The sequence below is a fragment of the Toxotes jaculatrix genome, chromosome 6, assembly GCF_017976425.1.
Source record: "Toxotes jaculatrix isolate fToxJac2 chromosome 6, fToxJac2.pri, whole genome shotgun sequence".
Taxonomy (NCBI): domain Eukaryota; kingdom Metazoa; phylum Chordata; class Actinopteri; family Toxotidae; genus Toxotes; species Toxotes jaculatrix.
Window position 1 is genome coordinate 20,799,223 of NC_054399.1, and position 123,842 is coordinate 20,923,064.

General features: G+C 40.0%; 7 protein-coding genes across 17 annotated transcripts; 3 read left to right on the forward strand and 4 right to left on the reverse strand.

The window, feature by feature from the left end:
- The first annotated feature begins 28,856 nt into the window (after nucleotides 1–28,856).
- Nucleotides 28,857–31,555, forward strand: dnajc19 (DnaJ (Hsp40) homolog, subfamily C, member 19). Its single transcript, XM_041039983.1, has 6 exons — nucleotides 28,857–28,973; nucleotides 29,406–29,457; nucleotides 29,815–29,888; nucleotides 30,004–30,083; nucleotides 30,242–30,312; nucleotides 30,512–31,555. Exons 1-6 carry the CDS (start codon nucleotides 28,971–28,973, stop codon nucleotides 30,580–30,582), a joined length of 351 nt encoding a protein of 116 aa, XP_040895917.1. The 5' UTR covers nucleotides 28,857–28,970; the 3' UTR covers nucleotides 30,583–31,555.
- On the reverse strand, nucleotides 31,461–43,229 carry fxr1 (fragile X mental retardation, autosomal homolog 1). Of its 4 annotated transcripts, none has more exons than XM_041039981.1 (18): nucleotides 43,155–43,210; nucleotides 40,426–40,478; nucleotides 40,226–40,319; nucleotides 40,057–40,128; nucleotides 39,719–39,867; nucleotides 39,372–39,465; nucleotides 39,101–39,217; nucleotides 38,195–38,365; nucleotides 37,776–37,854; nucleotides 37,348–37,457; nucleotides 37,099–37,185; nucleotides 35,572–35,797; nucleotides 35,245–35,338; nucleotides 34,909–35,027; nucleotides 34,590–34,799; nucleotides 34,297–34,374; nucleotides 33,453–33,535; nucleotides 31,461–33,250 (listed from the first exon to the last, which is right to left on the reverse strand). In XM_041039981.1, exons 1-18 carry the CDS (start codon nucleotides 43,203–43,205, stop codon nucleotides 33,059–33,061), a joined length of 2,079 nt encoding a protein of 692 aa, XP_040895915.1. In that variant the 5' UTR covers nucleotides 43,206–43,210; the 3' UTR covers nucleotides 31,461–33,058. The 4 variants fall into 4 exon arrangements, with proteins under 4 accessions (XP_040895915.1, XP_040895914.1, XP_040895913.1 ...); XM_041039980.1 differs by having other exon boundaries at nucleotides 37,099–37,191; XM_041039979.1 differs by having other exon boundaries at nucleotides 37,099–37,194.
- A 20,183-nt stretch (nucleotides 43,230–63,412) lies between these two features.
- On the reverse strand, nucleotides 63,413–73,876 carry ttc14 (tetratricopeptide repeat domain 14). 2 transcript variants are annotated; one of them, XM_041040290.1, is made up of 12 exons: nucleotides 73,264–73,876; nucleotides 72,360–72,490; nucleotides 71,643–71,842; nucleotides 71,480–71,564; nucleotides 70,590–70,719; nucleotides 70,006–70,161; nucleotides 69,456–69,527; nucleotides 69,196–69,315; nucleotides 68,806–68,928; nucleotides 67,565–67,682; nucleotides 65,379–65,485; nucleotides 63,413–65,250 (listed from the first exon to the last, which is right to left on the reverse strand). In XM_041040290.1, exons 1-12 carry the CDS (start codon nucleotides 73,395–73,397, stop codon nucleotides 64,215–64,217), a joined length of 2,412 nt encoding a protein of 803 aa, XP_040896224.1. In that variant the 5' UTR covers nucleotides 73,398–73,876; the 3' UTR covers nucleotides 63,413–64,214. The 2 variants fall into 2 exon arrangements, with proteins under 2 accessions (XP_040896224.1, XP_040896222.1); XM_041040288.1 differs by having other exon boundaries at nucleotides 72,360–72,493.
- Nucleotides 73,877–76,200: 2,324 nt separating this feature from the next.
- Nucleotides 76,201–80,068, forward strand: LOC121183912 (threonine-rich protein-like). The gene is made up of 4 exons (XM_041041222.1): nucleotides 76,201–76,348; nucleotides 77,269–78,198; nucleotides 78,546–78,631; nucleotides 78,778–80,068. Exons 1-4 carry the CDS (start codon nucleotides 76,285–76,287, stop codon nucleotides 78,856–78,858), a joined length of 1,161 nt encoding a protein of 386 aa, XP_040897156.1. The 5' UTR covers nucleotides 76,201–76,284; the 3' UTR covers nucleotides 78,859–80,068.
- A 4,560-nt stretch (nucleotides 80,069–84,628) lies between these two features.
- On the forward strand, nucleotides 84,629–97,294 carry LOC121183182 (mucin-2-like). 6 transcript variants are annotated; one of them, XM_041040096.1, is made up of 5 exons: nucleotides 84,629–84,723; nucleotides 85,765–90,978; nucleotides 91,114–95,166; nucleotides 95,723–95,808; nucleotides 95,954–97,294. In XM_041040096.1, the coding sequence occupies exons 1-5, from the start codon at nucleotides 84,660–84,662 to the stop codon at nucleotides 96,032–96,034; spliced, it is 9,498 nt and encodes a 3,165-aa protein (XP_040896030.1). In that variant the 5' UTR covers nucleotides 84,629–84,659; the 3' UTR covers nucleotides 96,035–97,294. The 6 variants fall into 6 exon arrangements, with proteins under 6 accessions (XP_040896030.1, XP_040896034.1, XP_040896033.1 ...); XM_041040100.1 differs by having other exon boundaries at nucleotides 91,933–95,166; XM_041040099.1 differs by having other exon boundaries at nucleotides 85,765–88,687; nucleotides 89,267–95,166.
- Nucleotides 97,295–97,297: 3 nt separating this feature from the next.
- Nucleotides 97,298–104,769, reverse strand: LOC121183388 (G2/M phase-specific E3 ubiquitin-protein ligase-like). The gene is made up of 15 exons (XM_041040435.1): nucleotides 104,224–104,769; nucleotides 103,601–103,765; nucleotides 103,404–103,478; nucleotides 102,509–102,627; nucleotides 102,176–102,353; nucleotides 101,666–101,791; nucleotides 101,356–101,399; nucleotides 101,159–101,258; nucleotides 100,811–101,025; nucleotides 100,010–100,190; nucleotides 99,647–99,730; nucleotides 99,210–99,355; nucleotides 98,571–98,809; nucleotides 98,281–98,390; nucleotides 97,298–97,791 (listed from the first exon to the last, which is right to left on the reverse strand). Exons 1-15 carry the CDS (start codon nucleotides 104,338–104,340, stop codon nucleotides 97,609–97,611), a joined length of 2,082 nt encoding a protein of 693 aa, XP_040896369.1. The 5' UTR covers nucleotides 104,341–104,769; the 3' UTR covers nucleotides 97,298–97,608.
- A 919-nt stretch (nucleotides 104,770–105,688) lies between these two features.
- hps3 (HPS3 biogenesis of lysosomal organelles complex 2 subunit 1) lies at nucleotides 105,689–119,245 on the reverse strand. Of its 2 annotated transcripts, none has more exons than XM_041041182.1 (24): nucleotides 119,165–119,245; nucleotides 118,115–118,346; nucleotides 117,928–117,999; nucleotides 117,531–117,624; nucleotides 117,288–117,361; nucleotides 116,585–116,797; nucleotides 116,182–116,248; nucleotides 115,896–115,984; nucleotides 115,211–115,328; nucleotides 114,554–114,707; nucleotides 114,364–114,446; nucleotides 114,069–114,243; nucleotides 113,804–113,885; nucleotides 113,180–113,337; nucleotides 110,754–110,862; nucleotides 110,148–110,407; nucleotides 109,555–109,732; nucleotides 109,074–109,307; nucleotides 108,567–108,764; nucleotides 108,189–108,392; nucleotides 107,892–107,996; nucleotides 107,577–107,783; nucleotides 107,347–107,434; nucleotides 105,689–106,883 (listed from the first exon to the last, which is right to left on the reverse strand). In XM_041041182.1, the coding sequence occupies exons 2-24, from the start codon at nucleotides 118,163–118,165 to the stop codon at nucleotides 106,756–106,758; spliced, it is 3,141 nt and encodes a 1,046-aa protein (XP_040897116.1). In that variant the 5' UTR covers nucleotides 118,166–118,346; nucleotides 119,165–119,245; the 3' UTR covers nucleotides 105,689–106,755. The 2 variants fall into 2 exon arrangements, with proteins under 2 accessions (XP_040897116.1, XP_040897115.1); XM_041041181.1 differs by having other exon boundaries at nucleotides 116,182–116,251.
- Between the last annotated feature and the right edge of the window lie 4,597 nt (nucleotides 119,246–123,842).

Here is a 123,842-nt window from a genome sequence, read left to right on the forward strand (position 1 = left end):
TACTGTATAAAATGAGTGGACCCGGTTTGTGAATTTTTTGTGTGACTTGTGTAAATTTCCAGTCTGGTTTGTAGATACCTCTGCGCACAGGATCCAGTCTTTGGCTATAAGACCTCTGTGTTGTATGAGTGTGATTAAGTTCCTCTGTGTGCTGGAGATAATGAAAACGATCCTCTTGTTCCCCCTCGCTCACTATCTTCCCTCTGCGGTGTCTTTCTCACTCCCTCATCTCTCTATTCCCTTTGGTTTTACTGCAGGGGGCACTGATAGCACACTGCTGATACACACACAACACACAAAACATACACATGTGCACACAAACAAACAAATACTCACACAAAATCAGGCCAAAACAAGCGAGTTACAAATGCTAGATGTAGCAGAAGAGTGAGCCTAAAAAAATAGGGAAATATCATGCAAATGTGGGAAAACTGAAATGGTAATAAAAGCTTGATCCATCTGGTTCCCATCTACATGTTTCCTCCACACTTTTTCAAACCTGCTTCATCTAAATTTCCTATTCCTATAATAACTGGTAATCTAAATTGTTTTGTTTCGGCACGAGCATCATTCATAATTCCTGAAGACAACACTGAAAATAATGGCTCCAATTCAAATCAGTACAAAAAGCATAATGAATATGAAAGCCAACATATTTCTAACAAGGACAACAAAGGAAGAAAGTGAAAAGAAGATTCATCAAGATCAATTAAGACCTGCTAAATGTCTGATGTAAAGGAGCGGCTGATTTGCCTTTACATAAACAAGCATTAGCCCTGCAAAGCTGGAAGGCATAACAGGTTGTATCATTGCTCTTCTGATCTCATTTGCTCATGTTTCTAAATGATGTAGACTTAATCTACATCTCAAAATGAGCTGCTTATACATGTTTTCACCTTGATGATGTTGAGTGTGACATATGACCTGCTCCCTGTGTTTTGCTCATGTCCTTTGCGTGATAAAATGCACAATTAGGTCAAAACATCTCCGCATGGAACTTGTGTAGCTATGAAATACAGTGTGTAAAGCAGCCAACACCATTTTATCTGGAATTAAGAAGATTCACTGAGGAACTAAATGTTTGGATGTCCATAAGGAGCATAGAATGCAGTGAAAGCCAAGACTCTGCTATTATTCAGCATGGTAAAGTTATTTTGAGGAGAATATCAAATATTGAGGCATTGTCAAATAACAGTTTCTGTATTTCTATGGCATGTTAACAGTTATAATAAGTAAAAAGGACCATTCAAATATTTTAACATTTGTGGTAAGTAAGTAAGTAAGTAAGTAAATAAGTAAGTAAATAAATAAATAAATAAAAAGAGCACAGTGCTCTTATAGCAACATCTATGTGAAAAATGATAAAGTCGTTAGCCTTTGATTACATAAAAATAGAAACCAATCCAATGAGGCTACTGTCATGCCAATAAAAACTAAGTTTTTATTGTAAGAAAATAAAAAACTAAGTCAGGTATTCCTGTATTATTGTTCATAATCCAAGATTAATTTTTGCCAGATGACTGAAAACATTATGCATTTTGGCTACTGACCGCTTCCTCCATGAGGAAGCTTTCTCCAGTCAGTTTCTCCCTCTGCTCGCTCGTGGCTTTACAGATGACAAAACTCCTTCAGTGTGTATAAAAGTATTTTGTTTGTGCAGTTATTCATGTTATTTATGAAGGTTATTTTACTCAAATATGTTACCCAAAATTTGCCTGAATAGCAGCCTTGTGTTCAGGACCATGGACAGCACATAATGTGCCTGTGCATGGTCCCACTTTTACATGTCATCTACACCAATCAGGCGTAACATTATGCCTAATATTGTGTTGGTCCCCCTTTTGCTGTCAAAACAGCCCTGACCCATCAAGGCATGGGTGTGCTGTGGTATCTGGCAGCAAGATGTTTGCAGCAGATCCTTTAAGTCCTGTAAGTTGCAAGGTGGGGCCTCCATGGATCGGACTTGTTTGTCCAGCACATCCCACAGATACTAGATCGGATTGAGATTTGGGGAATCTGTAGGCCAAGTCAACACCTCAAACTCATCGTTGTGCTCCTCAAACCATCCTGTTTCCATGAAAGAGTGTACATGGTCTGCAACAATGCTTTGGTAGGTGGTACGTGTCAAAGTAACATCCACATGGATGACAGGACTCAAGGTTTCCCAGCAGAACATTGCCCAAAGCATCACACTGCTCACATGCCTACTGTTGGCACTATTGGTGGTAAACAGAGGTCAGCATGGGCACCCTGACTGGTCTGCTGCTACGCAGCCCCATATGCAACAACCTGTGATGCACTGTGTATTCTGACACCTTTCTATCGGAACCAGCATTAACTTCTTCAGCAATTTCAGCAACAATAGCTCGTCTGTTGGCCGTCTGTGACCCTGTAGCCGGTTCCCCACTGTTCCTTCCTTGGACCACTTTTGGTAGATACTGACCACTGCAGACCAGGAACACCCCACAAGAGCTGCAGTTTTGGAGATGCCCTGACCCAGTTGTCTAGCCATCACAATTTGGCCCTTGTCAAACTCACTGAAATCCTTACACTTGCCAATTTTTCCAGCTTCTAGCACATCAACTTTGAAGACAAAATGTTCACCTGCTGCCTAATATATCCCAGCCACTAACAGGTGCCATGATGAAGAGATAATCAGTTATTCACTTCACCTGTCGGTGGTCATGTTATGCCTGATCAGTGTATCTGTTCCTGTGTGCACTCGCAACACTTGCCTGTGGCATTCCAGCTCAAGGCTAAACACCGAATAGCACACATGAGGCTTCATTATCAAGCTCCACTGCTAGCCAATAGAAACACAACTCCACTGACCTTGCTGCAAGGCCGCTGTGCTCTCTGAGGCCCCTTCAAAAACTTCCCCATCTCCATCAAGCATGCTTTATAATCTGCTTCACTAAAAGAACCTGCTACACTGTCAACATCATTTTTGGAGATAATAAAAGGGGAAATATTGCCTTTGGTGTTAGTCCCCTCCAGACACTTTGAAAAGTATGTAAAAAAAATACATAGCTTTGATATTTTGTTAAGAAAAAAAAAAAAAAAAAAACTGATGGCGCTCACCACCGTTGCTTGCTTTAGGTTGAACCATGAAAGAGCAGTGTGCATCAAGATGGCCGTTGTTAGAGGAAACATCAGACAGATTTATCCAAACGCATTTGGGCGTCAATCTGACCCAGACTCAGATAAGGATTTTGTTGTGCACCACAACTGACAACTAGCGGACATATCAGAATGGTAAGTGTAGTTAGCATCTTTTATTTGCTTCTGTTGTTTGTTAGATTGTAACTGGCAGTGGCTGACAATGCAAACTCCCACTCTTTGCACTGACAAGTCAGCTCTGCCCCGGAGGTTTCAGGCATCTTTTGCCCCACGCTGCAAGTTGATGGGATCAGTATATGACATATGAAACCAAAGCTGACTGAATCTCTGTTTTTGAGACTTGATCTATTGCAGTTCCAAGGTGGAAATACTCAGCAATTGTGTTATACGTCTTATTTCACTCACAATCTGTCTTATATCATATGAAAAATACCATGTGGACATGTTAAAAAGGTCCATATGGGGGTGAGAAGTCTTTAAGACTTCCTCCAGTGGTAAATAACTACTCATTTTTGTAATCATGCTTGGCATGCCTACCAAACAGAAATCACTAATGTGATAAAAACAACTATTTTGCATGAGCAGTTACACTTTGGGATAAAGTCATGCCATACTGCATATACATGATTATACACTGATTTTGTTTAGCATCATATTGCTGATATCTGCAAAATGTTTTTTTTTAATTCAAACTCCAAAGGCAATAGACTAAACAGAAGAACTGTAATGGCAATAAAGGTAACTCAGCTAATCTTCTTCTGGAAGTGCACCCTCCTGTTAGGTCTCTTGCCAACATAACAAAGTTGATCTAGTAAAAACCACTTATGTGCCAATTTAGTTGGACATCTCCATTTTTATACAGTCCTACTATTAGCCTGTCTATCTTTTGACAAAGGGACATTAAGAGGCAACAACACAATGCAGAGCGTACTGAAACTTAGTTGACTAAAGCTCCTTCAACAATTGAAACCACCCTTTTTCTCTTGGGGCCTCATTTAATCTTCCAGTTGTCCACCTGTGTGTCCCGAGCCAGTGTTTGAAACTCACTTGTGTACTGTACGAGGGTGACGGCCGTAGACTGCGAGGCCACTGGGTCTATCTGATAATTGACTGCCAAATAAAGGGCTGTTCCTCTCTGGAGTCCTCTCTGACACCCACATCAATCTGTCTTCACTTAGAGAAGGCTTAGCCCAGCCCTTCAGCCCCCCCGCCTTTCTACCCTCCCTCCACCCTGCCATTCATCTATACACCACTTCATCCCTCGCACCCCTCCCTCTTTCCAATTATCCATCCATCTATCTATCTATTGGCCCTGGCCATTTATCCCTCAGCCTCTCTCTCCTTCGCTCTATCCCATCAACACCACTTCTCTTGACGTGCTAACAGCTGTTTGACAGTAATGGCTCTGAAAGCAGAGCAGGGTGCCAGTCGATGTGTGCGCCTTTGCATGTGTGTGTGTGTGTATAAGACAGACAAGAAGCCTTGAGGCCTCAAGAGGCTTGCACACACTGCTATCAAAGACAACTGTACACTGACACACACACCCACACACGCACACTTTCCAATCAATATTAGGTGTAAATCTATTCAACCTCACAGCTTGCATGTCGTTGCAAGCTCTATGTCTTACTAGAAATGATGAAAAATGCACTCTGTTATAAAAAGGCAAAACAAAACAATTATTGCACTATCAACATGTTTTGCAGGACTATCAGTGCAACTGCACTCAGATGAAGGACCAGAGCTGAAAAACTGAAATGCATGATGCTTGTGTGTGTGTGTGTGTGTGTGTGTGTGTGTGTGTGTGTGTGTGTGTGTGTGTGTGTGTGTGTGTGTGTGTGTGTGTGCACACGCAGTTGGCCAGTAGAGGACTGGTTTATGGATAGCCATAACCCTCAGCAGCTATGAATCAACAATGTTACATACCAAGCTAACACTTCACTCAGAAACCCTGCATTAGTTGGAAAAATTTCACTAAATCTTTATGACGCTGAATTGTGTTTACATCGCTTGTGACATTGCAGTTGTGCGTTTTGCATGTGTGTCTGCATTCTTCTGTGTGTGTGTGTGTGTTCAACCCCAGTCATTTGTCCCTCCCCTCCCTACACTAACACTGTCAGCTTGCTATTTGATGAATGGCAGACGATTACACGAGACCTCATCCTCTGGCTCATCATCATCACTAGTTATAGATCCCCACACCCATGCACACGCACGCGCACACACACACACACACACACACACACACACACACACACACACACACACACACACACACACACACACACACACACACACACACACACACACACAAAAACAATTTTTTTCTTTTTTACTTCCATCTTTCATTCACTTTCTTTGTGTCTCTTGGTTAGTGATACTCTTTAAAATCAAAACCCTATTTAATTTCTACATTTCCAAAAATAAAAACAGTTGAGAGCCATAAAGGTAAAAAAAAAAAAGCAATGACAGAAAACAAGATAATCAACTTTGTAAAGGGACAGTAATTACAAAATGTTAATATAAAAAGGTATGCAATAGAACATGTAGGGTGAAAATTAAAATGTAAAACATAAAAATACTGTACAAGGGTTGGATCCTGCCCTACTTTTTCCTTGAGTTTCCATTTACTTCACCATTCTCTCAGATTAAATGTGTGCCCATTATGGGTCATCCACTAACCACATTGTTGTCTGAGTACTGAGGGCTGCAGCACCATTTGCCAGAACACAACTGCAATAATATGCAACAGAATACAATGACACCTTCTTGATCAAACTTTCACTGCCTTTTGTATTTTTGATAACAGTGCTCTAAGATGGTGGAGGAAGGCAAGGTATGTTAGCAAATAACACCACTGTGCATCCCCTAAAATAGCTGCTCAGTTGGACACTGAAAGGACACAAGGACGCAATCAAACTGATAAAGATTACCTCAGAGAGAGAGAGAGAGAGAGAGAGAGACAAAAGACTGGTAGCAAGAGAATGTCAGCCAAAGACCATAGACAAAACAAAAATATATTTACATTTTTAACACAGCAATGTGAAAAGGGATCACTTCCCTGTGCGTAAGGAACCAACTATTTAAGCAAACTGTCAAAAGCATTCGATTTTTTCAATTGATAAATCATATAATTTACAAAATACTATTTATATCATGTTGTTAAGCTATTTTTCATATCAAACAGCTAAAAAAAGGAAATCAAAAAACCTCCTGTTAATTGTTAAATATGTAAAATCTTAAATATGCAGACAGCAACAAATAAAAATGCTCACACAAAAATATCATGTTCAATACTGAAATAATATGATGTTCACAAAGTGCCCACAAAGTTGGTAAAAGTAGATATTTTTCTTGCCCCAAAAAATATTGAATAACCTCCCTGAGGTGTTCCCGATTCTTGTTTTGTTCAGTTTAGAAAACTGGTGTGGATACAGAGGCAAAATATGATCTATCAATGACTGATGAAGCAAAATTCACCATTTTGACCTGTGGCACTTCCCTTTAAAGCTGCTTTTATAATAATAATATAACAAACGCCCTGTGTACATTTAAATGAGTGAGATGGTACTGAGTTTTAGGGGCATGGGACAAAAGTTAAGGGTAATTAATGTTAATACAAATGGCCGCCGTTTGCCGTGTAAGAATGAACCCATGTGACCACAGGAAATCAAGGTAACTGCATAAAGCTTCTGGCCGCATTTACTTGCTTTGTTATTTGAAACATCATCTGTTCAAAGTTCTTTAGGTCAAATTCACAATGTAGGTATCACGATTTTTGTTTAACTTTTTTCTCTCTCTGTCTCGTACCTATCCAGACACTGACAAAACACCTTCTTCTGAAGATGCTGCTGGTGCCCTTAGCGGGTCATGTAAAGAGATATGGCTAAACAGAATGTTGCTACAGTGCCAGAGTAATGTTCATAGCTTTAAAATGAGCTAAAATAAAGCTAAAATCTTCAATAGAGGGTGCCTCTGGCTGCATAATGTATTTGTTTTACAATGAGGAAGACAAATTCAACTAATTTGAAACAGCAAATAGGTTCTGATAGAAAAATTTGCAACAGCATTAGGCAATGGCAGAAGTTAAGACCAGGGAAAGATAAAAGCTTGGTTTAAAACAGAAAATGTTGACAGTGACCGTGACTTCAGACATAATGTGTTTTTTTCACATTTAACCAAAACTACTCTTCCCTTAACCTCAACCTCAACCAATGTGCTAATCACAGATGGGACTTGGTCTCAGGTGTCACAGTCATGCATTTTATATGTCTGCTATTTACCCCAACCACTAACAATTATGTTGACATCACAGTGGGAAAACAATTTAGTAATATATAAACATAATTTCTGAGAAACAGGCTTGTCTTTTCAGTTGATATGGCAAACTATGTAAGTAAGCAACTAGTAAACAATTGCTTACTTACATATCCAGCAGTTACAGAGCATCAACATTCATTTGGCGTTGTGCTTCTAGCCACCTGGCTCCATAGCTTCTAAATGCTCCACTGTGCTCACCAGCTAATTGCTGAATGTCTGCTGTTTAGTACTGAACAGGCAGTGTACAGTGAATTTTTTAAAAACAGCCGCCTGCTGCAGCTGAGAACAAGACTGAGAGTGGTGACGGTGAGCCAAAACAGTAAAGCTGCAGGTCAGAAAGCTAAACAATGAGCTGAAACTTGCTATAAAGGTCTGTAGAGTGACCCCTTTCATGTTTTCATATTGTTGTCAATAGGAGTATCATTGTCATACTACGCAGATGAAAAAAAAAAAGAAGTAGAAATACACTTTAAATTTCTGGAACAATGCTCTGATATTGCTATTTCTGATTCAGTGTCAAAAGTCTTGTTCATGTGTACCAAAAGGACTCCCATCTCAGAAGGCTTCAGGATCTCCTGTATTGATTAGATATATGTTGGAAGCACTGCTGCACATAATAAAGAGAAAGAAGAACAGGACAGCAAAGAATGTGAATGAATACATGCCTCAAGGTCTGTGCAGTTATTAAGAAAACTCCATTTAAAAAGTAAACTTGTTAAACTATGTATGTAGAAAGGAGGAGATAAATTGAACATTTAAAGAAGAGAAGGTTATGTCATGAATGAAATAATTAAAAGTTGAGTTCAGTTATTGGTAAAATCAAAGGACTTCTGTCAAGACAAACAAATGATAGATGCTATTTAAGACCTGCCAGTTTCACAGGTGAACAAAACATTCTTTGGCACTTATTATAAATCTCTGATTTTCCTGTGAGCATAAATCTTTCCATTTTGTACCTTTAGCTTAGACCGTGCCCTCTCCTCTCACCTCTCTCCTTTATCAGCATGAGACAACTCCTGATTTCAGATCAACACCTGGAGCTGGGAGCTGCCCGACAGAATCTAACCAGGAGGTTTTAACAGCTTGACTGTCCCGTCATTCGTTCCTCTCTGTCCACTAATGCAGGTCTTAACGCTCTCATCACCCCTCGCTATAACCCTCATTAGCTTATCAGGACAAGACAAAAGGGAATATTAACACTGCCAAGACTGCTCAGGGGCCAAGCTCAGGTGTCGCATCTAGATAGCAGATATTGCTGTGTGAGTCTCCCCATCCTCATCCACTGATACAACTCTGTAAGCCTCTCATGGTCTTATCATCCTAAGACAATACCACTCTGATTCCTACCCTTCTACCAAGAGAGTCGGTGTATTTACTGAGGTATCCACTGGTCATCCATTACATTTGGCACCTGAGACTCAAATACACGACCACCGAACTTCACCTTAACCCCTCTGTATCCTCATTACCTTATCTAGAGAAGACAAGAAAGAGCAGAGGTAGCTTTAGTTAGCTTAAGGTGTGACTGATTGACTTTGCTAGCTTTTGGATTAGTTGAACGGCTAACGGGGTTCCTACAGGCCAAGGTGAGGGCTGCCTTAATGCAGCAGCTTTGGGGCAGAAAGCTGCCTAATTTCAGCTTCTATCGCCGTTAGCAGGGCTTCAGGAGGCTTCGTGAGAGCCACAGTGAGTGGCTGCTAAGACAAAGTAGAGCGAGGTTAATCCCAGCAGTGGGGAACTCAGAAGGTATTACTGAATATTTAAATGAAGGGACCAATTCACACCTGTTTCTTCAGCGTGGTTGAGAATTATTTCTACAGTAGGATTTCATCAAAGAGTAATATGCAAGCGCACAAAACTGAGTAACAAAGTAACTGTGCAGCACAGTATATGTTTGAATTACGTTGGGATTTATTTGTGGGGACATGACAGTGGTGAAATGTGGCTTTGTAGGAAAAGAACCAACTTCAAAAGAAACTAGCCTGGTTTAAGTCACAAGGAAATTACATTTTGATGATGCTTTGCGTCTACATTTCAGTGGAGGTTTATGTTGTAAAACGATGATGGGCCAACATTTCCACTGGAATTCTATCACTCTGCATTTTGAGGCCATCTGCCAGCGTGCTCCTTCTTTAAAAGAAAAATAAATTTGAAAGATGGGAAAGTTTGCAGATTAGATTGTTTACCTTTACTCACACTGCACACTGTGATATGCTGAACAAAAAGCTGCACACAAGCAAAAAACGCATCATATGACAGAGATATGGAAAAAAAAGAATCGTGATATGAAGATTGAATAAAATAGACAGAACGAAGGCAATAAAATTAAGAAAATATTCACAGGTAATCTGACTAAGCAGTCCACAAAACCTCGTCATGGCAACCCATTTAGGACACATACTTCCACATAGAACCAACTTAATCAGTTTCTGATCTCTATCTCATCTATAATGATAATGTACCAAAATGTTCAGATCACAGGGTTATTCTCAAAAAGTTTGTTCCCCAAATCAAAATACCAGAACAATAAAAACCTTCAACTTCTTGCAGTCTACTCTGTCAGCTGGTCAACAACAAAATTCAACCGTACATAAAACCGTCCTCATGTAAGGAGTGCATGAATCTGAAGAGACATAAACAGCTTTAACAGATATGAAAGGATACTTGGTCTCAGCAAATGAAATTCTAGCTCAACCTCTGTACATAATCACTCATTCTGTATGTTATTATACTGCAACTTATAGTACACAGGTGTTCTCATCCACATATTGTTTTATTTATGCTGTCAGACACATTTTATTACAGGTCTCACTGGAACTACCCTGGAATTACTGTCTGTATTGACGGAAAAGATAGCATTAATGGCCTGTGATCATCTCAGTATTTACGGAGTCACCTAATATGCAGGTGCAACAGAAAAACATAAAGATATATATAATACAAAAACACTATAATGTGCAGAACCCCATTAGACATATGACGATTTCTCTCACCGAAAACACACATCACTCACATAAGAACCCCTTGAGCACACACATGCATATGCCAACATTAGATACAGCTCCTTTCCTTCATATTTTAGTCTGCATATTGTAAAACCCCTCTATATACACAGCTGTCCAGTGCTTCCACAAACACATTCATGCACAAAGTCTTCTTGTGGAGTAAGTGGGGAAATCAGAGTTCGTAGGTTAAGTGCAGAAGCTGTCCAAATCAGTAGGTCAGCCAGTTGACAGAGGAAATGACGGGCTTAATGACTGGCTGCTGCTGCTAATGACTGCCTGTACACAGCTAGCTGGGTGGAAGAGGAGCCTGACTGACAGATGCACACATAGACACAGACACATGCAGGTGCACTCTCACACACACTCGCAGATTACAGATGAAATCAGCCCTCTGCCTCTCCTGTTCGATGAGCTGTAATTGGTGGTGAGACCCGACCATCCAGTCCTGAGCGGCGCAGTCCCCACCCACTACTTTAGCAGCCCATTAGCTGTTATTAGAGGGTCCTCAGGGAGCTGTATGGGTCACAACACACTGCTAACCTTGCAGAGATTAATAACCCGTGAGATTTAATAGAGACAATGCTGCTATGATTAAATCCAAAACAATGTATGACACTGAAGGGAGAGAAACACGGCGAGAAGGAGCTGGAAATAAAGATGCAATTAATTTTGTTTATTTCCATTCTTCCACTCTCTCTTGGCATTTATGGCCCCATTATTACATGGACCATCTTCATGAAGGCATTCTTGCAGCTATACAGGTTTATAATTGATTTTAAAGTGTTGCTGCTGGTTTATAAATCACTTAACAACCTCAAGCCAACACACATTTTGAAACGTAATATATATATAAGCCCAGCAGAACTCTGAGATCTGGTTGTGCCTCAAGTCAGAACAAATCGGGGTGAGGCTGCTTTCAGCTACTGTGCCGCACACAGGTGTAACCAAACTCCTGATGATCAAATGCTCCCCAACTTCAGCCACTTTCACAAACAAATGAAAACCTCTGCTCTTCTCCTTTGCCTTTGATTAATTTCTCTCCTGTATTTTTATTTCCCTTACTGAATTTGTCTATTACTACACAGTGGCTGCCCTACAACTGTATTTCTGTTTTATTTGTATATTTTATTTGATCTTATTCTGTTTCTCATTTTTATCTAATGTTACTCCATTTTAATTCATTATCCCTTTAACTGTGTTTTAATGTTGTTGTAGTTTTTTTTTATTTTAATGCATCTCTTTGTCTTATGTAAAGCCCTTTGAATTGCCACTGTGTTTGAATGGTGCTGTAAAATTAGACTTGCCCTGCCTTTAGGGAAGACCTAGACATCCATTATCACTCTGACACAGGTCAGAGAGGAGGTCAATTCCCCATAAATAAAACAAGATTCCCCACACACTACTCATGCAAGACATTTAATGAATAAGTCCATTGAGCTGATGTTTCTTTCAAAGAACTCTTACTCAGAAAAAGGTTTGCAGGGACCTAAATGCAGTCTGATGTACTGAATCTATGAATGTCTTGTACTAGCCTTAGTTAAAAGAGACTATAACTTGAAGAACTTGAGATTCCCATTTTTAAAGTTTAAAGTTGAATGCAATGTACATTGCTAAACTAAACAACAAAAAATTAACCTGAACTTTTCAGGTTTTTAGTTCTTAAATAAAGACACGAAACTTGTTGTTAGATTGCACTCAGTAAAAATGAAGCTGAAATACTGCAGGGGTTGAAACACTACGGTATGTGACCGTGTGGATTTTAAGGAAACCAATGTGTGAAAATCCAGTGTAGTGTTATCTTTTTCCCTTTCTTACACACATTCTCTCTCTCTCTCTCTCTCTCTCTCTCTCTCTCTCTCTCTCTCTCTCTCTCTCTCTCTCTCTCTCTCTCTCTCTCTCTTCTCTCTCTCTCTCTCTCTTCTCTCTCTCTCTCTCTCTCTCTCTCTCTCCTCTCTCTCTCTCTCTCACACACACATACACACACACACACACCTGGACTGGGAAGCGAGGGGTTGAACGGTTTGTTGGTAACAATCAAAGCAGTGATGCATGCTGTGTGACTAAGTGACTGTAACCCTGACAGACAGACTGGGACTCTGCCTGTTAGTATGTGGCAACACCCAGATAGCTCATTACCCATTCTGTTCCAATTGAATTTTAACCAGCGTATTTGTTCCAGTGCAAATTCTGACATTTCAATATGCCAACAGAGAATTCAGCTCATTAGAATATGGCTCGCTTGTTTACTGTTCCCTGAATAAAAATAAATAAATGAAAGGAAAAAACTGGAGGAAAAAAGTGTGAAACATTACTGACAGGGTGATGGGCAAACTAAGGTAAAGCAAGATCATCTTAGGTAAAGCAGCATCAGCACTCCCCAGCTGTATATAACAATAATTCAGAGTAAATGCAATTAATCAGTTCATGTGACCCGAGAACCAAAGAAAAGCTAAGCAGGCTGTGTTGAAGTCATAATCCATCTATAAAGTTTGTCTGTAGTCATTTTTTCTTAAAGTTATTATGCAGTTGCATCAAGGAGAAGACCTGTTGCTATGGTTACACACTAATAGAGCTTGCACACGGATGTAGAAAGGTGGCTGAAATGCTGATCAGCATTGTGACAAAAATCACTCCCTTGCTCACTCATGTGCTCTTCTTCATAACAGACCCTCAGCGGTTCTGATTGATCAGCATGGAGGGAGTGTTTGCAAAGAGTAGTGCACATGCCATGGAAATTGTGTGTATTTTTGCACTATATACTGCATACATTCTCACAAAGACCTAAAAAGTAATCTGCAGCTATTCTCATAATTGATTATCTGTTTCAGTAATTTATCAAGCAAAAACTAGTGGAAATAAAATAACAAAGCTGTTCCAGCCTCTCAAATGTGAAGAGATATATGAAAACACTATGGATTCAGACAAATAAAATGGCAGAGTTGAGCAAACTGAGAGCACTAGGCAGCAAATAGAGAGTGATAATGATGATGTTACAAAATTTTGCTATGGCATAAGTAGCACAGCTAAGATTTAGTGGCTATGGTGTGAGTAATTATCAATCCCAAGTTGTCCTGTCCATCCATTATTTTATTACATCAGGTCACCTCATTGTGGATTATCACTTGCATGCGGTGCGGATCATTAAATTTGTGAATTTGAAATGGTCTGTCCTTAAGTGATGACATCATCTAGAGATAGACCCTGTCCTAAAAAGTGAACTATAACAGTGGCCATGATGTAGATTAGAATATGATGTAGTAACATTTCGTGAGTTACACCTTTAAAAAAAAAAAAAAAAAAAACATTATGCTGACAGCTTACAGGTACTGAAGGAATATTAATATACCGAAGATCACAGTGTTGTATCACCGTTAACATGTGGCATAATGGCATCATTTAAGTTTGACGGAGAGTTGCTGTTTAACTGTGGTGAAAATCATTTCCACTGCTGTAAGTCTAACCAGTAGTTTCCCTGGCTCCGTAAAAAGGAAAACAAAACTGAAAAAAAAAAAGAGATTTTCTTGCAGTTCAGGTATAGGTTTGAAGTTAAAGACAACCAAGCAAACGAAGCATCATAAGAAGCAGAAGAGAGAAACAGTACATATCTGTGATAGAAACTGTCATAACTCACCAGTGTCTGCACGGCAGGAGGAGACTTCAGGTAACGGTCCATTCACTGTAAACCAGGGGCCAGTCTGTAGGCCAGGCACAGACACACTTGGTATTAAATACACTTCAATGACATGTTGTCAGAGCTAATTTAATAACTATAACTTCAAGAAGGACTGCCACTAAATTACAACATCAGAACTGGACCTATCGTAACTGGACTCTGTGTTAAGCCTGTCAGTCTCTCAAACATGCAACAAACTGTCACTGCTCTGACGACATCTCAGGTGAGTTGGGTAAACGACCTGCTTGCAGGTCTCATGCAGCATCTGTGAATCATATTGACTTACTCTGATTCAGCAAGTCAGTTATCAGCAAGTTTATTTGCACAAATAGAACTGTACTGTTATTCTAAACTGTCTGACCTGTAATAATCCAAGACAGCAGCCTACCCAGGTGTCACTCAGGTAATAATCCCTGCAGGTAAACGCTGAGTGTCCTTCAGTAGTCAGGTGCTCTGCTCCCAGACATTCACGCAGGGGAAGAGTAAGATGAAAACAGTCAGCTGAAATCCTCTTCCTGCCCCTCGTAATCCTTCAGCACAATGATCCCTGCAGAATGTTTCTTCTCCTCCTCTGCATCTTCATCTCTCCTCCAGACTCCTCTACAGAGGTGTCACACCTCTAACTGTAGGGCCGGCCAAACGCACCTGCAACAGGACAACAGGTAAGAAGAGATCAGCAGCCTTCAGTGCCGGTGAAACCATTCTTCCATCCGTCTTCTCTCCTCAGCATCGACAACTCGGTCTGTTCCTTGGAGTGTCTCTGCCAAGAGTAGCCGGGCACAGCCGTCCTGTTTTGCCGCTCTTTGCCAAACACACACATACACGCACACACACACAGAGAAGAGTGTTGTGTTTTTTTCAGCAGCCGAGCTAACCCTGAGCCGGGGCCCGGTCTGCCTTTGAGATGCTCTCTAGCCCACAAACACAAGACGGCTTTCATTATCTTGCCCGTCGCAGCGCAAGGCCTAGCTTCTAAAAGCTACTGATTTCTTTCTTCCCTTAGCCCCCTGCACAAAGGGAGGGCATTTTGTAAATTACTTGCTCGTTTCAGACCAACAAAAGGTACTTTCATTGAACCCCCCCTCCCGCTCTGCCTCTATCCTCCCGCCATTTGATTTTGCTCAAATTTGATTACAAGGCTTGAAAAAGGAGGGGAAGAAAAGAGAAGAGGAAATAAGAAAGCCCCACAGATGGCGTGTTCATTCAGTGTTGTGAATGGCTTTATATGGGCTGCCTTTATACATGTGGCAATCCAAAGACGCTTCAGCCGCTCCGCTAAAAAAAGAACTTGACAAAATTATTGGTTTGGCGGCTTTCTTACACAACTGACACGGGCAACTCTGAGAAAGAAAAGCCTGCCTTCTCTTTCTTTCTTTCGCTCTCCTTGTCTCTGCACCTCACACTCTCTGGGTCGTACACCTTGATCAAAACAAACTAAATGAGATGTTTGATTGCAAGAGAAAGAGTTTGATTACTTGTGTGTGTGTGTTGTCATATTAATAATAACTGCCTGCCCTGAGCCTACACTGGACCAAATTCCAAGACAACAAAGTAGCATATTCAGCAGAACGTACCGGAAGGGAATTAATAAAATGAGACACACTCTGACCACTAGATCTGACACACACATACACACACCCAGCTCAAATCAAACAGCTCACATTGAACTTGAAAACATAAGCCAACACAAAGCGCAGAGCGTTCTGTTCTCTCACAGGCTATAATCCTGTTTCCACAATGGACCACTCACTCTGCACTTGTTTTTCTCAGGAAGATAATTATAGGTCTGTAGACACACACGCACGCACGCACGCACGCACGCACGCACGCACGCACGCACGCACGCACACACACACAAACACACGGAGAGAGAGAGCTTGCTTTCTAACAGACACACACACACACCCACACCAACACACATATGAAGCAGAGTAGCCAGAGCAGAGTGAACTATGACTTGTTATCCCATTACCAGATCACACACTACAGAACGTAGGATGAAGTGATGGTCTGGGACGTGGCATGGCCACTCTGGTCAGAGAGACTAATGGACAGAGGTCAGTTAATTCCTGGATCCACTGACCAGACATCAGACTCCGGGTTGAAGGCTGTGTCATTTCATCAGCGTGATAAAACGGTAGCCATCACCGAGGTCAGTCACACATAACAAGTCCTTATATTGTACTGCAGCCTTCTCTTTGTTTTCTTTCTTTCTGATATAAGTAAGATCTGACTCTCACACTGAGCAGCTACTGAACAGTCCCATTACTCAGAGATGAACAACTGGGATGGTGCTAACAAGCAGAATAACAGTGTCTTCACATAGTTACACCCGGCAAACTTAAGGAATCAGTTCAAGTCATCCAAACTCTTATACTTCCACAAAACAAAAGACTATGGTCTCCAGCGATGCTCACAGATCTGTGAGGCTGTATTTCAGCACAGCAGTTCTTTGAGCTACAAGCTAGGGTCAACATGCTAACATACTCACAGCGACAAGGTTAACATGCTGATATAAAGCAGGTATAATGTCTACCATATTCACCATCTTAATTTACTAATTAGCCTTGAACACAAAGTACAGTAAGGGCTAACGGGACTGCCTTTAGTTTGGTAGTTTTTAAGACAGCGCTGGACAAAACTTTTCCCCTGATGGTGGTAGATGAAAGAGTTAAGCATTCAGCAAAGTCATTTCAAATTCATTCTCAGGGAGACATGAATGTCTGTACTAAACTTCATAGCAATCCATCAAATACTGTAGGTGCTGAGACATTGCTCTTAAAACCACAAATGCCAACCTCATGGTGGTGCTAGAGGAAAAGTCAGGAGGTCACCAAGCCCATTAGGATACATCATCCAGGCACTGCAGATGTCTGTATATGACTTTTGAGGCAAGCAATCCAACGGTTGTTGAGATATTTCAGTCAGAGCAGGGTGGTGGACCGACAAATAACAAACTACTACTGCCACCCCTTGAACCACATTGCAAGCATGACTTTAAAAAAGTGATGAGGAAAATTAAAGTTGTCCCAAAGTGCAAGTTGACACTGTCACTGTCAGTTTGAAGTGGAACTTCAGGTAGTGAGCTACACGGGATCATTGTAAAATAATTAAACTCATCACCTGAAAGCATCAGCAGCCACATGCAGATGGGAAACTACAAGAAGCTGAAGATGGACATCACTATTCTTGAGTTGCTTAAAAAATAACATTAGCATTATTTGATCTGTTAAAGGTGTACCTCCTGTACACCCTACCTGTAAGGTAAGAGGCCACACCTTTCATTCGCCACCCCATCCCCCCATTTTGTCAGGGTTACCTTTTTAGACTCTGAAGCACAGACAGGCAAACAAGCTATTGTTCAACTGTTTTCACAGGCTGAACAGTATTCCTCACAAACAGTAAGCTGAACTTCAACTGTAAAAGCAGTGCAGTGTCTCTTTAATTAGCACATTTCTTTAAAAGAGACAAATCCCCCCCCCCAAAAAAAATGGTCCTACTAACAAGTATTATCTGTGTAAGCCACAGTCTGACAAAGGTGATGCCTCTGTGCCACAGCCCTCCATAGCTTCCCAAAAGCTTCTAAAACATATAAAGGAGTCATACTGTCACATATTGGTGACATATTCCATCACAATGCTGAACTATATATACAGAGAAGAATGCATTGCTTACCAAAAAGTGTAAAGTCTCCAGCCAAATGCTATTTTTTTAACCCCTTTGGCTGCAGCATGTTTAACAAACAGTGAAACATTTTGACATTTACTTTCAAAACATCCTTATTTTACATTTCCTGAGAAGAAACAACACAACTAATTCTGACACTTTTACAAAACAACATTAAGACATGAAATTAAAGTTTCTGCATCTAAATAGTATGTTTCACTTAGTAAATGTTCAACAACTGCATGTGAATTATGCACATGCAGTTGTTGAACATTTACTATGTGCCTACATAATGTGAATTTCTGATTACATCGTTTCTCCTTAGAAACCAAGTTTTTAAGGAAAAAGTTTTTCTCCTTATAACCTGTATATGTTTTCATGTACACTGAAAACATTACAGCTAAAGTTATCACAGTTGTTGAAATTGAGACATTAAAACCAGTGTGAAATAATGAATATATCTGAACTCATCTGAGGGGAAAAATACATGCTGTATTGATCTTAGTGTATTCATTTCCATTTGTTCATACAGTTGATTCTGTATCTATATCTTGGTGTATTCATATATATACCCCTTACAGTTATTTGCGTATATTTATACACGTGAACATTAATACATTATACACTTTACTGGTTTTAGGGTTTCATTGTCTCAGTACTCAGAACAGTAATCTGTGCAATGATGAAGTTGAATCGAATCTAATGTAATCTAATAAATTTCTTCCTGTACAGAATATTGTTTCAGTAGAACAAAAATCATAGGCTGCATGCTCCAACCAAAACCCTCTCACACTCTCACTCACTCACACTCACTCACACACACTCACACAAAGAGCTTCGTAGAGCAGAGATATAAAGCTGTAAAACGCTGACAGGACAGAACAGCAGCACTCACAGCTTCCGTATCTACCACTTAAGAGATATTAGTACCACCAGCCATCATCACCAGCCGACCCACATTACATTTTCCCCCCAACCTGCCTGACCGAAGCTCACCACAGTGAAGTATGAACACACTTTCCCAGAGATGCTGTTTTTTTTTTTTTTTTTTTAAATGAGGACAATTTCATTCTGTTATTACTGATGAGGCCAGAGATTCCCTCAGTGGTCAGAGAACATTCGTAATCAGCAGTTAGGTCTCCATCCGCAAAGCTGAAGTAATTATTGTCTCAAGATAAAAACGGAAAGCAGGAGTGATTTTTTTTTTTAAAGGAGGAAATAAACTAGAGATAGAAATGACCTTAATATTATTTCTCTCTCTGGGTATTTCCAATAAGAGTATTCCATCGGAGGGTTTGATAAAAGGATTATGCAGCCAGCTTTATGCAGCTGGAGTCAAATCTGGATATGGAAGGAGAGCTGTTTGATTGAATAATTCTTGTTTCCTTTCTGCCAAGCTAGCAGTCCTCTTTGGGAAAAGTAAAAAATCAGCATTATGCCAGATTTATACATGTGCTTTGACTGTCTGTAGAAGTCTGTCATACTGTATGTCCGACCACCAGCCCGTCTGCCTGTCTGTCTGCATGTTTGACTGTTTGCATGTCCGTCTGTAGAGATGATAAAACATACTCCGGGACCTAACAGAATAAACATATTCATTTTGTATTTCTGGTTGCTCACTACCTTTCAAGCAGGCTTTGTTACATAATGTCACACTGGACACAAATGTAGAAAAGGCACGTTTCTTTGGAAAGAACTATTTCTACAACCACGAACTTCCTGCTTGCCAGCATAGGTAATATTTTGTGCACACAAGATTGCTAGCTCTTGAGTGTGTGTGTGTGTATTCATATAAATGAGGTGGACAAATTAATAGAAACACCTTTCTGTATAACACAGTACAATGCAACAGAAGAACAAACTGCATAAAGTGGAATCAACTCTGTCTCAAAACTGTCTCAACACAAACTGAGCATCATAACAATAGGGTAGGATTGCTGTTTGTTTGAGCTGTGTATTTAATTGCTTTATTTAATATTTAATATCTTTATTTTATGATTAACTCTTTAACATGCATCTACCACTATAAAATTGGCCAGGATTTCACTCTGCAGTCAGTCCAACGTTACGGGAAAAATATGTAAACTGTAACTTACATTTTAGGGTTGATTATCTATTTTTGCCAAGTATCTTTGTAACAATTAACCCTGTTAATCCAAAACCATGCTCTCAACAGGTACTGCCTGCTGTAAGGTTATTACCTTTAACTGACAGAATGATGAAGGTGGTGAAAATGAAAGAAAAAAATGCAAGATGCCCAAAAAAAGAAACATTTACTGTTTATACTTCACAATGCCTGCACAAATTTACTGTTCCAAAATTGCACTTTTAATACCAGTTTAACAAAAAAAAATCAAAATTAAAGCATTTTATAATTCCTGGGAACATATAAGTGAAAACAATCCCAAAATAATACATATTTTTAGTGACTAGACATTGTTCCCACATTGGGATTGGTCAGTGGGTATTTCGCATGGATAATGGGCAGAAAGCAAATTCCAGTTATGAATGGATTTTGATTTAAACTGCAAAAATAAAGCATTATTCACCTGCTGTTATCAGGCATCATCAGCAGTCGGAGCACACTGCCGTTTAGGCGTTTGACCTCACAGTTTAGTTATCATAACAGGGTTGTGACCCATGACCTGCAGTCATTACTGCTGTCTACCCCAATCAGCCCTCCAAAGAGCTGATAAAGCCCTCTGGGACGAAACAGGCTGCTGGAATAGAGGTGACATTAGATTTATGTATGTGTGTGAGTGGGAATGTGTGGGTAATGCTAGTCTGCATGCACGCCTCTTTGTCGCTGTTCTATACTTATGAGGACCAAGACATTTTCACAGTGATAGATGTGGAAAACCCACCAAAGTGAGAATATTTTGATGCTATTCACCTCTTCAGGGGCTTAGTTTAGGATTAGCACTTTGGTTTAGGGTTAAGATAAGAATTAAGATGGAGTATAGGTTAGGAACAGGGTTAAAAATGAGGACAGCTTGGGGTTAGAAGTTGGGCTTAGGTTAAACAGGTTAATACAGCAGCTGACAGACTGACAGAGTAGTAGGAGGGTTTGGGATAGACAAAGTTGTAGCAACATACATCCTTATGTACCAGTGGATCAAATGACAAATGAACTATTTATTCCCTATTTGTTTCTAACAGGTTCAAAATGTCACTGAAATCAATCTGAACAAACATGAATCTCAAATGGAAACATGGCTGAGACCTGTACATACCAGGACACTACTTTAGGGAAAGTTTTGACCCTATAGCCAAACTGCTCTTTAAGAGAGGATCAGATCGAAGTGGGACCTCTCACATCAGACTATGCATTTTGCCCTCCCCCCACCGCCCCCACTCCCCCACCCTGGATAGAGATCGGTGACTGACCAGACTTCCTCTTCTCTATCAGCACCGAATGGTGAAAGATCAATCCACAGCATGAACTACACTTTGCTTGAGACCCAATTTAATAATTTCCTTTATTATTAACTGGTTAGCTGCAGTTTGTTTATCCTGAATATAGTATTTTATTGAAAGAAGGAAATCCTGTCAAGTTGTTTTCTCAAAAATAAAACCAAAGTGACAATGAGTCTTGATAGTGTGGGCTTCCTGCTAAGACTGCAGCCTACACTGTAACAATCCAAGCTCATCATCAGGGTCAAGTTGCTTATAAAAACAGAAACAACACAACTGTCTTGAAATTAAAATCTCATTCTGACTTGAATTCCTTCTGAAATTCTACATCTGTTTAACATGACAAACATGACACAAAACATGACAAAGATAAGCAGCAAATTCTGCCATTTGACAAGCTATAGCCAGAAAATGTGTACATGTTTCAACTTTCTTCGCCCACAACAAATTTCTAAGAAGTTCAAATCATTTGATGCCCAAGAAAGACATTAAATTGTCTATTGTTACACTGCAAAGACAGCCATCTTACCATTGTTCAACACTTACATTTATCATGAAAATAGTCTGTTTCCAGTGCATTTTCTCTTCTGCAATCAGAGAAGGGCCCGATATCCAGCAACCATCAAATAAGGATATTAAAGCCATCATTGCTCACAAAGTGTCACATTTCAAATTGACAGAACGGACCTAATATATGAAACTAGAACTTTCAATTTTGCACAATATAACAACGTGTAGAGCATGGACGGCAACAAAAAGGTCACACAGGTGTTTTCACTTATTCTGGCCAATCACATCTCTGCTTAGGTCAATGGTGGGTAGAGTGGTGCAAGGATTTTTTTTTTTTTTTTTTTAACTATATCAAAAATTCAGTCATGCAAAATTATAACTGTGCAGAGGCACTCTGAGTGTGTACTTGTTTTAAATTGTTGCACTGAAAACACTTTGTGGAACTCAAAAACAGAAGAGATTAAGGCAGAGTTTCAAAGCAGAAAAGCTGAAGGGGAAGGGTGCCATGCAGCCACTTGACTGACTGAAAACAGGATATAACGTCTGTTAACCGTCTGTTAATTTAAATACAAATTAAATGTACATTTCCCTCCTTGAGACACTTCCCTTGAAGCTCATCACTTATCTAGAAATCAAGACAGTTAGGGGACTGAGCAGTGGCAAGTGAAGTAATTGAACTTGTTTGGAAGGCCTGTTGCATCAGCCTGCTGGTTTGTTATCTAAAAAACTGCATTCATGTATGCTCTTGTAGGTCACACCTAAGTACTTGTAAAATACATATAGACTTTTCAACAAAAACTTTGAGCTATGTAAAGATTTGACAAATTTTGACATGGTGGTTGGTGAGACTTGAAAATTATTAAAAAAAAAAAAAATGAATGTTCAGCATCCTGTGTTTGGAGTAAGCAAGCAATATAACCAATGCTTACCCTTTGTTTTACAGTGTTAAATGTTTGATGACTTTAACAGAAATGAAATATTCTAATGTTGTCAAATATGAGGTCTATGCTCACTCATGTAACTTTCACATGATTTGGAGGAGGGAGGTGGGATTTGACACAGGTGACCGATGTCAGCAATGCTGAGGCTGCTGAAGGCTCTGACAAAACAAACTCGAGAGCCCTTGAGTAATTCCAGAAAGAATTTTTTAAAATAGAGTTTGTCCTTTCTCATTGTGTATAATACACAAAGAAACAGAGAAGTATCTTCAAAGAAAGAAAAAGACAAGCCCTTTCTCGCCAACAACAAAATATCAAAACACTGCTTTTCATCTTTCACCTTCAGGCTCACATCTTGTTACAAAATCAGAATTTTTGGCCAAACAATTTAAAATATCACACATAACCCACCAGTCCTGCAAGACTGTTCCTATACTCAAGCCTCTAATAAATGTTAATTTAAAGGTACCAACATCTTTATTTTAACACTCTTACTGATGTTGAAATGCATTTTCCAGTGGATCAAAAATCAAAACAGCTCTTGATGACACCACATCTTTAATAATACTTGAAAGCAATTTTCTTGTATAGCGAGATCTAACTGCTAAACCTATGTAACCAAACCAATAAGAGTCTTAACAATTTAAATTATTTACAACCTATTTTAAGCAGCATTTAAAATCATTCTCCAGTGCAAGGTACAGGAGATAAATAAAGTATTATGATATGTAAAAAAAACCTTGTATGTATAAATGTATCATGTCAAAAAGCCAACAGGAGCACCGCACCTATTGGCAGAAATGAATCCTTCTCAAGTCTCTCCAGAAAATGATTGGTCAGGAAATTAATCCACCAGCAAGAGGTCACAGCACCAACCATGAAAACCTGACTCCAGCAAGCAAGTTCTCAGTTAGGACAAATTAAACCAGCAGGATGGCAGTCAAGGCTTTTCTTATTTCCTTAACTATTTTCCCTTAAATTCAGGGAAATTAAAGGGAAAGCGTTTTATAATTTGTGCAAAACCAGAGGATGACAACTTCACCAAACTCCACACAATGACCACAACAAGGGAGTCTCAAAAACTTCTGATCAACTAATGCCAAAACTTTTCTCCTCACTTTTATCATCAGGTGCATGTTTCCATAAGATACAAAAAACAACAGTGCAAAGCTCGCCTTTCTATCAAAGCATGCAGGTCACCTTGGTCCACATACATTTCAGCCTCCTCAGTGCACAATGTAAATGCAAAGTCCAACTGCAACTCACAAAACACAGTCAAATGCAGCCCTGCATGGATCAAAACTTAGTATCATCCCTCCTCATCTCCTCAGGCTGCCTCACACTCTACCTCCTGAGTGGGTTAAAAAAAAAATCTCTCTGTCCCTAAAGTATCTTATTGTGATTCCTAATCACTCCTCAGAATCATAAACAATTTCACAACTTTCTTTTTTTCCTTTCTTTCTTTTTTTTTTTTTTTTTTTTTTATTCAGCTCTCTCTGTTTATGCAGTTCCCAGAAGGAATTGCCTTTTACACTCTCCCTCTCCGGCGGCAAAGATGTCGGGAAAACAAATAATGGCGGAAAACAAAACAAAACAAAGTCTCCTGAAATACCTTGTGGATGCCCAGAGGAAGGCGCTGGACAGACAGATGAGCAGATAGGTTTCCTCTGTCCTCCTCTCTCAGGCTGCCTCCTCTCTCGGCGTGCTGTGGAGAGTGACTGCTCACAGCCCGCCTGGCATATCTAATTAGAGCCAGGCTGTTGCCACTATCGGGCAGAGGATCTACCTCTCCAATCTCTCCTGACTCAATCTTCCCCATCTCTGATTTTCTTTTATATTTATGCTGGAATATTTAATTGTAGACAAAAGGTTACTCTGGGCTCTATTCATCACACACAGGCAGAATAATCTCCTTTAAAAGGCTTGACATTTCAGGCTTTTCAAAAGGGGCTGAAAAAATTATATCCCCCGCTTTTGTTAATCAATGAAGTAGAACTCCCCCGAACAAAAGAATTAAATTGCTTGGTTGGGTTAATAAAACACACAGAAATAGCTGCTTCCTGTGGGCTTTTGTGCCTGCCACTGGCTCCCCCCATATGCAACCAGCACTGTAATTCCATATGATTTGGGGGGCAAAACTCTCATTTCTCCACACAGTTGGCTTTTTAAATCCTATTGAATGAGCAGTCTGTGAGGCTGGCTGATTGGGACCTCTTGCCTGAGCCTAGCTGCCTGGCTGCCTGGCTAGCAGAACAGGCTCTCTCCATTTAAAAATGACTTCCACTAAGGAGAGACAGCGGGTCCACTACAATTTACAATTTCTATACTGCCCCTGCTTCACAAAAACATTATAATTATGCAAATGATAGGGGCAATAATTAGGCCCTTCACTGTCCCATTGTGTTAGCTGCTGTCGTGTTTCGATCCAATGGTAGGAAAGACGCAGCAGGGCATGTTCGGGTTTAAATTGCTCCTTGCAGACAGCACGCAGATGTTCACTGCATCTTCGGTCCTATAACTAGCCATCACCCGAGCCTGGGCGCCCCTGTATATGACACTGCAGCAGCAGACTGGTTTGTTTTGCTGTCTGAGAGCTAGCAGCCACTACAGCATATTGCTGTTTTATCTAGAGGCCTGCTGGTATGTGACACACTCCATAGTGTCCTTCATGTAATGTTATACATGGTTAACACTACCTGCATGTTGTGCTTACTGTATGAGCAGGCAGGCAGACAGCCAGACAGCCTGCCTGCTCTGTATGTGTTGTGCTTTAATCTGAAAATGAAGAAGCACAATCCACTTTTCAAGCCATTCAATAACAAAAATGCTAAACATTCACAGCTTCAAGTGTCTCAAATGGCATGGTTTGCTTTTTCTCCGTTTTATATCACTATGAAATGAATATTTCTGTGTTTCTTTTTTGTTTTTACTTTGAATAAGACAAAAATCAAGATTAATAAGAATAATCATTAGTCAATGCCTATATACTGTAACTGTACATATGTAAAAAGCAAAAAAAGACTAAGCTATGACTAGCTTTACTGCATCTCTCATGTCTAAGCAGAACAAAATGTCTAGCTGCAAACACTCACAAAAATTAACATTACGTTATAGTTAAAACACTTTCAGAGTTTGTTCTCCCAAACTCTGTACACTGTACCACAGTTACAAAGTCATTTTCAGTGTCATCCTGTAGACCTGAGTCACCACTCAAAGTTTCAAGTATGAATGATGACCAGTCCACTGGCTAGAACCTTAAACAGCAAACAGTGAGGACTGCTTTGATGACTTGCAAAAGACGTCTCGATGTTTAGATTAAGACTGGTCTTAATCAGGATGAAGAGTGATATTTTTTTTTTTTTTTTTTTTTTTTGGTCAAGAAATCTTGGTTACATATTAATGTTGTTTCAGTAGAATGTCAATGACTGTGTTTGCTGTTGAAACAACAGTTAATACTCTATGAACATTTCAAGTCGTTAATTTTTGAACTAAATTTAAATTGTCTAATAAGTGGTGTATGAAATATCAGTTCACTGAATCTCAGGTAATGTCTTCAGATGCCTTGTTTTCTGTGACCAAAAGTTCCAAGATGTATTTAGTTTCCTATAAAACATGACAAAGATAAGCAGCAAATTCAGCCATTTGACAAGCTATAGCCAGAAAATGTGTAGATGTTTCAACTTTCTTCACCCACAACAAATTTCTAAGAAGTTCAAATCATTTGATGCCCAAGGAAGACATTAAATTGTCTATTGTTACACTGCAAAGACAGCCATCTTACCATTGTTCAACACTTACATTTATCATGAAAATACTCTGTTTCCAGTGCATTTTCTCTTCTGCAATCAGAGAAGGGCCCGATATCCAGCAACCATCAAATAAGGATATTAAAGCCATCATTGCTCACAAAGTGTCACATATCAAATTGACAGAACTGACCTAATATATGAAACTAGAACTTTCAATTTTGAACAATATAACAACGTGTAGAGCATGGACGGCAACAAAAAGGTCACACAGGTGTTTTCACTTATTCTGGCCAATCACATCTCTGCTTAGGTCAAAGGTGGGTAGAGTTGTGCAAGGATTTATGTAAGGTCACTGAACTCCATTTAGTAATGCCGTGTTTACATCGAGCAGTCCTGCGGGGAACAACCATTCACATCAGTATCTCCCACTTGCTAAAAAGAACTACAGACATTTTTCCAAACTGCTGGCAGAACAGCTTCAAATGAACCATCACTGGAAGACACATCAAAATAAAATCATAAAATCAAGTATTAATACAAACTATCTATTTAGCTCATTTTATAGAAGCTATACACTGTGTGTCTGTCTGCAAGCACAGTCTTAACAAAAAAAAAAAAAGTACCTGTGTAGATTTACCATATATGAAGCGTCATACTTTGAGTAGCCCACTGACTAAAATGATAGTGAGCTGTCAGAATAACCATATTTAAATTTATGCATTAGAATACAGGTGAGAAAATAAAAGCCCACTGATACTTTTAATGAATTACTGAAAACAAAGAGAGCAGACAGATAACAGATAAATCCCTAAATCTGCAAACCACTCACCTGCACAGCGCTTTCAACCACAAATCTTGTGATGTGAATTTTCAGTCTATTCCCTGCTGCTCCTCTCTTCTTCCTGTGGGGTGACAAAGCAAACGCATTGCACAACACCAATGTCAATTGAGCTATTTTTCATAGTGTTTCCTTAAAATGTGATTGTAACATTTTAAAGAATAAATAAGACTATTTGTATTTCAAAATTCAGAATCAGTAAATTAGCACACTTTGAATGCAGAACTTTCCTGGTAAAAAGAGCATTTTTACTGAAGTGGAGGATCTTATGCTACCACCGTAAATTAGACAGACACGTGGTTTTGGGTGTAACTGCGCAAACATTTATTAAAACACCGTCAGATATAAACCAATACAAAGCAGAGCGGTCAGGTAAAGACGAATGTCAACACTTGAACAAAGAACAGGTGCTCAGATTAAAACAGCAGTAATGTAGTCCTACAAAGCTTATATCTAGCTAGATGTAAACGAATTAAAAAATTATACCACTATAAACACTAGAATTTTAGCAATGGAAATGAAGCATTTCAATTAGCATTTACTGCTAAATTGAACACAAGCATTTAGAAGAAATCTGGAAATGTTTGTTTGCTGCCTTACACTGGCTAACATTCGGTAGTTGGCTAACAACAGCACCATGCTTGACCACACAGAGATCCACAACTAGTTTTACTAACTACCGTTGAAGTTAAAGCTTTTAGGGGAATGCACATAATTTTAAGGCAATTAAAATTATGTTCTTAAGCTACAACAGCCAGACTGAATTGAACCTACCGCGTGAGAATAGCACGCATAAGGAAGCCTTGCAAACACATTTGCAACTACAGGCGGCAGGTGCCAGGTGGGGGGGATTTAAATAGTCCTATAGGCGGCGATGGCTGTTCAAAGCCACCGCCCTAAAGACCAGTTTTCGACCCAACCTGGCGACACTGCTGCAAAATCCTATATTCCACTGTAGAGGAGGCAGTCAGGGAGGGGCATGCAGCAAAGATCCTGTGTGAGGTGAAAGGGACAGGTGCATACAGGTGCTGTAGACAACAAGCCGACAACAAGACAACAAGCTGTTAGTCAGTTATTGTCGTTTGGTCCACTTATCAAGCTCAGGAGTTACAGCAGCGGTGGAAGTGATGCACAGCTCACGAAGGCAGTTCAGGCAGAAAAAACTCTTTGCATCCCATTTGCATCAATCTGTGTCAGATACATACATAAGTCATAAATCAGTTTATTCAGAACAAACATGTATGATACACATATGTTTAGGTTCAGTTTGACGTACACTTTGCGAAAACATTTTTATAAATCATTGGGAAAAGGCTAACTCTGAGAATCATTGCGTTTTGGAGTTATCTTCCGTATAAAAGTGCTTTATTGATACTTGTTACTAAATGTCATGATACATAGAAAACAGGATCTGCTAATGACTAATTCGGAAATTTGGAAATTTAATTTTCCAAAGGGTATACAAACATAGGCTTAAAAAACGTAACATTGTCCAAAAGACTTTGTAGAAAAAAAGAACGATTTAACTATACTATACTATACTATACTATACTATACTGAGCAGGTCCCCTGCTGCTCTTACAGAACAACTTTTCATCAGACATCTCTGGCAACACTGTTGTACGACAGTTCCCTGCCATTTCCGGCATAAACACATGAACGCTGGAGTGAAGAGAACATGAGAGGTCAAAAGTTATGATCCTAATCTTCACCAGACACAGAACATAACACAGAGACATGGTAGGTCGGTCTTGTTATTTACTAACTGTAAGGACAATCTGAAATCGGTTGTATGATCAGGAGTCTGCCAGGACGTTGGCTACCGTTCATTCTAAATGGCTAAGCTAATGTTAGCTTCACTCTGATGTACATGATCTAGCACGACGTGACCAAAACCGAGTTGACGTCTGATGTACCGCTTTTATTAGCCCGTTAACCAACGTTAGCGTGGTCAACGACCATAAACAGTGGTTTGAAATAAATGTAGCTAACGTCAGTGTGTAATTGCATAACTTAGGCTGTGTAATATGCCACAGCTTGATAATGTGCCATTTGTTTACATTGCAACAGTGATACCGTTTGCTAGTCAGTGCTGGTGATTTCCTGTTTATCCTTTCAGTGTTTTTGTTTTCGTTATTCTCATCTCTTCCCTTCCTCTCTCTGACTCAACAGGCCAGTTCCATGGTGGCAGTGGGACTGGCTCTGGCAGCAGCAGGATTTGCAGGTGAGTTACTCTAAGCTAACTTAGAGTTATCTGGCACACCTGTACTTATGTGGACAGGTGTTTCTGTTATTTTTGTTGACCCTATTTCTATCAGTGATGGTTGGCTAAATAACAGAAACACCTGTCTGTATAATGCAGTACAGTTCAGCAGCAGCACATAACACACCCTCCAAAATGATCCTTTAGTCCTTTAGTTCAACTCACCTTCCTGAGCAATGCTTTTCTTACACTAGATGAATTTTGATTCTGATAAACATGTGGTCAGTATCAGTCTTAAAATATAAATGTTGGTCCATCAGCATGCCAGAGTTTGGCTGGATTTACCCTTCACAACCACTGTTCCTCTTTGTCTCCCAGGTCGCTATGCCTTGCAGGCAATGAAGCAGATGGAACCTCAGGTCAAACAGGCCCTCCAGAGCTTCCCCAAGACGGTAAGGAAAACAAGCACGCAGTAACAACATCTCTAAATGCTAGTATGAAATGTGCTTGATAGGATCCACCTGCATACCCATCATGGTGAGCTGTTAACTGTATTTGTTGTGGCAGGCTTTTGGAGGAGGGTACTATAGAGGTGGATTTGAACCAAAGATGACGAAGAGAGAAGCTGCCCTTGTTTTAGGTGTCAGGTATGAGGACACTCTTCCCCACACCAGTAACTCTTTCAACTACCAGGCACATTATCCTGTCTGTACTCTCCACAACAGCAGAAAATTCAATTTGATAACCACTACTATTCCTGCTCATTATTACAATAATAATTCATTAATGTGCCGCTGTTTTTCAGCCCCACAGCCAACAAAAATAAGATCCGTGAAGCCCATAGAAAACTGATGATCCTGAACCATCCAGATAGAGGTTAGTGGAAGTTTTTAAAGTCTCCCATTGGTTGTTAGAGATCTGCAGTGCACTGCTCTAGTCTGCTTTGCTACAAATTTCACTTTCCTGGTTTGAGATGCCTTGTTCACTGATTTGTTTTATCTTTACACAGGTTCAGTAAAACTTCATGGCATGTAACCATGGATATTGTGTGTCTGTGTGTGTGTGTGTCTCTCAGGAGGATCTCCCTACCTAGCAGCAAAGATAAATGAAGCAAAGGATCTGATGGAAGACCAGGCAAAGAAATAGTACGAAGATGCTGGTGACATAAATGTGATTTCACACTGCTCTCACTCACGCTGTTGCACTGACTGACTTGAGCAGTTACAACTTTTCTAACTCATTGTTCTCAAATAAAATCACACTGTATAAATTGTTAATGGAGCTCTCCCTTCTTATTATCTTATGTTTTAATTTTACTTTGTTTACATTTCAGCAAATGTTAAGTCGAAGGTGGTTTTCTACTTGACATGAACTAAAACAATACTCAGATTTCCATATGTACATTATAATACTTTTTGTTTGCTTTGAATTTTTGTTTGAAACTCTACATCTTTGGAAGATACTGAATTGATTTGACTCACTCAAACTGCATCGTATCAGCTTTTGGTGAACTTGTTTTTTTTACATAGAATGAGGACTGCAGATTTTGTTCAGCATCACTTACATTGAAACTGCTTTGAGGGGAGATTTCTTTGTGACCAGTGTGGATGGAAGGAACAGTTACAGTGAACTAAACTCCTCTAGCATATATACAGGTATATCAGTACTGGTTTTAAGACACACTTGAAAATGCATCCCATAATTTCAAAAACAAAAGTACATGAATGTTTTTGAAATTATGGGACCTTGATGGATATAATGATAAATATAGTGGCGTGACAGCAACAATGTGACCATCTTTGCATTGTATTTGTTCAACTTATACTTTTTTTTTTTTAAGAGAGCCAGACCCATATGGATTTTAGATCTACACAGAAGATCAAGTTTATTTAAGAACTACCTGCATACAAAACATATTGCACATCAACCAACCAGAATGATCCTTAAAAAAACAAACAAAAAAAAAAAAACACATACTGGATGTCACAACTCTCAGTAGTCCAAATTGTCATCTGTCTCCAAAATAACCCCTAGGTAATGTGTAGTTTAGTGTCAAGAAAAAGCTTTTCTTGTTTTTTTTTTGTTGTTTTTTTTTTTAAATACTGTACATTTTCTTAAATAAATAAACCAAATAAATCTCCTTCCCTAATGGAACAGTCATGACCAGTTTCCAGCCAGCCAGTCTGTGGAAGAACCATGAAAATGACATTGTTGTCACCTGGGCTTGGTTTTCCAGAAACATCTCAACACCAGGGTAGTCTGGTTCTTACGGCTTCGACAGGATTTCTGCAATAGTGAGCAATTAAAAGGGGATATTAACCTCAGAGATACAGCAAATGTGCATTGAATCTGTTGATTATATTGGATTTCTGGGAGGAAGCAGTATCAGTATCTTTCCTCTCATATTTGATAAAACTGCCCAATGTTTAGCAATGAGATGTTTCCAGGAAACCCAGCACTGATGGCTACATCTCCGTACAGCACTAAACAGCAACAGGCCAGTTTCCCGACTCGACTACAATTAACTTTTTAAACAAACAAAAAAAAAAGGTTATGTTTCAGTGCAAAGAAAACAACTCTTCTATGGTTTGTTTCTTTTCCAGACACTCCGTAATAACGTTTCTTCTATGAACGAAGTGGTTGCATATTGAAAAACAAAGCAGCTAATGTCAAACTCCTCAACAGATATATATATAAATGATAACTGGACTCATTTGCCCCACAAACATTAAGAATAGACACACCTGATTTAATAAAGATATGCTGAAATCCTTTCAAGGTCTTCCAGTGTTGGCCTGCACCTGCCTACAGTGCCTTAAGTGTACATATAGCACAAGCAGACAGACAGCTCAGACTGGTTCAACTGTGGCAGGTGAAGGCAACCGAATAACACGGAAATGAGTGAAAGGATTTCAGATGATGTGCAGAGCCAGGCAACAACATGTTGAATCTACTCTCAAGGCACAACAGCTGATCACATGTATGTCAAACGTACTTGGGTTTCCAACAAACCTGTCTGCACTGTGGTACTGCTCATGCAGAACATTTAAGTTACAAACTACTTCAGATGCACAAGATCCTGAAAAAAGGTCGTGGAAGCATCTTTCTGGGTCCGCCTGGTAAAAGTCAGACTGTTTTATTCTAAAACCCTGCTATGATATTATTTATACCAATAAAAAAAAAAAAAGAACTGCTGCATTCATACCACAGTATGGGTTTGAGTGGAATCCCTGTCTGCATTTTATAAATACTGCATTCAGTCCAACCTCTCCCTGAGCTCTCAATGAAGAGTGGACCGAAAAATACAGTTAAGTAGAGATGTCTGTAAGTCTGTGTGTGTTTGACTATCTTTGGCAAGCTCATACAGGAAGAACTATTGTAAAAAAACAAAACTGTAATAAAATGGATAGTTGGACAGAACACGTGTAAAGGGAGTTTAGGTTCAGACCTCTAAAACTTGAGCAATGAAAAAGGTTTCAAATATTTGTGAAGTAAAAAAAAGAACAGTGCTTGTTATATTTAAATGTTTCACTTTTAAGGCTGCTCTAGAGACAGTGATATTCAATTGTGTGCAGCCAAAGAAGTTCAAATATTTGAAACCATTTCCTTTGCCGGGGTCTGACTAGGAGAGTCCGTTCACCACAGGTTGTGGCTTAGAGTCTTCTTTGTAGGAGACTTTGGCAGGCCTCTCAGTGGAAGACCTGGGAGCTCTGGTGGTATTGCTGCCCTCACTGTCGGCAGCATTGTTGTTGGAACCATTGGTGGTTGCTGGGGCAGACTGTGGGCTGTGCTCAGCGATGGCATCCACATTACCCTAAAGAAAAATGTGGGATGAACAAGTAATACATGTCTAATGCATTAACACAAATTCAAAACATCACAAAGCAGCTTTTACTTTCAGAAGTAGAAAAAAAAATTAGGTTAAATGAAAAACTTTAATAAGTGATGGTCAGGTACCAAGAGCAGACATAAAGAACTTTGTGAACTTTGTTTACACATGACATTTAAATACTAACCACATCCTTGTTTTTCTTGGAGTCCTTGGTGGTCATCTGTCTGCTCTGAGATTCAGCCCTGGATATGTAGTCGGCCACAGTCACTACACAGACAAAAGAAAACACTTAGTAAATTAAGAGAAGAAACCAAAATTATTTCATCTAACGAGTCCTGTGGAACTCTAAGCAAATCTGTCCCAGGTGTTCAGAACTTCATCACGATTTTGACGGCAAATCTTGCACTCCCTGTAGATTAGTAGAACACAAACAATGGTGGCAGCTGCAATGTGAGGAATTTTCACACCTGGCCGACCACTGTGGAAAGCAAGCGTGGTTGTCTGTATTCAGGAGGTTACAAAAGTTGGGCGACACAGGGAAGACCCTCTCTGACTCTGAGAGGAGCTTTTCATTTTAGACTAAACAAACACCACACAATTCAGGACTGACACCGGTGCAAAACACAAAAACAAGTTGTGGCCAAGTTCTTAGTAGAGAATTATGGTGTGTGTGAAATAAAAGACGAAACGGGGAAGATGCATTCTTAGACTCTGCACAGCGATTCAAGTGTGAGTGCTCTAACATAGCTGATTTTGTTAGAAAATGATGTTTTCCAGTATTGAGCTGACAATCGGTATAACTGCATATGTCATTATACGCCAGTCAGACAGCCACATTTAATCATTCAGCATAAGCCAATGAGGACAAACAACACTCAGTTACCAGATAATTAAGCAGATCTAAAAGTTTTTGTTTAGCATTGTTGGTGGCACACAAACAAACACAAGGCCTGGTGCACAACGTTTTACATTAGCATTTCAGGGCAATGGCGGCTGGTGGAGGGCACACTGGAGGTTGCCATGGTTACCTGGCTGCCTCTCCTCCGGCAGGCGGATGCGGCGACGGCGACTACGGTTGCGACGCTGAGGTTTAGCTTCCAAGTCATCTAAGGGTTGTGGGTCATCACAAAGAGAGCGATTTGGGGCTCAAACTGGTTCTAAACTACACCGTCTACTTTCACACTTAAAATGGGAAATGATGCACAGCTGCACATTCTGAACACAACTCTGACAGCTAACAACACCAGTTAGCTCTAAGAACAACATTTAGAGCGCGACAGCTTTGTAAAAATGGTGATCCCAAATCAAGTGACTTCCATACCTATTCCATTTTCACTCATTGAGGCGTTGTCTGACTCGCTCATGCCATCCATCAGTGTGGCGTCCTCATCGGTTCTGCGTCGCCGAGACCTTCTGCGGCGGTTTGCAGGCAAGTGGGACTCACTAGCATCTGTATCGGCTGTCTGATCTGTCTCCGTGTTCGTCTCCAGGACTGCATAGGCATGGTTATCCTCGTGGTTCTGAGGCGCTGCTGCACAGTCAGGGTCAGATTCACAAACAGGTTACAGTTATACATATGTTGGAGAAAAAACTGAATGTTCAGACTTTTACAAGATAAAGATGTGTCTTTGTGTTTTTACCAGAACTGTTGGTGTATCCTCTTCCTCCTCTTCCCCTTCCTCCAGGGCCTCCGCGGCCTCTACCGGGTCCTGCCCTCCTGTGACCATCTCTCTGAGGCCGCGGGCCTCTCTCCCTCTCCCTGCAAGTCAGCCAATGATTCAAAATCAGAATCAGAATCTATATCAGACTCTGATCAAAAAGCAAATGCAAAACACAGTAAAAAACATCCACTGCCAAATCAAATGCTACGCATTACAAGACTGTGGGGGATGTGTGGAGCTTCCAACTTCCATTAACAGCAGATGCTCATGTTTGAACATTTTTGGGTTCAATTGTTAAAATAAAAAAAACTTCACCTGTCCTGGTCCTCTCCAGCCAGGGACCAGTCACTGAGTTCATCCCTGCGCTCTGAATCAGTCTCAGAGGCATTGGACTGCTCTGAGTTGGTGCCTGAAATCAAGCAGACACACAAGAAGACAGAGAGATAACCACAAAAAAGTTAGGACAGACACAACCATACTGGGGCACTGTAGGATCTTTCTTTCTGTCCAGGCTCCTGCACTATTATATTTTATTTCTAGCTTCTTGAGACACAAGTGCTAAGTTCTTGCAAAGAGTACGTTAACACAGTATCTGGCAGCGTGTAAGCAGAATTTAGAATATCTGATTTCAAAGGTGCCAACCATATCCAGTGCTGTAGCTGTGGCCCCTGCGCCCACGGCCGCGACCGTTGTAGGATCGACTGACATGTAAGGAGGATGAGGAGGCATTGGCACTGCTGTCTGTATTATACCCTCCTCCTCTCTCCCCCCTCTCTCCTCTCTCCCTGTCAGCTGGTCGGTGACCCTGGGTGATCTGACGTAACTGTTCATCAATCTGCATCCGCTCCAGACGAAGCTGCTCAACCTCCTATAGGGGAAAAAGAAACAGGGGAAATGGTAGGAATAAAGACAAAGGAAATCAAGACAAAAGGAAAAGCGAGAAACAGAAAACGTGATTAGATTTTTTGGTATTTCATAAAATCAAGCAAATCTGTGAGAAATGTTTTTTTTAAAGGGTCATCACTGGATACACATGCAGAATCATACACACATCTACAACACATCCACTGCGCCTTGTGTTGCTTATTCTGAATCTTGCTAGGCTGGTTCTCTGTGTATAATCCACAATCTGCCTCAGCTCTTCCTCTAGCTGCTGGCTCTCCGCAAGAAGCTCCACTACGTCCTACACACAAAGCACCAACACAGCAAAGGACATGCAGACAGCACAGGACAAACACACACAATCATACACAGTGCAAAATGTACACACAGCAAAATACACACCACAGAGCTGCAAAGTGATTATCAAGAATGATCATGAGTCTGATTAATCTGAATGGCATTCACAATTCATTAATTATTATCATTATTATTATTATCAGGTATTTCTACAAGGAAATTTTCTAAACTTACTTTACCAGAGGTGGTGATTAAATATAGATCAAGCTAAAAACTTAAAATCTGGCAATGATCAAATTTCAAACTAAGTGCAGCTCTATTCGCTACTTGCTCTTGTGCAGTGGGTTTTTTTCCTCACTGTGACTGTAACTGTAACTGACTGAGCTGTGGCTACTGTTTATGATGGCCAAAAACAGTAGCCACCCATAAAATATATGGCTTCTGCTCTTCCTCAAACAAATAAAGAATTTTATTTCATACAAGTGTATACAAGGTTTATGCTATACTTCTGCTATGAAGTACCTTGAAAATCCTTTCATTTATTGCATATAAACATATAGTTCAAATTTTTGCTTTTGGCACAAGGTATCCCAATGTGTTTATTATACTTATTAAATTCTATATGTTATTACTTTGGTTTTACATACTTTCCCATCAGATATCACTTTGAGTACCTGCACAGCACAAAATCAAAGCAGTGTTACTGTTTAGACTTTGGCAAAGAGTATGAAGCGCTGTAGACATGCAGAAAGCCAAGAAAATGTCAGTTAGCCGTCAGATTATTACAACGTGTCCATTTCATGCACCATTTCATTTTGCCAAATGAATGAAACACTGGTTGGCAGAGATGAGAATTAAAAAGGCAGTCAGAAGTGGCATTGATTGAAAGCACAGAATTGTCAAAAACATACACACACATGCATTGCAAACAAGCCCTTTTACCCAGTTCAGCACACGCCCACGCAGACACACAAACACAGGTGTCCTTACATTGAGGTAAGAGATGTGGTACTCCAGCAAGACCTGAACATTGCCAATGCTCTCCTTAGTACCGACAAAGGTGAAGGGGACCATTCCCTGTGTCAACAAAACACAAAAACACAACGCACATGTTAGTATGGGACTGACTGAACCAAGAGCATATATCCTCTGTACAGAGCTATGAAACTGGTGACTCTTATCAGCACTACGCAAGCAGCTTTATCAGCTGCAGGAAACATGTTGAAGTAGTAAGCTTACTTCCTGTCGGGGCTGCTTGGTGTCATTGTCTCCTTCTATCCTGACCCTCACCACACCAGACTTGTCCACAATCTCCTGGATGACCTTACCATTCTTACCGATCACTTTGCCTGAGGACGCACAGCAAGGAGAAGACGATAAGGGGACAAGTAACAATGAAACACAGCTGCAAGTCAAAAAGATGATAAAACTAGTCAAGCTGAAAGCATTTCATGGAGTAAATAACTATGGTATATGAAGGAGTCCAGCATTTTCAGAAATTGTACTGTTATTTTACACAGTTGCACAAATAGTGTCATTAATATCAAATGACTGCCTTGCAATGCATCGTGCATAACACGCTGCAATGTGGCAGCAGTGTTCTCATGACCGACTAATAGTTGGTTTGGGGATTTCCGAGCTCAGGCAGGAAATGCATGTCTACATACCAACAAGGTTCCTTGGCACCTGGACAGAATCCTCCAGAAACTCCAGGTAGCTCCTGGCCTTCTTCACTGCCTCTGCTGTCTAAATGACAACACAAGAGTTTCTTTATTATACATTCCACCCATGCATAGTCAGCAGTAAGCATCTGTATGTGCCATTTACAATTAGTACCGTCAGCTTCTGATTAGAGTCACTTAATCGTAGAGAAATATTGGTCAAATTCAGTGAAAATAGCAAAAATGCAACATGTGCACACTCTCCCACATACACACATATTTGTTTCAGTATACAAAAAAACTCAAATATGTCTACACGGTTCCTCTGAACATTTGCTGTTGTAAAGACTCATGTTCATTCATGCCTTTTCCTCATCATCAAAATACCTGTGATTCCAGCAACACTCAGGCACACTCCACCCTACCTCCCCATAAATCCTGAAAGTGCCAGTCTCCTCATCCAGCTCAATGGCAGTGACACCTGGAACTTTCCGAGCTTGTTGGATGTTGCTGCCGTGGCTGCCGATGGCCAGGCCCATCAGATCTGGTCTCACCATAAACTCCTCCTGGAACGATGACACCAGCTGCCTAGAGCTCTTAAAAAAAAAAAAAAAAAAAAAAACAGTGACAGTTTGATTTGTAATTACTCTATTTTTTAAAAAGTTAATCTTATGATTTTAATTAATTCATTATCCTCCAACCAGATTTTACAGCCCAAACTGACAGAAGGAAAGTGATCGAAATTAGCTCTAAACAGTTGAAAGAGTTGAAAATGTTGTTATTCATCTTTTAAAAAGCTGGCTTAGAAGATCCTGTGCGCATAACACAAAACACATCCTGAACACTTAACTTTTCATTTCCAGGAATATTAGTGTTTTCTATAAAACTGTCAGAAACTCCACAACAGAGACAACAGCTCTTTAGGAAGTATTTTTTAGAATACGATACAAAAATCTCAGGTAGGGCTTTACTGTGTTTAGCATACATGGACAGCATTTACACACAGCTGTATCATAATGATATAAAATATGTTGCATGATGTTGTGTATTGTGACCTATGTTTGTGTTACCAAGTCTCATTTAAAAACATGTTTGACTACCACAGCCAACATCATAAGTGCCTCAATACAACGTTGTTAAACCTTTCTATGTATTCTGTATTGTTTTAGGTAACTTCACATGCTATATGATCATATAATTACTAACCTCCCTTCATATCAATATTACCATGGTGACCAACTAACTTTAAAATTACCCATCTGAGATGACATAAGGTTGCATAAGCAGGTCATCACAGTAACCAAACCACGGTGTTCTTGTTACCAACTGACCTCCAGGTGTTTTGTAGCTTCCTGGTTGCGTGACATTAGCAGTAGCTTGGTCCTGAGGCTGCGCAAGTGCATGTCACTCAGCAAAGACACACGCTTCACTGTAGTCTCATTGGTGGACTAAATACACACACACACAAAACACAAAACAAAAGTAAGAGATATCAACATATGGTGAGCTGCTCCTCTGCTGATGACAAATAGAAAGAAACAAATAGCGGAATCATCCACTATACCAACATGCTTAACCACAGGATTAAAGCAAAACAGTTACCACAATCACTAGTTGGCTGGTCTCAGGGCAGTATGAGATGCGACAGGCTCCTACGGCTTTCTTGAAGTCCTTATGGGCATTCTCGTTCTGGCACCTACGACACAAGATCAGTTTAAAAAAGTTAAATCCTTAACAAATGGTTTAGCTCTACATCTAGCACACAGCTGTCGGGGAACTGGGTTGGAGAAATCTTGAGAGAAATGCAAAGTTCTCAAAGTATAGATAATATGTGAGTCCTGCAATACAAAAGCTTTAAGGTATACATTGTTGACTTGTGAAGAGCACAAGTATGTGATTGTAAGATTTGTCCACCACTATAGCTTTTGGTGTAAACATGCTGTACGTACGCTTCTTGTAGATCCTGAGGAACAGGGACAGTGCACTTGTGAAAGGTGTTCTTGGTGATGGCCTTGTTGGTGTTGACAGGACGCAGGCGCTCAAAGGTCACAATCTCGTTGTAGGTGGCATCACAGGCTGCGTACTCAATCACATAGAACTGAAAATACAGACAGGTTCAGTTTGTAAAATAAAACCTACAGACAAGAAAATGAATGCATTTTAGCTAAAATACTGGCCACTTTAAATGGCTGATAATACAGTAGGAATTGATATTGTTAGCATTCATTTTTATTTAAATATTGAGTGTGTAGTAGAGAAATTTGTCTTCATATGGAATCACACTCACATCTCCCTTCATCATGCGAACTTTAGCCAGCCACCAACCACAAGGTTCCTGTTCATTGGCTCTGGAGAGGATCTGCCAGGAGATTAAGACAGAGTAAGACACTGACAGAAAGGGACGAGGACAGAAAAGACACAAGAAAAAAAAGTGACTATATGTGTGTCCTCCTCACCTCCACCTCCTCGCCCTCTCCAATCTCCTTCTTGGCGTCAGCAGGAGGTGGCAACCTGACATCACTGAAGGGCACCTGGCGTTCTGGCTGCCAACTGAAAATAAGACAGTAATTTCTTACCTTATGGAAACATGGCAGTCCCACATTTGTCTTACATTTTTGAGCCTGACATGTTTTATGAAGGTGGCAGAAAAACTCACTTGTTCTCAAAGGCAATGGTGAGAGAGTCATCGTGGATATCTTTGACAAAGCCCTGCAGGACAGACAGAGACACAGACAGGGGTAAGCACATAAGAACATGATAGTTGGCTGAAATGAAGAGCAACCGATTTAAGTTATACTGACTGCACAGGACAGAAAGAACACAGAAGCAGCTGACTTTGATTCTTGAAGAAAGGTCTTAACTTTGTGAAGGACATACAAATAATTTACACACAATAATTAGCACATACTGTGAGGTACAGAGCAGAGTGAGCTTCGAGGTGAGTCCATTACAACTGTTTCCAACTAATATACTGTGCTTTATTCACCTCATCAAATGTTTTAGTCTATCTTGCCTTCGGTGTTTTCCAGTTTCCTTATACACAAAATAGAATATTTACTTTTCGCTGATTCAAAAAATTGTACATAAGAGTAAAACAACTAAACATACATATTTTTAAAATGATTAGTGCAATGTAATTTTGTAGAACTGGAACAATTAGTCGATTAACAGAATAATAATAATCAGCAGGAGAAACCAGAAAAAACTCCAACACCACCCTGATGAGCATGGTGTACTGGAGAAGAGTTGTACAATGTGTTTTAATTTTTAAGAATATAAATATATCCAAATGTGTTCACTGGAAGAACTGAGCATTAATTTATACAAGTTCAATAGCACGTTTTAGTGCTCCAATTCAAAGTGCACACTAATGCCTTAGTCATTAAATCTTGTGTTTTAATGGATATTAATACTTCATTGTGGGTTCAGCCAACCATTTACCAGTTGTAGAAAACGGTTTACATTAAAAAAAAACATCACGTTCTGTTGATTGCCAGAGTATACAAAATATTGTTTCTATTTCAGATGTCATTTATCAGTGCTTTGACCACCATAAGTAAAATTCCACTCACATCCAATTTTTTAACGTGGTGGAATAAATCTCAGTGGTAAATATTTTAAATCATGGGCAAATAAACACTATCTGCAAGGCATGACACTTTTAAAGGACAAAGAAATTTTTAGGGGTAATATAGGTGTGCTGTGTTGGTTAAAAGCCTGTGTGTAACATGTGTAACATGCCAAAAGTGACTCTACCGGTATTTGCAATTCAGGGACACGCTACCAAGTGCCAAAGCACGCAGCACAAAGGAAGCTGAGTGCATTCTTGTTTACTGTCTTTTGCACATTATGAATTCACTTTTTGCTGTTGACTGGTTCTGAAAATACAACAATTTTAACTATTTCCTAGGTAAGCTGAAGTACCAAAAATCATGTTATGCAAATATGTTAAAGTATAATGCTAGTGATATATTATATCTTGCTTGTTGTCAACAATTCCCACAAAAAAGACAAAAAAAAAAAAAAAAAAAAACAACTGCAACCTACTAACAGGCTTCATTGTTGTCCAAAAACAATTACTAACACATCAATGAGCCTCACACTGGCACATACACACACTAGGGAACCAAATGTGTATTACACTGAAAATAATATCCCTCTATTCACTATTTACTCCTATAACTCGGGTTATGTTTACCAAAATTACAGAGCAAAAAAATACACAGCCTTTTTAAAAACTCAAAATATAATCTGTGACCCAATTTTCAAGACTTATGTCTTCACAAGGTACCAGTGGACCTGGCACTGAGTGCTACAGACAGAGAAGGAATGTAGGAAGGAATGGAGAACTACAGAAAAACATTGCTGAATTTTGTTGTTTTAATGGAAGTTGCAAAGAAAACTATCCTTTAACAGAGCCACTGAAATACACAGCCCCATAACTCAAAGAGTTTCAGCCTGGGCAACTGGCAAGCAGGGTTGTGGACAAAGTGACTCATAAGGGCTGAACTGACACAGACAGGCAGGGAGGAGAGGTCCAAGCTGAGACAGAGAGGTGAAACGAGAAGGGGAAGAGGGTAGAAAAGAAAAAGAGGAATCAGTGCAGTGAAGGAGATGAGAGAAAGAGCAAAGAGGATGGGAGGAAAAGGAGACGGGACTATTACTTTAGGCAGCAAGTCTAGAAATAGCTTTTAAGTCTGCGGTATCACTGACCCCTCTCCTGACATGCCAGCTGGTCAGGATTGACAAGGAACAGCTGGCTCACATATACACATACAAAAAATAGCTTGGGCATGATGAAGTATCAAATAATAGACAGCGACAGACAGACTGACGTGCAGTTCAACAAGAAATGGCTGTCATAACTAGCTCTAGTGCCTCTTAAATATCACGTATGATAATAAGATGGTTATGCAGTAAAATCCTGTGGGACTCAAATACCTCAAAAACCGTTACATAACTCCAGTCACCGAATAAACGATATAGTTATTTACACTTACACAGTTTCACTTTAGCCACATCTTTTGACGTCAACTAGCAAGTTAGCTAACTTTTAGCTCGGAGGAGCTCCGACCAAACGCCAAGCAAAGTAAATAATAGCTTTTACCGGTTTTATATTTCAGCTATTGCAGACAAGATCGTGTTAAGATCATTCTGGGTGTAAAGAAAGGTCGCTTAAAAGTGACACAAGGCGAAGACTGGCGTGCGATGCTAGCATAGCCGGCTAATTCTGGCTAGCACTGCTAGTGCAAGCTAATGGCAAGCAGTTAAGAGGTTTCGGAGAAAGTCGGAACCTGTTGTCGTAGTCCATGAGACTTCAACTAATATACTGTATCGTGTGACAGGCAGTGGTGTTTGATGCTGTGTTGATAAGCCGGTATTTACCTTGTAATAAGCCCCGTTGGAGCCACGGACCTCCACCGCCAGTTCTTCCATATTGGACACGCAAAGGATGTTGGGACGACAGGTGCTCCTTGAAGCATCAGGGGAGAAGTCCGGACAGGTGAGAAGTGATTGCTCCAGTGTAGATTAAGTGTATTTATACGGTATTCACTGGCAATACAAATGTGAGTAACTCATATAAAAAGAAAAATTATAATGTGTTTACTTGTGCTGGCAGCTTAATGCCTATACACTGTATTTTTGTAGTATCTATGTATTAGACAGTTTGGTGGAACTGAGGACCCAGGGCCCAACATGGGTCAGGCCTTCAACAAGCCTGAAATTAAAAGGCTGGTTATACTTCCCATTTATTAATTTTACAGTTTTAGCATTATAAATAAACAAATATTGTTGTGTTTGATTAAAAAAAAAAAAAAATTGACAAGGTCTGACAGACACGTTCATGTTTCTAAAACAACATTAGAGCCTCAGTGTTTTGAGAGTGATATACTGATAATAATTATCTTTATTTGTAGAATGCCTTCCAAAACTCAAGTTACAGTGTTCTACAAGAGGGCAGCAAAATAAAATGAAACTCATACCAATTCCAGTGATGTAAGAAAAAATATTGTTTATGGTTTCATCACTGGAGCAACCTTTTTCTGTACATACAGTATGTGAACTGTACCTTGTGGTTTCTAAAGTTTTATTGTGTTACTTCTACAGAGTGGGCTTATTTGTCTGCAAATAAAACAGGATCCCAGTGAAGTCTTACTCTGTTGTCTTTTATTATGAAATGCTGTAATCCTGGACGTAAGCGTAGGAGTATGACAAAGATAACTTTCCACCACACGACCCTAATAACCACTACAGGTGCATGTGTTTCTTTTTATTAAACAATTTAACATAAATCCCTGAATTGGTGAATTCGCTATATATTACTAATATGTCAACAGTAATTTTCAAATTTAATACACAGACTCAGTGTTTAAACCTTCTACTGCACCTTAAAATACAACCTCACTAGTGATGCAATACAAAAATACAGGGGAAAGGAAAAATTATACGTTTCGTGAATCATCCCTCATCCTCTTGTGAAAAGGCACTTACTGTGCTCAACTAAAAAAGTAAAAAGAGGAAGAAGATAGAGGCCTCACCTCATTTTCTGTGAAGAGCTCTGGTTGCTCTGCTCTATTTTACAGGTGTGGATCTGGTCCAGTGGATCCCTTCCCAGTCACAGTTTGACCACTGTAAATGTAAGTCAGTTCAAAGTCACACACAGAGTGATGACATTTGTCCTGCGGTGAAGCACATCAGTCCTGGAGAGAGTTCAATCTTCCAGAATGAAACAGCAACAGTGTTTTCGGAATGGACTAATGAGCGTGAAAACAGTGGAAAAAACATGTACCACTGACATCTTGACAAATTACTCAAAATAGAGAAATGGACTCTGAGTGTTATGCTATGATATAACATTAATTGATTGAAAGTTGGTTGAGGTACAGCTAATTTTTAACTATTTTAACAACAGTATTTTTTGCTGCAACTAGTGATACTGTCATTATGGATTCATGTGCTGATTATTTTCTTGATCAATCGATTAGGTGTTTGGTTTGTAAAACATAAGAAAATGGTGAGAAATTCCCATCAGAATTAGCTCAAAGTGATATCCTGAAATGACCTGTCGAACAATCTAAAGCCTTAAAATTAATTTTCAAATTAATTTTCAAAACAGCTGCCATTTCATTCTCTGATAATTGACTATAAATCTACTAACATCTAGACAGTGACTCACTGGAGCGTTTTTCACCTTGCAGTAAAAGCCTTATTGAGACTCTTAATTTTGATATTTCTCTGATCATGTGACTGACGTGTTGTGGATCTGGATGTACTAATGCAATATAACAAAGAATCACCATGCTCAACTTTGTTAGCTGGGGCATGAGCCTGTTTAACAGCCAGTTTACTAATAACATATTTAGTTTGATAAAAACATATTTAAAAAGTCAGGTCAGATTTATAATGATTATTATAATTAATAATCATGTTAGCAAACCTTCACTCATCCCTCACAGAGGAAGAAATAATGTGTAGTGTGAAAGCTGTAAGATAAAATGCAGCTATCTTGAAGGCTCAAGCTTACCACAGTATCACATTTTTAATAATAAAAGTACTTTACTGAAAATACGCTGATGTCCAGGGCTCAGGTGACGCTAATGGCCTGTGATCCCAACATTATTTGGTCCTTCTTTCATCATGAGATATAGCTCATGCAGTTGAGCATTGGTGTATGTTAGAAACCATTTGTTTAGGTATATACAGTATATATACAAGGCTGCTTTGCAACTCTAGATTTTGTAGACAAATACTGATTAGACTCTACATTAACTCAGTCAAACAGAAAGCAGCCTCTGGCACATCTTTTAGAAACAGCCACTGTGACACCTAGTGGCCGACAGTTACTCTCCTCCTGGGGACGATTCTCTGCTTTACAGGAGATATTTATTCTGATTTAGCACCACCATGAGACAGCACCAGAGATTCACTGCAAGGATTGAAGTTAAAATAAACTTCAACAGGACATCTCAGTGTAAAATCAAGCTATACATAACACTTGTTTCTAAGGTTTAGATCATAGATCAGGTTTACATTTTCAGTGTAATGTTATTAGAAATTTGTTACAAGAAATAACTGGAGCTGTTTTGGATTTGGTCAGTGTTGTACTCAAAAAAGCTGCCTGTCAAGTTGGGTTAGTTCAAAACAAATGACTGTAAACAGCTACATATCACAATCAAATTAATTTCATAGGTCCTTAGATATATCTAATATTGCATGGCATGACAAAACTGTTATGTATAATCCATATTTATCTTTACTACGATTCTGTGAGAGGCTCTCAGCAGTGAACATCTACATTTTCAATTATGATAAACTGAAGCTGCTTATTTTCCATCTGTGAGTCAAACTCTCTTTAACTATGTGTGTGAATATACCTGTAATTTATAGGGAAAAATAAATTATGGGCCAGGAGAAACAGCACCTTGTAGGTGTTGTTTAACAGATCAACAGGTACTGTAGGATAAAGTATTTTGTCTCACTTTTTTAAAATTAAAGATAACATGAGGATGACAATAATAATATATTATGGAGAATTTGAGGTATATATGACATCCATTTCAGACATCAATATTTGCCATGTTATAATTTAACATAAAGTCTCAATTGTCATTGAGTTTTCTTAGACTTTATTCCACGATGACCCTTGATGAAGATTTATTATAAAGAGCTGACTTTTATTGCATCTCATATGAAATTCAAGTGTGGGTCAACACAGTTCATTAAAGAAAAAAAAGATAAACAAATAAAAATGCAGTACCTAAAAGAAGCTATTATACTTAAACACATAATGCAAAATAAAGAATATTTTATAATATAAAATATATATAATATAATATAATAGGGCAAGTAAAATATTTGCAGGGTTTTTTGTGGCTGATTTACTGCAGTGGCTACAGATGAAAGTCTTAATTATTTAAGCAGAAGGCACAGAAATTACACTGTTCTAGTAAATGCAATGAAAAACGGTGTACAGTTCAGTATTCAAGTCACTGCATGTAAAAAACTTAAAACAGCAAAAAAAAATTAAAAATGTATCTTTAAGGATGTTTTGAGGCATCTTTTGATGTATTCTGACTCTGTGTTGAGGCAGAGATGGAGACAGCGTGTTCCTGTACTGTTTGTGGTGTGGTCTCTGTGCTGTGTGCTGTGTGTGTGCAGCTCTGTGGTGAAAATATTCAGCTTGGTCTGAAGACATTACCACAGACCCTCACAGTCTGCCTGATAGTCTGTCCTCACGTTCTGATTTAAACCAGTTTACCAATTCCATTATGCTAAGCCCGAACACTGGTTGGGAAATGATGAACGATTATGTGAAACACATAATCTCCCTGCTGCACCATCATTGCAATATGACAGCCAAATTTCATTCATCCTATCCAATTTCTTCCTTATTTAAGGAAAGAAAATTACTGGTCCCAGTAATCAGATATGTAGCGAGGCTGTGTGCAAGAGTTAAGCCCACTCCCATTAGGCTTTCTGCCTTGCTCCTGCTGTAGTCAAATACATGCACACACACAGGAAGACAGATACACATGTTCCACATGTCTGACCCTCCTCAGTTCTCACATCCCCTTTCACCCGTTTCAAGGACTATTATTTGGCCTTGATATATTCTCCACAACATCATGCGTTAGCGATGCCAGTTTGAAACACAGTGTCCCTTAAGTGGTTTAGAGAGCTGCAGACAGGCAGTCCCCCCCCCCCACACACACACTTCAAACTCTATCCTCCTCCTCACTCTCTTGTGAAAAAGGCCTGCACAAATGTTCTTTCTCCAAACAACAACATCATTTTTAAAATTAGGCTAAATTAGATAAGAATGCAATTTTGTCTTTCTGCCCATGATTATCCTCTAACAAAAATCAAATGTAATGACGAGACATTATTTGGCACCAATATTCATTCCCCTTCTTTCTCTCTGTATCTGTGTGGAGCAAAATCACCAGCGAGCTGCTATATTAAACACCATGTAATTTATTGCTAATACACTCTCGATATCATAGGCTCTTAGAAGGCTTCAGTGTCACAAACAGAGAGAGGTGTATTGAGCCTATGACTGTTTGTTCTTCTCCACACATGTCCAATTTCTCTCTCCAATCGGGAATGCATTATAGGTGTAATTGAAAATTAGTAGTACATCTTTTTTTTTTTTTTTTTTTCGGGTGGTAATTTATGAGGCTTCATTGTTCGTGTGTGACACCTCCAGGGCCTGTTTCTAACAAGGAGCCTGGAGCACAGAGAGGCTTTCTGCTTGCCCAGGCCCTGCAGCACTCTTTCTGCTTTGTCACTAATTGTGGCCTCCTCTCCACTGAATTGTGATTTGGGTAAAAGAGCTTGTTGGCTCGATGCAATGAAGCTGCCGGTGACGCTCTCACCATTATCAAAGATACTCTTGATCTTTTCAAAAGCAGGAAATAGATTTTTTTCCCAAGCCCCTGTTCAATCACACAGGGGGTTGGGAGGGGGGGGGAAGTAATTTGCAATGCGTCCATTAGTTCTTCATTAAAGCAAGATTAAATTGCACCTCAAATCACATCTGCCTTTTCTAGAGTAAAGGGTGACAGTTTTAGGGCCAAAACTAATTACTAGTGCCAATGAATGAGAGAGGAAAACAGGGCTGTTTTTACATGAGATAGTGTGGCCTGTCATTATATTCAGACTAATTCCACTCTGCCTGCTCTCTTAATGAGACCAGAACGTCCTCACATCTCTCTCCCTCTCTTTCTCTGTATCTGCGCACGCTGCAAATGTATAATTTTGATAGCACTTGGAGTTTGCATTAATTAATTTTTCTGCGAAAACCTGCTACAAGTGCCAAATCTGTGACGTTCTGCATTATCATTTAGAGAGAAAGAAAAGACAGACAGAAAGACAGAAAGACAGACAGACAGACAGCGAGGGACAAAGAGAGAGACAGTAACTGAAACAGTGAAGAAGGAGAACAAAAATGTGACAGACTGCAAACACCAACTTTTTGTTCTTCTTCCTCTTACCAGCTATGAAGTGTCATATTTAGTGACTGTAAAAATATTCCTGTTTTGTTTACTTAGAAACAAAACAGGAAGCAGTACAGTTATAATCATCATTTTGCCTTGCATGGACATGAGATTAAGACAGCAGAGTAAACTGTAACTGTAGACTGTATTCAACAAACATAAGTGAAATTACTCTGCACCAGTTTAGATACTTACTTCTGCATAAGTTGCCCATTTTGCCTCACTGCCACCATTAAAAGAAGTGACCATTGTGTCCTTTGCTTAGGTAATAATTAGTCATTGTTTGACAGCATGACTTGATAATGACTATTTTATTATTCAGTGATGAAAATACAGTTTTCTCTGTTTTGATGCTCTGATAAACTTGATGGATGATGGATTATCTGTCTTGGTGTTAATTCTCTGCATCTCAACAGAGAAGAAGGAATCATAAGATACTGGACATAAGATGTTACCTTGGGCTAGACGTCTGCAGATTAATTGATAATGAAAACAACTGTTGATTGCAGACCTAATTTATGCTTGAAAAGGGGAGACAAGGCTGTAAGACAATGGCAATGATTTACATCACACTTTCATTTGAGCCTCATCTAATGGCATCTAACAGCTACATTCATGTCAGTTGTTCATTTTAAGTCATGTCATGTTAGTGTCACAAGAGCAGGATACCAGAAAATAAGATTTTGACATAAATGCAATCACATCAGTCCCCCAAAGTCTCAGGTACTGTCTGACAATGTAGGCAGCACTCACAACACTGCTTATGCAAAATGTCTAGACTCCACAGAATTTTGGCTGCAGGACTTTCTCACTCCGCAGCAACTCTTGTGTGTTGGTAACATATCAATAGTGGAAAGAGGCTTTGGGAGGATCTGGCAGAAGCAGATTCTTAGAAATGAAAGCAGTTTTGTTGTCCTTAGGTAATTAGCACCAAAGCAACATTTTGTTTTGCTACGTAATCAGCTTAACAGTCACATCATTAGTTACCTTTTCCTGTAAAGTACACTCAGTCTTTGTGTATTTAGTTGATGTTCTGGAAGACACACTTGAGTTATCATCTATACCAATGCTGAAAACTGTTACAGCAGCACAATGAAAATGTGAAAGTTTCTGTTCATAGTTGCAGGTTACTCTGTAAAGCAGCTTTATTTCAAATTTTACTGCAACCTCAATGCCATCACATGCTCTCAGCATGTTGTTCAGCCCTCAGGTGCCTGCTGAGAAAGAAACTGCTATTGCACTTTTCATTTGCAAACCATCCTGTTTTCTTAAACTGATGAGAAAAATTTGAATGTGATGTCAATGGTTCAACGCTCCAGCTCCTTTTTTCCTCTCCTCTCCAACTTCTACTTCTCCTCTCCTCCTTTTTCTTACTCTGCTCTTTCTTCCTCTCCTCTCCTCTCAGAGCGACAGACGCTCTTCTCCTGTGCTCGAGGTTGAGGGTGGTTAGATTAGTCTAAGAGCTGAGAGCAGCCAAGTCTCACAAACAGGATTTAGCATGTTGTCTCACAGTGGCAGCACTGCCTGGGATCACATGGTACTGATGAGCCCTGGGGCATAACATGCTTATGGCAGATACACTGCGATTTAGAGAGACAGGAGAAGTGCAGAGTACACCAACTTAACATGTGTGCATTTGTTAACAGTGCACAAAGTTGAGATGTTGGCATCTTTAAATGAGTCAACAATGTTGCGAGGCTTTACCTCTGCGCTGTGTATAAATCTCTTAATGCACATTACAGGCTTTTCAGAGTTGCCAGCTGATTAGCCCTCTCAAGACGATTTTTGCCATCCTTAAAATATTTTTTTTCTTACACACAGTGCATTTTTTTTCCCTCACAAGGTACCAAACCTCCTTTCCTTGCAAAAAAATATATATGCACTAGCACTAATTTTTTAAGCAGAGGAATCACCCTACTGGTTTCTGCTGAAGTGAGATTTGGCTGCAGAGACCGCGTTGGTTCCAGAAATTCAAACCTCATACCATTCCAGGCTGGGCTTATCCTAAGCTTGTTAGTATGTGTGATGCCGGGACCGATAGGGACCTCTACATTACCATAACGCTGCTGAATTAACTATGATCTTCCACTGCACCGGGAGAAAAACTGGCCCACTGAAGTTTTGCAATATGCTGTGCAGGATATTATGATAACATGCTATAATAAATGTTTATAATCTACTTAGTGGAGGACCAGGGTTCAAATATGTTTCTATATTAGGCTTATTAATGCTCCCACAGATTTTCTGTTCCACCGCCAGAATGGGCGAGTGAAATATGCACACTTAACCAGAAATGGAAAAATAAAAGGTCTCAGAGTGGTGATTAATTATAGTGGAGATCGTGAAGTGATCGTGCATCACACAACAGGGACAAATGCTGCATTTTTAAAATGTGGTCAATGCTACACCAAACAACAACAAAAAGGACACTGAAGACATGTCCACAGCAGTCTCTGAGGGTTGCAAGGAGTTTACGTTCTACAGTTTTACATAAATTACACTTGGTGAGTTTTATTTCACGGTTGATCCTAAAAAAATGAATTGGAAAAGGGGGTCTTTATTACTTGTACACCATAATTATATCCAATTAGTCAAAACGGTGTTTAACCATCGTGTAGGGAAAGAAAGAAATATATAAGAAAAATGTGGAGATGTTTGTTGAGTAGCTTGATGAAATGATTCCTTGGCAGGGTGGGGTTGTATTGGTTTATTCACAAAGTCAATATTTCTAAAGTCATGGCTAGAGTCTTAATCAAACAGGAAACAAACATTTGTTCCAATTCTGACATTTACACTAAGTGAAATGCATATGAAATGGAAATATTCTAGATGTTCTGGTCATCGCTGTGTACATTTCCCCAAAATTCAGCCTATATATTTGTATTGCTACATTTGTATTTGATCATTTTGGAAAGTTTGGGATCTCCACAAGACTTTAGAAGAAAGTTGGATGCGTTCAAACAATGTTTGGCTGCACAGCATGAGTTTTTGAAGGCTAATCCACTGGTAGGTCAGTGATTTTTAAAGGAATAGGTTAACTCTTTGGTAAATAGGCTAGTTAATTTGTTAATTTGTTGAGAGTCACATGAGAAGATTAATGCCACTGTCTGTAAGGTAAACATGAAGGCATATTTTGTTACCTTTGGACTGAGCCAGGCTAGCTGTTTCCCTCTGTTTCCAGTCTTTGTGCTAAGCTAACTGACCTCCGCAGATAACTGGAAATTTACTGCACAGATAGGAAAATGGTAAGAATCTTCTCATCTAACTCTCAGCAAGAAACATAGTAAGCATATTTCCCCAAATCTCAAACTGTATCAAACAATGGCACTGTACTGTTGCCTTGTTTTAAATATACTGTACCTATTACATTGCAAATAGTCTCACCTTGATCATTCTTTTTGAACTAAATAAATTAAATAAGTTAATAAAAAAATCACTGCAGCAGCTAAAAGTCCTCCTCTGAACTGCTCTGTTAATCTGACTGCTGGGAGAATGTTTCCCTAGAAATACCATAAGGCCTCAACACATTCAAGACGCATTAGACGATACACTCCTAAAGTATCCTTATTATACTGCTCGTCTTATTTTGATAAACAGTAATTTGGTGTCATGGAGGACAGCAAAGAGTGAATGGGACTTGTCTGTCTATCTGCCTCTCTGCCATTCACACCATTTCTCTGTTGGGTTAAGACTCCCCTCTCTCCCTCTCTCTTTCTCTGTGTTGACACATATACATATCACACACCAGGATTAGCATGACGGTGACTGTAACAAACCTCTTTTTTGAAAAAAAAAAAAAGAAAGGAAGGGGGGAAAAAAGCACCCTATTCTATAGTGGAGGTGCCCAGCCAGAAAATAGCATACTTAGACAACAATGGCGTGGTAAGTACCTTAGCAAGGATCAGCGCTGGCAGAGTGAAACACATTACAAAACAATGGCTGACTGCCTGCCTGCTTGGCTGCTTGGCTGGCTGTCAGGAGCTGTGGAGCTGCCATGAGCTGCCATGCTGTTATTTGTCAGGGGAGAGAAAAGGAGACAGAGACACACATCATCATCTCGCTCCTCATCGCCGTAAACACTGGTGTGAATGACTGGTCAGAGCGGGTCTAATCCCGCCTGCAGACGTATCTCCCATGATCCCCCTCTGCGAAGTGTGGCGTGTGATGTTGTTCCACTACATGACAACAACATGGATGTGGATGTAGAAGTAACAGGAAGGGATATAAAAGTGTGGCTCACTTAGATGTGATTTGATCTTGAGCTTGACGTCCAGTTTGTTTGTTTTTTATATAAACATATGTATTAAGAATGATTATCTTTTGTCCAGCAATACACTTTAAGTTTCAAAAGTGCTTCACTGATGTAAAAGCATACATACAATGATATAATAAAGACTGAAATGGAGGATAAAGAGATAACTGATTAATCTTTTCAGTCATTTTCTAAGCAAAAATGCCAAAATTTCACTAGTTTCAGCTTCTCAAATGTAAAGATTTTCTGCTTTTCTTTGTTTTATGTCATTTTAAACTGAACATCTTTGGGTTCTGGACTGTTGGCCAGACAATAAATGCATCTGAAAGCATTTCTCAATTTATTTACATTTTATATATCAAATTATTGATTAATCAAGACAATAATCAGGAAAATCATGAAGATAATCATTAGCTGCAGCCTTTATGAATTTATGACAAAAGTATATGTATTTTACATTATCACAGAAACTGTTAAACTAATAACACATTTTAGATGGTTTTGAGGCCACAACTGGATAAACCAGAAACAGTTCCAAAAATGCTGTGACACTAAAAGATTTCCAATCCAAAACAAATTTAAAACCACAATCCTAATTTTAAAAAGTGACAAATAATCCTGCTGCTGCATTATGCTAAAATAACACAGAGGATATCCAGCAATTATTAACCTCCATATCATGCGTTCAGAATTACACATTTACATTCCAATATTTTGATAGGATCTAAATCAGGAAGTCAAATATATTCCAGTTTTATTATTGGGCCAATAATGAGTAGAGATTGTTTAATGCCAGTTAAAAGAGGAAAAGGGCTTCTGTAAGTAGAGGGGGGAGGGGCGTTACTAATGATATAAGAGCGAATGTTGGAGCATCTCCTGGAAATCTGGCAGAAATCCCAATGTCGCTCCTGTCCCCCTTTTAATGCAAACCAAATGAGCCTGCACTGTAATAAGAAGCTTCCCAGAATTAGTTTCCGTTTGCAGAAAATTGCAAGAAAAAAAACCCTAGTACTTTTATCTATGAATTTCACTCCGGCATAAGCAAAAAAAAAAAAAAAAAAAAAAAAAAGGCAGACCCTCCTCCGACATTATTTGGATGACGTTCCATCAGTAGCAGCAGCAAGAAATAACATTGTGCAAATTCTATGCATGTTAATGATAAATAGGAATCCACCTGCTCACAGATAAAATGAGTTTAATTTCCCCCCCACCCGTGCCCATGTGCCTGCCTGGCCTTTTAGAAATTACTTATGCACAGCTATTATTAAAATAGGGCCAGAGCAAATGAGAAAGAAGTGCTATCTCTGGAGAGAGTGGCTGGGTTTAGACTGCTACTGCTGCTGCTGCTGCCAGGACTCTCTGCTTCACACAGTCAGCATTTATTTCTCTCTCTCTCTCTCTCACACACACACACACACACGCATGTGCACATGTGCAAACACACCCAGACTGAAGCTTGTGCACACACACCTCACCTCCCCACAGCTCTTGTGGTAGCTCTGACCCTGTGTTTACTAAATTAATCCAAATCCTTTATAGTGTAATGGAATTTGCAAGTGTCTATCTGCGTGCATGTGTATGCTAATGTGCATGTGTGTGTTCCCGCGTTCATTTGTACACTCGGGTGTGCGCGCTTGTTTTGTATCCAAGCATAATTTTGTTGTTGGAAGGAAATTTCCTTTGGGTGTACAATGTGCTTGTCCCTGCATCTTCAGAGTAGCTGAGGATGTAACAATTGAATGCTGAAGGCTTAGAAAGTATCAGTCATGAGTGGTGACTAGAACATTTAAATATGCATGGACAAAAAATGGAGGGAAAAATGAAAAGTGGGGAAGGAGGGAGAGAACAGAGGCCAGGTTGAAAAAAAAAGAAAAAGAAAAAGAGGTCAGAGCAGGAGCGCTTTTGTACACAGGGCGCTGTGTACTGCCACCTCTGCTCCATTAGCAAATCAACAGATTCCTCTCATCTCTCACTTCGGCCATGAACACTTCCAGAACATTCATCCTTTTCATCCACTGAAGGATGTTCTGATGGCTGCGGCCTCTCTCCAAACCTGAGCTCCTGCCTCTTTATGGCTCTGATTCAATAATGAGTTTAGAAACAAAAAAAGAAAAACTCATTAATGAAAGAAAAATCTAAACTGGAACTGAAGTGAACAATCAAAGGTGGCATCCTGACAGCGTGCAAAATGAAAAACCACCTAGCTCCCAGTAAAGACAGTAGGCAGGGTTCACACACAGATAATAGAGCTGCCAAAACCATATGGCAAAAACAATGTTTTAAGCTTCGAGCATTTTAGATTAAGAAAAAAAAAAAAACACCAGTACAGTAGATACAAAATAAGGAAGGTTGAACACTGAATGCCCCCTGTGAAATGAAAAGAATTAAAAGAAACATCAGGCCATTAAGGCTGTGAGGAGTAACTCAGAAGACACACAGAACAATGATGTGCAGACTTGTTTGCATTTTGTCTTGGGGCTTCCTGCTGTGTGTGTGCTTTCTAATGACTGCTCGCTGGGAGGAAAATGGCCCCTGGGGGATGTTAAGACTCTAATAAATGAGGTTCACTCTCCACTTCACGCACTCTCAGAGCAGCAATTATGTCAAAACGGTGTTTATAGTTGTAACAGTAAAGAATATTTCTGCCCTGTGAAAATGGGCCCTCCTGTGCTTGACAGGTTTTCTGAAGTTGAAATTACTATGGCGCTTTGTGATGATGTCACTACATTATGTTTCTAAATGATATGCTATAGTTTACAAATAGTATGGTTGTTATTATTGTAGAGTGCGAGGACTGAATAGAAACCCTGAAGACATACTATTGTGTTGACACACATCACCATTCAGCGTCTGCAGTATATAGTTTAAGAAAGAGTAACGTACAGTGTATTCTGGTGTGTTCTGCACCCTGGTATACTGTGGTGTAGTTCATAACAGGCCACAGTAGATTTTAAAGCTGAAACTATTAGGTGATTAATCGTTTAGTCAATCAGAAAATTAATTAGCAACTATTTTGTTAAGAAATTAATAATTTGAGTAAATTTTCAAGCAAAAATGTCAAATTTTCTCCGGTTCCAGCTTCTCAAACGCGACGATTTTCTGCTGTTTTGTCTCACCAACAGACTCCTGACTCTTGGTGAGACAAAACAAGGGATTTGAATATGTCACACTTGGATCTGGGATATTGTGATGAGCATGTTTCACTATAAAATAATGACAAAACAGCCACACTGATTACTCTGGAAAATATTTGGCACATTAATGGATAAGGAAAATAATCGTTAGGTACAGCCGCACTGGATTTACTGTGTGAAGGTTGGTGGAAATTCAAGGGAGAAAAGCATCTGTTGTGATGAAGCTAATGAAACATCCCAGTTAATGAAAACAAACAAAGAATGACCTTGATTTGTGCAACAGCTTCACACTCATGGCAGGAAAGGAGAGAGACTGGAAGGAAACAACAGAAAGAAAAAAAGTTTCTGGTGAGTTCTGAGTTAAGTCAGAATACTGTACTGTATTTAAATACAAATGTGAGATACTTGCAGTTGCTCTTGTCAAACCATTTTATACTTTTACTCCTCTACAATTTATCTGACAGCTTTAGTAACTTTTAGTTACTTTACAACAATCAAGATTTTTATATGCAAAACATGAAGAGCGTACAAAACACAATGCTTTGTTGTAAAATAACTACCCAACAGATTAATCCATAAGGAAAATAATCATTAGTTGAAGTCCTATACAAAATGTATATATAAAAGAAATTAGCTGCACCTATCTCTGCATCTTCTGTAATGATTCTTTTGAAAATATCTCTCTCTTAAGTCCTTCAAAGTGCAACACTAAATCACTGAAGTGCCCCTTTTAGTCTAATTCTAACCCATTGATAAAACATAATGAACATGTGGCCTCTGGGGGTCCCTGAAGGTTGGAGGCCCCGAAGCCTTGGCCCACTCTGCCCGGTTGGTAATCAGGCCCTGGTCACCATGCTGTAAAAGTCAAAACCACCTGAATAAAAACTATAAGTTGGCAGGATAAAAACATGGCACACCTTGCTGGATTAGCTGATGCCTAAGAACTGCTCAAGACCAGTTCTGGATGACTACAGAAATAATTTTAGGAAGTTTGAGTCTCTGTGGAGTATTGTGACAGCGCAGAGACGAGGGCCAGTGACAGCGACAGGGTGAGAGTCTGATTGAATGGCAGCAGAGGACCGTACATCTTTAAATTCCTCATTATCCACTAACACACAGACACCACGTCTGCTCCTATTCCATTACTTACTCCTCCGTATTGTCATGCTCCGAGAATTCAATGTAGTACCTTTTATTGTAGAAAATGAAAAATGTCATTTTCCCCTTCTCTCTCTCTCCCCCTCTCCTAACACTAATTTAAAATGTCTCATCTCCCTCTGCGTGTTCAACAGTCTGATTGCCTCAGTGCTGAAGAAAGAGGCCTAAGAGGAGGAATCCCCTCTCTTTGTGAAAAGGAGTCCAGGTGGGAGCAGAGAAGGAGGAGGAGGAGGTATAATGGAGTGGGATGATTCATGAAGGCGAGAATCTGCAGCTTCATCAGAGTCGGTCAAGCAGGACAGCTGCTGCCGCTGACCTCCCGAACTAGCCGAGGGACCCACACCTTCAAGGACTAAAGGTCTTCTTATTCTTTTCCCTCTAGCAGTCACACCGCTCTCCCTCCTTCTGTCAGTCTTTCTTTTCTTTCTCTGTCACTTTTTCACTCTCAGCTTATTGCAGCAGTGCAGGGTCAGGACTTAAACTCCCTGAGAAATAAAGTCCTTCAGGTCTGCAGAAAAGGACAGTGATGAGGTGTCTCTGAGGCTCTGTATGCTGTATGCACGAACATGTGCATCCCTGAAATGAGTTGTGAATGCATTATGCATAGGATGGTGTGGTAAACATAAAGGTAATTATGGCAAAAAAACAACAACAGAAACTAAAAGTCACTGGGTCTATCTTCAGAAAAGCATTATTTTGCTTTCTTTAAAAGGCCATAGCCTCATAATCTGCATGTTAACTAATTACTGTGATGTGTGGGAAACACCTTTGTTGTGTAGTCATGCCTAGAAGGCGGATATTATTTACCATTGCATTTATATGTGGGATGCTTTTCAAAACATCATTTGATTCAGATAAAATCATACAAATGTTCCTTTAAATATATATAAAACTTCTGTTGAGTCCTTGTTCAAGCAAACACAACAAACACCTCTCTGGCTCAAGCTCCTCAAATGTGAAGATTTTCTGCTTGTTCTTATTTCATGTGATAGTTAACTGATGATCTTTGCATTAGTTGGACAAAAGAACAGAATATGTCACCTCTGACTCTGAGAAACTGTGACGGCCATTTTTCCCAATAATTTGACATTTTACTGACAGTATAATTAATTCCTTGATCAGGAAAATAACTATTAGTTGCAGTCTTAGTGGACTTTCTTTTTCTTTGCCTATCATTATGTACTAACCTGATGTTCCTTGGTACAATGTTTGCCACACATATTTTTTGTACATTTTTTTAAAAATTTCATGTAAGTAAGTAAATAACTAAATGGATTTTCAGATATTTTGTTTGTATTGTGCCTTGCAAGATTTATTTCAGGACAACAACTTTTCATCTGTTCTTTTTGTTATAGTTTTAGCAATAAGGTCAAAATCACAAACACAATTTTTCATGATTTTCCTATTTCAGTGCACCCAAATGTTTCCAAGACAAACCTCATGAGAAAGGATGAGAAAAAGTGTATATGAATCAGGGGCTCAGACCTGGGCAGGGGCATGGAATTATAGATATTATATTATGATCAGACTCTGTAGGTGGTTTGCTGGGCACTTCTCACTGCTGCACTAAGGCTTTTTTTCCACTCCATTTATGTCAGTGAGGTGAGGCTAAATATCAAAAACAGCTCTCTGTAACAGCAAAATGATCACACAGCTGAATCAACACTTAATCTAAAACAATTTCAGTAAATACTGAACATTAAAACACCCATTGGAGGACTGCTGTACCAAACTGCCTTAGTTTAAGCTAATAAACTGATATACAAGTGATGTGATATTAGTGACTGAGGGTCCCAAATGAAATGTTTTTCAGGAACCAAGAATTTTTAGCAGCACCCCTGCACAAAGGCCACATTTATTAATATGAGTGAAATGTTGTTTATGAAGTGCATCAGGCTGTTTCACGGTCACTCAAAGATGAACCTCGATTAAAAAAAAAAATCATATCATATATATAAAATGCAATTCCTTACTCAAACAAAGGCAGACAGCAGCAGCAGTGTGGATGAGGAGCACACTAAAATGTTCTGTTCTCTAAAATCCACTGCTGGAGTCCACAGATACAGTGTCCCACTGCCCTCCAGTGGAGAGCCGCAGAACTGCAGCTCTGATGCAAACAAACAGTGATGAGGAATTCATTTCTTCTTTTAGCCAACCTGAAATCTGAGAAACATCTAGGGGTTCTCACCTCTGAGTCAGATTAAGCTGATTTAAACAAAGGAGGCGGGGTGGTCACTGGCCTACACAGTGGACGAATGAAGCATTGACATAACTGAGGTTCTGCCATGGATAAATCTCAACTGGTGAACATATACAGAGGCGTCTGATCTCTCCCAAATTCAATGAGCACCATGAAACAACGACCCAAAACATACAGCCAGAGACAAATAAAATAAAATGGCCCCCCACAGAGTCCTGGTCTCAACAGCAACACGGAGACAGTCTGGGATCACATGAAGAGACAGAAGATACTGAGACAGACCGAATACACAGAAGGACTGTGGCAAGTCCTGTGTGCCAGTGTACAAGAAGAACTGGTTCCATTTTAAAAGCAAATGGTGGTCACAACTGACACTGATTTGTTTTATGTCACTAATTCAACCAAAACACAGATGTTTTAAAATCAACCACTGCATTAGGTAACACTGTGTATAATCACTCTGGCAATATTCTTAGGTTTGTGAAGGTTTGTCAGGTGCAGAATTCTTGTTTTTCATATCGGCCTATTTGACATTTTGTTGGACAATGTGTGCAAGCTGAAGATAATATTTGAATTCATGGATAAAAAAAATCTAACAGCTCTAATTGAAATCAGACTACAATCCATATACCAGTAATTTTTTGGACACATAATAGCACCAGAATAATCCATGTGCTCAGTGATGCATCTTGCCGAGGACCAAAAACTCCTCCAGTGCTTCTTTATAGGTCTAATGATGACCCACAGGGTGAGCACCCAGTGAGACCAGCTTGAACGACTGCAGCATCTCCTGGAGTCAGTATTTATAAAGATTAAGATGTCAGGCGCCTGGGACAGAAAGGACAGGATCAGAAGTCTGTGTGTACAGTATTAGAGGAAGAGGCTTCTTTGCTGCTTGTATATTAGTGGTTAATCTGCCCTAACAAGATAGACTGCGACACGTAGCCTCTCTGCTGCATCACTGATGATGGGACCAGTAATGATTGAGGAGGGAAGCGAGAGGTTGGCAGCTAAGCCTAAAGTAAGCTACTTTGGCACGGGGAGATGCACGGCTGGTCGCACTTCCACTGGTGTGTGTGTGTGTGTGTGTGTCCAGTTATTAAATCAAATATGTGACACCAAGTAGCTTAAAGCACCAATAAGCCACAAGGCCACTTTTGGTTTCATTTGCAAAGTTGAAACATGAGAGACAACCAGATGTGTAAGACTGCTGCATTTTTAGGACAATATTGCCTGTATGAACATATAAGGAATGACATACATAAAAATAAAAATAAAAAAAAAAAGAAAAACTGACAAAACCTCTGCCGCTCTGCTCCCCAACTTTAGAACTCGCTTCCACAAGACATGCAGACAATAACATCTCTCTCCACCTTCAAATCATGTCTCAAAACCTGTCTGTTTAGAGTGGCCCACATGATCACTCTATCTTCACCATTGTACATTATTATTGTTATTATTCTTCGTGTTTTACCATTTAGCAAAAAAAAAGATGATTAGTCAGAAAAGTAGGATTAACAAAAGATCAAAAAGGGTTGAACCCCTCCAAAAAAAAAACCCCTCTCACTCAATCTCTACATCGAAATTTTGAACATCCTCATTTTTAAGGTAACTGAGCAAGCTTCATCTGCTGATAAATGTGCTGTTAACAAGGTCAAGCGTGAATTGTAAAGCTCAGTTTTCTCAGGGCTTGTGTGTGTTGTGTGTCTGTGTTTCCTGGTTCCAGGTTCCTGGTTTGGGTGGAGCTGGAGGCCATCAGGGAAGTGGAGGCAGCTGGCCCCTGTCTCCCTAGAAGCGATAAAAGACCTGCATCGTCCTGGCACTCAGGAAGCTCCCTGAGTTTAGATTTTCTGTATAGTTATTGTAGTATTTGTTAGTCTGGCTTTAGCTCCAACTACCAGAGTTATTTGCTGGCACAAACTAACATGCTAACATTAGTTAAAGCTTTAACCTGCCTGTGACTCTAGGGCAGGGGTGGGCAAACTGTTCCACAAAGGGCCGGTGTGGCTGCAGGTTTTTGTTCCAACCAATAAAGAGCACACAGTTTGACCAATCAACTGTCTAAAGACTGAGATCAGTTGATTAAATGAGTCAAGTCTGGTGTGCTGCTGCTTGGTTGGAACAAAAACCTGCAGTTTGCCCACCCCTGCTCTAGGGGAACAATCATACACTCATCAGTAGCAGGACTTTTCAGAGACAATATCCAATTAATCTCAATAATTCACGCAACACAGTGTCAGCCTTTTCAGTGACACTACCTCCCACCACAGACAAAATTCCACAGACACAAATCTCAGAGATGAATGTCTCTAGCAAAAACAAATAAAACCAAAACCTGCGTGGCTGGATGCCACGTGAGACATTCCGTGTGACAGCATGTTGATTGTATCGTGTGTGAAGCAGCCCTTTGACCGTATCCCTGATCTGTGCTGTGTCATGTTCCTGTGTGTGTCCCCTATTCACTTCTGGGCTTTTCCTCATTTTTTTTTTTTTCAGTAAAGTTTAGGTCAAGTAAGCGTGAAGGGGAAGCCACTCGGGCCAGCAGCGCCTGCTCTTCTTAGACTTCAAACAGACTGGTATACAGTAGCTTCCATGCATGTTCAGGATCAATATCCTGCTGGAAAATGAATCCTCTTCCACACATATTACTGAGGCAGAAGGGCATGCCTCTGCAAAATACAGCAGTATTTCTCTTTTGCGGGTGTGTAGCTGATCCTGTGCAAGTCACCTGAAACAGCCCCACAGCTGAAAATTTCCACCACCACGTTTGACTGAAGGTTTCCGAACTGTTGCATTTACAATATCATGGGTCGTGTCCTCACACTCTTTCTAAATGTAAACTTAAAACTTTGACTCTTTCAATGCTTTAGTGTTTATTTGACCTCTCCTATTATAAAGATGTTCATTTAGGATACTGGTCTCTTCAGATATGCTTTGATCTGGTATTGGATGAAAATGACTTTGAGAAAATCTCTTGAATGCATTTGCCTCCAAATACACTTTGAATTTTAGCTAAAAATTTGGTGGTGCCACAGTTGGAGTAGTTATTCATCACTAAGAACAATTTTCTTCCTGTACTGTGAGGTGTAGCTGGAAAGCATGTAAGTCCTTATTCAAAGTACCAGCAACACTAAATGTAAAACAGTGTAACTGTTGCAGGAAAATTTCTCAAGATTTGGAGTTTCCGATTTTTACAATTGGGCTGTGAAAAATGCTCCTACTGCTTAAGTTGCATTACAAATCAAGGACTATCTAAAAACTGCACAAGGCTGAAAGCAAGACTGTTCTTCTTAGCACATGAAAGGATGACAGCAGAGAACTATAATTAACCTATTCATTAAATTAAATATACAAATTAAGTACATTTCTTTTATTAGTCTTTTAAAGACCAAAAAAAGATATGGATTAAATAAAACATATGGACGAAACATATCAAATCAGTGTTAACATACTATTCAGTATAATATTCATTTCATGATCTCATAATTTCATGATTTTTTTTTCATGGGCACAGACTGTTGGACCTCAGTTAGCCAGGCCAATGAAAGGTTTAATATTCATCTTTGTTGCTTCGGTGCATTGGGATTATTGGAAATAATATTTTATGTGGTACATACATTGCTAGAAATTTATAAAGGGATCTGCATTCCTGTTAAATTAATTAGTAAAATACTAATGGGCCATATTAGTATAGGGGAAACAGTTGATAGACAATTTCTGTTCCAGTATTTAGAACATACCAGACCTCCCAAGCTTTTTACCAGGTGCATCTTTTACACAAAAGTAGCAGGTTGGAAGAACAAAAGAGAAAAAAAAACTGTCAATGATCCAATAATAGTAATAACAATAATGATAATGATCCTTTAAAAACAAGGACTTAAACAACATGACATTTATTTTTGACATTTTAAATGCTTTATTGGTTTAGCTGAGTTCATTTTGTGACAAGAGAAAATTTGCTGGAATACGACTGAAACATCTGTGTCGTATAAAGCTGGAAAAAGTACCATGGAGCTAACAGTCAGGTTGTCAGGGAAGAGATTTAACAAGCCACAGAAAGAATGCACAAACTGGGACAAGGCAGTAAACATAAGGCAGCGTCCTCTTAACAGAAAACGTCTCACTGTAAGATGAACAAAAAACATATCAAAGCCTGTAGCATGTGACACTAAACTGTCAAATAATGTAATAACTTGTCAAAATGTACAATTTAAAGTGGGAAATTTCCAGAGCTAATGTAATAATATTGACTGAAGATGTAACATCTATAGTCATTGATAATTTCATATTCAAATATTATTTCATAGTTGTTTTTTTAATAAGATATAAGATGAAGAAATTAATTACACTTATCACCAACAGTAACCACAGTAATCTGATGTTTTACAGGAGTTTTACAGTTTCAGTCCTTTCAGATGAATGTGTTATTACATTTCGACCAGCTATTACCCAGCAAGCATTCCAGCTGACTACAGGCCTTAAAACCTACCATAAAGAATTAGACATTTCAAAGTAAAATGACTCGTTTTCTTCAACACTTAGGGTAACTTACAACAACTTTCGTCCGGTAACACATTTGGCTGTTTCTCAGGTGTATAATCTCGATGCACAGTCCAGAAAAGGAATCAATGGCACAAACGTCTATTTCAAAGCCTCTTTTCCATGACACTTGTATTTGGTATTTTCTGGGCTTTTGTTTTGGAGTTATTTTTTTGGCCCGACTCCTTTCTCCTTCTCAAACTGGGCAATCTGATTGAAAATATCTAGCAGGTTAGAAGGAAGGTCTTTTTTAGGCCTTTCCCCTGGCACTGAGGTCACACCACTCGGTTCGTTATGATTCGCAGCACTTCCTGATCTTTTACGGAGTCCTCCATCTGACCTGCTGTTGTCTTCCTCCACTCTCCCCTTTCTACTTTCCTTCTCTCTTCTCACGTCTTCTACCTCGCAAATGTCCTCCCTCCCTCTGTTCTCATACCTACCACCGCTGAAGGAGTTCCTCTTTGATGAGTCGTGTCTCACCCTGTTCTCCGGGTGTTTGGAAGCAGAAGAAGAGTTTCCTGAATATTCGGATCGGAAACTAGACTTCCGTGAATACTCGGAGTCAACGGACGAGCAGGATACTTTTCGCTTTCTGTTCTCGTCTAAGCTACTCCTCCTCCCCTTAGAGTCACTGCTTCTCCTGTTATCTTCCTGCCCTCTTTCCCTGTTCTTTTCCCTCCTTTCTCGACTCCTGCTCCTCGTCTCCTCTCTTTCCGGGCTTCTGCTCAGACTGTTTTTCCTTCTCCTTGCCCTGCTCTCGTCTCTGTCTCTTCTCTTTCTTTCACTACGTGAGGAGTCAGACTCATCGTTCTCTGAGGCTGCAGACAAAGAATAAAGCTGACAGATCCTTCTTTCTTCAGCATCCTTCTCCTCTACCTCATCCTCACCCCCCTTTCCAAAAACTGGGCCTCCCTTCTGGTTGAGAAAGGTGGCAGAGGTGTTGGGAGGTGCGGGATACCACTCCACCTCGTCCTCATCGTTCTCCTTCCGGTCTTTCTCCCTCTTACCCTCCTCACTCTTCCTGCTGTCCCTTGAGGAGATCCTGCGATGGCGTTTACTTCCACGCTCAGACTTCCTGCGCTTCTTTTTCTTCTTTTTGGACCTCCTACGAGAGGAGGACGATGAAGAAGCAGAAGAGTTTCTAGAAGAAGAGGATGAGGATGACGAGGAAGAGGCCGATCTCTTCCGTTTTTTCTTCATCCTGAGAAAAAAAGGCATCCACTCATAATCTTATTCTGGTCAAACAGCTGACTTTTATGAGATGCTTTACATGCCTTTACTGGGAAAATATTTACCTGCCATACCTTTAAAAGATCAGAGCCAACTCACCTCTTCTCCTCTTTTAAGATCTTACGCAATTTGTCAGCGCTGGTCTGGCTGCTCGTAGCTTTCACCTGCTCTTTAGCCAGCGCTTCTTCTCGCAGGCGAATTGATTTCTTCACGTCGCCGAGCAAGGCAAGACAAGGCATGACAATAGCAGGCGAAAGCCCACAGAGACATGTTCAAACGCACACACACCATGACCCAAAACATGCAACCGAGACCCCGACAATGGAATCCATTCATGCATTCATTTATTCAGTCATTCATGGCGGATTAATAAAGTATGGCGAGGAAAGCGAAAAGTTTAAAAGGGACATCAGGACGTCACAATCACAAACCACAGGTGACAGAATGATGGAGGAAAATACGAAGTCACATGTTTACCGTAGAAAAAGCGGCGTCATCCAAAGGATGGACAGAGGTACAGGCAGAGATGTGCAGAGAAAATAAACAGCATGTGTTCCCCATTGAGACAGAGAAGGTTGCAACGTTACCGTATTGGACCAGAGACACGGTACCACGTCCCAGTGTCCAGAAGACGAGTCGTTGTCAGGGTGCAGTTTTTTTGTTTGGTTTTTTTATTCACCCCCCGCAAGGCAGGTGACAAAGCCGTGGCAGTCGGAGGGTCAAAGGGCAGAGTTCCAGGGTTGCAGACACACACACACACCAGAACACTTCATCAGTATTACAAACCACAGTGTCAGGAACATGTATATCTATATGCACAACAGTCGTATTCACAGCGTTGTACATGGTTGAAAAAAAAAAAGTTAGTACACAATTTCATTTCTTTATTCCTTGCACACTAACTGCAATAACAGTCCACTTAAAGGATTTGTATTTGCAGCTCTAACCTGAGCAGAGGTCAACCAGAAAAAATCTGAACACACGTGCAGTGTCTTTTTCCTGTGTTGTTACTTGACTTATTTCAGTTCAGAATACAAAAACAGATCCGATAGCGTGGTTATTTGTTGTCTCGTTTTAATCATTTTCAGTGAAATGTGGCATGTTAACCATTTTAGAGTTGTGACACAAGATGCTGATGTCAGAGTGACTCAGAATTTTCATATCAATCTTTAACCAACATGAACTAGTTAACCATTATCCCACACATTAAAGTTTCGATCCTAACTGTTTAACGTAGGGCATTTTTTCAATGAATAATTAATAATCAGTATGTTAACAGAGTACCAGTTTGACAGGCTGTGTCTGGGAAAAAAGTAATATTATCTTCTAATCTGTCAAACTGTCTCATAAAACAGTCGACAGCCAGCACAGGAGAGGTCCTTTATTGATTTAGCTGCTAAAGATGTTACACCCACGCTGCCTCTATCCCCCACCTGTTCATCTATGTCAACTCCTTGAGTAAACCTACAGCTTTAGTCTGATTTAAGACGCCTTGGAGTGATGCTAGGTTGGCCTAAAAGGTACGGTGTTATTGTAATACCGTCTTATAATTAAAACACTCAGGTTGTGGGTCAGTTGAAAGAAGCTCAGTAGAGCTGAGGGGAGCTGCAGAGCTGGGTGAGAATTGTTAGGGTTCATCACTACGAAAAATACCTTTCACCTATGAGTCATTAAGTGACCCGATGTTAATATAAAAATATTAATTATAGCCTTTAAAGAAAGACTGGACCACACATCTATGTCACAAACAAACAGACAAATCAGAGACAAACGGACAACTTCACATTCATTTTAGACACCTGAAAGAAATGCTAATCAGGAGACATCTCCACTGTCTTTATGACAAAACAGGGGACGTCTCCACTGCTGTAATCTGACATTACAACAGTCCCACACTGGACACTACCTGAGTTCCACTTTAGTCTTTCACAGTGGTTTATACAGTTTAAACTGGATGAGATGCTCTGCAGCAACAAGCAGCTGCTCAATATCTGATTCTAGCGTGCTGGTGTGCACCACGGACACACCCAACCCTGAAACATCCAAAAACCCACCAAGGACAGAGGGCAGAAAAAGAATGAGTGATGTTTCGTTTTCTGCTTCACCTGCTTTATTTGCATTTTTCTGATGTCACAGACGACACTGCATTCAAATATAGGCTTAACAAAGCCTTGATATGCCCATTGTTGTTAGCATGTACTTCAATAGTTAAGCCTAAAATACACACCAGGTGCATATCTGCCATCTTTCCCAGATCCCCTGTGTGTGTGTTGTGGCCCGCTCACCTGTATAGTGTCTGTGATCTTGTGCAGGGCATCTTGTGCCTCAGGGTTTGAGTCATCCAGAGACAAAGCTCTCCTGTACAGTCCCTCCGCTGTTACTAGTTTCTCCTGTTCTTCAAGTCTACACACACACACACACACACACACACACACACACACACACACACACACACACACACACACACACACACACACACACAACCATATACCTCAGAGTAAATAAGGTCAGAGATTCTAAGTAACAATTAACAGAAAAGGACTGTTTCCACTCCCATACATACATTGTCTTATATTGATCTGTTTTTTATTCTGGAAACAAACCAGACCAGTTGATCCTCACTCATCTGTTCCAAAACCACATTTCTGTCGTTCTTTTGTATAATGCCAATTCAGTGGTGCAGCTGTGTTAACTGAGCCTGGGAATGTTCAAACCCTTTTTTGATCCTGCTGTCGCCTAAATATAATTTTAACTGCACACTGGTGCTCATGTTTAAAAAAAATAAAAAATAAAAAAGTATTTAGAGGCAGCAGAGGAGGTGTTAACACGAGCAAAATGTCCCACATCTGTTTGACTGGTTTATGTTTCTAGTGTCCTGTTCAACTGATTTTACTTCAAAAAAAAGATTACTTTGGTGTACATGTCCATTTATAGATACACATCTAACAAGGCACATAAATGAGGCTGTGGTGCAATCAATCTGAGAAAAACAATCACAGTATTTCAAGGCACCGGCCTGACTCAGACAAAAACCACAGCCATTGCTCTGAACTTCACCTCCTATGAACTCAAAAAAAAAAAAACCACAACCAAAAAAACAATGAAGTGGTGGAACTTGTTGCTCGGCCTGGAGTAAGCATGGCCTGACAAGCTCAGCTAAAGCCAAGAAAGTCATTTAATCAAATCAGTCTAATGTTCCCAGATTCCATGTTACTATATTGACTTAGCATGTCCACTATACATTTAAATGAAATCACAGTGAGTGGGCAACAAAATCAGCATGCAGGCTGCTGAACAAGCTCAGAGCACAGAAGTTTGCATGTGAGAAAATCCTGCTGTGTACTATCACAATTTACCAGACACTAAATACACAGGCCGTCAAACATCGATCATGAGATGAAATGTGTCAGGATATGGGCAGTGTACCACCAAATTAACTCAAACAATTTAATATATCTCTTACTGATCCCAGTCTTTCCTAACTAGTAAACAAACTGTTAGGAAAGTAAAGTGTCACAGTACTTACTGTTTTCCTCTCTCCACCAGTGTCTGACAGAGGTACTTCCTGGCGTTGCGGTGATCTGGACAGCTCTCCAGAGCCAGTTCAAAGTCTGTTATAGCCTTCACGATGCTGCCTTTGTTAGCATATCTAAGCAATGATGAAACCACACAAATAGATTAAAAAAAACAAAAAAAAAAACACATTTTTTCAGTGGGAATACAAAACAAACAGATAATTTGTTTTTCAAGTATGCATCAATACTGAAACCTTCTGAATTATTTATCTGTTATGTAATATATAAATGAGTTAACTTTCTGTTATCTCATCATAACAGTGCTTCATTCCGGTTCAAAGGAATAAAAGGTGAAAGTTTCTGTTATTATTCTGAGCAGGCAGTGATGATAATCAACTCACAGAGCTCCCCGTGCCACCAGTGCTTCTACATTATTACTGTCAATCTCCAAGGCTTTGTTGTATTCATTCATGGCTTCCACATGACGCCCGTGTTTGAAGTGGTCTACGCCTGCACGCACACTGAAAAGACAAAAAGACAGACATGGAAGACTGAAAATAAAGGTTACATTCACATTAATGTCAAGTCAGAAGAAGCCAAGAGGTACCCCCCACCCCCCTCATCTATTTGCTGTGGTTGAAATGAAAAAGTTTAGCATTACCACTTCAAGGCCCAGGATGCAGACTGTTTCTTCCTGATTGCAGAGGCAAAATCCTCCTCTAGAAAAAGTTTACTGCAGAGAAAAGAGGCACAGCTAAGAATTCAAGAGAATTTCCAAACAATTCTCCCTCAACCATTACTGGCACTCTTTTCTTAAAGAGTACCATCATTTATAAGCCTTCCTATAAGGTGAATGCCTTTTTATCTTAGAAAGAAAAGTCTCCTGACACGTAAACATTCTGCCTCAGATATTCCATGATATGACAATATCATCAATCAATGTGCATATACAACTATGTTATATGAGAATTATCTCCAGGAAACATAACACATAGCAACTTTCTGTCTTTCATGGCATATAACTGAAATTATGAGAGGTTACAGTAGACTTTGTGTAGAAGACTGGTTATATTCACCTAAATATTATTCAAATATGAATCAAGGACTTCTTCCTCGTTGAAGTTTGTTGCTAAAAATATCAGAAAACTCTTAACCTTAAAACCTTAAATGATTGGTTGAAAAACGAGAGGTGATGTAGTCAACATGTTTACCTCTGGAGTCCTCTCATCATTGATGGTGGGTGGGTGTCGCTAATCTGCACCTTCTCCAGCAGGTAGTCTACTACAGAGGGGTTGTGGTAGCCATGGCAGCTCCTCAGTATACACTCATACGTCTCGCTGGAGTCACTAGCTACACGAACGCTACGACTGAAAGGAGAGAATTTAACAATGATAGAGTCTCATGAAAGAACTGAACACCAACTGGATCTGTGCAAACCCGCAACAGAACATACCAAACAAAGGTTATAGTGATTCATGCCACAATTAGCTTAATGGGTTTGTTTATTTTCTCTGTCGCAAAAATCTCATCAAGGATCAAAGCACAAGTTGTCGGTTCGACCCCTCGACCAAGAACAATGGATATGGGAGGTGGTGAAGGACACATGCCCCCCCCGCCTCTGCGACCATGGCTGTGATGCCTCTGAGCAAGGCACTGGTCCCCGGGCTCTTCAGTTGGCAGCCCCCTGCCCCAGCGTCTCTAGTGCATGTGCATGCTTGTGTGTTTCGTTCACTTGGTGTGGGTAAAATGCAGAGAGTAACTCATTTCCCCATTTTGAGGGATCATGTGATGTTACCTGTAGTGTACGGGCAGCTCCTCCCGGGTAATGACTCCCAGTTTGATGTGCTGCAAGCTGGGAGAAAGGGAGGCCTGGTGCAGGGACACTGTGATTTTCTCCTGGTAGCGGTCAATGTCTTTCACTCCGGCTACACAATAAAAAAGCACAGAGCTTAGGAAAAGATGTGTTTTCCTTTATCTGTGAGCCATGTGGATTAATAGAAACAACAAAAATTAACAGAGAAAACAAAGCTATGTTGTTGCTCTACAGGTGACATTTAAGGAGCTCTAACTACTGGATGGATTTAAAGTGTGAAATGTGATTGGTAAGTGTGTCAAAGCTGTGCACAAATACTCTATCACTGCTTTTCTAACAAGATGCAGGCACATGTAAAACAAGGACCGGTAAAAGAGAGAGAAATCATCTGATAGTGAAACTAAACATCTTTTCATACCAAAACCAAAAAAACATACGGCATGAGGTGCTACGCTGGTGGGGGCACATCGTTTCAGGTGAGATGATATGATATGATCCAGGAAGGCCAACTTGAGTAACAGATATGAGTCTGAAAGCTTATCTGATGCCAAAAGACTGCGGCAGCGTATATTACACTAAAAATGTGTCACTCATCATCCTCCCTCATGAAGATTAGTAGAATCAGATCAGAAGATCAGCAGAACTTGATTAGACAGCATAATTTGATTAGACAGTGCAATGCGGCATCAGATTATGTCCTTTTCCCCAAAGCCAGTAGGAGTCATAAGTCAACTTGTTGAGGATCAAAGCCTTGGGATACATTAAGGAAACACAAGACAACTTTAAGTAGACCTTGTATAGACCTGAACTCTGACCATGGTCACACCAAACCCAGCTGGTTGTTTAAGACGAAGACAAAAAAAGACACTAACCTCTGATGAAGTCCCCAATCTGGTAGTAGGACAGAGGATCATCGTGGTTACCAGTGGAGGGGATTTCTCTGATGTGACACAGAGCCTGAAAGTAGAAAGTAAAACATGTTTAATTAAGATTTATGATTCAAGTACATTCAATTAGTTCATCTTATTGACCTACCGACAACTCGAGGTCTTCTATGTCCCTCTTCAGCCCTCCTGCCATGCACAGCAGAGTGAGAAAGAAGCCATATTCTCTTATGTTGTTGATCCTCCCCACTACAATGTCTCCCCTCTCCAAGTCCCTGTACAGCATGGATCTTCTCTCCTCATACGACAACTCCATGAACAACTCCACTGGCGGCATGACGGCATAGGGCTCTGGGGAAAGCACAGGCAGAAACCTGAATCAAACATGTCCCATACACAGACACATTTCTCCGAATCAGACAATCCCTAAATGTACTGAGAGTAAATCCACACTAAGCACCCTAATTAAACACCAGTTATGTGTGTAAGTGAGGACGAGGAAAACTGAGCTTTTGCTTGATGGTGACATTAGCCTGCCCAAAGCCTTCAACCTCTTCTTGCCTCTAACTTCCTCTGTGATCACTTATTTCAGATGGCAGTACTGCCGATCACATATGAAGGCTGTTGTCAATAACATGTAATTTATGACCCATTATTTATGGTTTAACAAGCTGAGAGCTCAGCATTATAGTCGAGCAAAATTTTGTTCTTTGCCAGCTTTGCAGTTTTCCTTTTGTTTGAGTGTTTCACTCTGGACCAAGATCTTTTAAAAAAATGACCTGAAAACCTGTGGAATCAAATTATTATCTTCACATAAAAATGATATTCTAAAAATTAGCCTGAGATATGTAGTCAAACAATCACTGACCTGCAGCCTCCTCATCCTCCTCCTCATGGTCCTCTCCTTGATGAGTGGCGGTCTTCCATGCTGGACAAAACAGGATGTCAGCCTTCCTGGCAATAAATTGCTCCACAAGGGGGCTGCCCTGCTCTTCACCCCTGCTGCGCAGAAACATAAACACCGGTTCTTAAAATGCCCTTTTAACAAACTTATAGTTGTCTAATTCACACATGACGGACAAATGCATAGAAAAATAAAATCATACAACAATGACCAGACCTTAATCAGGCAGCAAATTCACGATTTGAAAGACTGACATCTTTATTTTAGAACCAAAGGCTGCAACAAGCAGTAAGAAGGACAACCAAATTGCAAACATCACACTATTACACTAGTGTGATGAATTGATTAAAAAAAATCCCTAATAAAAGACTAAAGCCAAAACTATTGATCTGTATCAACTAGTTAATCAACAGATCAACAAATCATTTCATTTAGAAATGACGCAAAAATACCACATATTCATTTTTTCCAGCTTCTAAAATATCACAATTTTCTCTCTTTTTTTAACAACAAGTGCAGGTATGGACAAGAGCAAGGCCTACTAAAATAAATACAAAATGGCACGTCTATGGATGGTATATACAGCCCACTTGTACTTATATTTGACAAGTAATGGGTGATATGTACATGTTATTGCACAATGGGAGTTTTAAAGTAATAGAAATGTGGTTTGTACAGTTCAGTGCAGTAATGTTGTAGAATTACAAGGTTATGGCACAGGGATTGTTGCTGACAAGTCAAAGCTCATATCGCAACTTATAATATCTTCAGAAGATTAATGTGTAACCAATCAACGATATAAAATATTCTAAATGTTCATGGCACAGTGGGAGCTTCAGAGGATTTCTGTGAAAACGTTCTGACTTACCCTTCACTCGATGCTTTGCACAAGTCAGACACCACAGCCTGGAAGTCTGGGTTTTCTGTTTGTTCACATTTCAGTTTATTGAACAGCGATGCCCCATGATACGTGAGACACTGCCTCAACAGGTCTCTGTCCATTCTCTGTTCTACAGGACTGCTGTCACATTACTGAACGAATCAAAGGCACGATTTAGTTGTTAGCAACGATTAGCAAATGTGGTATGTATCTTGCGGTAGAGGTATCATGCTTTTTTTAATCGCTAGACTCAGCAATTTAACAGATCTTTGGGCAAAGTCGCGAAATTTTAAATTTAAATAAAAAACGCAGAGAAACACGGTTTACTGGACTTAAGTTAAATAACAGGCCATTATAAACAGCGTTGCACAGTGTCGTTTAGCTAGCTGGCTAGCAAAACAAACGCGAGTTAGTCATGCTAACAATCCGGAACTGGGTTATTTTAGTTTGCTATTTTCGTTAAAACTCACGATATTCCGATGGTTTTACACATGCAAAGTCCACTGGTTTCCTATAACACAAAACACCACTATTGCTTTATTTGCACAAAGTTTAGTTACAGGTGCGTAGCCGATAGCCATGAACGACTGAGCGTGTGCGGAGTGTGTCACACTGAAGATGTCCGGAGAAACAAGTTCTATCTAGGAACCATCATCACCGAGTCTGATTTGATTCTCCGAAGTAAAATTCAACATTTTTGCCTATATAATATATTTTGAATAATTAATTGCGCAGTCATGTCTTTTTTTAAATAGAAAAAAGATAGCTTATAGCTATAGCCTAAACTATTTACAGAGCAGACTTATGGTGAGCAAGTTTACTTGTAGTCTATAGCACCTTTCAACAACAAGGTACTTCAAAGGGCTTTTCAACAAAACATAAAAGGCATTAAGAAAATAGAAAAAAGACAATATTAAATTAGATATTTTACTGTTTGGTAGTGGCTCACACATAAAGTGGTTTTCATTGAGAACAAGTGGTCCACGTGGACACCACTAGACCTCACCTCTCATGGAAAGACTGTCTGAGCTGAAGCTCAGGTGTTATGACTAGACCAGAGGCTCAGGCTCAGTCCATGATATCTTTAGGAGTCTGTGCTAGGACCTTGGTTGCTATGACAACTGCTATAGGGATCTGAACCAGCTGGATTCCATCAGTGTCTTCATGGCTCTCCAAAAGACAGACAATCAGTCACTCTTAGGTCCATTTTTGTAAGAAACCTGTGGAAACACTGTCTAATACTACCTGAAACCTAAAGAGGGGGAAAAAATCCTTCACATTAATTATGCTGCTCTCAGCTGTGCTTTCACAGGCACAAGAATTTGATTTCCAATGTCAATGAGTGTCTGTGACCTCAGAAACACACAGCAACAGTAAAAACCATCAGTATTAAATTGTTGTATAAACAGCTATATTTAGCATAAACAAGAAATGAAATGAAATGAAACAAATGAGTGCAAAGTGTATCAGATGAATTAAGATTTAAATACATAACACTGAGTTAATGTTATGTTGATGTTAAGATTGAGAGCTCACTGCATGTAGGGATAATTATCTCTGCCAAAGGAGGTTATGTTTTCACCCTCTGCTTTGTTGGTTTGTGCGTTTATTTGTCAGCAAGCAGGCACAGGGGAAGATCCAGGAATTCCAGAAATTTTTTTATCACTTCTATTAAGATTGCAAGATACATCATTTTCAACATTTTTGTCAATATTTGGCCTTGGAGGAAGTATGCACTTACTGAGTGCCATTGTGCAGTACTGATAGAAAGGGTTTGAGCTCATGGAACAAAAAAGTACTGGGACCAGAGGAAGACAGGAATTGCACTACGTAAATAAGAAACCTGTCTGACAACCCTGATGAGGGATTCCAGTAATGGTTTGGCTTTGGGAGGGTCCCATTTAGTGCAAATGCAATTTAACTCAGGGAAACTTACTATGCTGATATTGATGTACTTTCCCCTTATTAAATTCCATATATGGTGATACCAGCTAAAGCAGTTCTAAAACCGAGAAGATCCTCTTTGACAGATGTTCCAGTACCACCAGGAAGCATTTCTATGCATTCAAAGATGAAATTAAAAAAAAGAAAAAAAGGCTCACAGGCTCAAGTTGGATTGCTAGGATGCAGGGAATTGGTGCGTCATTTTAGTGTTTGACCTCCAGCCACGAGCCTTTCCTGTGTACCTCTTTGCTCTACTACTTCCCCACTCTTCTTTGGTAATTTTCTGAACAATCGGATGCGGGAATGGTAAATTCATATTTATATTAACTTATTTATTTAAGTTCAAAAGGAAAGGAAATACTAAGGTCTTTTTACACTGCATACATTACAGCAGCACCCACGTGGCTGGATTAACCTCACAGGGGGCTTTGGGTACATACATTTTTACCCCCACTGTTAATGGCAAGTTCATTCATTCCTGAGGCATCAAGACACCAACGTCTCCTACTCAGAAGCTGAAATAATCTATTCATCAACCAAATAGTCTATTGAGAGATAGACTAGTTGGCAACAACTGTGATAACTCATTAATCATTTAAATTTTTCTTTTCTTTCTTTATCTTCTATATTAGTAAACTCAACATTTTGGGTTATTTGACTGTTGGTCAGATTTAAATAAGTCTACTTAAAGATGTTGCCTTGGGCTTCAGGGAACAATGGCAAAAATAAAGGTATGTGAAGCAAAATAAGCCCAATTCCCACTTCAAATTACTCTTGAAGAACTGAATTGGCAAGCTTATGCTGTGTGGTGTAAGATCACTGCATATTTTTATCTAGTTGTATAATGAGTTCTTTGATCTAATTTGTCATGCCCTATATTTTGTAAACATGCATGTCTCTGAACTTACCTGGTTTGTCAGGTTATATGAAAGTAACCTCTATCACCAGTACCTGGTCACTCCCTCTGTAGCTAAGGGAGGAGCAATTGACAGGCTAAACACAGTGTGCAATCACAGAAAAAGTACCTGTCTGTATCTGGAGTAGAGAGGAGTAACAACACTCACCATGGAAAGAAAAATCCTCTGTTGGATATTTTTGATTGGATATTTTCATGCATCATCTGGACAAAGTCAGTATTCATTACAACTTTCTTTACAAATGATAATTTCATGGGTTTGGTTATCTGTATTTTGTGGAATGTAATCTGGATCAGAGTAGACAGAATAGCAATAGTAGACAGAAGTATTTCCAGGCAATATTCAAACCTTAACATAGTACAAATAAGAAAGTGGGTTTTATTCTGTTATCCATTTGAAGTTCAAAAAAGAAATACAGCTGTCTGTTTCTGACAATTAGAAAATATGCTAATTTGTTGACCAGTTATAAGCAAAAGGTGATCTGAGTGGGGATAAAGCCAGGTTAAAAAAAAATAACAAAGCATGAATGCATGGGTGACTGTTAGAGTAAGCCATTGTGAAATTAAAGTTATCAAAACTTGACTTCTCTGTCAATTTACAGAGAAGTTATTACTTGAAAAAATGGGATTAGGGGTAACAGAACTGATTCATTGGCTTTGGTTTATTTCCAAGTGAGTATTTAATGCTTGAAGAACTGTCTATCAACATTGGAGAATCATAAACAAGAGCACAAACGTAAATCATGGTTGGCAAACAGCATCAGGTACCACTCTCTCACCCTGAGTGAAAAAGGTTATCATTTGTATTTTATAGCAGCGTTGGCTGAATAGAATTTTTAGGAAATGTAGAGTAAATAACACTAAAGACCAAAAAGCATTCGTTCAGTTTTGAAGGTGCTGATACACCAACAGTTCACATATAAAACACTGAAAAACTTATCAAACTCAGTCAAGATCTGATTATCAGTAGCACACTGTGTCACTAGTCAGTGGTGCACTGTGCAGATTACAGAATACGACAGTGGGTGGGAAAGGTTTGCCCTGTTGTTCACTGCTCCAGTAAAGGTGTTTGGGTCAGCTAAATCATTATATAATGTCATTGCCTTTCTGAAATTTTACAAATGCGCTTTCAGCTACAACTGTTGACCCAACAACAACAACAGCAACACTGACCACTACAACAGGCTCAACGACAACTGATACGCCTACAACAACTGCAGGCTCAACAACAACTAGTATCTCTACAACAACTGCAGGCTCAACGACAACTGGTACGCCTACAACAACTGCAGGCTCAATGACAACTATTATACCTACAACAACTGCAGGCTCAACGACAACTGGTACACCTACAACAACTGCAGGCTCAATGACAACTATTACACCTACAACAACTGCAGGCTCAATGACAACTGGTATCTCTACAACAACTGCAGGCTCAACGACAACTGGTACCCCTACAACAACTGAAGGCTCAACAACAACTAGTAGCCCTACAACAACTGAAGGCTCAACAACAACTGGTATGCCTACAACAACTGAAGGCTCAACAACAACTGGTACGCCTACAACAACTGAAGGCTCAACAACAACTAGTACCCCTACAACAACTGAAGGCTCAACAACAACTGGTATGCCTACAACAACTGAAGGCTCAACAACAACTGGTATGCCTACAACAACTGAAGGCTCAACAACAACTAGTACCCCTACAACAACTGAAGGCTCAACAACAACTAGTAGCCCTACAACAACTGAAGGCTCAACAACAACTGGTATGCCTTCAACAACTGCAGGCTCAACGACAACTGGTATCTCTACAACAACTGCAGGCTCAACGACAACTAGTACAACTCCAGAACCAACTACAACAACTGGAGCCTCAACAACCCATGCAACTACAGTCTCTACTACAACTGCAGCCACAACAACAAATACAACCCTAAACACCACCACAACAGCTTTACTTACCACAACTACACCACCAACCACATCCACTCTCCCAGTCATTACAACTCCACCTCCGATTACCACGACCACTGGAGAAACAACAACAGCCCAAAGTAAGTATTTCCGATCCTGGTTTTGATTCTAATAAAGAAAAGTATTACCCCATGAGGTAATAAAAACCCGCCATTTTCATTTGTCAAAGTAAAATGAAATGTGGTGTGTAACATTTAAATAGCTAATGTGGCCATAAACCACAATTATACAGGTTCAGGTGCAAAAATCTGTTTAGCATTTCAAATATACGTCTGTATTAAATTTGTAATAGGACCAGAGGAATTGTATAGTCAAGACAAGGAGTCTTTTAACATTGACATACACAAGTAAAAATTTTATTTATGTTTTTTTTAAAATCAGTTTCTACGTGTAAAGTATTATTATGTTATTATATTTTTCCCCACAGGCCTTTTATCACTGGCACATCTCCAAATAAAGATGACTTCCTTTGGCGAGGTCAGCAATGGAACCATCACTGAGCTTATCAAACAGGTGTGTAAACCAGAACTTATAAAATAACTTGTGAATTTTCTTCAGCCAACATTATCAGTGACAGTTCATACATACAATGCAAAAGGATGGTGTGAAGGGAATGAGATAGATCCTCTAATGTGTCTCTGTGCTTTCTCTCCATTCAGTTTTTCAGAGACCAGCTCCAGAATGGCACAGCCCACACAGTCACCGTGACAAGCATTGAACGGGTTATCATTATCCCATAGAAGCTTCATGTAGACAGAAACAGTTAAAAGTGAATATATAAAGATGGCAGTTCAAGTGCTGGTACTTTTAACATGATGTGAGTTTCTCAACAATTTGAGAAATGAGTAAACACAGAGGTTTGGATTTTAGTCGAAATCCATCCTTATGCCTTTTATCATTATTTTGTCCAATTAAATCTAAAATATTTGCCGTCCCACACTGTTACGTGTATTTCCTAGAAATGTGAATAGTGGAGATGCACACTTGACTGGAGTGTGAGATTATTTGTACAGTACAATGGGAACCTCAAATCAAGCAATCTGATCTGTCAAAGAAGAGGTTCTTAAGAAGTGTCAGTAATTCTCATAGTTGTAACTGGAGAAATGGCTGCCACACTGACAAGCTTAGTAACCAGGAAACTCTTAAACTGTGTTCTTCTCTCACTCATCCCTTTTGTTGTTTAGCAACAATAATCTTACTGAGTTCCTTATACCAAGTGTATGACTATTATAACCCCAAATCAGGAAATTAATCATTTGTCAGAGTTAAATACACAGTTGTGTCTACTGAATGTGAGTCTGTTTTAAAGCACTGATTGTTGGATAGTGTTATGGGAGGAAATCTGAGGCTTTCTGTGCACAGGTCATATTTTTAAATGTTTCTGTTACATGGGCTGAAGACACACAATAATGAACGTAATGAATGTGTGTGTTTTGTGTTTCTTTTGTGTGGTTTTTATTTGCCCTCTGTTTCAGTCCATTTAGTAAACTTGCCTTATACAGGCATTGAGTTTACTAAGTGTCAAGTATATAAAAATGTGATTTATTTAAGCAGGATAAATTATTTGTGATTCTGAACTGAGGCCAGTATGTGTCTATTCCTATGCTACAAGGCCACACAGCAATCTTTTCACCTGCAAACATAACGTTTAATATATACGACTTAGATACGATACATAACGACTTTTTTCTCAAAGTAACCGATTTAATTTTTTTTTCGAATCATTAGTTTTGTACCAAATAATATTAATTCTTAATTTTTCTGACATGTATTAGACTTTAAAATGATTATTTAGCATGACATTTTGTTTGCAGCCACAATCACTTTCAATCACTTTCAAGATATTTATACAACACTAGATTTGTGAGACAAAATTAGCAGCTCGGATTATTTGTGTTGTGCTATATCCTTTTGAAAGATAAATAAAGAGACATATCTGTTTGAAGTGGCCACTAGTGTTCAATGGTGTCATTTCTGCCTTCTTTGATAAATCTTTTTAACAGAAACTTTATTCAACACTTGATTTAAAAGTATATTGAAGTATATATGTATAAATTCAATTGCTCAGATCTGCCATAAAACATCATTTGAAAATACAAAAAAGAATTATAGAGTAAAAATTTCGCTATTGAATGTGTAACAAGGCTCAATAAATCAAATTGCAAATATAAGCAAAATACAAGATGTGAATTTCACTATGTTATCAGACTAGCTAATGTGTTAGATGTCAAAAACACAGTATGAAAATATGTCTGTGTCGGAGGTGCATGTTTGTTGAATTAACTATTTAAAGATTAAAACAAAACTTGAATGACTAAGTTATCTCGAAGAATTGAAGAATCCTTTGGGTGCAAACGTGTAGTATGTGAACACAATTGATCATCTGGTCTAAAAGGCATGTCCATGACCACAGCTGCAATCATCCCTCTGACTCTGAATGAATAAAGCTTTGAACACAGGGCTCAACTTTCTCGAAAGGTCACATGAGCTATGGTGACTAATTTAACTAACTGCTCACAGACCAGCACTAATACCCCTAACCATGGTGCAACCTTCTTCACATCACATAGTTAATATCCTGCAGAAACCTCTGACCACAAAGTCAGCTTCAGCAGGACATGAGGTGTCCAAGAGGGCTTTTAGGCTTCTAGTTCCTACACTTGTCATCACTTCTGTGCATCTGTCCTCTCCATCTCTCTCTGTCTGGAGACGTGTAAAACCCAGTGCTTTATGCACGGCTCTGCTCAGCAGTGCCAGCAGATCCATGGCATCCACCACAGCCCTTGACAGGAAGAACTCCAGAGCACAGATGGAGGCGTGGGGCAGACAGACTGGGAGACAGCGGCTTCACATCAGTACAACGATGCAGCTAGAAGAGGAGTATTATTTATGTTTAAAGGTATAGAGCATAAATACATTAGCTAACTGCGTTTGTCTGTCTGGAACAGTGTAAAAAAATCTAACTGCAAAACACTAGCAGGGTGTGTATTTCTTTTTATACTGTATTGCTCTTTATGTTGCATAAATAATGTATGTTGAGCAGAGGAGTTAAAAAGATGAAAAAACTGGTCCAGTGTAGTAATTTATTTAATTTATTTTGCTTATTTTGCATGCTGTAATCCCTTCATCCTTCACACTGTCTCTACACACATATATACGCAGGTGTGTGTGTGTGTGTGTGCATGCTCTACCTGTTGAAGTCGCATCTGTATTTCAGCATCAACAATGTCTGACCACCTGAAGTCCTCCAAAGACGAACTGTGGCCACACATCAGCTGTTAATACATGACAGTTTGTTGGAATAAACAGATTTCAAAACCGCACAGACATGAGCAGAGACAGCTGAAAAGACAGGAAACAGCGCTACCTACAGTTCAGAGACTTTAGTACACAATCAGGCAATCGACACACAGTTTGACAAATGAGGGAGTGGGAAGTGCAGTGAACAAACATCCAAGCAATGAGCACTTGATGTGAAGTTTTAGACCTTTTTAGTACAACATGGAGCCAGATTTCATACCCATTTCATGGGAAAACCAGTCAAAGAGTGAAAATATGATGGATATCCAGTAGGGACTAAATAACCTGGAAGCGTGTCACATTTTTTCAGTTCTTCCCAGCAATATAATTCATTCATTACAATGATGTAATGAATGAATTAATGTAACCTGGGCCCAGATTAACAACATAAAATGGATAGATGGACTAACCAATTTGAAATTGTTAATTTATTGAACTTAATTTATGTAGGAACCATCAGATGTGAAAATATATCTGCAAGAAATGATAAACAATATAAATATAAACAAAACACCTGAAGGGCAATGCAAGATATTTTTTTATCTACAAGAGATGTTAAAAGCTGAGAAAAGATAAATAAACATAATCATCTTTATACAAGACAACCAATTCCTGAGGTTGTGAACAAGGACCACAGTCACATTACTGAACAAGTCAAAGACAGGGTTTAGCTGCAACAATTAGAAAATGTGGCATTTATCTCATCTTATTAAGTTTAGCTATAGCAGCACAGCCGAAAGCCATGGATGAGTCTTCACAGGATGTATTACACTGAAGCTGTCAGATGAAACTTTAAATAAGGTAAGTTTACTTGTACACAGAAAAAGGAGACAACAGGAGAGGTGCTGAACATGGCAAGGTATGGAGGGGAGTTGCAGGTGAAGCTGAGGCAGAGCACAGACTGAATGAGCATGAGGAAAGTGATGAATCAGTGTCTTTTTACTGCTGGCAAAGCGTGTGTGGATGAGATGATTTGGCACAGGTCAGCAGGAGATCTGGCTGGAGGCAGAAAACTTGGTCGACCGCACCTAGACCTACAGTATATACACACATGCACACAGACAAGAAAATAGACACAAGGGAAGAGGGAGAGACTGCATGGTCCTAACAGTATCATTTAGCACCTTTCAACAACAAGGCAATTCAAAGTGCTTTAAATCAAACATAAAAGGCATTAAAAAAAACAAACAGAAGACAATATAAAAGGAGACATTTTAATGTTTTATCATAACTCGTAAATGAAGCGGTTTTCAGGTAGATCATGTGCAGTACTGACAAGTTAAAGGAGGAAAAAAGGTCCACATGGCTTTAAGTTGTTCAAGGAAGAAAATGTTTTTCTTCCTTTTCTATCCTGTTTCACATTAATTTGTAGATTTGTTGTTTGTTTATCAGAGAAGCAATTTAATTTAAAAAGGATCAGTCTGGAGATCTATTGGTCAACACTCCCTGGACACTGAACCCTGACCAGGTCTTAGATGTTCACAGCCAAAGAGCTGAAAATATACAGTGTCTTTATGATGCCAACAAACACAGACATGGCAGAGTACTACAGCTCAATTCTGAAATGTATTCTCCCTGCAGCATGTATTTAATCCCAAACTAAACTCACATAACACTACCTCATGTAATTCTAGTGGGTACCAAATCTTAAACAAAGAATCTTGTTCACCAAAGTCACGTTGTAAAAGTCTGTCCTCGAATCCCAGGCTCCGTGGTATCTTCAGGTGCAAATGCAATGACATTTGCTCTTTTAAAAGAGTAGTGCATTAGAGTAGAGCACAGGTGAAGAAATACAATGATCGTGTGAATTATCTGGTTGCTCACTATAATTAATCTGTCACTCTCCTCTGGTTGCATCCCTGACTGAAAATGCAGTTGCATACAACCACTCTTAAAAAATTAGACCCATTAAATTAAAGAAACTTTAGACCAATTTCTAAGCTGCCCTACATAGCTAAACTGAAAAGACAGTGGTTCTACAACTCATGGAGGCTCAGAGAGAAACCACATACATGAAAACCTCCACTCAGGTTTCAGAAAATACCAAAGCACTGACAGTGAGCTTTGTGACACTAGAGCAACAATGCTCCATTAACGGCTGCTGACTCTGGGGATTGTTCAGTTCTCAAATTACTGGACTTGTTCTTTGATATGATGGATCACAACATTCTCCTCAGTAGATTGCAGCACTGTGTTTGTTTATCTGGGACCACGTTTCACCCCTTTTCCTAGTTACTTTACTTTCAAAAGTCTTTTGAATAATGTCTTTTCATTATTTCACATCTTCTTTGCATTTTTTATTTTTTAAATATATTTATTGTTTTGCTTCCAAAGATGCATATATTTTGCCTTCTCATTATTTGATTTGACATACTCACCCTTTTCAAGAGCCTAGCATTATTGTCATAATCTTTGGCAACTTTTATCCAGATTTTTGTTGTAAGCTGAAAAAGTTTCAACAAAAAAAATCTTCATAGAATCAAGTGTTTTAAGTAACTTCTGCTTTTAAATCAAATCATTATTTAAATCAAATGTAAATAATTCCCTATACATGTTTCCTGTTTTGATTATTTAATTTTTCTTATAGCAAAAGGAATGCCTGTGTATATGTCTAGTGGATATCAAAGGTCTTCCACTGTGTTTAAATAATAGTAACACTATCATACGATTAGGAAAGCCCTGAGGAATAAATATCACTCATTATAAATACAGTGTAAAAATGAATATGCACCACATTCATATAGGAGCTGTGGTTAAGCTTATAGTACCTTATGTGTTCCTCGTGCCAAATTCTGTTTTAGTAACATTTTATCTGCACTGAAATTGAACATTGAACACTGTCCTTAAACACTCATTAATGAACCATAAATGATGCACTCTGTCAAAACATTTCCCATCTTAAGACTATCCAATCTCACCAGTTATAACAACAGAAGCAGTTACACTAATTACCAGTTATTGTTGAAGAACTGGATTGTCAACCTCATGCTGCATGGTGTAAGGTCACTGCATATTTTTATTCAGTTGTATAATGAGATCTATGATTTAGTTTATAGTGTCCTACATTTTGTATGCATGTCCCTGAACTTACCTGGTTTGTCAGGTTATATGAAAGTAGCTTCTATCACCAGTACCTGGTCACTCCCTCTGTAGCTAAGGGAGGAGTAATTAACAAACTGGGTACAATGTACACAGAACAAATACGGGTTTGGATATGGAGTGAGGAGAAACACCACTCACCATGGAAAGAAAAATCCTTTGTTGGATGTTTTTGATTGGATACTTTGATGCATCATTTGGACAAGGTCAGTATTAATGACAAGCTTATTTACAAATGATAATTTTATGGGTTTGGTTGGTTCTATGTTGTGAAATGTAATTTGGATCAGAGTAGACAGAATAGCAATAGTAATCAGGAGTATTTCCAGAGCAGCTAATGTTCAAAGCTCAACACAATACAAATAAGTAAGTGAGCTTTATTCTGAAATAAGATGAGACAACAATCAAACAATTTGTACATATACTACTCATATACTACTAATAAGTAGTAGGTAATCTGAGGGACAAGGGGCGGATGTCACCCCCCTCGATAGTAAAATCACAAAATTATAACCTTTGTATTTACCTGCCAAGCTGCAGGATGCAGAGTGCTCCAATTTGACCATTCACCCTATTAAAAAATTTTAAAAATGACCCACTGATTATACTTACAAATGCATGTGTGACTGTTAGCCTAAACAATCTGAAAATTAAATTAAAGTGATCAAAACATGATATATTTACAGAAAATAATAAGGAATAACTTGATCAAAATAGGATTAAATAGAGCTGGTTCATTAGCTTTGGTTTCTTTCCATGAGGGCATTTAATGCTTGAATAGCTCTGTCAAGGACATTGGAGAATCATAAACAAGAGCACAAACATAAATAATGATTGGCAAACAGCATCAGGTGTCACTCTCTCACCCTGAGTGAAAAAGATTATCATTTGTACTTTATAGCAGTCTTAGCTGAATAGAAACTTTTTAGAAAATGTAGAGTTAATATTGCAAAACATTAAATGTATTTATAATCAATCCCAAAATCCATAAAGTGTTCACTCAGTTTTGAGGGGACATATACAACAGCAGATTGGATATAAAACTCTGAAAAGCTCATCAACCTCAGTCCAGATCTTATTATCTGTAGTGCACTGTGAAGTTGACAGAACATGGTGGTATGTGGGAAAACGTGGGTGGGAAAATTTTGGCCCAGAATTCATTTGACTAAAAAAGGTGCTTGGGTCAGCTAAATCATTGTGGTATTTGATGTGACTGCCTTTCTGAAATTCAGCAAATGCAATTTCAGCTACAACTGGAGTCTCATTAACAACAACCACAACAGCAAACTTGACACCAGTGACCACTCCTGTAGGACCAAATACCACAACTGTAGAACCAACTACAGGAACTGCTGCTTCCACAAAAACAACATCAACACCAGCTGCCACAACTGCAACCTCACTGACAACAACTGAAGCACCAATGACAACTGGTGGGATGGAAACTACCACAACTACAGTAAAAGTGACCACACTTCTTTTATCATCCTCAACAACTATCACAACATCTGACTCCGCAAACACAACGTCAACACCAGCTGCCACAACTGAAGCACCATCTACCACAACTGCAGCCTTATTGACAACGACCGAAGCACCATTGACAACTGGTGGGACACAAACTACCACAACTGCACCACAAATGACCACACCTGTTTTCTCATCAACAAGTGCAGAAACAACTATCACAACTTCTGACTCTGCAACCACAACGTCAACACCAGCTGCCACAACTGAAGCACCATCTACCACAACTGCAGCCTCACTGACAGCAACCGAAGCACCAACGACAACAGGTGGAACGCAAACTACCACAACTGCACCACAAATGACTACACCTGTTTTCTCATCGACAACAGCTATCACAACATCTGACTCCGCAACAACGACGTCTACACCAGCTGCCACAACTGAAGCACCATCTACCACAACTTCAGCCTTATTGACAACAACCAAAGCACCATCGACAACTAGTGGGACAAGAGCTACCACAACTGCACCACAAGTGAGCACACCTGTTTTCTCCTCAACAAGTGCAGAAACAACTATCACAACTTCTGACTCCGCAACCACAACGTCAACACCAGCTGCCACAACTGAAAAACCATCTACCACAACTGCAGCCTCACTGAGATCAACCGAAGCACCAACGACAACTGGTGGGACGGAAACTACCACATCTGCGCCACAAATGACTACACCTGTTTTCTCATCTACAACAAGTGCAGAAACAACTATCACAACTTCTGACTCCACAACCACAACGTCAACAACAGCTGCCACAACTGAAGCACCATCTACTACAACTGCAGCCTCACTGACAACAACCAAAGCACCAACGACAACAGGTGGAACACAAGCTACGACAACTGCACCACAAGTGACCACACCTGTTTTCTCCTCAACAAGTGCAGAAACAACTATCACAACTTCTGACTCGGCAACCTCAACGTCAACACCAGTTGCCACAACTGAAGCACAATCTTCCACAACTGCAGCCTCTCTGACATTAACCGAAGCACCATCATCAACTGGTGGGACACAAGCTACCACAACTACACAACAAGTGACCACACCTGTTTTCTCATCAACAAGTGCAGAAACAACTATCACAACTTCTGACTCCGCAACCACAACGTCAACACCAGCTGCCACAACTGAAGCACCATCTACCACAACTGCAGCCTCTCTGACAGCAACCGAAGCACCAACGACAACAGGTGGAACACAAACTACCACAACTTCACCACAAATGACTACACCTGTTTTCTCAACTACACCAGCTGCCACAACTGAAGCACCATCTACCACAACTTCAGCCTTATTGACAACGACCGAAGCACCATCAACAACTGGTGGGACACAAGCTATCACAACTGCAGCACAAGTGACCACACCTGTTTTCTCATCTACAACAAGTGCAGAAACAACTATCACAACTTCTGACTCCGCAACCACAACATCAACACCAGTTGCCACAACTGAAGCACAATCTTCCACAACTGCAGCCTCTCTGACAATAACCGAAGCACCATCGTCAACTGGTGGGACACAAGCTACCACAACTGCACAACAAGTGACCACACCTGTTTTCTCATCTACAAGTGCAGAAACAACTATCACAACTTTGGAATCCGCAACCACAACGTCAACACCAGCTGCCACAACTGAAGCACCATCTACCACAACTGCAGCCTCACTGACAACAATCGAAGCACAAACGACAACAGGTGGAACACAAGCTACCACACCTGCACCACAAATAACCTCACCTGTTTTCTCATCTACAACAAGTGCAGAAACAACTATGACAACTTCTGAGTCCGCAACCACAACGTCAACAACAGCTGCCACAAGTGAAGCACCATCTACCACAACTGCAGCCTCTCTGATAACAACTGAAGCACCAACAACAACTGCAGAAACAACTATCACAACTTCTGACTCCGCAACCACAATGTCAACACCAGCTGCCACAACTGAAGCACCATCTACCACAACTGCAGCCTCACTGACAGCAACCGAAGCACCAACGACAACAGGTGGAACACAAACTACTACAACTGCACCACAAATGACTACACCTGTTTTCTCATCGACAACATCTGACTCCACAACAATGACGTCTACACCAGCTGCCACAACTGAAGCACTATCTACCACAACTTCAGCCTTATTGACAACAACCGAAGCACCATCGACAACTGGTGGGACACAAGCTACCACAACTGCACCACAAGTGACCACACCTGTTTTCTCCTCATCAAGTGCAGAAACAACTATCATAACTTCTGACTCCGCAACCACAACGTCAACACCAGCTGCCACTACTGAAGAACCATCTTCCACAACTGCAGCCTCACTGAGATCAACCGAAACACCAACGACAACAGGTGGGACACAAACTATCACAACTGCACCACAAATTACTACACCTGTTTTCTCATCTACAAGTGCAGAAACAACTATCACAACTTCTGATTCCACAACCACGTCAACAACAGCTGCCACAACTGAAGCACCATCTACCACAACTGCAGCCTCACTGACAACAACCGAAGCGCCAACGACAACAGGTGGAACACAAACTACCACAACTGCACCACAAATGACTACACCTGTTTTCTCATCGACAACAGCTATCACAACATCTGACTCCACAACAACGACATCTACACCAGCTGCCACAACTGAAGCAGCACTGACAACTGGTGGGACACAGGCTACCACAATTGCACCACAAATGACTACACCTGTTTTCTCATCAACAGCAGCTATCACAACATCTGACTCCACAACAACGACGTCTACACCAGCTGCCACAACTGAAGCACCATCTACCACAACTGCAGCCTTATTGACAACAACCGAAGCACCATCGACAACTGGTGGGACACAAACTACCACAACTGCACCACAAGTGACCACACCTTTTTTCTCATCTACTACAAGTGCAGAAATAACTATCACAACTTCTGACTCTGCAACCACGTCAACAACAGCTGCCACAACTGAAGCACCAATAACAACTGCAGAAACAACTATCGCAACTTCTGACACTGCAACCACAACGTCAACACCAGCTGCCACAACTGAAAAACCATCTACCACAACTGCAGCCTCACTGACAACAACCGAAGCACCAACGACAACAGGTGGAACACAAACTACCACAACTTCACCACAAATGACTACACCTGTTTTCTCATCGACAACAGCTATCACAACATCTGACTCCACAACAACGACGTCTACACCAGCTGCCACAACTGAAGCACCATCTACCACAACTTCAGCCTTATTGACAACAACCGAAGCACCATCGACAACTGGTGGGACACAAACTACCACAACTGCACCACAAGTGACCACACCTTTTTTCTCATCTACAACAAGTGCAGAAATAACTATCACAACTTCTGATTCCACAACCACGTCAACAACAGCTGCCACAACTGAAGCACCATCTACCACAACTGCAGCCTCACTGACAACAACCGAAGCGCCAACGACAACAGGTGGAACACAAACTACCACAACTGCACCACAAATGACTACACCTGTTTTCTCATCGACAACAGCTATCACAACATCTGACTCCACAACAACGACATCTACACCAGCTGCCACAACTGAAGCAGCACTGACAACTGGTGGGACACAGGCTACCACAATTGCACCACAAATGACTACACCTGTTTTCTCATCAACAGCAGCTATCACAACATCTGACTCCACAACAACGACGTCTACACCAGCTGCCACAACTGAAGCACCATCTACCACAACTGCAGCCTTATTGACAACAACCGAAGCACCATCGACAACTGGTGGGACACAAACTACCACAACTGCACCACAAGTGACCACACCTTTTTTCTCATCTACTACAAGTGCAGAAATAACTATCACAACTTCTGACTCTGCAACCACGTCAACAACAGCTGCCACAACTGAAGCACCAATAACAACTGCAGAAACAACTATCGCAACTTCTGACACTGCAACCACAACGTCAACACCAGCTGCCACAACTGAAAAACCATCTACCACAACTGCAGCCTCACTGACAACAACCGAAGCACCAACGACAACAGGTGGAACACAAACTACCACAACTTCACCACAAATGACTACACCTGTTTTCTCATCGACAACAGCTATCACAACATCTGACTCCACAACAACGACGTCTACACCAGCTGCCACAACTGAAGCACCATCTACCACAACTTCAGCCTTATTGACAACAACCGAAGCACCATCGACAACTGGTGGGACACAAACTACCACAACTGCACCACAAGTGACCACACCTTTTTTCTCATCTACAACAAGTGCAGAAATAACTATCACAACTTCTGAATCCGCAACCACAACGTCAACACCAGCTGCCACAACTGAAGCACCATCTACCACAACTGCAGCCTCACTGACAACAACCGAAGCACCAACGACAACAGGTGGAACACAAACTATCACAACTACACCACAAATGACTACATCTGTTTTATCATCGACAACAGTTATCACAACATCTGACTCCACAACAACGACGTTAACACCAGCTGCCACAACTGAAGCACCATCTACCACAACTTCAGCCTTATTGACAATGTCCGAAGAACCATCGACAACTGGTGGGACACAAACTACCACAACTGCACCACAAGTGACCACACCTTTTTTCTCATCTACAACAAATGCAGAAACAACTATCACAACTTCTGACTCCGCAACCACAACGTCAACACCAGCTGCCACAACTGAAGCACCATCTACCACAACTGCAGCCTCTCTGACAACAACTGAAGCACCAATAACAATTGCAGAAACAACTATCACAACTTTTGACTCTGCAACCACATCAACACCAGCTGCCACAACTGAAGCACCATCTACCACAACTGCAGCCTCACTGACAACAACCGAAGCACCAACGACAACAGGTGGAACACAAAGTACCACAACTGCACCACAAATGACTACACCTGTTTTCTCATTAACAACAGCTTTCACAACATCTTATTCCACAACAATGACATCTACACCAGCTGCCACAACTGAAGCACCATCGACAACTGGTGGGACACAAGCTACGACAACTGCACCACAAATGACTACACCTGTTTTCTCATCGACAACAGCTATCACAACATCTGACTCCACAACAACAACGTCCACACCAGCTGCCACAACTGAAGCACCATCTACCACAACTTCAGCCTTATTGACAACAACCGAAGCACCATCGACAACTGGTGGGACACAAGCTACCACAACTGCATCACAAGTGACCACACCTGTTTTCTCCTCAACAAGTGCAGAAACAACTATCACAACTTCTGACTCCGCAACCACAACGTCAACACCAGCTGCCACAACTGAAGCACCATCTACCACAACTGCAGCCTCTCTGACAGCAACCGAAGCACCAACGACAACAGGTGGAACACAAACTACCACAACTTCACCACAAATGACTACACCTGTTTTCTCATCGACAACAGCTACCACAACATCTGACTCCACAACGACGTCTACACCAGCTGCCACAACTGAAGCACCATCTACCACAACTTCAGCCTTATTGACAACAACCGAAGCACCATCAACAACTGGTGGGACACAAGCTACCACAACTGCACCACAAGTGACCACACCTTTTTTCTCATCTACAACAAGTGCAGAAACAACTATCACAACTTCTGACTCCACAACCACAACGTCAGCAACAGCTGCCACAACTGAAGCACCATCTACCACAACTGCAGCCTCACTGACAACAACCGAAGCACCAACGACAACAGGTGGAACACAAACTACCACAATTTCACCACAAATGACTACACCTGTTTTCTCATCGACAACAGCTACCACAACATCTGACTCCACTACAACGACGTCTACACCAGCTACCACAATTTCACCACAAATGACTACACCTGTTTTCTCATCGACAACAGCTACCACAACATCTGACACCACTACAACGACGTCTACACCAGCTACCACAACTGCAGCCTCACTGACGACAATCAAAGCACAAACGACAACAGGTGGAACACAAGCTACCACAACTGCACCACAAATGACCACACCTGTTTTCTCATCTACAACAAGTGCAGAAACAACTATCACAACTTCTGAGTCCGCAACCACAACGTCAACAACAGCTGCCACAAGTGAAGCACCATCTACCACAACTGCAGCCTCTCTGATAACAACTGAAGCGCCAACAACAACTGCAGAAACAACTATCACAACTTCTGACTCCGCAACCACAACGTCAACACCAGCTGCCACAACTGAAGCACCATCTACCACAACTGCAGCGTCACTGACAGCAACCGAAGCACCAACGACAACAGGTGGAACACAAACTACCACAACTGCACCACAAATGACTACACCTTTTTTCTCATCGACAACAGCTATCACAACATCTGACTCCACAACAATGACGTCTACACCAGCTGCCACAACTGAAGCACCATCTACCACAACTTCAGCCTTATTGACAACAACCGAAGCACCATCGACAACTGGTGGGACACAAGCTACCACAACTGCACCACAAGTGACCACACCTGTTTTCTCCTCAACAAGTGCAGAAACAACTATCACAACTTCTGACTCCGCAACCACAACGTCAACACCAGCTGCCACAACTGAAGCACCATCTACCACAACTGCAGCCTCTCTGACAGCAACCGAAGCACCAACGACAACAGGTGGAACACAAACTACCACAACTTCACCACAAATGACTACACCTGTTTTCTCATCGACAACAGCTACCACAACATCTGACTCCACAACGACGTCTACACCAGCTGCCACAACTGAAGCACCATCTACCACAACTTCAGCCTTATTGACAACAACCGAAGCACCATCAACAACTGGTGGGACACAAGCTACCACAACTGCACCACAAGTGACCACACCTTTTTTCTCATCTACAACAAGTGCAGAAACAACTATCACAACTTCTGACTCCACAACCACAACGTCAGCAACAGCTGCCACAACTGAAGCACCATCTACCACAACTGCAGCCTCACTGACAACAACCGAAGCACCAACGACAACAGGTGGAACACAAACTACCACAATTTCACCACAAATGACTACACCTGTTTTCTCATCGACAACAGCTACCACAACATCTGACTCCACTACAACGACGTCTACACCAGCTACCACAATTTCACCACAAATGACTACACCTGTTTTCTCATCGACAACAGCTACCACAACATCTGACTCCACTACAACGACGTCTACACCAGCTACCACAACTGCAGCCTCACTGACGACAATCAAAGCACAAACGACAACAGGTGGAACACAAGCTACCACAACTGCACCACAAATGACCACACCTGTTTTCTCATCTACAACAAGTGCAGAAACAACTATCACAACTTCTGAGTCCGCAACCACAACGTCAACAACAGCTGCCACAAGTGAAGCACCATCTACCACAACTGCAGCCTCTCTGATAACAACTGAAGCACCAACAACAACTGCAGAAACAACTATCACAACTTCTGACTCCGCAACCACAACGTCAACACCAGCTGCCACAACTGAAGCACCATCTACCACAACTGCAGCGTCACTGACAGCAACCGAAGCACCAACGACAACAGGTGGAACACAAACTACCACAACTGCACCACAAATGACTACACCTTTTTTCTCATCGACAACAGCTATCACAACATCTGACTCCACAACAATGACGTCTACACCAGCTGCCACAACTGAAGCACTATCTACCACAACTTCAGCCTTATTGACAACAACCGAAGCACCATCAACAACTGGTGGGACACAAGCTACCATAACTGCACCACAAGTGACCACACATGTTTTCTCCTCATCAAGTGCAGAAACAACTATCACAACTTCTGACTCCGCAACCACAACGTCAACACCAGCTGCCACTACTGAAGAACCATCTGCCACAACTGCAGCCTCACTGAGATCAACCGAAGCACCAATGACAACAGGTGGGACACAAACTACCACAACTGCACCACAAATGACTACACCTGTTTTCTCATATACAACAAGTGCAGAAACAACTATCACAACTTCTGACTCCACAACCACGTCAACAGCAGCTGCTACAACTGAAGCACCATCTACCACAACCGCAGCCTCACTGACAACAACCGAAGCACCAACAACAACAGGTGGAACACAAACTACCACAACTGCACCACAAGTGACCACACCTGTTTTCTCATCTACAACAAGTGCAGAAACAACTATCACAACTTCTGAATCCGCAACCACAACGTCAACACCAGCTGCCACAACTGAAGAACCATCTACCACAACTGCAGCCTCACTGACAACAATCGAAGCACAAACGACAACAGGTGGAACACAAACTACCACAACTGCACCACAAGTGACCACACCTGTTTTCTCATCTACAACAATTGCAGAAACAACTATCACAACATCTGACTCCACAACAACGACGTCAACACCAGCTTCCACCACTGAAGCACCATCTACCACTACTGTAGCACCAGTGACAACAACTTTGAACCCAGTTTCTTTAAGCACAAAGACAACTACTACAATAAGTGCAGCCACAATTACGGCAGTCTCATTGACAACACCCGAAGCACCAACTACAACTGTTCAAACACAAGTTACCACACCTGTTTTCTCATCGACAACAACTACCACAGCTGCTTCTTCCACAACAACTTCAACACCAGCTGCCATAACTGCAGCTTCAGTGACAACAACTTTTTCTCCAACTTCTACAACTGCAGAAACATCTGCCACAATAAGTGTAGCTTCATCCGCAATAACAGCAACCTCATTGGAAACAGTACCACCAACTATTGCAACTGCAGAGCCAACTACAGCAACTACAGCCTCACCCACCATATCTGCGACCTATGTGGGAACGATTGCCACTCCAACTACAACAACGTCTGCTATAACAGCTGCAGCACAAACTGCAACAACAGTAGCCCCAACAATGAATACAGCTCTAAACACCACAACAACAGCTTTACTTTACATAACCACACCACAAAGCACACCCACTCTTCCAGTTACTACAACTCCATTTCAAAATACCACGACCACTGGAGAAACAACAACAGCCCAAAGTAAGTATTTCCGATTGGTTTTTCATTTCAATTTGAAAAATGTATTTTCTCAGTGTGGAAAAATAAATGAATAAAAATAAAGCTGAACCAGGCTTGTAACAAGGTGAGATAAAGTTTTGAGAAAGTAGGAATTGCATATCTTTTTTTTTTTTTTTGTTTATTTTCGTTTCAAGTCATGACTGGAAGGAATATTTACTCAAAAAAAATCACAAAAGACATTTTGACCTCACTATTTTCATTTGTCAAAGTGAAATGAAATACCACCTGCAACATTTAAATATATACATATTAAATATTTAATAATTTTATCATATTAATATTTTTTATAATATTTAAGAGTTCAGATGCAGACATTTTTTAAAGAATTTTTAAACATATGTGTGCAAACTCCTAGAGCCATGGTAGTGATGATGTTCTTGTATTATCACTAAAATTGGCAATAGGACCACTGTAACTGTATAGTCAAGGACAGGGAGTCTTTTAACATTGACATACACGAGTCAAAAATCAATTTCCACATATGAAGCACTATTATGTTATTATATTTTTCCTGTAGGTCTTTTGTCACTAGCACATCTCCAGATAAAGATGACTTCCTTTGGCGAGGTCAGCAATGGAACCATCACTGAGCTTATCAAACAGGTGTGTAAACCAGAACTAACTGTCTTGTGAATTTTCTTCAGCCAACATTATCAGTGACAGTTTATACATACAATGCAAAAGGATGGTGTGAAGGGAATGAGATAGATCCTCTAATGTTTATTCTCTGTGTTTTCTCCCCATTCAGTTTTTCAGAGACCAGCTCCCGAATGGCACAGCCCACATGATCAGCGTGAAAAGGATTCGAAGGGTTAAAGTTTCCCCATAGAAGCTTCATGTAGACAGAAACAGTTAAAAGTGAATATATAAAGATGGCAGTTCAAGTGCTGGTGCTATACTTTTAACATAATGTAAGTTTTTCCACAGTTTGAGAAATGAGTAAACACAGAGGTTTGGATTTTAGTCGAAATCCCCCCTTATGCCTTTTATCATTATTTAGATATAGATTAAATCTAAAATATTTGCCATCCCACACTGTTGCCTGTATTTCCTAGGAATGTGAATAGTGGAGATGCACACTTGACTGGAGTGTGAGATTATTTGTATAGTATAATGGGAACCTCAAATCAAGCAATCTGATCTGTCAAAGAAGAGGTTCTTAAGAAGTGTCAGTAATTCCCATAGTTGTAACTGGAGAAATGGCTGCCACACTGACATACTTAGTAACCAGGAAACTCTTAAACTATGTTCTACTCTCACTCATCCCTTTTGTTGTTTGGCAACAATAATCTTACTGAGTTCCTTATACCAAGTGTATGATTATTATAACCCCAAATCAGAAAATTAATCATTTGTCAGAGTTAAATACACAGTTGTGTCTACTGAACGTGAGTCTGTTTTAAAGCACTGATTTCTTAACTGAGTTCCTTATACCAAGTGTAGTAACCCCAAATCAGGAAGTGAATTGTTTCTCAGAGTATTACTGTCAAAGTGCACAGGCATGTCTACAGAACCAGAATAAGCACTGCTTGTTTGGATAGTGCTGCTGTGCTAGGGGAGGAAGTCTGAGACTTTCTGTGTGCAGGTTAACCTTTTTAGTTTCTATGATACGGGCTGTTACACATTACTGAATATGTGTGCGTAAGTTTTGTGTGGTTTTTATTTGCCCTCTACTTCAGTCCATTTAGTAAACTTGCCTCCCCAGGTATTGAGTTTACTAAGTGTCAGATATATAAAAATGTGATTTATTTAAGCAGGATAAACTATTTGTGATCCTGAACTGAGGCCAGCGAGTGTTTTTTTTATCTTTTCACTTGCAGACATAATGTTTAGGACATTCTTCTCAATATTACTGATTTTTTTTTTCAAATCATTAGTTTTACATTAAAACTCTTGTTAATTCTTCATTGTTCTGACATGAATTAGAATATGGCTACTTCTGCACCTCCCTAGTTAAACCTTCATAAACTTTTTGATTTTGTTTAAATATAACACTAGATTTGTGAGACAAAATTAGTAGCTCTGATTATTTGTGTTGTGTTATATTCTTTTGAAAGATAAATAAAGAGACATATCTGTTTGAAGTGCCCACTGGTGTTCAATGGTGTCATTTCTGTCTTCTTTAATAAATCTTTTTCACAGAAACTTTATTCAACATTTCACTTTAAAATATATGGAAGTATTTAAACGTATAAATTAAACTGTTCTGGTCAAAATCACAATTATCATTCCCTTTTACTCTTCTAAAAGATTTTTGTTTCCATGACACAAAAGAAATTACAGCATGTCCACAGCTGCTATCATCCCCTTACTCTGAATAAATAAAGCTTTGAACACATCGTTCTCCACAAAGTCAGCTTCAGCAGGACGTGAGGTGTCCAGGAGGGCTTCTAGGATTCTAGTCTAGTTCCTACTCTCCATCACTTCTGTGCATCTGTCCTCTCCATCTCTTTCTGTCTGGAGACGTGTAAAACCAATGGTCTCATGCACAGCTCTGCTGAGCAGTGCCAACAGATCCACAGCCCCTGCCACAGCCCTCGGCAGGAAGAGCACCAGAGCACAGGTGGAGGCGTGGGGCAGACCATTCTGGAAAATGAGTTGAAAGAGAAGGATTCACATTCTATCAGGAAATGGTGTCCTCAGCTAAGTGCCTCCAAAAAGACAAGTTTTCATTATTCTGCGAAAAGTAAAAGTTGACAAGCAAAATGTACTTAAACTATCAAAAGCTGTCACATGTAGCATAGCATAAGAAGCACAAAACAGAAATACTTTATTACGTGTACCTCAAAATTGTACTTAAGCTGCTCTAATCAGTATTTATTTAATAAGTAATTGGATTATGATGTAACAGGAATCACTCAGTGATGATAGAGAGTTTCCACCCAACTCTGCAGTTTTTCTTTCCAGCTGCAGCAGAGGGGTGCAGTTTCTACCACTGAGTCTCTGTCTCCAGGTGAATATAGCATCAGTGAATCCCAATTGCACTGGTTACAGGTGAGAGTTCAATGTCACATGAGCTGGGATGCATTTTAAGGTCAAATCACCAAGTCTCATGTTGATGTGAGAAATACCAACCCGAGAGTAAAACCGCAGGGAGATCAGCCTGGGGAACCCAAGAGGAGGTGGATGATCAGCTCCTGTGATGAAAGCGAGGACGTCTTCAAAGGAAAAATCTGTCTGACCATCTGATTGTGCAGAAGAAGGAGTTACTTTAATTAAAACGCTCTCACAGCACAACCTGAAACACTTGCAGCATTTCAGTGAAAGTTTAATTTTTTTTCCTTTCCCAATGCCTGATACCACAAGAACCACAAGAGACTTCTTTATTTTTTGCTTCATCCCTCCATCCATCGCCCTGTGCTTACTGCTAATGAAGTCGAGGACTGTTTCCCAGTGTCCGGCAGTTGCCTCCTCAGCTGACCTCAGCTGACAGTCATGGCTGTAGCAGACAATGAAAAGCTGTTTAAACTCTTCCAGGGTCAGAGGCTCTTGCTGTGCACCCGTCATCACTGGCACAAATGCCTCCCAGTGGGACTGTACCATATCCCACAATCCACCACAGCTGTTCAGCCCCTCGATAAACTGGGAGATCATGCTGGCCACCCTGAAGGAGAGCAGAGGGACTTAGTGATCGTTTCATTAGATCACTAGCTCACTGAAGATGATCTTCCTTTATATCAGATGTAATATGGTCTGACAGTTAGTGTGCAAGATCTTAGGAGACAAAACAAAAGGCAGAAGAATGAGACAGCCCTGACTGTCTCTGTTCTTCTCAGTCACTTTACTTGACATTTTTAAAAACTTTTTTTTTTTTAACTTTCAGGGCATCTGAACTTGCAGTAGCCATTAAAATAAAGTGGATGACATACAGAAATGAAAACATAAATATATGAATCCTGCATACCTGCATATACAGATAAAAATACAAGTACTGGAGAGGGAAGAAACTACAAGTATGTGAATGCGTGTTATGTTATCTATGTGTACAGGTACATGTGTCCTACCTGTGGTAGATGTAGTGTTTGATTACGCAGATGTAAATGGCTGTTATTTCATCAGAACGGATTGAACAGATCCCAGGGAGCCCACAGCTCAACACCCAGCCACGCAGGCTGGGAGGCAGCAGCTTCACATCGGTACAACTATGCAGCTAGAAGAGAAGCACTGTTTGTGTTTACAGGTAAACACCACGTACATATTAGCTGTGTGTATTTCATATACACACAGCTAATATTACATATTAGGTATGTATTTCTTTTTCTGTTCCATACTTGCATAAAAATATATAACGTTACACAGATGAGCGAAAAAAAAATTGTCCAGTGTAGCAATTTATTTATGTTTGTTATGCTGTAATCCTTTCATCCTTCACACAGTCTCTACACACAAATACAGTGTATGTGTGTGTGTGTGTGTGTGTGTGTGTGTGTGTATGTACTACCTGTTGCAGTCGCATCTGTATTTCAGCATCAACAATGTCTGACCACCTGAAGTCCTCCAAAGATAAATTGCGGCCACACATCAGCTGTTAATACATGACAGTTTGTTGGAATAAACAGATTTCAAAACTGCACAAACATCATGAGCAGAGACAGCTGAAAAGACAGGAAACAGCATTACCTACAGTTCAGAGACTTAAACTTCATTAGTACACAAGCAGACAATAAATAGACACACACAGTTTGACAAATGAGGAAGTGGGAAGTGCAGTGAACAAACATCCAAGCAATGAGCACTTCAACGTGACAACTACAAGAATCTCCCACAATGCCACTTATTTACATGAAAGACACATGCACACAACCTGATAGAGTGCAGGGTGTAGACAACGAGGTCCAGGCCCTCCCTGCGCCAGAGACCAGCCAATCAGAACACCTGCTTCATAATACTTCCTGTTTTCTAGAGCTTTCAGGTCATAGGTCAGAAACAGGCGTCCTGGATGGCCCTCGAAGACTGAGCTTTGCTGCAGCTCGAGAAGAGTCAGCCTGTGTGAAAGGAAATTGAACAAATCTTTTGTCAGAGATCACTGATGATATAATGGTCTGGTGCACACGGCCATCATAAAAACTGAATGTGAAATTCCAAAGCATTATATCAGTGCTGACAGTCAAAGTCATTTATCAGGCAAAAATACCAAATGCTTGCTGCTTCACAAAGGATTTGCTGTTTGTCTTTTTTGTATATCACCTCACATTGAACATTTTGTGTTACGGACCATTGGTAAAAGAATGATAGCAGTGTGAATAACAATAACAATGTGACAGGCATTTTTTCACTGTTTTACATTTGAAACAATCAGTTGATTGAAAAAAATAATCAAGAGACTAATGATAAGTCGCTGATCCTACAATATTCGACTCTAAACTCTTCTCAACTCAAAAAAAACCTTCATCCCTCATATTACAAAAATATCACTATCAAGATATATTTGCATTTTCTTTATAAACAGTTGACAAGCAGTGAGTGAGTACCCGGATTTTAGAAAACAAGCAAATCATGACAGGTCCATTAATGTTTTACAGTCTGTATAATGAGTATGATTGAACTCAACAATAAAAATACAGCACATGTGTTTCCGGTAAAATATGAGGTAAATAATCATAACCTGAAGAATTCTCTGAGAGGCCCCTTGTGGCCATCGGTCTCCTCTCCACTGAAGGAGACGATGGGTGTCTTCCTGAAACAGAAGCCCGGCCTCCTCACCACCTTCACAGCGCTGTTGAGGAGATGCCTCCTCCACACCTGGATGTGCATTTTTACGTCTCGATCCATGTTCTTCTGTCTGAACTGTCTCAGGACAGTGTCCAGGTCAAGTTTGAACTGCACACCAGAGACAGGTTGAGCAGGAGACATGGAGGAAATGGTGTCTTCTCTGTCCTCTAAGAATCATTGAATTTTTTTTTCGCAAACTGTTCGCACTTTTAATCATTAAACAAGAGTGAAATAAACTCACTTCCTCTGAGGTCCTGCAAACACGAGGTTGGGTCTGTTTTCCCAGCTGATTGTCTTCACCTTGGCAGCTCTCCGTGCTGGCCTCAAGACAAAAGTCCTTGCTGACAAAGGACAACACACATACATTCATATAATGTAGTGATATGACCCACCAGCCATTATTTTTAAATTTCCTGGGAACTGTTGACACTTTCTTACCTGTTTACCACAGGTGTCTGGCTTGCCGAACTCTCAGACACTGCCTGTTGAGAGAAGAGTATTTTAACTTAATGCACTGTCAAGGAAATATGTAAAAGTTAAATTACTTAATTTAATTTAACATGTTAAGAAAACAATTTCAATATAGAGGAAACCACATTACATTTGTTATTTGTAAGCAACATTCTTACAGTACTGAATTCTATCAAAACACCCACATTGCATACCAAAGGCAATGTGTCAACCACTAAAACAACAGAAATGAAAAAGAAAAAGCCAAAAAGAGAAATACAGAGCACCTGTGGTTTACCTGTGGGTAGTCCTGGTGGGTGAAGATATACAAAGGGCCATGTCCACAGATCCTGAGTAGCTGCTCTCCAGTCCAGCCTTCTGCAGGGGTGTCTGGGACAAACAGCACTCTGGAGCCCTGCACACACTGCAAACAACACACAGCATCGCATTTAAACACTAAAGAAGAGATACAAGAGTAATTCAAATTAAACTTGAATCACAAACTTGAATCTTTACGAGAATAGAGACCACAAGTCAGCCATGTTAGACGTACACTAACATGTCTAATGTGCTTGTTTTCAGGATATCAAGTTTGCTTGCACTGATGCTACAGATACCTGATGAAATCATCAAAAATATAAAAATTTAAAATCCTAACATGGATCTTTAACGTTTGGACGGCTAACTCAGTTTAATCTCAATCAGTATACCAAGTCTTTCCAGTCCAGTCCAAATTCTTATAACTAAAGAACAACTAAAACGTGTTTGCTGAAGTGAAAACAAACATAAAAGTACACCACACACACACCTGTAGATATGTGAAGGAGAACCTTTGTCCTGGCTGTTTTATAAAAAACTGTCCCCTGAAGAGAGTCGCCAGCCGACTCTCCATCTGTTTGGCTGACCAGCTATAGTCAATGGTGATACGAGCTGTCAATCCCATGGCCGCTAGTGCTGCAAGTTCTTTGCTCTGTGGTATGTTGTGTCTATAGGGCCAGAAAGAAATATTTATCTTGCTGATATATTTTTATTGGATGAAAGGATTTAAATACACATCAGAAAGTATGATTATGTAATCATTACAGTTGCTACTGAAGTGAGTGCTAGAATAATAATCTCTCCAGTGGACACACACACTCACCTCTCTAGCTGTGCCAGATAGTGTCCTCTGGGGAGACAGACTACATCTTTGACCACCAGCCCTGTCTTCTGTGGAACCACTCTCTTCCATTTGAGATGACAATTTTTTTTTGGCGATGGCTGCAACAGACAGTACAACATTAAACACACCGATTAAGTAAAGGGACAGACAGACTGGTAGATTAGACATACTGATAAATCACATTGGCTACAGCGTGTTCTAACATAATTTTCGAAAAATAGTTTGTTGCTTGTTGATGTGACACTGTCTGCAGAAAACACACATGAAAAACCAGAGAAAAACAAAAACTCAAACATACAAACGACTACATTCTGACAGATATAAGAAGAAAACATGTTCCATTTAGGATCAGATATTTAAGTCAAAAATGTATCTGGACTATTAGTTTATCTTTACCTACAACTTTGATTGGATTAAGCTCTTGTACTGTACTGCCTGAACAATACACAACAAATGGACTGATAAAGCAAACAGAAACTTTCAACCCAAACAATAGATGAGGCAACAAATTAGTGTTGATTGATTGACTAACTGATTCATTCACTGAGTGACTGACTATCTAATGACAGTTGAATCCAGCCTGCCCCTTTGTACTTAGGGTTGATCTATGAAAGAGCTTCAATTTGGACAAAACACTGAATGTAATACAATGCAAATGATAACTGTATCTGATAACATGTTAAAATAACACAAGACCACAGCTCAATGTTTACAGAGATCATCAACAGGACAGAGAATATCCAAAGGGGAGCACATGGACACCGAGGAGCAGCGAGAGTTCATTTTAAGAGGTCGAGAAATCTGTGTATTTGTGCATCATTTGAGTCCAAATGATTAGCAAATGACAAACATAATAACTTCTGAAGAGACCTACTGGGGTTATGATGGAAGGATCACCTGACTTTATCTCCACCAGCTCACTCTCAGACACTCTGTGGGGAGGAAACATCTGCAGAGAGGAGAAATGTGTCATCTTCAAAAAAGACTTGCTAACCAAACCAAACCTAAAAGTTCCTGAATCTTACGTACCTTTAAATGACACCTTAAATTTCAACAATTCTTATCACTAACCTCCATTTCTATCTCCTCCATAAAGCCTGGGACTGGGGTGCAGTTCTTGGTGTCTTCCCTTGCAGGGGGCTCTGATTTGGGCTTGGCCTCTTGCCTGGGTTGGGTCTGGACCTTAGGTTCTGGTTCCCCCTCACAGTCAGGGACCAGAGAATGCTCCAGGGGTCTCTGAATTCAAGAAGAGGAAGGGGAGGTAGCTTCTTATGCAAAAACATACACATGATCCCAAATAATATTTACAGTAAAGCACAGTGTTGTAGACAGTTTTCAAAATTTCAAATATTCCCTAAGAAAACTACGGACAGTGTGGTCGATGGATTATCCAGACAATGTGGGACATACCATCATCCTGTGATGTCTTATGTGGATCAGTCTCATTAACTTGACATTGATTAATTGGTGAAGGAATCAGGGTACAAATTGTGGCATATGTTTGTCACCATTACAACTGAATAGATTTCACATGACCCTAACTTTCTTAATTTGGGGTCTCACCAGTAGAACATGCTGTCTGGACCTTCCGTGTATTTGTCAGCTCTTAAACTGCATACAAATTCATCAACTACATCAAAAGAGACTAAAGATTGCCACAGTTTTCTTTAGATGCAGAGTTGCTGAAGACACACCTGGTGAAAACTGTGTTCCTCCTCCTCCACCACCACCACACAGGGCCCCTCTGAAGAGAACAGCTCCATCTCAATGTTTTCTCTGATGGCCAGCAACACAGCCTTCTTCTCATCCATCCTTTCAGATACAACTAAAACCTGAAAGCCTCCTGTAAATCTTATTTCTTTTTTCTTTTACTAATCTTATTTTGTTGTCAGAACAATGTGCTTTTCACTTCTCTTTTACCTAAGTCCTCTTCTTTTTGTGTCCAGTCCTTGCTTTAGCCTAAGCTTTCTGTTTTCCTCTAACCTCTCCTTTTATTTCCCCTCATTTCTTTTTATCTCCTTGGTCTCAGTCTTCTTGTCCTGCTTTATTTTTTTTCATGCCTCGTGCTGCTTTCCATTTCCTCTCTAGTTTTCCCCCAAACAGCTGAACCTCCAAATATTCCTTGGTTGACAGTGGCCTTGCAAACATCTAAGCAGCAGAGATATCATTACCTCAAGCTGAGATCTATCAGAGTCTGAAGCTCTGATTGGCTCAAAATCGTCCTCTCAGGCTGTGATTGGTTCTGTGGACAGTTCTTAAGGTGTCATTGGTTTGGAGGTTTGTTAAAAAGCTCTGATTGGTTCAGCAGTATCTTTAGAATTATAAGCTGTGGACTGAGTATTTCAATTATTTGCTACTGTTCTAATTTCAAAGGTGAATTCATGTATTCATGAGTCTTTTTTTCATCAGGTGACTGGTATGGATCTGATGTAGAGTTTACAGAAGGTCAGTTAAGAAGACCGATAAGACAAATACACAGTTAATGCCATCAATCAACCCCTCTTCACATCCTTTTGCTTTCATCATTAACCTGATGATTGAGTCACTTTTAATTGATTACTTATCCATGATCCAATATCTGTCCCATGCTACAAAGTGCTATATTACAATAAAACACATATTTTATGAGGAAACTGGGGCTTGTAGACTTCATAACCCCAGAGTTGTTTAAATGCATTTATAATTATGTTGTTTTTTTTTAAATTGTTTTATTCTGTGGTTTTACTGTCTGTGTCATTTGAAATTTCAAATTTAATTACTCTTATTTTTCTGGATTTTACAACTTTTGTAAAGAACTTGCTTTTGGCAAATGCAATATAAATAAAGTTATCATCATTATTATAATGTTATTGTCAAAATAACCTACTTTGGTGTCTTTGCAGGAGGACATTTTTTTAACTTTGCTTGAGCTTTGCTTACTATGTTTGGGATAAAGTCAAAACTGAGAAGTGTTTGCTTTGCATGAGTCACACCTCATGTCTCAGGCGAAACTGTGGTGACTTAAAACACACAAAATGTGTAATAAATATGTCAGTCAACAAAGACACCTTTGTCTTGCAGTGATTGTCTTCTGCCTGCAGTATCAACATGGTATTAAGCAACTTAATACCAAGTGTTTACCAACTTATATGAGTTTCACATGATCTTGATCAAACATCAGAAAAGCACAAATGAAAGATTTTTCTTTAGAGGAGGAAACACATTTTTCCACCTTCCCGAATGAAATCTCACATCACAGAGATAAAACATTTTCATTCAACTGTGAACACAACATTGAAACAGAAAGAAAAGCTGACAGGTATCTGTTGAGATATTTACTGTCAATCTAATCAGATGTCTTTGTACTTAGGCTGTAGTTATGTCTCTAAGTAGAACATTTCAAGGTTGTTTTCTTTCAATCAAAAAACATAAATAATACAACAAGACATAAAGTTCTAAAAGCTTTTTTCCCCACCACAGACCTCTGCATGTAATGATCTAAAAACATATGAAATCTGAGCCAACCCACTGCTCAAAAGTGCTCAAAACTCACTTCCTGGTCTTGGAACTACAGGAATTTAAACTCTAAAAATAAAGCAATAGGGTTAAAGATTAATAAATAAAAAAGAATGATGACACTGATGAAGCCATCTACCAACACCTATGAACCATATTTAGAAAGGTTTCTCTGTAGCTGTGACAGCAGGAGATTTTTTTCTGATTAACAATTAGTGTGTCATTCAACTTGTGAGTATTGAGAAAAGTTTTCGCTGACAGCTGTTTGAAGATTTGTTATTATTTGCGTTATTATTTGTGTTATTAGTTGTGTTACACCACACTATCCTGATGCCTGCCACCCACAATAGCACTATACTTTTTTCTATTATTACAAGCAATGGGAGTTTTCTGTAGCAGCATCCTGTAATAGTTTCCTGTAAAATTTAAATGAAAAAATAAATTAATCTATCCTCGGAGTTTTAAATTCTGGCTTCCGATATTGTTGAAATGAACCGGAAACAGACTGAATTTCCATTATAAAAAAAAAAAAAGCTAGGATTATGTTTCCAGTGTTGCCAGATTGAATTATCCTATCGATCAACTGTCATTGAGCTGTCCTTTGAGTAAAACACTGAACCTCCAACTGTTCCGACGCAGCAGTTCAGCAGTCAACAGCAGACAAAGACAAATGTGTCATTCAGGAAGCGCTAACACATTTGTCCTTGTGTATGCGTCTGTGTTTGTGTGTCTCAGGCCTGCAGGTGTCTCTGGCTACATGTCAACAAGTGAGGCAGGAAGTACGCCGCCGTGCCGTCGTCAGGTATAAGCTCCAGGAACTCTGAGGGGCTCATCTCCATGGCAACCACCACCAGCGTCTCTGTTTGCATGGAAACAAGACCCATTAAACTCAGGAACCAAAACATCAAAACAGAGCTGCTTCCAGTCTCTGTGCTGTTTTTACTTTCTCTCTAATTAGAACTAAAAAGTCAATATAAAGTTGACAGAAACGCAGTCAAGTGTAATAGTGAGAGGGTCAGTACAGCTACATTTAATTCACAGTTATAGCCAGTTAGAAATGCTGAGACCATAGGTCGAAGAGTCCTAACTACTCAACTACCTGACTCCCTGACTCTGAGATTTTTCCATTACTTGGTTTCTTCCTTTTGCACGTATTCAGATGATCAGTTATATTTTCTGTAAATAAAATTTACCAACATGATGGTCGAAATGTTATTTCAAACCTTCCTTGTACCGCCAGGATTAAAATTCAGTCACTCTGGCCAATGTCAAGTCAAGTAACTAGTACTTCTGAGAGACTGTACTCTGGAGAAAGCTTCTACCTTTGAGAGCCGCCAACAGGATGCTGTTGTCTACAGCAGCTCTCGTCCGTTTACAAAGCTCTGGGAGAAGCTTCTGCCACCATAATACCTGTAAAGGTCAAACATGGAAGTCAGACAGGGTAATATTTTCAGACAAACTGGTTATAAATTTAAAAATAAAATACAGACATGATACACAGTGAGGGCAGTATGAAGAGAGATGGCTCTTCAGGCCACTGCTGAGCACAGACCATGTTTTTGTCCTGTAACTGGTGATTGGCGTAGGCTATGATGGCCTGAGGACATCTGTCCAGCAACTTCTCAATGCTGCTGCCATACTGCCCCCTTCTGGTGGCGCAAAGAAGGTGCAGGCTGAAACCCCACAAGGTTTCCTCTGACAGACGCTCCAACAGAGGCAGGACGGACCCAATAGACAAGGAAGGACCACACAGGAGAGACTGCAGACAGAGAGATGTCTCTTCTTTAATTAATGTCACTCGATTCTAGACACACATCTCCTAATTAGTAGGAAACAGAAGCTGCTGTTTTGTTCATAGACAAATCACCTGCAGTTTGTGTAACGACTCCTGGTGCTGGAAACTGGTGGTGTGAGCTGGACTGAGAACAGTGAGCCACGGGTACAGAGCTCCGTAATGGGAACAGGAGTTGATCTGAAACACAGGCCAACATGAGGGCATCTTAGTGGATGAGACTGATATCTACATGAACTGATTCTTATGCCATGCAAAAGGAATCCCCATAAGGGACAGGAGATATGCAAATTGTTAATACATAAAACACAGATAACCACATTTCTACCAGACAAAAAAAAAGAAAAAAAGAAAAGATGAAGATAACTGTACCAGATCATCAGCGCTCTTCAGCGACCTGCGTCTTGTTGATGTGTTAGGAAGGTTGGAATGTGTATCTGAGTTTGAGTACATCAGTCGATCGATGTAGACAGAAGCCAGTCTGAACAAAAGCTCCTGGATGATGGCTTCCTGTGAAGACGCCATGAGCATCGCCTCCCAGAAATCCACCTGTAAGCAATTCTCACAGCCTAGCTCCTAAACACAAACACGCACGTTTTTATTTCTATTCTTTTTGGAATTTTTCATTTAATCAACTGATTAAAATGGACAAAAAAGAAACCTAGTTTTGAATTTTCATATAAGCTATTATTTAGCACCTTATGTTTCCAAGTCAAGAACCAGTGGCCTAATTTTACTAATGACACACACCTTGAATATGTGATCAGCCTGTTCCAGCTGAACTTTGTTGTTCTCATGAAGAGCTACCATGCCAGCCACCAGCAGTCCTGGGTGAGATTTTGCCAGCTGTTGGGTCAATGCTGTGGGACGGACATGTGTGTGCTGGCCTCCACCTCCACCGTGAAGCAGCAGCCTGGGCTCCTCGATGAAACCATACACCAGTAGCATCTGAACATACACACACACACACCCCAAACCAAATTTATCAGACAGACCTATTAAATGTCTCTCAAAAAGATTCTATAATAATTAAGTAGCTATCAGTGGCTAAACTTTTGACAGGTAGAATAATGCACAGACCTGGTAATCTACTAGAAGTCACAGAATGTTAATGTACTCTGATAACCAGTTTATGTTATGGGATTTTAATGAAATAGACTTTCATGCTGTTAAACAAAGAAGTACAGATTTGAGTTTCTTCTTCATTTGGTAGCACGCTTTAATAAACACACACCACGTCCCCTGTCCCCCACTAACCTCAGCATGTCTGTCTATCAGCTGCGTGTACTGTGGCACGTCGTCCATACGCAGCATCAGGGTTGCCATGGTGATTGTCAGTGGAACCGACACGCCAGCTGTGTCCTCCAGACGCTGTAAAATTTGCAGCGTCCGGGCAGGACTGATGTTTATCATGGACGGGCTGGCACACACACTGATGAGCTCTGAGGGATCTGATTGGCTAAAAATGTCTATGACTTCATCGGCTGATTCCTGTGAGGAGGAAGTGAAGCTGGTTTTTATTCTTTTTATCATTTTTGTTTAGTTTTCTTTTGGTTTCACTGATTTTTTAAATTTTACTTTACTTTTATTTTACTTCTCAGCTATAAAACAAAGAAAAAACTGATCTCTAACCTTTAATCTTTAACCATTAATCAATTACCTTAAAAAAAGAATATAGTGATAAGCCTAAGAACCTGTTAGAAGTAGAGTGTAACGCTTTTATTTATCAATCATGTACCTGACTGAGGCTCTGCTCTGTTTCTTCTAACAGGTAATGTTTCAGGTAAAACAGGAAGCCGGGGCCATAGGAGTGAGGGCTGCTGGGAAGCGGGCGGTTCCTGACCATGACCTCTGTGACTGACAGACCAGACATCCTGTAGTATGGTAAAGCCAGGTGGCAGTTCTTCTGATGAGCCCTTATATGAGAAAAGAATTAGTGCTGAACAATTGCTAGTGTGCTGTTCTAAATAGAATCTAAAAGTTTACACGAAATATATTATGACTTATGAAACGTGAATATCAAAACTGCTTTACACATATATTACACAAGATTAGTGTAAAATGACCAAGGAAAGAGTAACTTTAAGGCATAAAATATAAAACTGACACGAAATCCTTCATAGACAAAGGGCATAGCTCTAAGGAGTTCTAACGGATATTTGTCCTGTAGTAAAGAAATGTGATTAGGTGTGTGTGTGTTGTGACAGTCTTTTTGCTTTTAGGTGAGCCAGCCATGTCTCTAACCTGGCATGCAAGATCAATTTCCAAAAGAGAATATTTAATTCATTTTGATTTATACATTTAATAAAAAGTTTAATTAAGTTCATTTACCTGCTGAAACAGTCTCCCAGCTGTGCACAGTTCTGCCTGAGTGCCTCCTCCAGTTCTTGTCTGTCTGTCTGTACAGCTGTCTGCCTCTCACACTGTCTGTCTGTATTTTCCAGAGACATCATGGGGTTGCCCTCACCGTTCTGTTGCTGCTCTGATATTTGGAGTAAGGAGGCGCGGAGGAGGAGGTGAGCTTCACTGAGGAGGTGTTGAAGGCTTTGGGCCTGTGGGTTGGTCTGCGCATAGTGCTGACTGTATTCAACCTGACGCAGACACACACAAGTACAGACACATAAACGTATACAGACCCACACATTTGGACACAAACGCTGTCAGAGTCCAAAAATCTGTATCTCCGCAAGCAATTTCTGAACATAATTTAATCCTAAAATCCTTTCCTTTGAAAACAAATAATCTGCCAGTATCAGAAGAAGTCTACATGTTCAGTGTAGTGCTTCTTCTGGTTTTATTTCTTTATACGTCATGATCATCATTATATTTAATAATAATTGAACTATAAGTAATATACAAGTACCCAACCACAAGAACATTCAGATTAAGTTTATTTTATTTTTTGGACAGGAAATAAAGTCATCCTGTCTGTCTTACCATCTCTTGGTAGAGAGTCAGGGGGGAGACGGTGTCGACCACATACAGGTTCCATCCATGTCCTGCTGTGCTGGTTTCTTTGGGAGAAGAGATTGTCCACTTCCTGCTCCTGAGGTTAGTAACACAGAGAGGTAACAAGGGGTATATTCAAACTGAGCAATGAGCTAAATCTTCTCTGTGCCGCAGAGGAGATGTTTAGCTAATCTCAAAATGTGCAGACTGTAAAAAGTGAATTTCTCTTAGTTCATGGCATCAGCAATGTCAACACAAAAAGGCAATGAGTAAAAATGTATTGGTGCATCATTAATTAGCCTGGAGTTAAAAAACAAAAAAACAAAAAAAGAAATTAAGCCTAAATGTCTCCTATTTAAAGTTACTTTATCTTTTCCTTCTGTTTTTTAATTTTTCTGTTTTCTGTTGCTATTGTACAAAGGTTTTTCTTAATCTGTAAATGGCTGTTTCTTTACAGGACAATGGTAACACACTGGACACATACACAAACAGGTTATACGTAACAGGTTTTCCATGAACCGAGCTGAAAAATGATTCCTTCTTGAGTCATGACACTGCACATGGACAAGAACTAAAGCAGAGCGGAGGCTGTGATACCGTGATCTTGGATACTACCACCACTCTCCCAGTAAAGAACAACATTGTGGACACTGTGCTATGGAAAACACCAACTGCATAATACTAAATTTAGTATTAACAAACAGTTAGTGAGCTGTTAGTGAAAAGGTTAACAAGGATAATGTGATGGTCCCTGGACAATGAATAGCCTGTGTAGTGTGTGTACGCTTGTGTGTCATATTTAGCAATCTACCGCGCACACACCTGTTACGACTAACCGTTACACAAATGATGGTTGAGTTTAGTTGCCATTATTAATGTCCCTGTACAATGCTTTCTCTCAAGTTTTACAATATCAAGTTTACAATCAAATCAAAGACCATGCAAGGGTGAAGAGAGACGCCACATATGGACTTTCTGTTCATATGTGTTCCTACATCACCTGTCAAACAGGGGGTAAAGTCCATTATTGTCTGGTGAGGGGTTAATGGATGATGGATGCAATGCTCCAACATTAAGGTGTTTATGTTCTATTTGTTTTCATTTTTAATAAGAATATTTTAAAATAATAATAATAATGTGTGTGTATGCATGGTTCACAAAAAACTAAGTTAGATTAAAAAAAAAACCCTCTTTTTATTTTATTCCCACGTGATTAGTTTGTGAGCAAAAAGTCACACACACTGAGGGCTGTTAGGTAGGTTATGGTTGGCTAGGTTTAGAGACTAAAACAGGAAGTGTTGTCACTTTTGGACCAAGCTGCAAAGTCATACAGAAATGTCACTAAAGTTAAACAGAAATCACCAGCTCTTAGATTCTGGACAAGAGGTAAAGCCTCGATCAGCTAAACGTTCGTCAGCATTAACTTTTTATTTAATGCAAAAAAATTGATTTCATTGGCAGGGAAATCTTTGGCAGCGGTTAAATGAAATCAGAAAGAGATTTTGGATAGTAGGCTGATACACTTCATTTGGTCTGTCATTCCTCATATGCTGCAGCTTCTCTGTACCACAGGTCATATGCAGTGCATTTCCTTCATTAGTGGCACCAATGGAAATCCATGTTTAACGTCCACAAGTAGAGTATGAAATGGTGAAAATTTGACTTTCTTTTCTGTTGGAATTTAAAATATATTTTAGTACAAAACAGTTCACATGTCAAGTACCTAATACCTTTACTTCCTCATTAATTTTTTAAAAATAACTTTTTCTTCACAAGGAATTAGGGGAAACTGATTTTCCAGGTCAGGTTGATTACCACTGTTAGATTGCAGCTAGCAATACTGGTTTCACTGGCAAATGCCAAAAAAAAAAAACCACAAACAAGCTGCTTCACTGGGTGCTGAGAGAAAAAAAAGCTTTTTGTTTTGTGACGTCAAACTTGAAACTTAATCTAAGGATTTGGTTAATAATCCTCTCCTAATGTGAGTATTTTGAGGGTTTCCTGGCGTTGCAGCTTGACCTGAAAGCAACAACAGAGACTGGGGGGGATTGGGGTTTGGGTCTGGGTTTGTCTTACAGGAAGGGGCGTGATAGAAGGCTCTCCAGAGCCGGCGTGGTTGCGGGATCGATTCCCACTGCCAGGAAAATACCAGTCAGCATGGTGTGTTCTTTCAACTCGCTAAAATACACAACACACACACAGTAAACAGGTTTACAAATGCATGTATGCCTGCACACACACATCACCAGTGCTGATAAATCCCTATTTCAAGTATCCAAGTGCCCACAGGGAGATATCTGATGATGAATCTGATGAAGCTGAGAGGTTTACGACTGATACACTATCATAGTCATGAGTGTGTTCATGTGTGTTATAGTCTGTATATTTTGAATGTATGTGTGTGTGTGACTTACAGGCCCCTGCGCTGTGTGCTACGTTCAGTCTCCTCTGGTGTCTCCGTGTCTGCAGTGGAGAGCAGGATAACATGGCGGCCGTAGACACACAACGAGCGCAGACCGATAAACAGCTGCATCCTGAGCGCACAAACCTCGAGGCTGCAGGGTGGACAAGCCTACAAACAGAGATAAACACACACACAGTGAGATACTCAGATATACAGGACATGATTATTCCAAGAAACCAATCACGTGCCAATCACACACACACTACTGAGCTTTTGATTACAGCAGGAATAATTTCAATTGCTCCAAAATGTGAAGCTGCAGACTCATTTGCAGGCCACTAGAGGGCAGCACATCGCCATGACAAGTTAGCACATCTATAGCCTGATATATTGTCATCTTATAAATCTTCAGTTTTCTCACTTGTTTGCAAACATTGTCTACTTTTTACGCCAAACATTCATGGAGCAGCATTATCCTTCATTTGCACTTGTGTTTATGTCAACCTGATGAATATAAGAGACTGATCCATACAGTAAATGTGAATTAAAAGCCAGTAAATGAGCTAAAAGAAGAAGCAAGGTACAGAGCAAGGTTAGAGCGTCAGGAATAACTAGTCAAGGATTAGGCTCATACCTTCATGGTGGTATCGATGTAGGGGTCTTCGATCCTGGTTGCTAACGCTGCACAGCGCACTGTGAAACACTGCAACGCACTCCTACCAGGCACGCACAGAAGTCAAAACACACTCACTCATTTTCCACGTATTTATCTTAACACTATGGGAACAAGGATCATTCAAGACCAAAGCTGGTGAAACCTCTTAAGTTTCTTCAGGGTAAGTTCCAGTGATTCAGTAGAAATGAACTGATTTTCAAATCAAATCAGACTGAAGACGTACTTTGTTATGACGTGCAGCAGATGGTCTGTTAGCACCGCCTCCAGGACCTTCTCTGGATACTGATAGGCTGAGATCAGCTCGACTCCACCTTTCAGACTGTACAGGTAGCCGGCAGTGGGGAGGGAGAAGAAACAGAACACACACGCTGGTTCTTCTTTAGACACTGACTGGTTGCCTGGAGAGGGACATACAGTAGAGAGAAAAACATACAGAAAACATGCAAGCTCACACAAAACACATTCATTTAATAGCGTACCCAAAATCCATCTGTCTGTGTCTCACATATTGTACTCACTAGTGAAAAGTGGGTAGAGCTGCAGGGAGTGGAGCTGCATCTCCTCCATACTGCAGCCCTGAAAAAACTCTGGACTAAAACGCCTTCAGGAGGAAAATTACACATGTTAAATTTACCTCAGCTTCCAGAAATATTCTGACTGTGAGGATCTACAGGTGAAACTCAAAAATACACACACACACACACACACCTGAAAAGAACATATGACAGTGTGTATTGTCCTTTGTCCTCCAGCCCAGTCTTTTCAATGCTGACAGGGATGTCACACTCTTTAGCTCGATCACCGAGCAACTCCTGGTGCCTCGGAACGAACAGGAAGTCAGTCTGCTCTTCTAGATGAACTGCTGCACAAACAAACACACAGACACACAAATCACAAGCAATCCCAAGCAGTCCCTTAAAATCTGAAACAAACAAACAAACAAACAGTGCTTCTGAAACCTAAGCCTCAGCCAGATGCAATGATGACATCTACAGAAGCAGTCCCACTGAAATACACAATCTGGACACTTGGCACCTAAACAAAGCCGACAATCACTCTCTAGAAAGTCAAGCATTCAAACAAGTTATAATCCTGAGTCACTATGATGAAGTGAACATCTCAACATCATCCAATTACCCCAGAATCTGATTTTCTGGATCAGTAACAGAAAAAAAAACACGGCAGCCAGCAGTAAACTCAAATCCAAACCACAAAACATCCTTTCAGAAACATATAAGTGACATCACTAATGGTACATCTATGCTTTTCTAAAGTTTGTAAATGAAACATAGCCAAACACATGCAGAAACGGCATCAAGCATTAAAGAGGGCAGCAAACACTGGTGAAGCTTCTTGTGTTATTACCGCTCTTATGCGTGTCTGTTGATGAGTCCAGGGTTTTATGTTCAGAAGATGCATCCAGTTTCAGGACAAGCGCCTCTAGCTCTGTCTGCACTGCTACATATCCTACACACAGCGCCACCTGGGGGGCAGGGAGCACAGAACATGATAAAGTAACACTGAAAACAGACTGTCAGCTTTAGTAGTTTGAACTTTGGAAATAGCAAAACAAAAAAAATGTGAGTCTTCATTTTGTGAAATGATCAAGAATTATTTAAGATATCTATGTTTTGTTCCAGTCATAATTCATACAACCAACTTAAAAGAGTTTTAACTGCTAATCATTAAAATATTTAAGTTGTTTTGAAAATGTAAGATTTGTTACCTGGAAACACAGTCTAGGTATAGGAATAATATTTTAGCATGTGTTCATATAACAGTACCTGATAAAAATGTCAGACCACAGCCAGTCACTTTAGATAGATTATAATTATGGGTAGGTATGTGTTTAATAACTCAACAATGTAGTTACACTGTTGTATAAAGTTATTAAGGACCACATGTGCTAGACAACAGAAACAAAATACAGGAACAGATAGAGTGGATGTTATTTACTGCTATAGTTGAGTAACAGAAAAATAAACTGCACAATGAAGAAAACTCCACAAAAAGAAATGAGGAGTAGAAAAAAAAAGAAAAGTGAAAGTACCTGCTTAGGTGTCATTTTTGGAATATGCACAATGACTGAGCGTTCAAAGTCCAGGATGGAAAAATCCTGGTTTGAAGTTGAGGTCTGACCTACAGACATGAGAGGTATTAGGAGAGGTCAGATCAGTCCGTGGAGGAAACGGAGGAAAAGTCAGCTAAATGTACATCCTGCTCTGTGACAGTTTCGGTTTTTAATTGTTTCTTTGGGGCGGTAACTTGACTCTAAAAACTCCAGGTTCTCAAGACTAGAAACAAGTTTTAGAACAAAATCAGTGTTTGTGAGTTACCTTGATTCTGACTGGAGCTCTGCTGAGTGTTCGGCGAGGTGCTCTGAAGGTTCTGCTGACTCTGATTCTGCTGTTTTTTGTTTTTTTTTTCCCCAGAGAAAGACAAATTATGCCAGTGCTGCATTTAATGTATCAAAGACTCCATTCATGTTTGTTATATTAGGTAACATTCAATGACAAACACATGTTTAAATAATTAATTTGAATAGTTTTTGAGGCCCGACAGACTTTAATGTCCTGGAAAACTGTTACATAACCAAAGACTGAATCTGTAATGGTGACCTGAACCTGCACTGGTAGGCAAAGAAGTAAACCTGTTGTTTCACTGTGTCTTCAACTGAAGATAATTTACAGCAATATCCACAAAGGAGGTAAACAGCTACATTAGCAGCTGGATTCTCACCAGGTTCTGCTGGTTCTGTCGCCTTAAAGTAAACAGCACCAGAGTGTTCTCGCAGCCGACCAGCAGGTCTCCTGTTACTGAGCAACACGCCACAGCAACAGGATGCTCCGACAGAGGGATCTCAATGATCTCCATCTGTACTCCGCCCCGCACAGATGCCCCACGCAGGAGGTGGCCCAACAAACGCACCCCGACACGGGCTTTCTCTTCGGCCTGAATGGGGAGCAAGAAATAAATACACAAAAATAATATAATATAATATAATATAATATAATATTATATAATATTATATTATATTATATTATATTATATTATATTATATTATTATATAATATATAACAAAGATGAAAAGGGAGGTAGGATTATACTTAAGTAAATGCACAGATTGAAAATTAACTATAAAGCTTCGTATACAGACAGAACAAAACGGAACTAATATTACCACACTGAGTGTTATATTTTCTTGGTGAGGAGACATTTTTTCTTCATGATCTCAGTGTAATTCATATTTATACTTAACATAGGTAAGAGTTGCCTGTGCACCCCTTAATGCTTGCTTATCAAACTGATACTATGGCTTAAATGAACATCAAATATCTTTATTTCAAAACATTAAAAAACAAGGTACAATGGGAAATGCTTATGTTTCATAGCACTATAATGTAAAGTATTTGTTAGAAAGCTTTAGCCGGTTAGTGTGTACCTGGTATCGCCAGTTGGTGTAGGCTCTCAGGTAGGTGGCGCTGTTCTTTTCCTCAATGGTCACGAGGTAGTCTCCTGGATGTGAGGGAAGGGATAACAAGGACAGTCAGGATGTTGAAATGTCTCTCTCCACCGCACACTGTTATCACTACTGCTGCCTCCTGCCTTCCTTACATATAAAGGACAGAAAACAAACAACCTGCTACAGGTGAACAGCAGTACTCAGTGTAGTTAGTGTTGTTACCTATCTTGCTGTGCTGGATGCTCCTCACAGTGCCCATGGTGGCAAAGCGGCAGATGAGAGGGCAGCCCTCCTGCTCCAGACTGTACGCTTCCACCTTGGTTCAGTACAACACAGTCAGTGTCACGCAGAAGCCTCTTAAGGATGTATGATGATCAGTGCTCTAATTCAGGAATAAGCCCATAATATGCAGACATTTACACTGATATATTAGGGCTTACCACCTCTTTTCCAATTATTAAATACTAGATGTGCACTTGTTGGTCTGAGGTACTGCTTCATGATTTCTACCCCACTGAAAGTACAGGTGTGTAACTCTGTGTTAATGAGCACTAATGAGAGTTAGTGGTGACTTTTCAAACTTTAGAAAGAAAAAAAAAACAGCAGAATTTAAGGTAACCTTGCATCCTCCAGTAGCCACCACGAACAGGGCTCCACCTCCACAACAGACCAATCCAGGCTCCTGCTCTACCTGAGCCACAGAGAGGGGAAGGAGATAAGACTACTGCAAAATGATCAATGATCAATGGTGACAACAAAATAATTACAGGTATGCTTTGAATTAGAATTAGTGAGGCTCCACTAACCTGCACTATCTGCTGTGAGGCGAATGGATGGCAGTTGTACACGTGCACCATGTTTGTGCTGCTTCTTGGAAAGTTCAGTCAATTCAGGACAGGGTGGAAATGATTATCAGCATTCGACTGCCGCTTCCTCTTCTTTTGATGGTGCTATGATATTGCAAAATCCACAAACTCCTCCTTCGATTTATGTGTGTATCTTGGAGGCTTCAACCGGCAGGATGCCTTTCTAACACTACTAAAAACGAAAAAACAAAATTCAAAAGCATTTTAGTTCAATGCAATCTCACATCTCAACAGTGGACTCTTAGTAGAGTTGAAGATTTTATAGATACATTATCATGATATGAGGATAGAAGTAGAAATGACCTGTGACTTTGGCCACTATACACATTACTATACAGGATTTTCTCACTCATAATATGCAACTGTACAGATACTCCTGCTTTTTCTACCTGGTAAATCACATGTGACATTATCGACATCTCACATGAGAAAAAAAAATCACATTCAGGCACATCTGGCTTTCTGACATTTTACCTGAAATATGAAATATACAGGCAGCAATGATTTTCAGATATTTCACATCTGCAATATACTCGAAACTTGTCAGTGCATAGCTCAGTCTCCCCTGAAAAGACCCAATCATCGCACTTTGGACATCGTATTATTCAGTGCAAACATAAAACAAAAACTCCATTTCAACTTTATCCAACTCAAACTCTGACACTATAAAATCAATCCATCAAAGTGGAAGTATCAAAACAAGTGATGTAAGGGAACCAACAGAGCAACACATGTACAACAAAAGGAAAAACAACAACATTTAACTTGAGTGTTGAATGAATTTTCCCCTGTATCTCTGGCTGTTCATCAGGAGCTGAATCTGGGTGAGTTTCACTAATCGATATCACATGCCACAATGTCTTGTGAGCAGCAGCTCCGGGCGTCTCAGCTCAGATTAACACGGTTCATCTTCGGTTTATTCGCATTCTAATTAATGATCAATCTTCACTGTGTTAACGCAGAATGAAGGATGGATTATTGACAAATTACCTTCTTTACTGCCGGTTTTTCCTCTCTTCCTACTTCACTGCTGCACTTTATTGATCTCACGCTGTAACGCAGGAAGTCAACCACAACAACGAGGCGCCCGCCTCCTCTCGATTCTCATTGGCTCTTGTTCCTGTTCGTATTGCATATGACTTCCAATTGGCTGACGAGCTGTCATAAACTAAAGGGTGGATCTGCCTATGTTTTGCTTTTTCAGGCATTTGTCTCATATTTTTTTCCGGTATTTTCTCATTATTTTTTGGCCTTACAAGTACAACTTTTAAACAACCATAAACGCCATAAATACCAATTTATTTCAGTAATCTGAGATTTTTAATTTTGAGATAATAGATCTAGGGTGAGTTCAGAGTGAAGGGGATATTTCAGTTTTGGGACAGTTTACTGTGTGAGTGTTGAATCAGCTATCAACTGCTCCTTGTTATTACTGAACATCCACTGGACAGTAGGTCTTGGTGATGCTGTGGTTTCACTTTTAAAATTCAGAAAACCTCACTATGATGCTCAACAAATGTTGATGCTGATGCTGGCAAATAAAATGTTGTTTTGAATAGATAAAGCTGACATTAAATCAATTATTAAACAACAAATTCTCTCTGCGCTGTTTTGCAGTTTACACTGACAGCAGTGGCAGACTTTACATCCAGCTGATGCAGTAACACAAAAACACCACAGTGCGGCAGAAATTGACAAAAAAAGAAAAGGGGTCAAGGAGCAGATCAAATGTTTTTACACTTGCAGCTGATATGTCGAATGTGAGGCTGAACACTGTCAACAGATTAAAAGAAGAATCTCAAACACATTTACACATATGTGCTTTAAAATATTCCAGCTTCTGTCTGTTTCTTGTGTTGTGAGGTTTGTGTTGCGTGTGTTGTTTTATGGCTTTTATTTTGTAGCTTCCTGTGAGGACTGAGGTATTTTAGTTTGAAAGGGTGGTGCGAAAATAGAGATTGACGGTAACGAAAATGGGAGAGTTAACGGTACTGGAGAGTTTATTTACATTATTATTCACTCAAGTTGAAGAGTTAAGCTGGTGATTTTAATTAGCGTTATTTCATTTGCTGGTGAGGGTGAGGATTATTTTTAGTCGATTTTGTAAACAAGTAACGGTTAGTTGAAATAGGTAACATTATTTGGGTTTTCTTTTTTTTTCTTTTCGTGTGTTTGTTTTCCTTTGTTGTGTGTTGGACTTTCGGAGGTCCCAAAAAAATAAAAAATAAACGGTGTAGTACTTAAGGTAAATAAAGCTGTTGTAAAACTGTGATATGCTGCCACTGTGTGGCAAACCATCTTTAAGCAGCTGAATAATCAAGCAGCCAGTGTTGATGCTGGCTATATTCGGTTTATATGTTTAAATCTAATGTTCAGTGTAGTTTCACTTAGGCTGCAGTTAGAAATAACAGCAGATAAAGAGGAAAGCCTCAAGACATCATTCATATACAGCACGTGACTCAGTTATTTTGGATATACAAGAAAAAAAAAATCTCCCAGAGGACTTAGAGGTCTGTGATTGAGCTTTTAAAGTATGGTTTACATGTCATGTTTGACGTTGTTATTCTGTCTAAGTACTCGAACGTGATACGGACCAAGTTTTATTTCAGTGCGTGAAGGAAGCATCTCTCTCTCTCTCTCTCTCTCTCTCTCTCTCTCTCTCTCTCTCTCTCTCTCTCTCTCTCGGTGCTGACAGGTACTTCAGGGTTGTGGCTTCCTGCAGAGCTCAGCTGAGCTGTCGACAGCAGCTCAGGTCAATATGTCATTCGCCGACTGAAACTTTGCAGTGACCACTAGACGAGACGAGGGGACTAAAATCAGCGCTCTGACCGGTGTCTCACACATCAGCTCTGCATTTTATCCACAGCAAGTGTGCAGATTGCACACAGCCAATCCTCTGCACCGCCTGTGTGTATCGGCCGCTCTGCAGCCTCTGCAAGGTAAGACATGTTTGTTACTTAAATGATGGATACTTTACGATTTATCATACTCTCGGGAAAAGACACGCACAAATGCTATAAAAAAAACTATGAGAAGAGTCTTTGAAGCCCTCTAGTTGCTGTCTTCACCTGTCAGGATGCACGATTTGCAGAGTGAGGGAGCGAGATTCACTGGATTTGCAACCTGGACTAAATTTGGTACCCAGTTCAAATCAGAGAAAAACAAATGAAGGCATTTGAGGAGAAAACTGAAGCAAACTTCTTGAACGTATGATTTAGCTGAAATTTCTATTTTTTACTTAAAGGGATTTCAGATAGATGCACTGAGTCCTGCTTCAGAGTGTTGACTGAGTGAGCATGGCATTGCATGAAACTGTTGTGTTGCAAAGCGAATTCTTTAAAACAGTTATGGCGATTCTTTTATTGTACCTTATTGAAATAAGAGAGAAATGAGCCAGAAGCATCCCTCTTTGCTGGGGGACCCCCTGTGTTCTGCTGGACCTTGTCCATGCTTTGCTCCTTAAAAACAGAGATGCTTCTAAGCTGTTCGTTGGGCTACAGTATGTGCAGAAGCCGAGCAGCTCCTCTTAGGAATGCCCTTACCTCAGAGCTGAGTCATGCAAATTATACCTCCCCTCTCTTTTTCTCGTTTCATGTCTTTAAGCTCTTATCATCAAGCCACAAATATTTCATCTAATGCAAGTTTCATTTCATAAAAGTGAGTTCTTTCCAAGAGTAGATTCTTAAAGTCTTAAAGTTTTTTTTTTTTCTCAAAATATGCTTTCTGGAGTGACATTACAAACGGTCTTAACAAATATTTCTGAAACAAGTGCCTTTTCTTTTTTTTTTTTTTACAACAGGCGTAGAGGAAATAGCTAAACTTCATCACATTTTCAAGAAAACTGAGCTGAACACAGTCTGCAATGCAGGTACTATACATTGCAAGATTTCATTGCGATGCAGTGAAAAGTTTTACACCCCACGAGTAAGATTTCCCCCATTTTTTAAAGACAAATAAAATAATAAAATTCCATACAAGTGATGACTAGTTTAAAATGCATTGTGCATATCTACAGTGATGTTTTATAGGGCAGCAAATGGTAATGCAGATACATGTTGCCTCACAGCTCCTGGAAATATTTTGGAAATCCAGGCAGGGATGTGGATTAAGCCCAGTAAACCAGTTTTTAGAACAAAATTAATCATTATGATATTGATCTGCAAACATATCATCCGAATTACTGTCAGTCAAGTGATTGAAGTAATATGAGAGCATATTCTTTCAAGGATAAAGAACCGGAGATGAACTTTGACTGGAAAATGTATAATTTTATGGCTTTAAATTACACTGCCAAAGTATTTTCCTGTTTCATTTGGGGCTTGTAAAAAAAAAATACAGAGACATGTGTATTTAAATGCCCAATAAAGCAGGGAAAATTAGCATTTGAGAGAACATTTGAATCAGTTTGGGAGCAGAAAAGAAAAACTTTACATGAAATGCAACCTCCTGGAGGCAAAAACCCAAACCGAATGAAAACTGCTGATATTGTGGTGCAGTGTGATAATGGCCCCTCTGCCTGCAACACAGACCCAGTCAAAGTCACCTAGCATTTCACACAAATAAGATGTTGTGCTGCTGTGTGGCTACTTAGCTGCAAGCCCAGCCATGCTTGATATGCACCTGTGTGTGAGAGAGAAAGAGAGAAAAGAGTGCTATGGAGTTGACACTTTCACAAACCCCTCCGGCAGTAGTTTAGTCTCAGCTCACATATGCACACGTACACCAATGCAATGAAGTGGCTTTAACTCTGTGACAAGATGTTACAGGATAAATTGATAGATGTGCAAAGGTAGAATGGAAGAAGGGACAAAAAGAGACAAAAACAATCAATAAAAGTGCAGAAGAGGACTAAGGAGAGAGGTTAGGAAGTGACCTGATCCTCAGTAAAATATGCTCTTCTGTCATATTCCAGCTGCTTCTCTAGTTACAGTAACCTACAGGTAAACACATTCAGACAGCTTCAGACATGTTCTCAAGGCAAGCACACAACCACAGGGAGAAAGTCAAATCCCACCACTGTCAAATTTTACTTTCACTCCTCTGAAATAGTTCAGGAGAGGTGACGGAGCATCCCGTAATCTGTGATGTTCCTGTCTCCATTTTTGTGCTGAGGTCAAGTTATAAATATGTCACAAATAAGTTACAAATATGTGTTGTTGTATCTTTCTTGTCTGTAACGAATACATCATTCAAGCATTCACGGGCGATGTGTGTTAGAGCGACCATGCCTCTTAAAAATGACATCTCAGAGGGCTTGCAGTCATGAAGTATCAATTTTCATAAAGACAGATCGTTACAAAGCCGTCTCAAAAAGTTCAGATATGGATCAGTCCACAGTGACACAAACTGTCTAGAAATGAGTTGACCACATGTTTTGAGGTCTCTGGGCCTGGACAGCTCATCATAATGGAGGGGAAAATGATGGTGGCTGTCTGCCTGCTGAAGCACATTAGAAGTTGGACGATGGAGCGGGACAATGACCCTAAACACTGTAGTAAATCTACAACAGAATGACTTCAAACAAAGAAAATCAGCCTCTTGGAGTTGTCGAGTCGGAGCCCAGACCATTACCCAAAAGACATGCTGTGCTCAGAATGAGCTCAGAAGAGCCGCTCTGAACAGACATCCTAAGATTATGGCTGAGTTGAAGCAGTTCAGTGAGGATGGT

Bases quoted from the DNA above. Each gene is read 5' to 3' on its own strand.
- dnajc19 (XM_041039983.1), top strand. The intron at 29,889-30,003 runs GTAAGGAAAACA...TTGTTGTGGCAG, and splicing joins TCCAGAGCTTCCCCAAGACG to GCTTTTGGAGGAGGGTACTA. The intron at 30,313-30,511 runs GTTAGTGGAAGT...TGTGTCTCTCAG, and splicing joins CCTGAACCATCCAGATAGAG to GAGGATCTCCCTACCTAGCA.
- fxr1 (XM_041039979.1), bottom strand. From the start codon at position 43,205: ATGGAAGAACTGGCGGTGGAGGTCCGTGGCTCCAACGGGGCTTATTAC. The intron at 40,479-43,154 runs GTAAATACCGGC...TCTGTCCTGCAG, and splicing joins CCAACGGGGCTTATTACAAG to GGCTTTGTCAAAGATATCCA. The intron at 33,251-33,452 runs GTTAGTATTTAA...ATTTTTCTTTAG, and splicing joins CCAAGAAAAACAAGGATGTG to GGTAATGTGGATGCCATCGC.
- ttc14 (XM_041040288.1), bottom strand. From the start codon at position 73,397: ATGGACAGAGACCTGTTGAGGCAGTGTCTCACGTATCATGGGGCATCG. The intron at 71,843-72,359 runs GTCAGTGATTGT...TGCTTTCCCCAG, and splicing joins GGAGGATGAGGAGGCTGCAG to AGCCCTATGCCGTCATGCCG. The intron at 70,720-71,479 runs GTTAGTGTCTTT...TTTATTGTGTAG, and splicing joins GATTGGGGACTTCATCAGAG to CCGGAGTGAAAGACATTGAC.
- LOC121183912 (XM_041041222.1), top strand. From the start codon at position 76,285: ATGGAAAGAAAAATCCTCTGTTGGATATTTTTGATTGGATATTTTCAT. The intron at 78,199-78,545 runs GTAAGTATTTCC...TTTTCCCCACAG, and splicing joins AGAAACAACAACAGCCCAAA to GCCTTTTATCACTGGCACAT. The intron at 78,632-78,777 runs GTGTGTAAACCA...CTCTCCATTCAG, and splicing joins TCACTGAGCTTATCAAACAG to TTTTTCAGAGACCAGCTCCA.
- LOC121183182 (XM_041040095.1), top strand. From the start codon at position 84,660: ATGGAAAGAAAAATCCTTTGTTGGATGTTTTTGATTGGATACTTTGAT. The intron at 95,167-95,722 runs GTAAGTATTTCC...TTTTTCCTGTAG, and splicing joins AGAAACAACAACAGCCCAAA to GTCTTTTGTCACTAGCACAT. The intron at 95,809-95,953 runs GTGTGTAAACCA...CTCCCCATTCAG, and splicing joins TCACTGAGCTTATCAAACAG to TTTTTCAGAGACCAGCTCCC.
- LOC121183388 (XM_041040435.1), bottom strand. From the start codon at position 104,340: ATGGATGAGAAGAAGGCTGTGTTGCTGGCCATCAGAGAAAACATTGAG. The intron at 98,810-99,209 runs GTAGGACACATG...GCTCTCCTTCAG, and splicing joins AAACACTACATCTACCACAG to GGTGGCCAGCATGATCTCCC. The intron at 97,792-98,280 runs GTTGGTATTTCT...CTCATTTTCCAG, and splicing joins CCCTGCGGTTTTACTCTCGG to AATGGTCTGCCCCACGCCTC.
- hps3 (XM_041041181.1), bottom strand. From the start codon at position 118,165: ATGGTGCACGTGTACAACTGCCATCCATTCGCCTCACAGCAGATAGTG. The intron at 110,863-113,179 runs GTAAGTCACACA...TACTAACCTCAG, and splicing joins AGCACACAGCGCAGGGGCCT to GAGCAGGAAGTGGACAATCT. The intron at 109,733-110,147 runs GTAAATGAACTT...TTCTCATATAAG, and splicing joins CTGGGAGACTGTTTCAGCAG to GGCTCATCAGAAGAACTGCC.